The 144,179-nt window shown below is 39.9% G+C and overlaps 2 protein-coding genes across 5 annotated transcripts in view; one reads left to right on the top strand and one right to left on the bottom strand.

Annotated features, from left to right (window-relative positions):
• Positions 1-14,862: 14,862 nt before the first annotated feature.
• LOC311233451 (uncharacterized protein) lies at positions 14,863-99,353 on the bottom strand (the record flags this gene model as incomplete). The annotated part of the gene is made up of 7 exons (XM_084320418.1): positions 99,125-99,353; positions 98,966-99,041; positions 97,429-97,677; positions 93,862-95,843; positions 53,198-76,567; positions 15,881-19,270; positions 14,863-14,910 (listed from the first exon to the last, which is right to left on the bottom strand). The coding sequence occupies exons 2-7, from the start codon at positions 98,985-98,987 to the stop codon at positions 14,863-14,865; spliced, it is 29,061 nt and encodes a 9,686-aa protein (XP_084176544.1). The 5' UTR covers positions 98,988-99,041; positions 99,125-99,353.
• A 10,649-nt stretch (positions 99,354-110,002) lies between these two features.
• Positions 110,003-144,179, top strand: part of cblb (Cbl proto-oncogene B, E3 ubiquitin protein ligase) — a 172,061-nt gene continuing 137,884 nt past the window's right edge. For 3 of the 4 annotated variants that reach the window (XM_084320300.1, XM_084320301.1, XM_084320303.1), the window contains exons 1-3: positions 110,004-110,778; positions 112,433-112,610; positions 113,082-113,332. In XM_084320300.1, coding sequence (XP_084176426.1) covers positions 112,443-112,610; positions 113,082-113,332 — 419 coding nt within the window. In that variant the 5' untranslated portion in view covers positions 110,004-110,778; positions 112,433-112,442. Of the gene's footprint in view, positions 110,779-112,432; positions 112,611-113,081; positions 113,333-144,179 lie in introns of all 4 variants that reach the window. The other variant, XM_084320302.1, reaches the window with a different exon arrangement.

Consider the following 144,179-nt stretch of genomic DNA (forward strand, 5'->3'; position numbering starts at 1 on the left):
GTGTACTGTATAACTACAGAGTGTATACTGTATATAACACTACAGAGTGTATACTGTATATAACACTACAGAGTGTGTACTGTATATAACACTACACTCTGTTCTATGGAGACATTTAAAGGCTCAGTTCCATTTTTTATAGGTAGAGCCATCATAGAGCTATCTTTCCAGAGTTTAGTTTAAAGATTTATACTGGTCATATAGGAACGACTCAGGATGTCATTGTCCAAAAGTGTCACTTGTTCTGTGGCACTTCACACCCACTCTGTCATCCTGGGCGGTCATTTTCCATTGTCTTAATGGCGTCTGTACTGGGGGACGAGATGGCGATTGTGGGGTCACGTGGCTGTGACTCTCCACACCCCCTCTGCCATCTCGGTACCTTGTTACCCTGGTAGCCGGCGGGAAGACTTGCATCTGTTGTTCCCTGGCTGGACGGCTCGACAGGATAGGGGTCACGTTGTTGCTTGGTATCCGGCGGGAAGACTTGCATCTGTTGTTCCCGGCCGATGCACCCAGGCTGTTGTTGTCTTGGTCATCTTGGTCATCTTGGTCATCTTGGTCATCTTGGTCATCTTGGTCATCTTGGGGTCGCCCCCTCTGACCTCTTGGATCTCTCCCATAGTTTGAGGTAGGTTGATTTGTCACTTCTCGGGCGACCCCCACGGATCCCCGAGAATTGTAGCAGCAGTCCTCTATTGAAGTGTGGTTGGCCTGGTCTTGTGACCCTGTCCGTAGGCCTTGCAGGACATCACAGATACAGTCCACAGAGGACTCATTTCTTTTCTCTCTTTCAGGTCCATTCAGGGCTCTCGTCGCCCTGTAACCTGGGTCCAGGCCGATGTCTCTCTGTCCGGTCTGGGAGGTCTAGGAGGTCTGGGAGGTCTGGGAGGTCTAGATGAGGACCTTGAGGATGCTCTGGAGCTTGACCTATCGTGTGACCCTGTCCGTAGGCCTCGCAGGACATCACAGATACAGTCCACAGAGGACTCATTTCTTTTCTCTCTTTCAGGTCCATTCAGGGCTCTCGTCGCCCTGTAACCTGGGACCAGGCCGATGTCTCTCTGTCCGGTCTGGGAGGTCTAGGGGGTCTGGGAGGTCTGGGAGGTCTGGGAGGTCTGGGAGGTCTGGGATGAGGACCCTGAGGATGCTCTGTAGCTTGACCTATCCCGGTCTTCCTCCATTTCCGATTTCTGACCTGAGTCAGTATATTCCTTCTTGCCATTCGCTGCGTCGTCCACTGACTCCGGGGGACAGCCCCCCCCCCCCCGTCTAAGAGTGTGGCACTGGTTCAGGTTTTGTTCCTTTACCAGCGCACCTTTACCAGCGCACATTGTTCACAGGCCTTTCGGACTGTTATCGCTCTTTGTTTGGCTTTAGGTATGAGAATGTTGTTAGTTCTCAGGTATACCAACATCCTCTTACTTCCGGCATGTCCAAGGTTATCATATACCTGTCTGTTCATGTGAGTAGCCTCGTCCTGTTAGCAATGGCTAGTTAGCCTGCTATTCGCTCCTGCTCGCAATGGCTATTTCAGCCTGCTATTCGCTAAGTAGAGTTTTTTTCTACTTAAGTTCTGACTTTAAGTAATCATTCAGTTACTTCAAGTCATGAGTAAACCTTTTTACCGTAATCACAAAAATATACTTTAAGCGTGATTCTTTCTTTAAGTAGAACCTTCTACGTTTTTGACTGTAAGAAAACATTACGTAACTTTTTAGTCGTGAGTAAACCTTTTTACCGTAATCACAAAAATATACTTTAAGCGTGATTCTTTCTTTAAGTAGAACCTTCTACGTTTTTGACTGTAAGAAAACATTACGTAACTTTTTAGTCATGAGTAAACCTTTTTACCGTAATCACAAAAATATACTTTAAGCGTGATTCTTTCTTTAAGTAGAACCTTCTACGTTTTTGACTGTAAGAAAACATTACGTAACTTTTTAGTCATGAGTAAACCTTTTTACCGTAATCACAAAAATATACTTTAAGCGTGATTCTTTCTTTAAGTAGAACCTTCTACGTTTTTGACTGTAAGAAAACATTACGTAACTTTTTAGTCATGAGTAAACCTTTTTACCGTAATCACAAAAATATACTTTAAGCGTGATTCTTTCTTTAAGTAGAACCTTCTACGTTTTTGACTGTAAGAAAACATTACGTAACTTTTTAGTCATGAGTAAACCTTTTTACCGTAATCACAAAAATATACTTTAAGCGTGATTCTTTCTTTAAGTAGAACCTTCTACGTTTTTGACTGTAAGAAAACATTACGTAACTTTTTAGTCATGAGTAAACCTTTTTACCGTAATCACAAAAATATACTTTAAGCGTGATTCTTTCTTTAAGTAGAACCTTCTACTTTTTTGACTGTAAGAAAACATTACGTAACTTTTTAGTCATGAGTAAACCTTTTTACCGTAATCACAAAAATATACTTTAAGCGTGATTCTTTCTTTAAGTAGAACCTTCTACGTTTTGTTTTTTCAAATCTGTAATTAATTCTACTCCAGAGGCACCTGACAGCAGTCATTTCGGTTCATATTCTTTCGGCTTTTGATACCTATTTAAATAGTATAAAGCCCAACTCACTTGAACTTATGTTCTTAGCCCCGGAACCTCCAATCCGTTTTGACAGACCTATAAACCAGTGACTTGGCCGCCCAAGCACCACAGCGTCCTGTATGCTGAGGCTTCCAAGTCCCCACAAATCTGATAGGCCCGTCGGATACAGAGACCCTGATGCTCGCTCTGTCCCCCCGCGTCAAGGTGCTAAGCTTGATGAGAGTTTGCAGAGTCTCAATTTTTTACCCATAGGCGCCGGTGAGTGTGCATCTCACGCAGCTGATATGGCTGGTAGGGTGCTAACCCACCAAATGGTTGCTGTCAGGAAATCCCTTCCGAATGAAATAGATTACAAATTCACTTTATTTTACTCTGGGTTTAGAGCAAGGACGGACATCTTTACATATTATACTTAGAATATACACAAAATGCATGTAGTATTCTATGTCATGTTTCTTCCTAAATGACAATAACACTTTATATTATTCCTCTTGCCAGATGAGCTGTATGTCAAGTGCAGTTTGCACTTGCTTGAGTCACTTGTGTCAGGGCCCCAGAGGGTAAGGATACTATTGATTCTCCTTCCGGGCTTTGAATTCCTCCCTTGTTGTCCTCACCTCTGCTTGCTGTTCTGGGGTTAGTGCGGCCCACTCGTCTGGAGGTAGGTATATGTAATTCTTCTTCCGGGATCTAAATTCCTCCCTTGTTGTCCTCACCTCTGCTTGCTGTTCTGGGGTTAGTGCGGCCCACTCGTCTGCAGGTAGGTATTGGTACTTCCTTTTCCCTGTTCTGTCCTTGGTTGTTTTCGGGGGGAACTCCTGGGAGGCCCCCCTTTTGTCAGATAGCATTTTGGCTTGGTCATACAGCATACATTCGATACGTAACTGGTCTTGTGACCATGCTGCGCATCGGGCTGCCAGTGGGTTACCCCCTGGGACTCCTCTGAATAGCTTTTCAAGCAGTAAGCATGATCCTTGCATAGGTGTTCCATTCATGACTGATCCTGCTGCATCATTGAGAGACATGCTCCCGCCTCGCACCTGTGGGATTAGTTTCTCCACCATCTTATACCCTGGATCTTGACCGGGGGTCCTTACTTCTCTTTCCATCAGTTGGTCCATTGAGGCCCTTTCGGGGATCTCTAGTCCTTTGAGATGTCTCAACATGCGAGCTAGCGTCTTGTGTGCTTGTATCTCCTGAGCGTGCATCTACTGCGCCAGCTTCTCATGAGCTAGCACCTGCTGCACCAGTTTCTTCTGAGCTACCCGTGCCAACTTCTCCTGAGCTAGCATCTGCCGCGCCAGCCTCTCCTGAGCTACCCGTGCCAGCTTCTCCTGGGCTAGCTTCTCTTGTGCTAGCTCCTCCTGAGCTAGCTTCTCTTGTGCTAGCTCCTCCTGAGCTAGCTTCTCTTGTGCTAGCTCCTCCTGAGCTAGCTTCTCTTGTGCTAGCTCCTCCTGAGCTAGCTTCTCTTGTGCTAGCTCCTCCTGAGCTAGCTTCTGGCGTGCCAGCTCCTCCCGAGCTAGCATCTCCTGGGCTAGCTCCTCCTGAGCTAGCGTTGGTCGTGCCAGCTCCTCCTGAGCTAGCTTCTCTCGTGCTAGCTCCTCCTGAGCTAGCTTCTCTTGTGCTAGCTCCTCCTGAGCTAGCTTCTGGCGTGCCAGCTCCTCCTGAGCTAGCATCTCCTGGGCTAGCTCCTCCTGAGCTAGCGTTGGCTTGTTAGCCGATGGTGAGCTAGTTAGTTTGCAGTCGCATGAACGGTCTTTTTGACTGCGCTTCACATCCAGTCTCTGCTTACAGGCAGTGTCTCTGGGCTAGGAAGCCCTCGCTTTTCTGTGAACGGTCATTTTGACTCGCTTCACATCCACACTCCGCTTACAAACAGTGTCTCTGGGCTAGGAAGCCCTCGCTTTTCTGTGAACGGTCGTTTTGACTCGCTTCACATCCACACTCCGCTTACAAACAGTGTCTCTGGGCTAGGAAGCCCTCGCTTTTCTGTGAACGGTCGTTTTGACTCGCTTCACATCCACACTCCGCTTACAAACAGTGTCTCTGGGCTAGGAAGCCCTCGCTTTTCTGTGAACGGTCGTTTTGACTCGCTTCACATCCACACTCCGCTCCTTACAAGGTGTCTCTGGGCTAGGAAGCCCTCGCTTTTCTGTGAACGGTCGTTTTGACTCGCTTCACATCCACACTCCGCTTACAAACAGTGTCTCTGGGCTAGGAAGCCCTCGCTTTTCTGTGAACGGTCGTTTTGACTCGCTTCACATCCACACTCCGCTTACAAACAGTGTCTCTGGGCTAGGAAGCCCTCGCTTTTCTGTGAACGGTCGTTTTGACTCGCTTCACATCCACACTCCGCTTACAAACAGTGTCTCTGGGCTAGGAAGCCCTCGCTTTTCTGTGAACGGTCGTTTTGACTCGCTTCACATCCACACTCCGCTTACAAACAGTGTCTCTGGGCTAGGAAGCCCTCGCTTTTCTGTGAACGGTCGTTTTGACTCGCTTCACATCCACACTCTGCTCCTTACAGGGTGTCTCTGGGCTAGGGAGCCCTCGCCTTGGGTAGGGCCAGTTCGCTTCCTGTGGGCAAAGCACGAAATTATGTTGCACTTGTAACTCCCCCCAGAGCTCTATAAACATTATGTTACCCTTTAGTTGTGAGTAAACGTTGCTTTAATCACCAAGATAGAGCTTTCTATTCATTTGTGATATCCCCGAGTAGAGCCTTCCACTCGAGTCGCCAGTAGAGCTTTCTACTTTAATTTTAGCCAAATCTGTGATTTAATTTTACTCCAGAGGCTTTTGACAGTAGTCCTGTCTTCTTCGGCCGTTTAGCACCTATTTTGGTTAGTATAAATGCACATCGCCAGGGACGCCATGTTGAGCACCGGTCGTAAACCGAGGTCAGATTGATTATCCCATAACTCTTTAGTCCGAATCCCAGCTTCAAGCAGCGTCCCGCGAAGCGTGGGACATCTAGGACTCAATTTGTCTATAACGTTCAGGGCTTAAACTCAGCAGACCTCGGCTCACACACAGGAACCCCCCGTCCCCTCCAGTAATACAGTTGATTAAATGGAGTTGCGGGGTATATTTTTATTCTATTTGCACTGGGACGGACTCTCTTTAATTAGATGAGGTCCATTTCCCTTATCCGTTACACGTATTTATCACTGTATGGATTTACTTGATAATCCCATTATACAGAATCCACCTTTAGTCCTTAATGCATAATCATAAAGCCACTTATTCTATTTTGCATTAATACATAATCATATGTCTCCTATTACTCTACTTGATAAAGCCTATAGTTATAGTTATATCCCCATTATAGCTAGGGATAAAGTCACTTACACATATTATCATTAATCAAAAATGCAACAGGGTGAAGTTACAAATGCAGAACACATTTCAATGCTTACCCGGCCGTCTGAGAGTGAAGAAAAGATACAAAGGATATTTATAAAGAGGTAATTTTAATTAGAAAAAGCTAGTTACAAAAAGATACTGAAGTGGAAAGCACCCAATTCAGTTTAAAATAAGCACAGAACAAAACATCTCATCTCTGCACGGCTTGTGCCCCGTGTCTGGCAGCATTCTTCTCATCTCTCAAAAAAGTCAGTAGGCACCATTCTTCTTCTCTCTCCAGCTCCGTGTAAAATCCCGCTCTTGAAAGGGCAACCGTCCCTTTTATATCCATCTTACAATATTTCCGATTGGTCTAAAAACAGTGAAGTCACAGGCTGTCATTTTTGTTTAGCAAACCAGAGTACAATACGTAATTCGTATGAGCTCCTCCTTCTTGGTACTAACGTTACTTCTCGTTACCTAGTGGTTTTTTAAGTAACTGAAAGTCCCTTCTCTCCCTCAGAACAGACAACGGCTTTGTCTATGGTGACCACGTGATATCGTACCATGTACGGGGCCTCTCCAGTATCTCTTAAGGATCCCTCCAGACAAACAGTTTTTACACATTATTCTGTTAGTATTATTCTCTACTGACACTCAATTTATAAGCATGCCATTTTGAAAACTTTTACTGTACACATCAAACATTTAATTGTTATATAGTTTCTTTTTTAAGATCTCCCTCTATAGATTCAAGACTTCAACCAGCAACCCTTCATCCCCTTCCTGTCTGAAAGGGTTAACATCTTACAGCTCTCTATCTCCTTCGCTGGGGCCCACATTCCGCAGGTTTCCTCCCTTTTGCCTGTGAAGAACTGTGGAGAACAGACCTCTCTTTATGGAGATATTAAAGGTTCAGTTCCATTTTTTTATAAGTAGAGCCATCATAGAGCTATTTTTCCAGAGTTCAGTTTAAAGATTTATACTGGTCACACAGGAACGACTCAGGATGTCATTGTCCAAAAGTGTCGCTTGTTTTGTGACACTTCACAATAACACTACAGAGTGTGTACTGTATATAACACTACAGAGTGTGTACTGTATATAACACTACAGAGTGTATACTGTATATAACGCTACATAGTGTGTACTGTATATAACACTACAGAGTGTGTACTGTATATAACACTACAGAGTGTGTACTGTATATAACACTACAGAGTGTGTACTGTATATAACGCTACAGAGTGTGTACTGTATATAACGCTACAGAGTGTGTACTGTATATAACACTACAGAGTGTATACTGTATATAACACTACAGAGTGTATAGTGTATATAACACTACAGAGTGTGAACTGTATATAACACTACAGAGTGTATACTGTATACTGTATATAACACTACAGAGTGTGTACTGTATATAACACTACAGAGTGTATACTGTATATAACGCTACAGAGTGTGTACTGTATAACTACAGAGTGTATACTGTATATAACACTACAGAGTGTATACTGTATATAACACTACAGAGTGTGTACTGTATATAACACTACACTCTGTTCTATGGAGACATTTAAAGGCTCAGTTCCATTTTTTATAGGTAGAGCCATCATAGAGCTATCTTTCCAGAGTTTAGTTTAAAGATTTATACTGGTCATATAGGAACGACTCAGGATGTCATTGTCCAAAAGTGTCACTTGTTCTGTGGCACTTCACAAATGCTCTATGTAGAGTAGAAGTAACTGAGTTACCATACAATATACTATACAGTGCAAAGCAGAAGTGGGATGAGGTACAATTTAGGTACAATATAATTTACAGTAAGGTATGGGTTGTAGTGCAAATTCTTTACCGATAAATATAAAGTGTGCTTAGGTGTACTAAAGTGGTTAAAGTGGGTGCTGCAGTGAGTTGTATGTTTAAAGTGAGTGTGTGCGTGTGGATGTGTGTGCTGTGAGTGCATTTGATGGTTGTTACATATAGTGTTATTGTTCGTTGAGCATCCTGATGGCCTGGGGATAGAAGCTTCTTCTGAACCCACCTCACCCCTGCACACTTTGCCAACCTAGGATGGCTTAGAGTAGACGACAGAGTACAGCAACTTGCAATGGGCCTGGTCTACAAGATACACTACACAACCAAGGTACCCATGTACATGTCAAAATACTTCCCAAAGGTCAGTGAATACCACGATCACAACACCAGAGGGAGCTCCACAAATCATGTAAAACCCAGATTCGGCTCAAACAAGGGACTAAACACATTTCGCAATTATGCCACAACAATGTGGAACGCCCTACCCAAAGCTGTAAAGGAATGTGAATCACTACCCACCTTCAAAAACACTCTCAAAGAACACCTACAGGAGACTGCAATTCAAAACTGGCCCCTACAAATGTCCTAACCCAGTTGTACAATAAAGACCAAGCATGGCTTTGTCAGTATTCCAATGTACAGCCCCACCCAACCCCACCCCACCTACCCAACCTCCTCCAATGTACAGTTTCTATGTCAAATGTACGTCAGTATTCCAATGTACAGTGCCCCCCCCCCTACCCAACCCCCCCCCACCTCCAATGTACAGCCCCACCCCACCTACCCAACCTCCCCCAATGTACAGTTTCTATGTCAAATGTATATACACTCTTTTTCTGGATTTTTTTTAGTATCACAAACGGTACTGTATTTGAAAATCTGGTATGTCATAAATGTATAGATGTAGCAGTACTGTCTATCTGTATGTCGTGTGTGTCATATGATGAATTGAAAATGGGGGACCCTGATGGAAACAAGACGAAAGTCTTTCTCAGGTCTGCATCCTCTTAACAATTGTATGTATTGAGCTGTACTGTACTGTACCCATTCTGCAATCTGTTAATAAACTTTTCAATCAATCAATCAATCAATCAATCAATCATCGCTTGCCTGACCGCAGCAGTTCAAAGAGGCAGTTGTTTGGGTGTGATTACATGTAGGCCTACATGATGACAGTTCTTTCAAGGAGGCTGAGCAGCTGGAAAACAGGCTACTACTGCTTGGTATGAGTGTAACGGAGGTCCGTGAGTATATATTCAGTCACAATGGACTTCAAGTGTTGTGAGTGTTGTGAAGTGACTGTGGCACATAGTGGTACTGCAAGTAAACTCATCCACCCATAAAAGGCATGCTGAGACGTTACCAAAAGGTGAATTCACCTCTTGGTATAGTGGTCTGCGATGTCGCTCGCAGTGCGGGAGACCCGGGTTTGAGACTCACTCTGGGCAATCCCTTAACAGGGCCCTGTTCCTCGTACATTTTCAGGATAACTTGACATAAGCCAGACCTTTCGGTTCCCCGAAGCGTGATTGTCTAAATCACTATGGCAACATATCAGAAAGTTTGAACCTGCTCCAGCGCAGGGTTAAGTTCAGTTAGCTGGATAAACTGGCCACGCCCTCGCAAAGAAATGCCAGCTCTCCTCACAGATCCCATTATACCATTCTGAATTATGTTTTTGTGCTTCATTTTTCTAGAGGGGGCTTTTGAAATGTAAAATAATAGACCTAAAATGCTGACAATAAATCATATTCAGCCTATGGATTTACTTTGTCCTAAATAATGCACGTCATAGTTATACGGATATGACGCTCACGAGTCGCGACACACACTATGTGGTTATTTTAATAACGGCGCATTGCAAATGTGAATCCCGCAGGGATATTTTTAATGAATCGGGCATTTGGCTCTGATTCGTTTCATATACTCCGCTGTGGATGTATTTGCTTAACGGAGCGCCCGAATTGTGTTTCATTCAAGCATAAATTGAAGCGTCTTTATGCATGGATTGTGGATATGAATTACGAGGAATCTGAATCTGTGGATTGTTGAATTGTATCACTGTCACTCACACGTTATTGTGATATTGTATTGTAACTATGATTAAAATGTCTGAGGAGATGCGCTGTTTGACGGATTTGATGACGTGGACGTGACTTGAGAAATTGAATGAGCCTTTGATGTTTTGATGAATGAATTTGAGAAAATGCATTTATCTGTTCAAGCACTGTTATCTGATGATGAACAAGAGGGTGATGAACATGAGGTGTCACTGGTATAAACCAAAGGTTAATCAATTCAATGCATGTATGGATGATGTCCGAAACAGATTAAAACCTGATTAATAGTGAAACTGTATAGCCTCCAAGCCTCTCTGACACGTTATTTCGGGGGTCGCGCCTTGAAAACTTTGGGAACCATGTATTTATATAGTACATGATACCTAAGCGCATACAGTAGAGATATCCTCATAAGTATCTATTAATTCGTATCAATTAGATACTCTTTGGGCTTGTTTTTATCTACTTATTTTGAAAGAGTTGAACTAATTATTTTCACTAGCAAGATCTCATTCGATTATTCATTCCATTAAGCCTACTGCCAGCAGGCACATTTAAAGAAATATAATCTGATTGATTGGGGTAATGAGGGACTTAAAATTTGCCTATAGATATGCATTTAACTTGTCGGCGAGGCTATTGAGCCGTATTGTATTGTACCCATTCTGCAATCTGTTATAAAGTTTTCAATCAATCAATAAATCAATGCCGTTAGAAAGTCAGGATTTCTGCAATCGACACCTGCTGTCTTTTCAGGTGAGGTGGCCGCTCGCAATTATCCTGAGTATCAAGTCTGGTTCGAATTAACGAGAGTGAAACCGCCTTCGAGGAACAGGGAAAATCTGGATTTATTCATCGGGTTAATTGAATCTGGCTAATGGGACTTTTGATCTACTTAGTTGAACCCGGTACGGGGAATAGGGCCCAGGGGTCGAACTTTAACACAAGGCAGAGATGGCAATACGAGCCCGGCTACATGAGCTTTTATTGGCAATGGACTCGAGGCGACACTATGTCAGCACAGTCCCATTAAATGTAGTCATGCTGCTTCCTGTGCAATGTTTTTGAAAATACAACCGTTACCATGTTGGTAGGTTCCTTTCATCTGTGGCTTTATTGTCTTATGTTCTCCAAATTAATTTCCATTACAATATTTGAGTGAAGCAGACATGATTAAGCTCTTTTTCAAGAAAAGTGGCAGCAGTGTAGATGTGAATGGAATACATTGAAATGTTATTTTCAATAACCATAACAGTACAAATAATTGGCAGACATCAACATTTCGAAATACATACAGTAGTTACCCTAATGTAAAGTGGGCGATTACTGAGTTACAAAAAAGTATTAAAACAAAGTATTTGAATCATTATGTCATATTGCAGGAAATTGTGTTTTTATTTTTATTTAGTTTTCTGGTGTAGGATCCCCTGATCCCCTAATTGTGCCCCTCTAAAATGTTCTCTTGAATGGCACCCTGGCTGTAAAGAAAATTATGAGCTGAAGGAAAAATGAAGACACAAGCACTATTCTTTAATAAAACATTTAATGTTTTTTCTGCCAAAGCAAATATCCATAACAATCTGCCATAACATTTCAAAGCACATTGTACCTTAAAATGAACAACTTTTATAATGAATTGAAGCAAATCAAATGTTAAATAATAATGTATATGTATTAATCATCATGTGAATAGTTGTAAGTACATAACTATTCCTAAACAGATCCCACCATAAGCCACAACATAAACATAAATAATTACTTTTTGAGCCAATTTCATAGTTAAAAAACAACATGGCAAATATCCTTTACAATGTTGTGACTTTTCAAACACAACCACAAATAACAACCTTTTTATTTCTTTGACTTTTCACCTTTTTCTCCCATCCCACAAAGTTATTATGCCAATTCCCTCCTGGCCGTTCCACTACCCTACTGTCAGTCTGGTGAGGGTGTAGACTACCACATACCTCCTCTGATTAAGTCACCAGCCGCTTATTTTCATCTGATAGCTAGGAGTTTCACTGGGAGAGAGTAACACACATGGAGGTTCACACTACCTCCCCCAGATCCTCTCCCTGCTGAACAGACTCCCCAACCGACCAGTAGGACTCGCTGTTGCAACGACCAGGACTCATACCCCACCGGCTTTCCACATGCGAACACTGCCAATTGTGTTTGTAGGGACGACTGACCAAGCCTGATGTACCGCTACCGGGAATTTAACCCGGGTCTCTGCAGTAGTAGGCAAGTGCTTAGACCTCTGCACTACCCAGCCGTGCAGTCCTGGACGTTGCGCTATCCTCTGTTGGTCTGGGGAGGGTGTAGATTACCCGCCACTTCTTTTCACCTGACAGCTAGTAGTTTCACTGGGAGAGCATAACGGGCACAGACGTTCACGCTATCTCCCCCAGATCCCCTTTCCGCTGAACAGGCACTCCGACTGACCAGTAGGAGTCGCTAATGCAATGACCAGGACTAATATCCCTGGCGTCCCATCCACGAACACTGACAATTGTGTTTGGTGGAATGTCTGACCAAGCCAGAAGTACCACTACAGGGAATTTTACCCGGGTCTCTATGGTGGTAGGCAAGTGCTTTTTAAAGTAATTAAAGCAAATCTAATGGCAAATAATAGTCATGTATTAATCATTGTCCAAATAATTACAAGTTCATAACTATGCCAATAGTTTGCCATCTAGTAAACTTGTGTGACTGGATATTCTTAATAAAAATAATGATTTTAGACTTTCCACACAAATATGAGTAGCTATAGGTAAACACACAAATATCCATTATAAAAAGGATGTACCACTGCAATAACAAAACACTTGATATGATTGGAAATAGTATAGTTGCCACACAAAGTTTCCTTTAAAATGTCATGATAGTAGTACAAGTGTATAGCTAAAATAATTTGTTTAAGAAGTAAAAGTACACTGTATACAATTGCTCACTAAATGTTACACAATTTCTACCTCTCCCTGGCACACTCTACAGCAGTTGCAACAGTGGCAGAAGTGGTGCCAGACTCGCCACAGCAGTCCACGAGATCTCCCTGGAGTCTCCTCGGCTCCTCGCACCCTAACGTGTGCCTCTTCTTGGAAATTCTGCTCCTCCAGTGTCCAGCTGGCAACTGCCAAGTTCACTGTTGATTGTTCAGTTGCTTGATTAGTTTCTGTCCACATCCTCTCTGTCGTCACTTGATGTGTTTTGGTCAGTGTCCTCTCTGTTGATTGTTCTTCCATCAACTGTAGTATTGCATCCTCTATGGTTATATCTACTTTGGATGTTTGTATGGCTTTGTCACTTGTTTTGAGTCTCTTAGATTCTTTTTCCATGAAATGGAGATTCTTAATCTCTCTGAGCATCTCCATTTTAAGAAACGTGAGCTCGTGGTATTTGTCATGTAGCATATTTCTCTCTCTTTCCTGTTCAGATATCTGGTTCCCTTGTTCCAGTTCTGCATTGATCTTCTCCAACTCCCTATGTATTCCAGCTGTCTGAATGAATTCATGTTTCAGGATCACCTCTAGTCTTTTCACCCAGTTCTCTCTCATCTCATGAACACTGCACTTCATCTGCTCAATGTCCTTCAATTCTGTTTCAGCGTCTTGCCAGATTTTTCGAAGATGGTCTTTCTTTTGCGTCTCCCTCTCCATCAAATCAATCTGCTCTTGCTCAGGTTTGCATTCATTTGTAACTTCCTTGAGGTTATCCATTTCCTTTCTCGGTTTACCAACCTCAGCTTTCATCATTTCCATATTTACTTCATCACCTTGCTTTTCTGTTTTTTCTCTCGCTATTTCCATGTCAGCAGTCATCTCTTCCAGTTCTTTTCTTGATACCACGTCCTTCATATGCTGTATGATCTGCTTTTCATTCCCAATATCAGTCTTTGTTGTTGTTAGTTTTTCTTTACACTGCTGAAGTTCGTTGATAGTGCTTTCAATGTCTTCCTTTTCCTTCTGGACCATTGCAGCAAGGTCCTCAACCCTATCCTTTCCCCTTTGTGTCTCCAGCTTGACAATGTCTATATTTTCTAAATGTCTCTGAACATCCAACAATACTTCTTCAAGTGCATGTTGTCCATTTTTCATTTGTTGTTTGGTTTGCTCTAACTCTTCTCTTTGTGTTTGGATTTCCTTCTTCTGTCTGTTCATGTCTCCAAAAGAGATGTCCAGGTCTTTCACCTTGACATTCAGTTCCTCTATTTTCCTTTCAATTTCATCTTTCTTTAGTTGTATTTCAGCAGTGACCTGTATAAGGATGATATTCGTCTTATCAATATTATCCTTAATAATTTGTTCTTTCTCTTTTAACTCAACCATACACTTTTTGGCTTCAGATTTGTCTTGCTCTGTCTCAGCTTTAAGGTTATTCAGAGCCTCAATATCAGTGGCCATCTTGCTCTTGATGTTGTCAATGTTTTGTCTGTCTCTTTCCATCTCAACCTGCGTTTGTTCAAGATGATCTTTTTCCTTTGCTAACATGATCCTCATGTCTTCCGCTTCCTGTTGTTTAATCTTGATTACAGCTCCCAGAAGTTCCAAATCATCTGGCTTTTTCTTGATGTCCTCAGCAAGTTCTTCTAATTCTTCCCTCTCTTGAATTAGCAGAGCTGGTTTTACAGCATTATCCTCTTCTCTCTTTGTGTCATCCATTAGCTGATGCAGACCTGCTGATTTTGCTTGGAGATCAGCTTTTATATGTTCCAGACGATGCCTGTCATCTTGTATCCTCCGTTTGACTTCCTCCATTTCTTTTCTTTGGTTATTTATAATATGGTTTTGTTGTTTGACATCTGAAAGGGAAATTTCCAGCTCTTTCCTTCTGTAATTTATATCTTCCATATTTCTCTTGATGGCCTCTCTCTGTTGTTCTATTTCTGTATTCATCTGCATTATATAGTCTTTAATTTGACTCATATTTTCCAGGATAGATTTTTCTTCCTCTTTCAGTTTGGCCATTTGCTTTTCAGATTCTTGACTTAATCTTTCAGCCTCAGCGTTTTTCAATTTCCTGGTGTCTTCAAATTCATCCTTTTCATGTTGAAATCTTTGTTTTCGGCTTGTTATTTCATCTCTTTGATTTTGTATTTCTTCTGCTTGTTGGGTGACATCTGCCAGGGAAATGTCCAACTCTTTGTTTTTGACAATAAGTATTTTCAGTTTCGTTTCCATATCTTCATTCTTTACTAAAATGTCAATCTTGATTTGTTCAAGGTTATCTTTCATCTTATCAATGTTCTCCTTCAAATGTTGTTCTTTTTCTTTCAGATCAGCAGTTAGCTTTTTAACTTCAACTCTATCTCTTTCCAACTCTGTAGTTTTCTCCTCTAGATCAACCATAACAGCAGCAATCTTGCTTTTGAATGTATTGATTTCTTCTTGTTCTCTTTCCAGCTTCGTTGTGAATTGAAGCAGATATTCGTTTTGTGTATTGACCTGAACCATTTTCAAGCTCTCTTTATATTTTTCCACAACTGACATGCCTTTTTCAGGTTCTGAAATGTATTTTTTGCTGTCAGGCTTCCTTAAGTCCAAGATGAGTGTCCCTTCATTTTCTATCTTGGTCACTCTATCAAGATCTTCCCTCTCTCTTTCCTGGTCTGGTGTGTCAATTTGTTTCTGTGTGTCAGATTCCTTCAACTCTAAATCATATTTTTCTCTGTTCATTATCTCGTTGAGTCTTTCAAGATCCTTCCTCTCTGCCTCGATCTCATTCCTGAGCTTTTCAAGTCGTTCTTTTTCCAACACAATATTCTGCATCCATTCATTCTCAATTTCTTGTATCTTTGATGCTATGTCAGACTTCATTCTTGATAGATCTTTCTTCTCTCTGTGTGTAAGGGTTAGATGAGCATCCAACTTCTCTTTATTTGTATTGAGATCATCACAATCATGCTCCAATGTTGATCTTAGTCTTTGCATGTCTTCAATTTTTTGTTGTAATTGTTCCGTTTGTCTTATAATTTCATCATCAATTGTTTTCCTCTCCCGGTCCATGTCAGTCTTCATTTGTTCAAGGTGATCTTTCACTCTAGTTATGCTTTCCATGGAAGCATCAATCTCATCTTTCTTCTGCATTACATCCTTCCTGAAACATTCCAGTTCTTGTGTTTGTCTTTTGATGTCATTATCCATGAATTCTTGTTCTTTCTTCTTCTGGGCAACAATCCTTGCAAAATTCTCAAGTTCTTCCCTTTCATTTTGAACCTGGACAGCCAAGTCCTTTAGGCTCTCCTTCTCTTTACTCATGTCCTCAAGAACAATATCATTGTTGTCTGACTTATTTTGTAGCTCAATCTTGATCACTTCAAGTCTTTCTTTTTCCTTTTCTAATTCTTGTTTTTCTTGGTCAAGTGTGTCAATTTGTTTCTGGGTGCCGGATTCCTTCAACTCCAAATCCTGTTTTTCTTTGTTCAATATCTTATTGAATCTATCAAGGTCATTTCTCTCTGCCTCCATCTCGTTGAGGAGCTTTTCAAGTCGTTCTTTTTCCAACACAGAATTCTGGATCCATTCATTCTCAAGTTCTTGTGTCTTTGATGCTATATCAGACTTCAATCTTGATAGATCTTCCTTCTCTCTGTGTGTAAGTTCAAGATGAGCATCCAACTTCTCTTTATTTGTATTGAGTTCATCACACTCGTGTTCCAATGCTGATCTTAGTCTTTGCATGTCTTCATTTTTTAGTTGTAATTGCTCCATTTGTCTTATAATGTCATCATCAATTGTTTTCCTCTCAAGGTCCATGAAAGTCTTCCTTTGTTCAAGGTGATCTTTCACTCTAGTTATGCTTTCCATGGAAGCATCAATCTCATCTTTCTTCTGCATTACATCCTTCCTGAAACATTCCAGTTCTTGTGTTTGTCTTTTGATGTCATTATCCATGAGTTCTTGTTCTTTCTTCTTCTGGGCAACAATCCTTGCAAAATTCTCAAGTTCTTCCCTTTCATTTTGAACCTGGACAGCCAAGTCCTTTAGGCTCTCCTTCTCTTTACTCATGTCCTCAAGAACAATATCATTGTTGTCTGACTTATTTTGTAGCTCAATCTTGATCACTTCAAGTCTTTCTTTTTCCTTTTCTAATTCTTGTTTTTCTTGGTCAAGTGTGTCAATTTGTTTCTGGGTGCCGGATTCCTTCAACTCCAAATCCTGTTTTTCTTTGTTCAATATCTTATTGAATCTATCAAGGTCATTTCTCTCTGCCTCCATCTCGTTGAGGAGCTTTTCAAGTCGTTCTTTTTCCAACACAGAATTCTGGATCCATTCATTCTCAAGTTCTTGTGTCTTTGATGCTATATCAGACTTCAATCTTGATAGATCTTCCTTCTCTCTGTGTGTAAGTTCAAGATGAGCATCCAACTTCTCTTTATTTGTATTGAGTTCATCACACTCGTGTTCCAATGCTGATCTTAGTCTTTGCATGTCTTCATTTTTTTGTTGTAATTGCTCCATTTGTCTTATAATGTCATCATCAATTGTTTTCCTCTCAAGGTCCATGAAAGTCTTCCTTTGTTCAAGGTGATCTTTCACTCTAGTTATGCTTTCCATGGAAGCATCAATCTCATCTTTCTTCTGCATTACATCCTTCCTGAAACATTCCAGTTCTTGTGTTTGTCTTTTGATGTCATTATCCATGAGTTCTTGTTCTTTCTTCTTCTGGGCAACAATCCTTGCAAAATTCTCAAGTTCTTCCCTTTCATTTTGAACCTGGACAGCCAAGTCCTTTAGGCTCTCCTTCTCTTTACTCATGTCCTCAAGAACAATATCATTGTTGTCTGACTTATTTTGTAGCTCAATCTTGATCACTTCAAGTCTTTCTTTTTCCTTTTCTAATTCTTGTTTTTCTTGGTCAAGTGTGTCAATTTGTTTCTGGGTGCCGGATTCCTTCAACTCCAAATCCTGTTTTTCTTTGTTCAATATCTTATTGAATCTATCAAGGTCATTTCTCTCTGCCTCCATCTCGTTGAGGAGCTTTTCAAGTCGTTCTTTTTCCAACACAGAATTCTGGATCCATTCATTCTCAAGTTCTTGTGTCTTTGATGCTATATCAGACTTCAATCTTGATAGATCTTCCTTCTCTCTGTGTGTAAGTTCAAGATGAGCATCCAACTTCTCTTTATTTGTATTGAGTTCATCACACTCGTGTTCCAATGCTGATCTTAGTCTTTGCATGTCTTCATTTTTTAGTTGTAATTGCTCCATTTGTCTTATAATGTCATCATCAATTGTTTTCCTCTCAAGGTCCATGAAAGTCTTCCTTTGTTCAAGGTGATCTTTCTCTCTAGTTAAGCTTTCCATGGAAGCGTCAATCTCATGTTTATTTTGCATTACATCCTTCCTGAAACATTCCAGTTCTTGTGTTTGTCTTTTGATGTCATCATCCATGAGTTCTTGGTCTTTCTTTTTCTGGGAAACAATAATGTCAAAGTTCTCAAGTTCTTCCTTTTTACTTTGAAGCTGGACAGCCAAGTCCTTTAGGCTCTCCTTCTCTTTACTCATGTCCTCAAGAACAATATCATTGTTGTCTGACTTCTTTTGTAGCTCAATCTTGATCATGTCCAGTGTTTCTTTTTCCTTTTCTAATTCTTGTTTTTCTTGGTCAAGTGTGTCAATTTGTTTCTGGGTGCCGGATTCCTTCAACTCCGAATCCTGTTTTTCTTTGGTCAATATCTTATTGAATCTTTCAAGGTAATTTCTCTCTTCCTCGATCTCGTTCCAGAGCTTTTCAAGTCGTTCTTTTTCCAACAGAAGATTCTGGATCCATTCATTCTCAAGTTCTTGTGTCTTTGATGCTATATGAGACTTCAATCTTGATAGATCTTCCTTCTCTCTGTGTGTAAGTTCAAGATGAGCATCCAACTTCTCTTTCTTTGAATTGAGTTCATCACACTCATGTTCCAATGCTGATCTTAATCTTTGCATGTCTTCATTTTTTAGTTGTAATTGCTCCATTTGTCTCATAATGTCATCATCAATTGTTGTCCTCTCCCAGCCCACGAAAGTCTTCCTTTGTTCAAGATGATTTTTCTCTCTAGTTAAGCTTTCCATGGAAGCGTCAATCTCATCTTTCTTCTGCATTACATCCTTCCTGAAACATTCCAGTTCTTGTGTTTGTCTTTTGATGTCAGCATCCATGAGTTCTTGTTCTTTCTTCTTCTGGGCAACAATCCTTGCAAAATTCTCAAGTTCTTCCCTTTCATTTTGAACCTGGTCAGCCAAGTCCTTTAGGCTCTCCTTCTCTTTACTCATGTCCTCAAGAACAATATCATAGTTGTCTGACTTCTTTTGTAGCTCAATCTTGATCATGTCCAGTGTTTCTTTTTCCATTTCTAATTCTTGTTTTTCTTGGTCAAGTGTGTCAATTTGTTTCTGGGTGCCGGATTCCTTCAACTCCAAATCCTGTTTTTCTTTGTTCAATATCTTATTGAATCTTTCAAGGTAATTTCTCTCTTCCTCGCTCTCGTTCCAGAGCTTTTCAAGTCGTTTATTTTCCAACACAAGATTCTGGATCCAATCACTCTCAATTTCTTGTGTCTTTGATGCTATGTCAGACTTCATTCTTGATAGATCATCCGTCTCTCTGTGTGTAAGTTCAAGATGAGCATGCAACTTCTCTTTCTTTGTTTTGAGTTCATCACACTCGTGTTCCAATGCTGATCTTAGTCTTTGTATGTTTTCATTTTTGTGTTGTAATTGCTCCATTTGTCTTAGAATGTCAACATCAATTGTTGTCCTCTCCCGGTCCATGTCAGTCTTCATTTGTTCAAGGTGATCTTTCACTCTAGTTATGCTTTCCATGGAAGCGTCAATCTCATGTTTATTTTGCATCACATCCTTCCTGAAACATTCCAGTTCTTGTGTTTGTCTTTTTATGTCATCATCCATGAGTTCTTGGTCTTTCTTTTTCTGGGAAACAATCATTTCAAAGTTCTCAAGTTCTTCCCTTTCATTTTGAACTTGTACAGCCAAATCATTTAAAGTCTCCTTCTCTTTACGTATGACATCGAGGACCATTTCGTTGTTGTCTGCTGTCTTTTGTAGCTCAATCTTTATCAGGTCCAGTCTTTCTTTTTCCTTTTCTATTTCTTGTTTTTCTCGGTCTAGTGTGTCAATTTGTTTCTGTGTGTCAGATTCCTTCAATTCCAAATCCAGTTTTTCTTTGTTCATTATCTTGTTGAATCTTTCAAAGTAATTTCTCTCTGCCTCCATCTCGTTCCTGAGCTTTTCAAGTCGTTCTTTTTCCAACATAGAATTCTGGATCCATTCATTCTCAAGTTCTTGTGTCTTTGATGCTATATCAGACTTCAATCTTGATAGATCTTCCTTCTCTCTGTGTGTAAGTTCAAGATGAGCATCAAACTTCTCTTTCTTTGTATTGAGTTCATCACACTCGTGTTCCAATGCTGATCTTAGTCTTTGCATGTCTTCATCTTTTTGTTGTAATTGCTCCATTTGTCTTAGAATGTCAACATCAATTGTTGTCCTCTCCCGGTCCATGTCAGTCTTCATTTGTTCAAGGTGATCTTTCACTCTAGTTATGCTTTCCATGGAAGCGTCAATCTCATGTTTATTTTGCATTACATCCTTCCTGAAACATTCCAGTTCTTGTGTTTGTCTTTTTATGTCATCATCCATGAGTTCTTGGTCTTTCTTTTTCTGGGAAACAATTATTTCAAAGTTCTCAAGTTCTTCCTTTTCACTTTGAAGCTGTACAGCCAAATCATTTAAGCTTGCCTTCTCTTTACTTATGTCAATGAGGACCATTTTGTTGTTGTCTGATGTCTTTTGTAGCTCAATCTTTATCACATCCAATCTTTCTTTTTCCTTTTCTATTTCTTGTTTTTCTTGGTGTAGTGTGTCAATTTGTTTCTGGGTGTCAGATTCCTTCAATTCCAAATCCAGTTTTTCTTTGTTCATTATCTTGTTGAATCTTTCAAGGTCATTTCTCTCTGCCTCCATCTCGTTCCTGAGCTTTTCAAGTCGTTCTTTTTCCAACACAGAATTCTGGATCCATTCATTCTCAAGTTCTTGTGTCTTTGATGCTATATCAGACTTCAATCTTGATGGATCTTCCTTCTCTCTGTGTGTAAGTTCAAGATGAGCATCCAACTTCTCTTTCTTTGTATTGAGTTCATCACACTCGTGTTCCAATGCTGATCTTAGTCTTTGCATGTCTTCATTTTTTAGTTGTAATTGCTCCATTTGTCTTATAATGTCATCATCAATTGTTTTCCTCTCCCGGTCCATGAAAATCTTCCTTTGTTCAAGGTGATCTTTCTCTCTAGTTAAGCTTTCCATGGAAGCGTCAATCTCATCTTTCTTTTGCATTACATCCTCCCTGAAACATTCCAGTTCTTGTGTTTGTCTTTTGATGTCATCATCCATGAGTTCTTGGTCTTTCTTTTTCTGGGAAACAATTATTTCAAAGTTCTCAAGTTCTTCCTTTTCACTTTGAAGCTGTACAGCCAAATCATTTAAGCTCTCCTTCTCTTTACTTATGTCATCGAGGACCATTTTGTTGTTGTCTGATATCTTTTGTACCTCGATCTTTATCACATCCAGTCTTTCTTTTTCCTTTTCTAATTCTTGTTTTTCTTGGTCTAGTGTGTCAAATTGTTTCTGGGTGTCAGATTCCTTCAATTCCAAATCCAGTTTTTCTTTGTTCATTATCTTGTTGAATCTTTCAAGGTAGTTTCTCTCTGCCTCGATCTCATTCCAGAGCTTTTCAAGCCGTTCTTTTTCCAACATAGAATTCTGGATCCATTCATTCTCAAGTTCTTGTGTCTTTGATGCTATATCAGACTTCAATCTTGATATATCTTCCTTCTCTCTGTGTGTAAGTTCAAGATGAGCATCCAACTTCTCTTTCTTTGTATTGAGTTCATCACACTTGTGTTCCAATGCTGATCTTAGTCTTTGCATGTCTTCATTTTTTAGTTGTAATTGCTCCATTTGTCTTATAATGTCATCATCAATTGTCTTCCTCTCCCGATCCATGAAAGTCTTAATTTGTTCAAGGTGATCTTTCTCTCTAGTTAAGCTTTCCATGGAAGCCTCAATCTCATCTTTCTTCTGCATTACATCCTTCCTGAAACATTCCAGTTCTTGTGTTTGTCTTTTGTTTTCATCATCCATGAGTTCTTGGTCTTTCTTTTTCTGGGAAACAATCTTTTCAAAGTTCTCAAGGTCTTCCTTTTCACTTTGAACCTGTACAGCCAAATAATTTAAGCTCTCTTTCTCTTTACTTATGTCATCGAGGACCATTTTGTTGTTGTCTGATGTCTTTTGTACCTCAATCTTTATCATATCCAGTCTTTCTTTTTCCTTTTCTATTTCTTGTTTTTCTTGGTCTAGTGTGTCAATTTGTTTCTGGGTGTCAGATTCCTTCAATTCCAAATCCAGTTTTTCTTTGTTCATTATCTTGTTGAATCTTTCAAGGTCATCTCTCTCTGCCTCTATCTCGTTCCAGAGCTTTTCAAGTCGTTCTTTTTCAAACACAGAATTCTGGATCCATTCATTCTCAAGTTCTTGTGTCTTTGATGCTATATCAGACTTCAATCTTGATAGATCTTCCTTCTCTCTGTGTGTAAGTTCAAGATGAGCATCCAACTTCTCTTTCTTTGTATTGAGTTCATCACACCCGTGTTCCAATGCTGATCTTAGTCTTTGCATGTCTTCATCTTTTTGTTGTAATTGCTCCATTTGTCTTTTAATGTCATCATCAATGGTTTTACTCTTCCGGTCCATGAAGGTCTTTCTTTGTTCAAGGTGATCTTTCTCTCTAGTTAAGCTTTCCATGGAAGCGTTAATCTCATCTTTCTTTTGCATTACATCCTTCCTGAAACATTCCAGTTCTTGTGTTTGTCTTTTGATGTCTTCATCCATGAGTTCTTGGTCTTTCTTTTTCTGGGAAACAATCATTTCAAAGTTCTCAAGGTCTTCCTTTTCACTTTGAACCTGTACAGCCAAATAATTTAAGCTCTCTTTCTCTTTACTTATGTCATCGAGGACCATTTTGTTGTTGTCTGATGTCTTTTGTACCTCAATCTTTATCATATCCAGTCTTTCTTTTTCCTTTTCTATTTCTTGTTTTTCTTGGTCTAGTGTGTCAATTTGTTTCTGGGTGTCAGATTCCTTCAATTCCAAATCCAGTTTTTCTTTGTTCATTATCTTGTTGAATCTTTCAAGGTCATCTCTCTCTGCCTCTATCTCGTTCCAGAGCTTTTCAAGTCGTTCTTTTTCAAACACAGAATTCTGGATCCATTCATTCTCAAGTTCTTGTGTCTTTGATGCTATATCAGACTTCAATCTTGATAGATCTTCCTTCTCTCTGTGTGTAAGTTCAAGATGAGCATCCAACTTCTCTTTCTTTGTATTGAGTTCATCACACCCGTGTTCCAATGCTGATCTTAGTCTTTGCATGTCTTCATCTTTTTGTTGTAATTGCTCCATTTGTCTTTTAATGTCATCATCAATGGTTTTACTCTTCCGGTCCATGAAGGTCTTTCTTTGTTCAAGGTGATCTTTCTCTCTAGTTAAGCTTTCCATGGAAGCGTTAATCTCATCTTTCTTTTGCATTACATCCTTCCTGAAACATTCCAGTTCTTGTGTTTGTCTTTTGATGTCTTCATCCATGAGTTCTTGGTCTTTCTTTTTCTGGGAAACAATCATTTCAAAGTTCTCAAGTTCTTCCTTTTTACTTTGAAGCTGTACAGCCAAATAATTTAAGCTATCTTTCTCTTTACTTATGTCATCGAGAACCATTTTGTTGTTCCCTGATGTCTTTTGTAGCTCAATCTTTATCACATCCAGTCTTTCTTTTTCCTTTTCTATTTCTTGTTTTTCTTGATCTAGTGTGTCAATTTGTTTCTGGGTGTCAGATTCCTTCAATTCCAAATCCAGTTTTTCTTTGTTCATTATCTTGTTGAATCTTTTAAGGTAATTTCTCTCTGCCTCCATCTCGTTCCTGAGCTTTTCAAGTCGTTCTTTTTCCAACACATAATTCTGGATCCATTCATTCTCAAGTTCTTGTGTCTTTGATGCTATATCAGACTTCAATCTTGATAGATCTTCCTCCTCTCTGTGTGTAAGTTCAAGATGAGCATCCAACTTCTCTTTCTTTGTATTGAGTTCATCACACTTGTGTTCCAATGCTGATCTTAGTCTTTGCATGTCTTCATTTTGTAGTTGTAATTGCTCCATTTGTCTTATAATGTCATCATCAATTGTTTTCCTCTCCCGGTCCATGAAAGTCTTCCTTTGTTCAAGGTGATCTTTCTCTCTAGTTAAGCTTTCCATGGAAGCGTCAATCTCATCTTTCTTTTGCATTACATCCTTCCTGAAACATTCCAGTTCTTGTGTTTGTCTTTTGATGTCATCATCCATGTGTTCTTGGTCTTTCTTTTTCTGGGAAACAATTATTTCAAAGTTCTCAAGTTCTTCCTTTTCACTTTGAAGCTGTACAGCCAAATCATTTAAGCTCTCCTTCTCTTTACTTATGTCCTCGAGGACCATTTTGTTGTTGTCTGATGTCTTTTGTACCTCAATCTTTATCACATCCATTCTTTCTTTTTCCTTTTCTAATTCTTGTTTTTCTTGGTCTAGTGTGTCAATTTGTTTCTGGATGTCAGATTCCTTCAATTCCAAATCCAGTTTTTCTTTGTTCATTATCTTGTTGAATCTATCAAGGTAATTTCTCTCTGCCTCCATCTCGTTCCTGTGCTTTTCATGTTGTTCTTTTTCCAACACAGAATTCTGGATCCATTCATTCTCAAGTTCTTGTGTCTTTGATGCTATATCAGACTTCAATATTGATAGATCTTCCTTCTCTCTGTGTGTAAGTTCAAGATGAGCATCCAACTTCTCTTTATTTGTATTGAGTTCATCACACTTGTGTTCCAATGCTGATCTTAGTCTTTGCATGTCTTCATTTTGTAGTTGTAATTGCTCCATTTGTCTTATAATGTCATCATCAATTGTTTTCCTCTCCCGGTCCATGAAAGTCTTCCTTTGTTCAAGGTGATCTTTCTCTCTAGTTAAGCTTTCCATGGAAGCGTCAATCTCATCTTTCTTTTGCATTACATCCTTCCTGAAACATTCCAGTTCTTGTGTTTGTCTTTTGATGTCATCATCCATGTGTTCTTGGTCTTTCTTTTTCTGGGAAACAATTATTTCAAAGTTCTCAAGTTCTTCCTTTTCACTTTGAAGCTGTACAGCCAAATCATTTAAGCTCTCCTTCTCTTTACTTATGTCATCGAGGACCATTTCGTTGTTGTCTGATATCTTTTGTACCTCAACCTTTATCACGTCCAGTCTTTCTTTTTCCTTTTCTATTTCTTGTTTTTCTTGGTCTAGTGTGTCAATTTGTTTCTGGGTGTCAGATTCCTTCAATTCCAAATCCAGTTTTTCTTTGTTCATTATCTTGTTGAATCTTTCAAGGTCGTTCCTCTCTGCCTCCATCTCGTTCCTGAGCTTTTCATGTCGTTCTTTTTCCTTTTCTAATTCTTGTTTTTCTTGGTCTAGTGTGTCAATTTGTTTCTGGGTGTCAGATTCCTTCAATTCCAAATCCAGTTTTTCTTTGTTCATTATCTTGTTGAATCTTTCAAGGTCATCTCTCTCTGCCTCAATCTCGTTCCAGAGCTTTTCAAGTTGTTCTTTTTCCAACACAGAATTCTGGATCCATTCATTCTCAAGTTCTTGTGTCTTTGATGCTATATCAGACTTCAATCTTGATAGATCTTCCTTCTCTCTGTGTGTAAGTTCAAGTTGAGCATCCAACTTCTCTTTCTTTGTATTGAGTTCATCACACTCGTGTTCCAATGCTGATCTTAGTCTTTGCATGTCTTCATCTTTTTGTTGTAATTGCTCCATTTGTCTTATAATGTCATCATCAATTGTTTTCCTCTCAAGGTCCATGAAAGTCTTCCTTTGTTCAAGGTGATCTTTCTCTCTAGTTAAGCTTTCCATGGAAGCGTCAATCTTATCTTTCTTTTGCATTACATCCTCCCTGAAACATTCCAGTTCTTGTGTTTGTCTTTTGATGTTATCATCCATGAGTTCTTGGTCTTTCTTTGTCTGGGAAACAATCTTTTCAAAGTTCTCAAGTTCTTCCTTTTCACTTTGAACATGTACAGCCAAATAATTTAAGCTCTCCTTCTCTTTACTTATGTCATCGAGGACCATTTCGTTGTTGTCTGATATCTTTTGTAGCTCAACCTTTATCACGTCCAGTCTTTCTTTTTCCTTTTCTATTTCTTGTTTTTCTTGGTCTAGTGTGTCAATTTGTTTCTGGGTGTCACATTCCTTCAATTTCAAATCCAGTTTTTCTTTGTTCATTATCTTGTTGAATCTTTCAAGGTCGTTCCTCTCTGCCTCCATCTCGTTCCTGAGCTTTTCATGTCGTTCTTTTTCCTTTTCTAATTCTTGTTTTTCTTGGTCTAGTGTGTCAATTTGTTTCTGGGTGTCAGATTCCTTCAATTCCAAATCCAGTTTTTCTTTGTTCATTATCTTGTTGAATCTTTCAATGTCATCTCTCTCTGCCTCGATCTCGTTCCAGAGCTTTTCAAGTCGTTCTTTTTCCAACACAGAATTCTGGATCCATTCATTCTCAAGTTCTTGTGTCTTTGATGCTATATCAGACTTCAATCTTGATAGATCTTCCTTCTCTCTGTGTGTAAGTTCAAGATGAGCATCCAACTTCTCTTTCTTTGTATTGAGTTCATCACACTCGTGTTCCAATGCTGATCTTAGTCTTTGCATGTCTTCATTTTTTTGTTGTAATTGCTCCATTTGTCTTATAATGTCATCATCAATTGTTTTCCTCTCAAGGTCCATGAAAGTCTTCCTTTGTTCAAGGTGATCTTTCTCTCTAGTTAAGCTTTCCATGGAAGCGTCAATCTCATCTTTCTTTTGCATTACATCCTTCCTGAAACATTCCAGTTCTTGTGTTTGTCTTTTGATGTCATCATCCATGAGTTCTTGGTCTTTCTTTTTCTGGGAAACAATAATGTCAAAGTTCTCAAGTTCTTCCTTTTCACTTTGAAGCTGTACAGCCAAATAATTTAAGCTCTCTTTCTCTTTACTTATGTCATCGAGGACCATTTCGTTGTTGCCTGATGTATTTTGTAGCTCAATCTTTATCACATCCATTCTTTCTTTTTCCTTTTCTAATTCTTGTTTTTCTTGGTCTAGTGTGTCAATTTGTTTCTGGATGTCAGATTCCTTCAATTCCAAATCCAGTTTTTCTTTGTTCATTATCTTGTTGAATCTATCAAGGTCATTTCTCTCTGCCTCCATCTCGTTCCTGTGCTTTTCAAGTCGTTCTTTTTCCAACACAGAATTCTGGATCCATTCATTCTCAAGTTCTTGTGTCTTTGATGCTATATCAGACTTCAATCTTGATAGATCTTCCTTCTCTCTCTGTGTAAGTTCAAGATGAGCATCCAACTTCTCTTTCTTTGTATTGAGTTCATCACACTTGTGTTCCAATGCTGATCTTAGTCTTTGCATGTCTTCAGTTTTTTGTTGTAATTGCTCCATTTGTCTTATAATGTCATCATCAATTGTTTTCCTCTCAAGGTCCATGAAAGTCTTCCTTTGTTCAAGGTGATATTTCTCTCTAGTTAAGCTTTCCATGGAAGCATCAATATCATCTTTCTTTTGCATTACATCCTCCCTGAAACATTCCAGTTCTTGTGTTTGTCTTTTGATGTCATCATCCATGAGTTCTTGGTCTTTCTTTGTCTGGGAAACAATCTTTTCAAAGTTCTCAAGTTCTTCCTTTTCACTTTGAACATGTACAGCCAAATAATTTAAGCTCTCCTTCTCTTTACTTATGTCATCGAGGACCATTTCGTTGTTGTCTGATATCTTTTGTAGCTCAACCTTTATCACGTCCAGTCTTTCTTTTTCCTTTTCTATTTTTTGTTTTTCTTGGTCTAGTGTGTCAATTTGTTTCTGGGTGTCAGATTCCTTCAATTCCAAATCCAGTTTTTCTTTGTTCATTATCTTGTTGAATCTTTCAAGGTCGTTCCTCTCTGCCTCCATCTCGTTCCTGAGCTTTTCATGTCGTTCTTTTTCCTTTTCTAATTCTTGTTTTTCTTGGTCTAGTGTGTCAAATTGTTTCTGGGTGTCAGATTCCTTCAATTCCAAATCCAGTTTTTCTTTGTTCATTATCTTGTTGAATCTTTCAAGGTCATTTCTCTCTGCCTCAATCTCGTTCCAGAGCTTTTCAAGTCGTTCTTTTTCCAACACAGAATTCTGGATCCATTCATTCTCAAGTTCTTGTGTCTTTGATGCTATATCAGACTTCAATCTTGATAGATCTTCCTTCTCTCTGTGTGTAAGTTCAAGATGAGCATCCAACTTCTCTTTCTTTGTATTGAGTTCATCACACTCGTGTTCCAATGCTGATCTTAGTCTTTGCATGTCTTCATTTTTTAGTTGTAATTGCTCCATTTGTCTTATAATGTCATCATCAATTGTTTTCCTCTCAAGGTCCATGAAAGTCTTCCTTTGTTCAAGGTGATCTTTCTCTCTAGTTAAGCTTTCCATGGAAGCGTCAATCTCATCTTTCTTTTGCATTACATCCTTCCTGAAACATTCCAGTTCTTGTGTTTGTCTTTTGATGTCATCATCCATGAGTTCTTGGTCTTTCTTTGTCTGGGAAACAATCTTTTCAAAGTTCTCAAGTTCTTCCTTTTCACTTTGAACATGTACAGTCAAATAATTTAAGCTCTCCTTCTCTTTACTTATGTCATCGAGGACCATTTCGTTGTTGTCTGATATCTTTTGTAGCTCAACCTTTATCACGTCCAGTCTTTCTTTTTCCTTTTCTATTTCTTGTTTTTCTTGGTCTAGTGTGTCAATTTGTTTCTGGGTGTCAGATTCCTTCAATTCCAAATCCAGTTTTTCTTTGTTCATTATCTTGTTGAATCTTTCAAGGTCGTTCCTCTCTGCCTCCATCTCGTTCCTGAGCTTTTCATGTCGTTCTTTTTCCTTTTCTAATTCTTGTTTTTCTTGGTCTAGTGTGTCAAATTGTTTCTGGGTGTCAGATTCCTTCAATTCCAAATCCAGTTTTTCTTTGTTCATTATCTTGTTGAATCTTTCAAGGTCATTTCTCTCTGCCTCGATCTCGTTCCAGAGCTTTTCAAGTCGTTCTTTTTCCAACACAGAATTCTGGATCCATTCATTCTCAAGTTCTTGTGTCTTTGATGCTATATCAGACTTCAATCTTGATAGATCTTCCTTCTCTCTGTGTGTAAGTTCAAGATGAGCATCCAACTTCTCTTTCTTTGTATTGAGTTCATCACACTCGTGTTGCAATGCTGATCTTAGTCTTTGCATGTCTTCATTTTTTAGTTGTAATTGCTCCATTTGTCTTATAATGTCATCATCAATTGTTTTCCTCTCAAGGTCCATGAAAGTCTTCCTTTCTTCAAGGTGATCTTTTTCTCTAGTTAAGCTTTCCATGGAAGCGTCAATCTCATTTTTCTTTTGCATTACATCCTCCCTGAAACATTCCAGTTCTTGTGTTTGTCTTTTGATGTCATCATCCATGAGTTCTTGGGCTTTCTTTGTCTGGGAAACAATCTTTTCAAAGTTCTCAAGTTCTTCCTTTTCACTTTGAACATGTACAGCCAAATAATTTAAGCTCTCCTTCTCTTTACTTATGTCATCGAGGACCATTTCGTTGTTGTCTGATATCTTTTGTAGCTCAACCTTTATCACGTCCAGTCTTTCTTTTTCCTTTTCTATTTCTTGTTTTTCTTGGTCTAGTGTGTTAATTTGTTTCTGGGTGTCAGATTCCTTCAATTCCAAATCCAGTTTTTCTTTGTTCATTATCTTGTTGAATCTTTCAAGGTCGTTCCTCTCTGCCTCCATCTCGTTCCTGAGCCTTTCATGTCGTTCTTTTTCCTTTTCTAATTCTTGTTTTTCTTGGTCTAGTGTGTCAAATTGTTTCTGGGTGTCAGATTCCTTCAATTCCAAATCCAGTTTTTCTTTGTTCATTATCTTGTTGAATCTTTCAAGGTCATTTCTCTCTGCCTCGATCTCGTTCCAGAGCTTTTCAAGCCGTTCTTTTTCCAACACAGAATTCTGGATCCATTCATTCTCAAGTTCTTGTGTCTTTGATGCTATATCAGACTTCAATCTTGATAGATCTTCCTTCTCTCTGTGTGTAAGTTCAAGATGAGCATCCAACTTCTCTTTCTTTGTATTGAGTTCATCACACTCGTGTTCCAATGCTGATCTTAGTCTTTGCATGTCTTCATTTTTTAGTTGTAATTGCTCCATTTGTCTTATAATGTCATCATCAATTGTTTTCCTCTCAAGGTCCATGAAAGTCTTCCTTTGTTCAAGGTGATCTTTCTCTCTAGTTAAGCTTTCCATGGAAGCATCAATCTCATCTTTCTTTTGCATTACATCCTTCCTGAAACATTCCAGTTCTTGTGTTTGTCTTTTGATGTAATCATCCATGAGTTCTTGGTCTTTCTTTTTCTGGGAAACAATAATGTCAAAGTTCTCAAGTTCTTCCTTTTCACTTTGAAGCTGTACAGCCAAATAATTTAAGCTCTCTTTCTCTTTACTTATGTCATCGAGGACCATTTCGTTGTTGCCTGATGTATTTTGTAGCTCAATCTTTATCACATCCAGTCTTTCTTTTTCCTTTTCTATTTCTTGTTTTTCTTGGTCTAGTGTGTCAATTTGTTTCTGGGTGTCAGATTCCTTCAATTCCAAATCCAGTTTTTCTTTGTTCATTATCTTGTTGAATCTTTCAAGGTCATTTCTCTCTGCCTGCATCTCGTTCCTGAGCTTTTCAAGTCGTTCTTTTTCCAACACAGAATTCTGGATCCATTCATTCTCAAGTTCTTGTGTCTTTGATGCTATATCAGACTTCAATCTTGATAGATCTTCCTTCTCTCTGTGTGTAAGTTCAAGATGAGCATCCAACTTCTCTTTCTTTGTATTGAGTTCATCACACTCATGTTCCAATGCTGATCTTAGTCTTTGCATGTCTTCATTTTTTTGTTGTAATTGCTCCATTTGTCTTATAATGTCATCATCAATTGTTTTCCTCTCCCGGTCCATGAAGGTCTTCCTTTGTTCAAGGTGATCTTTCTCTCTAGTTAAGCTTTCCATGGAAGCGTCAATCTCATCTTTCTTTTGCATTACATCCTTCCTGAAACATTCCAGTTCTTGTGTTTGTCTTTTGATGTCATCATCCATGAGTTCTTGGTCTTTCTTTTTCTGGGAAACAATAATGTCAAAGTTCTCAAGTTCTTCCTTTTCACTTTGAAGCTGTACAGCCAAATAATTTAAGCTCTCTTTCTCTTTACTTATGTCATCGAGGACCATTTCGTTGTTGCCTGATGTATTTTGTAGCTCAATCTTTATCACATCCATTCTTTCTTTTTCCTTTTCTAATTCTTGTTTTTCTTGGTCTAGTGTGTCAATTTGTTTCTGGATGTCAGATTCCTTCAATTCCAAATCCAGTTTTTCTTTGTTCATTATCTTGTTGAATCTATCAAGGTCATTTCTCTCTGCCTCCATCTCGTTCCTGTGCTTTTCAAGTCGTTCTTTTTCCAACACAGAATTCTGGATCCATTCATTCTCAAGTTCTTGTGTCTTTGATGCTATATCAGACTTCAATCTTGATAGCTCTTCCTTCTCTCTCTGTGTAAGTTCAAGATGAGCATCCAACTTCTCTTTCTTTGTATTGAGTTCATCACACTTGTGTTCCAATGCTGATCTTAGTCTTTGCATGTCTTCAGTTTTTTGTTGTAATTGCTCCATTTGTCTTATAATGTCATCATCAATTGTTTTCCTCTCAAGGTCCATGAAAGTCTTCCTTTGTTCAAGGTGATATTTCTCTCTAGTTAAGCTTTCCATGGAAGCATCAATATCATCTTTCTTTTGCATTACATCCTCCCTGAAACATTCCAGTTCTTGTGTTTGTCTTTTGATGTCATCATCCATGAGTTCTTGGTCTTTCTTTGTCTGGGAAACAATCTTTTCAAAGTTCTCAAGTTCTTCCTTTTCACTTTGAACATGTACAGCCAAATAATTTAAGCTCTCCTTCTCTTTACTTATGTCATCGAGGACCATTTCGTTGTTGTCTGATATCTTTTGTAGCTCAACCTTTATCACGTCCAGTCTTTCTTTTTCCTTTTCTATTTTTTGTTTTTCTTGGTCTAGTGTGTCAATTTGTTTCTGGGTGTCAGATTCCTTCAATTCCAAATCCAGTTTTTCTTTGTTCATTATCTTGTTGAATCTTTCAAGGTCGTTCCTCTCTGCCTCCATCTCGTTCCTGAGCTTTTCATGTCGTTCTTTTTCCTTTTCTAATTCTTGTTTTTCTTGGTCTAGTGTGTCAAATTGTTTCTGGGTGTCAGATTCCTTCAATTCCAAATCCAGTTTTTCTTTGTTCATTATCTTGTTGAATCTTTCAAGGTCATTTCTCTCTGCCTCAATCTCGTTCCAGAGCTTTTCAAGTCGTTCTTTTTCCAACACAGAATTCTGGATCCATTCATTCTCAAGTTCTTGTGTCTTTGATGCTATATCAGACTTCAATCTTGATAGATCTTCCTTCTCTCTGTGTGTAAGTTCAAGATGAGCATCCAACTTCTCTTTCTTTGTATTGAGTTCATCACACTCGTGTTCCAATGCTGATCTTAGTCTTTGCATGTCTTCATTTTTTAGTTGTAATTGCTCCATTTGTCTTATAATGTCATCATCAATTGTTTTCCTCTCAAGGTCCATGAAAGTCTTCCTTTGTTCAAGGTGATCTTTCTCTCTAGTTAAGCTTTCCATGGAAGCGTCAATCTCATCTTTCTTTTGCATTACATCCTTCCTGAAACATTCCAGTTCTTGTGTTTGTCTTTTGATGTCATCATCCATGAGTTCTTGGTCTTTCTTTGTCTGGGAAACAATCTTTTCAAAGTTCTCAAGTTCTTCCTTTTCACTTTGAACATGTACAGTCAAATAATTTAAGCTCTCCTTCTCTTTACTTATGTCATCGAGGACCATTTCGTTGTTGTCTGATATCTTTTGTAGCTCAACCTTTATCACGTCCAGTCTTTCTTTTTCCTTTTCTATTTCTTGTTTTTCTTGGTCTAGTGTGTCAATTTGTTTCTGGGTGTCAGATTCCTTCAATTCCAAATCCAGTTTTTCTTTGTTCATTATCTTGTTGAATCTTTCAAGGTCGTTCCTCTCTGCCTCCATCTCGTTCCTGAGCTTTTCATGTCGTTCTTTTTCCTTTTCTAATTCTTGTTTTTCTTGGTCTAGTGTGTCAAATTGTTTCTGGGTGTCAGATTCCTTCAATTCCAAATCCAGTTTTTCTTTGTTCATTATCTTGTTGAATCTTTCAAGGTCATTTCTCTCTGCCTCGATCTCGTTCCAGAGCTTTTCAAGTCGTTCTTTTTCCAACACAGAATTCTGGATCCATTCATTCTCAAGTTCTTGTGTCTTTGATGCTATATCAGACTTCAATCTTGATAGATCTTCCTTCTCTCTGTGTGTAAGTTCAAGATGAGCATCCAACTTCTCTTTCTTTGTATTGAGTTCATCACACTCGTGTTGCAATGCTGATCTTAGTCTTTGCATGTCTTCATTTTTTAGTTGTAATTGCTCCATTTGTCTTATAATGTCATCATCAATTGTTTTCCTCTCAAGGTCCATGAAAGTCTTCCTTTCTTCAAGGTGATCTTTTTCTCTAGTTAAGCTTTCCATGGAAGCGTCAATCTCATTTTTCTTTTGCATTACATCCTCCCTGAAACATTCCAGTTCTTGTGTTTGTCTTTTGATGTCATCATCCATGAGTTCTTGGGCTTTCTTTGTCTGGGAAACAATCTTTTCAAAGTTCTCAAGTTCTTCCTTTTCACTTTGAACATGTACAGCCAAATAATTTAAGCTCTCCTTCTCTTTACTTATGTCATCGAGGACCATTTCGTTGTTGTCTGATATCTTTTGTAGCTCAACCTTTATCACGTCCAGTCTTTCTTTTTCCTTTTCTATTTCTTGTTTTTCTTGGTCTAGTGTGTTAATTTGTTTCTGGGTGTCAGATTCCTTCAATTCCAAATCCAGTTTTTCTTTGTTCATTATCTTGTTGAATCTTTCAAGGTCGTTCCTCTCTGCCTCCATCTCGTTCCTGAGCCTTTCATGTCGTTCTTTTTCCTTTTCTAATTCTTGTTTTTCTTGGTCTAGTGTGTCAAATTGTTTCTGGGTGTCAGATTCCTTCAATTCCAAATCCAGTTTTTCTTTGTTCATTATCTTGTTGAATCTTTCAAGGTCATTTCTCTCTGCCTCGATCTCGTTCCAGAGCTTTTCAAGCCGTTCTTTTTCCAACACAGAATTCTGGATCCATTCATTCTCAAGTTCTTGTGTCTTTGATGCTATATCAGACTTCAATCTTGATAGATCTTCCTTCTCTCTGTGTGTAAGTTCAAGATGAGCATCCAACTTCTCTTTCTTTGTATTGAGTTCATCACACTCGTGTTCCAATGCTGATCTTAGTCTTTGCATGTCTTCATTTTTTAGTTGTAATTGCTCCATTTGTCTTATAATGTCATCATCAATTGTTTTCCTCTCAAGGTCCATGAAAGTCTTCCTTTGTTCAAGGTGATCTTTCTCTCTAGTTAAGCTTTCCATGGAAGCGTCAATCTCATCTTTCTTTTGCATTACATCCTTCCTGAAACATTCCAGTTCTTGTGTTTGTCTTTTGATGTAATCATCCATGAGTTCTTGGTCTTTCTTTTTCTGGGAAACAATAATGTCAAAGTTCTCAAGTTCTTCCTTTTCACTTTGAAGCTGTACAGCCAAATAATTTAAGCTCTCTTTCTCTTTACTTATGTCATCGAGGACCATTTCGTTGTTGCCTGATGTATTTTGTAGCTCAATCTTTATCACATCCAGTCTTTCTTTTTCCTTTTCTATTTCTTGTTTTTCTTGGTCTAGTGTGTCAATTTGTTTCTGGGTGTCAGATTCCTTCAATTCCAAATCCAGTTTTTCTTTGTTCATTATCTTGTTGAATCTTTCAAGGTCATTTCTCTCTGCCTGCATCTCGTTCCTGAGCTTTTCAAGTCGTTCTTTTTCCAACACAGAATTCTGGATCCATTCATTCTCAAGTTCTTGTGTCTTTGATGCTATATCAGACTTCAATCTTGATAGATCTTCCTTCTCTCTGTGTGTAAGTTCAAGATGAGCATCCAACTTCTCTTTCTTTGTATTGAGTTCATCACACTCATGTTCCAATGCTGATCTTAGTCTTTGCATGTCTTCATTTTTTTGTTGTAATTGCTCCATTTGTCTTATAATGTCATCATCAATTGTTTTCCTCTCCCGGTCCATGAAGGTCTTCCTTTGTTCAAGGTGATCTTTCTCTCTAGTTAAGCTTTCCATGGAAGCGTCAATCTCATCTTTCTTTTGCATTACATCCTTCTTGAAACATTCCAGTTCTTGTGTTTGTCTTTTGATGTCATCATCCATGAGTCCTTGGTCTTTCTTTTTCTGGGAAACAATCTTTTCAAAGTTCTCAAGTTCTTCCTTTTCACTTTGAACATGTACAGCCAAATAATTTAAGCTCTCCTTCTCTTTACTTATGTCATCGAGGACCATTTTGTTGTTGTCTGATATCTTTTGTAGCTCAACCTTTATCACATCCAGTCTTTCTTTTTCCTTTTCTATTTCTTGTTTTTCTTGGTCTAGTGTGTCGATTTGTTTCTGGGTGTCAGATTCCTTCAATTCCAAGTCCAGTTTTTCTTTGTTCATTATCTTGTTGAATCTTTCAAGGTCATTCCTCTCTGCCTCCATCTCGTTCCTGAGCTTTTCATGTCGTTCTTTTTCCTTTTCTAATTCTTGTTTTTCTTGGTCTAGTGTGTCAAATTGTTTCTGGGTGTCAGATTCCTTCAATTCCAAATCCAGTTTTTCTTTGTTCTTTATCTTGTTGAATCTTTCAAGGTCATTTCTCTCTGCCTCCATCTCGTTCCTAAGCTTTTTAAGTCGTTCTTTTTCCAACACAGAATTCTGGATCCATTCATTCTCAAGTTCTTGTGTCTTTGATGCTATATCAGACTTCAATCTTGATAGATCTTCCTTCTCTCTGTGTGTAAGTTCAAGATGAGCATCCAACTTCTCTTTCTTTGTATTGAGTTCATCACACTCGTGTTCCAATGCTGATCTTAGTCTTTTCATGTCTTCATTTTTTTGTTGTAATTGCTCCATTTGTCTTATAATGTCATCATCAATTGTTTTCCTCTCAAGGTCCATGAAAGTCTTCCTTTGTTCAAGGTGATCTTTCTCTCTAGTTAAGCTTTCCATGGAAGCGTCAATCTCATCTTTCTTTTGCATTACATCCTCCCTGAAACATTCCAGTTCTTGTGTTTGTCTTTTGATGTCATCATCCATGAGTCCTTGGTCTTTCTTTTTCTGGGAAACAATCTTTTCAAAGTTCTCAAGTTCTTCCTTTTCACTTTGAACATGTACAGCCAAATAATTTAAGCTCTCCTTCTCTTTACTTATGTCATCGAGGACCATTTCGTTGTTGTCTGATATCTTTTGTAGCTCAACCTTTATCACGTCCAGTCTTTCTTTTTCCTTTTCTATTTCTTGTTTTTCTTGGTCTAGTGTGTCAATTTGTTTCTGGGTGTCAGATTCCTTCAATTCCAAATCCAGTTTTTCTTTGTTCATTATTTTGTTGAATCTTTCAAGGTCGTTCCTCTCTGCCTCCATCTCGTTCCTGAGCTTTTCATGTCGTTCTTTTTCCTTTTCTAATTCTTGTTTTTCTTGGTCTAGTGTGTCAAATTGTTTCTGGGTGTCAGATTCCTTCAATTCCAAATCCAGTTTTTCTTTGTTCATTATCTTGTTGAATCTTTCAAGGTCATTTCTCTCTGCCTCGATCTCGTTCCAGAGCTTTTCAAATCGTTCTTTTTCCAACACAGAATTCTGGATCCATTCATTCTCAAGTTCTTGTGTCTTTGATGCTATATCAGACTTCAATCTTGATAGATCTTCCTTCTCTCTGTGTGTAAGTTCAAGATGAGCATCCAACTTCTCTTTCTTTGTATTGAGTTCATTACACTTGTGTTCCAATGCTGATCTTAGTCTTTTCATGTCTTCATTTTTTAGTTGTAATTGCTCCATTTGTCTTATAATGTCATCATCAATTGTTTTCCTCTCAAGGTCCATGAAAGTCTTCCTTTGTTCAAGGTGATCTTTCTCTCTAGTTAAGCTTTCCATGGAAGCGTCAATCTCATCTTTCTTTTGCATTACATCCTCCCTGAAACATTCCAGTTCTTGTGTTTGTCTTTTGATGTCATCATCCATGAGTTCTTGGTCTTTCTTTGTCTGGGAAACAATCTTTTCAAAGTTCTCAAGTTCTTCCTTTTCACTTTGAACATGTACAGCCAAATAATTTAAGCTCTCCTTCTCTTTACTTATGTCATCGAGGACCATTTCGTTGTTGTCTGATATCTTTTGTAGCTCAACCTTTATCACGTCCAGTCTTTCTTTTTCCTTTTCTATTTCTTGTTTTTCTTGGTCTAGTGTGTCAATTTGTTTCTGGGTGTCAGATTCCTTCAATTCCAAATCCAGTTTTTCTTTGTTCATTATTTTGTTGAATCTTTCAAGGTCGTTCCTCTCTGCCTCCATCTCGTTCCTGAGCTTTTCATGTCGTTCTTTTTCCTTTTCTAATTCTTGTTTTTCTTGGTCTAGTGTGTCAAATTGTTTCTGGGTGTCAGATTCCTTCAATTCCAAATCCAGTTTTTCTTTGTTCATTATCTTGTTGAATCTTTCAAGGTCATTTCTCTCTGCCTCAATCTCGTTCCAGCGCTTTTCAAGTCGTTCTTTTTCCAACACAGAATTCTGGATCCATTCATTCTCAAGTTCTTGTGTCTTTGATGCTATATCAGACTTCAATCTTGATAGATCTTCCTTCTCTCTGTGTGTAAGTTCAAGATGAGCATCCAACTTCTCTTTCTTTGTATTGAGTTCATCACACTCGTGTTCCAATGCTGATCTTAGTCTTTGCATGTCTTCATTTTTTAGTTGTAATTGCTCCATTTGTCTTATAATGTCATCATCAATTGTTTTCCTCTCAAGGTCCATGAAAGTCTTCCTTTGTTCAAGGTGATCTTTCTCTCTAGTTAAGCTTTCCATGGAAGCGTCAATCTCATCTTTCTTTTGCATTACATCCTCCCTGAAACATTCCAGTTCTTGTGTTTGTCTTTTGATGTCATCATCCATGAGTTCTTGGTCTTTCTTTGTCTGGGAAACAATCTTTTCAAAGTTCTCAAGTTCTTCCTTTTCACTTTGAATATGTACAGCCAAATAATTTAAGCTCTCCTTCTCTTTACTTATGTCATTGAGGACCATTTCGTTGTTGTCTGATATCTTTCGTAGCTCAACCTTTATCACGTCCAGTCTTTCTTTTTCCTTTTCTATTTCTTGTTTTTCTTGGTCTAGTGTGTCAATTTGTTTCTGGGTGTCAGATTCCTTCAATTCCAAATCCAGTTTTTCTTTGTTCATTATCTTGTTGAATCTTTCAAGGTTGTTCCTCTCTGCCTCCATCTCGTTCCTGAGCTTTTCATGTCGTTCTTTTTCCTTTTCTAATTCTTGTTTTTCTTGGTCTAGTGTGTCAAATTGTTTCTGGGTGTCAGATTCCTTCAATTCCAAATCCAGTTTTTCTTTGTTCATTATCTTGTTGAATCTTTCAAGGTCATTTCTCTCTGCCTCGATCTCGTTCCAGAGCTTTTCAAGTCGTTCTTTTTCCAACACAGAATTCTGGATCCATTCATTCTCAAGTTCTTGTGTCTTTGATGCTATATCAGACTTTAATCTTGATAGATCTTCCTTCTCTCTGTGTGTAAGTTCAAGATGAGCATCCAACTTCTCTTTCTTTGTATTGAGTTCATCACACTCGTGTTCCAATGCTGATCTTAGTCTTTGCATGTCTTCATTTTTTTGTTGTAATTGCTCCATTTGTCTTATAATGTCATCATCAATTGTTTTCCTCTCCCGGTCCATGAAGGTCTTCCTTTGTTCAAGGTGATCTTTCTCTCTAGTTAAGCTTTCCATGGAAGCGTCAATCTCATCTTTCTTTTGCATTACATCCTTCCTGAAACATTCCAGTTCTTGTGTTTGTCTTTTGATGTCATCATCCATGAGTCCTTGGTCTTTCTTTTTCTGGGAAACAATCTTTTCAAAGTTCTCAAGTTCTTCCTTTTCACTTTGAACATGTACAGCCAAATAATTTAAGCTCTTCTTCTCTTTACTTATGTCATCGAGGACCATTTCGTTGTTGTCTGATATCTTTTGTAGCTCAACCTTTATCACGTCCAGTCTTTCTTTTTCCTTTTCTATTTCTTGTTTTTCTTGGTCTAGTGTGTCAATTTGTTTCTGGGTGTCAGATTCCTTCAATTCCAAATCCAGTTTTTCTTTGTTCATTATCTTGTTGAATCTTTCAAGGTTGTTCCTCTCTGCCTCCATCTCGTTCCTGAGCTTTTCATGTCGTTCTTTTTCCTTTTCTAATTCTTGTTTTTCTTGGTCTAGTGTGTCAAATTGTTTCTGGGTGTCAGATTCCTTCAATTCCAAATCCAGTTTTTCTTTGTTCATTATCTTGTTGAATCTTTCAAGGTCGTTCCTCTCTGCCTCCATCTCGTTCCTGAGCTTTTCATGTCGTTCTTTTTCGTTTTCTAATTCTTGTTTTTCTTGGTCTAGTGTGTCAAATTGCTTCTGGGTGTCAGATTCCTTCAATTCCAAATCCAGTTTTTCTTTGTTCATTATCTTGTTGAATCTTTCAAGGTAATTTCTCTCTGCCTCGATCTCGTTCCAGAGCTTTTCAAGTCGTTCTTTTTCCAACACAGAATTCTGGATCCATTCATTCTCAAGTTCTTGTGTCTTTGATGCTATATCAGACTTCAATCTTGATAGATCTTCCTTCTCTCTGTGTGTAAGTTCAAGATGAGCATCCAACTTCTCTTTCTTTGTATTGAGTTCATCACAATCGTGTTCCAATGCTGATCTTAGTCTTTGCATGTCTTCATTTTTTAGTTGTAATTGCTCCATTTGTCTTATAATGTCATCATCAATTGTTTTCCTCTCCCAATCCATGAAAGTCTTCCTTTGTTCAAGGTGATCTTTCTCTCTAGTTAAGCTTTCCACGGAAGCGTCAATCTCATCTTTCTTTTGCATTACATCCTTCCTGAAACATTCCAGTTCTTGTGTTTGTCTTTTGATGTCATCATCCATGAGTTCTTGGTCTTTCTTTTTCTGGGAAACAATTATTTCAAAGTTCTCAAGTTCTTCCTTTTCACTTTGAAGCTGTACAGCCAAATAATTTAAGCTCTCTTTCTCTTTACTTATGTCATCGAGGACCATTTTGTTGTTGCCTGATGTATTTTGTAGCTCAATCTTTATCACATCCAGTCTTTCTTTTTCCTTTTTTATTTCTTGTTTTTCTTGGTCTAGCGTGTCAATTTGTTTCTGCGTGTCAGATTCCTTCAATTCCAAATCCAGTTTTTCTTTGTTCATTATCTTGTTGAATCTATCAAGGTCATTTCTCTCTGCCTCCATCTCGTTCCTGAGCTTTTCATGTCGTTCTTTTTCCTTTTCTAATTCTTGTTTTTCTTGGTCTAGTGTGTCAAATTGTTTCTGGGTGTCAGATTCCTTCAATTCCAAATCCAGTTTTTCTTTGTTCATTATCTTGTTGAATCTTTCAAGGTCATTTCTCTCTGCCTCCATCTCGTTCCTAAGCTTTTCAAGTCGTTCTTTTTCCAACACAGAATTCTGGATCCATTCATTCTCAAGTTCTTGTGTCGTTGATGCTATATCAGACTTCAATCTTGATAGATCTTCCTTCTCTCTGTGTGTAAGTTCAAGATGAGCATCCAACTTCTCTTTCTTTGTATTGAGTTCATCACACTCGTGTTCCAATGCTGATCTTAGTCTTTGCATGTCTTCATTTTTTTGTTGTAATTGCTCCATTTGTCTTATAATGTCATCATCAATTGTTTTCCTCTCCCGGTCCATGAAGGTCTTCCTTTGTTCAAGGTGATCTTTCTCTCTAGTTAAGCTTTCCATGGAAGCGTCAATCTCATCTTTCTTTTGCATTACATCCTTCCTGAAACATTCCAGTTCTTGTGTTTGTCTTTTGATGTCATCATCCATGAGTCCTTGGTCTTTCTTTTTCTGGGAAACAATCTTTTCAAAGTTCTCAAGTTCTTCCTTTTCACTTTGAACATGTACAGCCAAATAATTTAAGCTCTCCTTCTCTTTACTTATGTCATCGAGGACCATTTCGTTGTTGTCTGATATCTTTTGTAGCTCAACCTTTATCACGTCCAGTCTTTCTTTTTCCTTTTCTATTTCTTGTTTTTCTTGGTCTAGTGTGTCAATTTGTTTCTGGGTGTCAGATTCCTTCAATTCCAAATCCAGTTTTTCTTTGTTCATTATCTTGTTGAATCTTTCAAGGTTGTTCCTCTCTGCCTCCATCTCGTTCCTGAGCTTTTCATGTCGTTCTTTTTCCTTTTCTAATTCTTGTTTTTCTTGGTCTAGTGTGTCAAATTGTTTCTGGGTGTCAGATTCCTTCAATTCCAAATCCAGTTTTTCTTTGTTCATTATCTTGTTGAATCTTTCAAGGTCGTTCCTCTCTGCCTCCATCTCGTTCCTGAGCTTTTCATGTCGTTCTTTTTCCTTTTCTAATTCTTGTTTTTCTTGGTCTAGTGTGTCAAATTGTTTCTGGGTGTCAGATTCCTTCAATTCCAAATCCAGTTTTTCTTTGTTCATTATCTTGTTGAATCTTTCAAGGTCATTTCTCTCTGCCTCGATCTCGTTCCAGAGCTTTTCAAGTCGTTCTTTTTCCAACACAGAATTCTGGATCCATTCATTCTCAAGTTCTTGTGTCTTTGATGCTATATCAGACTTCAATCTTGATAGATCTTCCTTCTCTCTGTGTGTAAGTTCAAGATGAGCATCCAACTTCTCTTTCTTTGTATTGAGTTCATCACAATCGTGTTCCAATGCTGATCTTAGTCTTTGCATGTCTTCATTTTTTTGTTGTAATTGCTCCATTTGTCTTATAATGTCATCATCAATTGTGTTCCTCTCCCGGTCCATGAAGGTCTTCCTTTGTTCAAGGTGATCTTTCTCTCTAGTTAAGCTTTCCATGGAAGCGTCAATCTCATCTTTCTTTTGCATTACATCCTTCCTGAAACATTCCAGTTCTTGTGTTTGTCTTTTGATGTCATCATCCATGAGTTCTTGGTCTTTCTTTTTCTGGGTAACAATAATGTCAAAGTTCTCAAGTTCTTCCTTTTCACTTTGAAGCTGTACGGCCAAATAATTTAAGCTATCTTTCTCTTTACTTATGTCATCGAGTACCATTTCGTTGTTGCCTGATGTATTTTGTAGCTCAATCTTTATCACATCCAGTCTTTCTTTTTCCTTTTCTATTTCTTGTTTTTCTTGGTCTAGTGTGTCAATTTGTTTCTGGGTGTCAGATACCTTCAATTCCAAATCCAGTTTTTCTTTGTTCATTATCTTGTTGAATCTTTCAAGGTCATTTCTCTCTGCCTCCATCTCGTTCCTGAGCTTTTCAAGTCGTTCTTTTTCCAACACAGAATTCTGGATCCATTCATTCTCAAGTTCTTGTGTCTTTGATGCTATATCAGACTTCAATCTAGATAGATCTTCCTCCTCTCTGTGTGTAAGGTCAAAATGAGCATCCAACTTCTCTTTCTTTGTATTGAGTTCATCACACTCATGTTCCAATGCTGATCTTAGTATTTGCATGTCTTCATTTTGTAGTTGTAATTGCTCCATTTGTCTTATAATATCATCATCAATTGTTTTCCTCTCCCGGTCCATGAAAGTCTTCCTTTGTTCAAGGTGATCTTTCTCTCTAGTTAAGCTTTCCATGGAAGCGTCAATCTCATCTTTCTTTTGCATTACATCCTTCCTGACACATTCCAGCTCATCCTTTTCTTTCATTACCAGAATGTGGCTGTTTTGCAGTTCTTGTGTTTGTCTTTTGATGTCATCATCAATGAGTTCTTGTTCGTTCTTCTTCTGGGCAACAATATTTTCTAAATCCTCATGTTCTTCCTTTTCATTTTGAACCTGGACAGCCAAATCCTTTAAGCTCTGCATCTCTTTAATTATGTCCTCAAGTACAATATCATTGTTGTCTGATGTCTTTTGTAGCTCAATCTTGATCATGTCCAGCCTTTCTTTTTCCTTTTCTAATTCTTGTTTTTCTTGGTCTAGTGTGTCAAATTGTTTCTGGGTGTCAGATCCCTTCAATTCCAAATCCAGTTTTTCTTTGTTCATTATCTTGTTGAATCTTTCAATGTAATTTCTCTCTGCCTCCATCTCGTTCCTGACCTTTTCAAGTCGTTCTTTTTCCAACACAGAATTCTGGATCCATTCATTCTCAAGTTCTTGTGTCTTTGATGCTATATCAGACTTCAATCTTGATAGATCTTCCTTCTCTCTGTGTGTAAGTTCAAGATGAGCATCCAACTTCTCTTTCTTTGTATTGAGTTCATCACACTCGTGTTCCAATGCTGATCTTACTCTTCGCATGTCTTCATTTTGTAGTTGTAATTGCTCCATTTGTCTTATAATGTCATCATCAATTGTTTTCCTCTCCCGGTCCATGAAAGTCTTCCTTTGTTCAAGGTGATCTTTCTCTCTAGTTAAGCTTTCCATGGAAGCGTCAATCTCATCTTTCTTTTGCATTACATCCTTCCTGAAACATTCCAGTTCTTGTGTTTGTCTTTTGATGTCATCATCCATGAGTTCTTGGTCTTTCTTTTTCTGGGAAACAATTATTTCAAAGTTCTCAAGTTCTTCCTTTTCACTTTGAACATGTACAGCCAAATAATTTAAGCTCTCCTTCTCTTTACTTATGTCATCGAGGACCATTTCGTTGTTGTCTGATATCTTTTGTAGCTCAACCTTTATCACGTCCAGTCTTTCTTTTTCCTTTTCTATTTCTTGTTTTTCTTGGTCTAGTGTGTCAATTTGTTTCTGGGTGTCAGATTCCTTCAATTCCAAATCCAGTTTTTCTTTGTTCATTATCTTGTTGAATCTTTCAAGGTTGTTCCTCTCTGCCTCCATCTCGTTCCTGAGCTTTTCATGTCGTTCTTTTTCCTTTTCTAATTCTTGTTTTTCTTGGTCTAGTGTGTCAAATTGTTTCTGGGTGTCAGATTCCTTCAATTCCAAATCCAGTTTTTCTTTGTTCATTATCTTGTTGAATCTTTCAAGGTCGTTCCTCTCTGCCTCCATCTCGTTCCTGAGCTTTTCATGTCGTTCTTTTTCCTTTTCTAATTCTTGTTTTTCTTGGTCTAGTGTGTCAAATTGTTTCTGGGTGTCAGATTCCTTCAATTCCAAATCCAGTTTTTCTTTGTTCATTATCTTGTTGAATCTTTCAAGGTCATTTCTCTCTGCCTCGATCTCGTTCCAGAGCTTTTCAAGTCGTTCTTTTTCCAACACAGAATTCTGGATCCATTCATTCTCAAGTTCTTGTGTCTTTGATGCTATATCAGACTTCAATCTTGATAGATCTTCCTTCTCTCTGTGTGTAAGTTCAAGATGAGCATCCAACTTCTCTTTCTTTGTATTGAGTTCATCACAATCGTGTTCCAATGCTGATCTTAGTCTTTGCATGTCTTCATTTTTTTGTTGTAATTGCTCCATTTGTCTTATAATGTCATCATCAATTGTGTTCCTCTCCCGGTCCATGAAGGTCTTCCTTTGTTCAAGGTGATCTTTCTCTCTAGTTAAGCTTTCCATGGAAGCGTCAATCTCATCTTTCTTTTGCATTACATCCTTCCTGAAACATTCCAGTTCTTGTGTTTGTCTTTTGATGTCATCATCCATGAGTTCTTGGTCTTTCTTTTTCTGGGTAACAATAATGTCAAAGTTCTCAAGTTCTTCCTTTTCACTTTGAAGCTGTACGGCCAAATAATTTAAGCTATCTTTCTCTTTACTTATGTCATCGAGTACCATTTCGTTGTTGCCTGATGTATTTTGTAGCTCAATCTTTATCACATCCAGTCTTTCTTTTTCCTTTTCTATTTCTTGTTTTTCTTGGTCTAGTGTGTCAATTTGTTTCTGGGTGTCAGATACCTTCAATTCCAAATCCAGTTTTTCTTTGTTCATTATCTTGTTGAATCTTTCAAGGTCATTTCTCTCTGCCTCCATCTCGTTCCTGAGCTTTTCAAGTCGTTCTTTTTCCAACACAGAATTCTGGATCCATTCATTCTCAAGTTCTTGTGTCTTTGATGCTATATCAGACTTCAATCTAGATAGATCTTCCTCCTCTCTGTGTGTAAGGTCAAAATGAGCATCCAACTTCTCTTTCTTTGTATTGAGTTCATCACACTCATGTTCCAATGCTGATCTTAGTATTTGCATGTCTTCATTTTGTAGTTGTAATTGCTCCATTTGTCTTATAATATCATCATCAATTGTTTTCCTCTCCCGGTCCATGAAAGTCTTCCTTTGTTCAAGGTGATCTTTCTCTCTAGTTAAGCTTTCCATGGAAGCGTCAATCTCATCTTTCTTTTGCATTACATCCTTCCTGACACATTCCAGCTCATCCTTTTCTTTCATTACCAGAATGTGGCTGTTTTGCAGTTCTTGTGTTTGTCTTTTGATGTCATCATCAATGAGTTCTTGTTCGTTCTTCTTCTGGGCAACAATATTTTCTAAATCCTCATGTTCTTCCTTTTCATTTTGAACCTGGACAGCCAAATCCTTTAAGCTCTGCATCTCTTTAATTATGTCCTCAAGTACAATATCATTGTTGTCTGATGTCTTTTGTAGCTCAATCTTGATCATGTCCAGCCTTTCTTTTTCCTTTTCTAATTCTTGTTTTTCTTGGTCTAGTGTGTCAAATTGTTTCTGGGTGTCAGATCCCTTCAATTCCAAATCCAGTTTTTCTTTGTTCATTATCTTGTTGAATCTTTCAATGTAATTTCTCTCTGCCTCCATCTCGTTCCTGACCTTTTCAAGTCGTTCTTTTTCCAACACAGAATTCTGGATCCATTCATTCTCAAGTTCTTGTGTCTTTGATGCTATATCAGACTTCAATCTTGATAGATCTTCCTTCTCTCTGTGTGTAAGTTCAAGATGAGCATCCAACTTCTCTTTCTTTGTATTGAGTTCATCACACTCGTGTTCCAATGCTGATCTTACTCTTCGCATGTCTTCATTTTGTAGTTGTAATTGCTCCATTTGTCTTATAATGTCATCATCAATTGTTTTCCTCTCCCGGTCCATGAAAGTCTTCCTTTGTTCAAGGTGATCTTTCTCTCTAGTTAAGCTTTCCATGGAAGCGTCAATCTCATCTTTCTTTTGCATTACATCCTTCCTGAAACATTCCAGTTCTTGTGTTTGTCTTTTGATGTCATCATCCATGAGTTCTTGGTCTTTCTTTTTCTGGGAAACAATTATTTCAAAGTTCTCAAGTTCTTCCTTTTCACTTTGAAGCTGTACAGCCAAATAATTTAAGCTCTCCTTCTCTTTACTTATGTCATCGAGGACCATTTTGTTGTTGTCTGATGTCTTTTGTACCTCAATCTTTATCACATCCAGTCTTTCTTTTTCCTTTTTTATTTCTTGTTTTTCTTGGTCTAGTGTGTCAATTTGTTTCTGCGTGTCAGATTCCTTCAATTCCAAATCCAGTTTTTCTTTGTTCATTATCTTGTTGAATCTATCAAGGTAATTTCTCTCTGCCTCCATCTCGTTCCTGAGCTTGTCAAGTTGTTCTTTTTCCAACACAGAATTCTGGATCCATTCATTCTCAAGTTCTTGTGTCTTTGATGCTATATCAGACTTCAATCTTGATAGATCTTCCTTCTCTCTGTGTGTAAGTTCAAGATGAGCATCCAACTTCTCTTTCTTTGTATTGAGATCATCACACTCGTGTTCCAATGCTGATCTTAGTCTTTGCATGTCTTCATTTTTTTGTTGTAATTGCTCCATTTGTCTTATAATGTCATCATCAATTGTTTTCCTCTCCCGGTCCATGAAAGTCTTCCTTTGTTCAAGGTGATCTTTCTCTCTAGTTAAGCTTTCCATGGAAGCGTCAATCTCATCTTTCTTTTGCATTACATCCTTCCTAACACATTCCAGATCATCCTTTTCTTTCATTACCAGAATGTGGCTGTTTTGCAGTTCTTGTGTTTGTCTTTTGATGTCATCATCAATGAGTTCTTGTTCGTTCTTCTTCTGGGCAACAATATTTTCTAAATCCTCATGTTCTTCCTTTTCATTTTGAACCTGGACAGCCAAATCCTTTAAGCTCTCCATCTCTTTAATTATGTCCTCAAGTACAATATCATTGTTGTCTGATGTCTTTTGTAGCTCAATCTTGATCATGTCCAGCCTTTCTTTTTCCTTTTCTAATTCTTGTTTTTCTTGGTCTAGTGTGTCAAATTGTTTCTGGGTGTCAGATCCCTTCAATTCCAAATCCAGTTTTTCTTTGTTCATTATCTTGTTGAATCTTTCAATATAATTTCTCTCTGCCTCCATCTCGTTCCTGACCTTTTCAAGTCGTTCTTTTTCCAACACAGAATTCTGGATCCATTCATTCTCAAGTTCTTGTGTCTTTGATGCTATATCAGACTTCAATCTTGATAGATCTTCCTTCTCTCTGTGTGTAAGTTCAAGATGAGCATCCAACTTCTCTTTCTTTGTATTGAGTTCATCACACTCGTGTTCCAATGCTGATCTTACTCTTCGCATGTCTTCATTTTGTAGTTGTAATTGCTCCATTTGTCTTATAATGTCATCATCAATTGTTTTCCTATCCCGGTCCATGAAAGTATTCCTTTGTTCAAGGTGATCTTTCTCTCTAGTTAAGCTTTCCATGGAAGCGTCAATCTCATCTTTCTTTTGCATTACATCCTTCCTGAAACATTCCAGTTCTTGTGTTTGTCTTTTGATGTCATCATCCATGAGTTCTTGGTCTTTCTTTTTCTGGGAAACAATTATTTCAAAGTTCTCAAGTTCTTCCTTTTCACTTTGAAGCTGTACAGCCAAATAATTTAAGCTCTCCTTCTCTTTACTTATGTCATCGAGGACCATTTTGTTGTTGTCTGATGTCTTTTGTACCTCAATCTTTATCACATCCAGTCTTTCTTTTTCCTTTTTTATTTCTTGTTTTTCTTGGTCTAGTGTGTCAATTTGTTTCTGCGTGTCAGATTCCTTCAATTCCAAATCCAGTTTTTCTTTGTTCATTATCTTGTTGAATCTATCAAGGTCATTTCTCTCTGCCTCCATCTCGTTCCTGAGCTTGTCAAGTCGTTCTTTTTCCAACACAGAATTCTGGATCCATTCATTCTCAAGTTCTTGTGTCTTTGATGCTATATCAGACTTCAATCTTGATAGATCTTCCTTCTCTCTGTGTGTAAGTTCAAGATGAGCATCCAACTTCTCTTTCTTTGTATTGAGATCATCACACTCGTGTTCCAATGCTGATCTTAGTCTTTGCATGTCTTCATTTTTTTGTTGTAATTGCTCCATTTGTCTTATAATGTCATCATCAATTGTTTTCCTCTCCCGGTCCATGAAAGTCTTCCTTTGTTCAAGGTGATCTTTCTCTCTAGTTAAGCTTTCCATGGAAGCGTCAATCTCATCTTTCTTTTGCATTACATCCTTCCTAACACATTCCAGATCATCCTTTTCTTTCATTACCAGAATGTGGCTGTTTTGCAGTTCTTGTGTTTGTCTTTTGATGTCATCATCAATGAGTTCTTGTTCGTTCTTCTTCTGGGCAACAATCTTTTCTAAATCCTCATGTTCTTCCTTTTCATTTTGAACCTGGACAGCCAAATCCTTTAAGCTCTCCATCTCTTTAATTATGTCCTCAAGTACAATATCATTGTTGTCTGATGTCTTTTGTAGCTCAATCTTGATCATGTCCAGCCTTTCTTTTTCCTTTTCTAATTCTTGTTTTTCTTGGTCTAGTGTGTCAAATTGTTTCTGGGTGTCAGATCCCTTCAATTCCAAATCCAGTTTTTCTTTGTTCATTATCTTGTTGAATCTTTCAATGTAATTTCTCTCTGCCTCCATCTCGTTCCTGACCGTTTCAAGTCGTTCTTTTTCCAACACAGAATTCTGGATCCATTCATTCTCAAGTTCTTGTGTCTTTGATGCTATATCAGACTTCAATCTTGATAGATCTTCCTTCTCTCTGTGTGTAAGTTCAAGATGAGCATCCAACTTCTCTTTCTTTGTATTGAGTTCATCACACTTGTGTTCCAATGCTGATCTTACTCTTCGCATGTCTTCATTTTGTAGTTGTAATTGCTCCATTTGTCTTATAATGTCATCATCAATTGTTTTCCTCTCCCGGTCCATGAAAGTCTTCCTTTGTTCAAGGTGATCTTTCTCTCTAGTTAAGCTTTCCATGGAAGCGTCAATCTCATCTTTCTTTTGCATTACATCCTTTCTGAAACATTCCAGTTCTTGTGTTTGTCTTTTGATGTCATCATCCATGAGTTCTTGGTCTTTCTTTTTCTGGGAAACAATTATTTCAAAGTTCTCAAGTTCTTCCTTTTCACTTTGAAGCTGTACAGCCAAATAATTTAAGCTCTCCTTCTCTTTACTTATGTCATCGAGGACCATTTTTTTGTTGTCTGATGTCTTTTGTACCTCAATCTTTATCACATCCAGTCTTTCTTTTTCCTTTTTTATTTCTTGTTTTTCTTGGTCTAGTGTGTCAATTTGTTTCTGCGTGTCAGATTCCTTCAATTCCAAATCCAGTTTTTCTTTGTTCATTATCTTGTTGAATCTATCAAGGTCATTTCTCTCTGCCTCCATCTCGTTCCTGAGCTTGTCAAGTCGTTCTTTTTCCAACACAGAATTCTGGATCCATTCATTCTCAAGTTCTTGTGTCTTTGATGCTATATCAGACTTCAATCTTGATAGATCTTCCTTCTCTCTGTGTGTAAGTTCAAGATGAGCATCCAACTTCTCTTTCTTTGTATTGAGATCATCACACTCGTGTTCCAATGCTGATCTTAGTCTTTGCATGTCTTCATTTTTTTGTTGTAATTGCTCCATTTGTCTTATAATGTCATCATCAATTGTTTTCCTCTCCCGGTCCATGAAAGTCTTCCTTTGTTCAAGGTGATCTTTCTCTCTAGTTAAGCTTTCCATGGAAGCGTCAATCTCATCTTTCTTTTGCATTACATCCTTCCTAACACATTCCAGATCATCCTTTTCTTTCATTACCAGAATGTGGCTGTTTTGCAGTTCTTGTGTTTGTCTTTTGATGTCATCATCAATGAGTTCTTGTTCGTTCTTCTTCTGGGCAACAATCTTTTCTAAATCCTCATGTTCTTCCTTTTCATTTTGAACCTGGACAGCCAAATCCTTTAAGCTCTCCATCTCTTTAATTATGTCCTCAAGTACAATATCATTGTTGTCTGATGTCTTTTGTAGCTCAATCTTGATCATGTCCAGCCTTTCTTTTTCCTTTTCTAATTCTTGTTTTTCTTGGTCTAGTGTGTCAAATTGTTTCTGGGTGTCAGATCCCTTCAATTCCAAATCCAGTTTTTCTTTGTTCATTATCTTGTTGAATCTTTCAATGTAATTTCTCTCTGCCTCCATCTCGTTCCTGACCTTTTCAAGTCGTTCTTTTTCCAACACAGAATTCTGGATCCATTCATTCTCAAGTTCTTGTGTCTTTGATGCTATATCAGACTTCAATCTTGATAGATCTTCCTTCTCTCTGTGTGTAAGTTCAAGATGAGCATCCAACTTCTCTTTCTTTGTATTGAGTTCATCACACTTGTGTTCCAATGCTGATCTTACTCTTCGCATGTCTTCATTTTGTAGTTGTAATTGCTCCATTTGTCTTATAATGTCATCATCAATTGTTTTCCTCTCCCGGTCCATGAAAGTCTTCCTTTGTTCAAGGTGATCTTTCTCTCTAGTTAAGCTTTCCATGGAAGCGTCAATCTCATCTTTCTTTTGCATTACATCCTTTCTGAAACATTCCAGTTCTTGTGTTTGTCTTTTGATGTCATCATCCATGAGTTCTTGGTCTTTCTTTTTCTGGGAAACAATTATTTCAAAGTTCTCAAGTTCTTCCTTTTCACTTTGAAGCTGTACAGCCAAATAATTTAAGCTCTCCTTCTCTTTACTTATGTCATCGAGGACCATTTTGTTGTTGTCTGATGTCTTTTGTACCTCAATCTTTATCACATCCAGTCTTTCTTTTTCCTTTTTTATTTCTTGTTTTTCTTGGTCTAGTGTGTCAATTTGTTTCTGCGTGTCAGATTCCTTCAATTCCAAATCCAGTTTTTCTTTGTTCATTATCTTGTTGAATCTATCAAGGTCATTTCTCTCTGCCTCCATCTCGTTCCTGAGCTTGTCAAGTCGTTCTTTTTCCAACACAGAATTCTGGATCCATTCATTCTCAAGTTCTTGTGTCTTTGATGCTATATCAGACTTCAATATTGATAGATCTTCCTTCTCTCTGTGTGTAAGTTCAAGATGAGCATCCAACTTCTCTTTCTTTGTATTGAGATCATCACACTCGTGTTCCAATGCTGATCTTAGTCTTTGCATGTCTTCATTTTTTTGTTGTAATTGCTCCATTTGTCTTATAATGTCATCATCAATTGTTTTCCTCTCCCGGTCCATGAAAGTCTTCCTTTGTTCAAGGTGATCTTTCTCTCTAGTTAAGCTTTCCATGGAAGCGTCAATCTCGTCTTTCTTCTGCATTACATCCTTCCTGAAACATTCCAGTTCTTGTGTTTGTCTTTTGATGTCATCATCCATGAGTTCTTGGTCTTTCTTTTTCTGGGAAACAATAATGTCAAAGTTCTCAAGTTCTTCCTTTTCACTTTGAAGCTGTACGGCCAAATAATTTAGGCTCTCTTTCTCTTTACTTATGTCATCGAGGACCATTTCGTTGTTGCCTGATGTATTTTGTAGCTCAATCTTTATCACATCCAGTCTTTCTTTTTCCTTTTCTATTTCTTGTTTTTCTTGGTCTAGTGTGTCAATTTGTTTCTGGGTGTCAGATAACAATTCCAAATCCAGTTTTTCTTTGTTCATTATCTTGTTGAATCTTTCAATGTCATTTCTCTCTGCCTCCATCTCGTTCCTGAGCTTTTCAAGTCGTTCTTTTTCCAACACAGAATTCTGGATCCATTCATTCTCAAGTTCTTGTGTCTTTGATGCTATATCAGACTTCAATCTTGATAGATCTTCCTTCTCTCTGTGTGTAAGTTCAAGATGAGCATCCAACTTCTCTTTATTTGTATTGAGTTCATCACACTCGTGTTCCAATGCTGATCTTAGTCTTAGCATGTCTTCATTTTTTAGTTGTAATTGCTCCATTTGTCTTATAATGTCATCATCAATTGTTTTCCTCTCAAGGTCCATGAAAGTCTTCCTTTGTTCAAGGTGATCTTTCTCTCTAGTTAAGCTTTCCATGGAAGCGTCAATCTTATCTTTATTTTGCATTACATCCTCCCTGAAACATTCCAGTTCTTGTGTTTGTCTTTTGATGTCATCATCCATGAGTTCTTGGTCTTTCTTTGTCTGGGAAACAATCTTTTCAAAGTTCTCAAGTTCTTCCTTTTCACTTTGAACATGTACAGCCAAATAATTTAAGCTCTCCTTCTCTTTACTTATGTCATCGAGGACCATTTCGTTGTTGTCTGATATCTTTTGTAGCTCAACCTTTATCACGTCCAGTCTTTCTTTTTCCTTTTCTATTTCTTGTTTTTCTTGGTCTAGTGTGTCAATTTGTTTCTGGGTGTCAGATTCCTTCAATTCCAAATCCAGTTTTTCTTTGTTCATTATCTTGTTGAATCTTTCAATGTCGTTCCTCTCTGCCTCCATCTCGTTCCTGAGCTTTTCATGTTGTTCTTTTTCCTTTTCTAATTCTTGTTTTTCTTGGTCTAGTGTGTCAATTTGTTTCTGGGTGTCAGATTCCTTCAATTCCAAATCCAGTTTTTCTTTGTTCATTATCTTGTTGAATCTTTCAAGGTCATCTCTCTCTGCCTCGATCTCGTTCCAGAGCTTTTCAAGTCGTTCTTTTTCCAACACAGAATTCTGGATCCATTCATTCTCAAGTTCTTGTGTCTTTGATGCTATATCAGACTTCAATCTTGATAGATCTTCCTTCTCTCTGTGTGTAAGTTCAAGATGAGCATCCAACTTCTCTTTCTTTGTATTGAGTTCATCACACTCGTGTTCCAATGCTGATCTTAGTCTTTGCATGTCTTCATTTTTTAGTTGTAATTGCTTCATTTGTCTTATAATGTCATCATCAATTGTTTTCCTCTCCCGGTCCATGAAGGTCTTCCTTTGTTCAAGGTGATCTTTCTCTCTAGTTAAGCTTTCCATGGAAGCGTCAATCTCATCTTTCTTTTGCATTACATCCTTCCTGAAACATTCCAGTTCTTGTGTTTGTCTTTTGATGTCATCATCCATGAGTTCTTGGTCTTTCTTTTCCTGGGAAACAATAATGTCAAAGTTCTCAAGTTCTTCCTTTTCACTTTGAAGCTGTACGGCCAAATAATTTAAGCTCTCTTTCTCTTTACTTATGTCATCGAGGACCATTTCGTTGTTGCCTGATGTATTTTGTAGCTCAATCTTTATCACATCCAGTCTTTCTTTTTCCTTTTCTATTTCTTGTTTCTCTTGGTCTAGTGTGTCAATTTGTTTCTGGGTGTCAGATACCTTCAATTCCAAATCCAGTTTTTCTTTGTTCATTATCTTGTTGAATCTTTCAAGGTAATTTCTCTCTGCCTCCATCTCGTTCTCGAGCTTTTCAAGTCGTTCTTTTTCCAACACAAAATTCTGGATCCATTCATTCTCAAGTTCTTGTGTCTTTGATGCTATATCAGACTTCAATCTTGATAGATCTTCCTCCTCTCTGTGTGTAAGTTCAAGATGAGCATCCAACTTCTCTTTCTTTGTATTGAGTTCATCACACTCGTGTTCCAATGCTGATCTTAGTCTTTGCATGTCTTCATTTTGTAGTTGTAATTGCTCCATTTGTCTTATAATGTCATCATCAATTGTTTTCCTCTCCCGGTCCATGAAAGTCTTCCTTTGTTCAAGGTGATCTTTCTCTCTAGTTAAGCTTTCCATGGAAGCGTCAATCTCATCTTTCTTTTGCATTACATCCTTCCTGACACATTCCAGATCATCCTTTTCTTTCATTACCAGAATGTGGCTGTTTTGCAGTTCTTGTGTTTGTCTTTTGATGTCATCATCAATGAGTTCTTGTTCATTCTTCTTCTGGGCAACAATCTTTTCTAAATCCTCATGTTCTCGCTTTTCATTTTGAACCTGGACAGCCAAATCCTTTAAGCTCTCCATCTCTTTAATTATGTCCTCAAGTACAATATCATTGTTGTCTGATGTCTTTTGTAGCTCAATCTTGATCATGTCCAGCCTTTCTTTTTCCTTTTCTAATTCTTGTTTTTCTTGGTCTAGTGTGTCAAATTGTTTCTGGGTGTCAGATTCCTTCAATTCCAAATCCAGTTTTTCTTTGTTCATTATCTTGTTGAATCTATCAAGGTCATTTCTCTCTGCCTCCATCTCGTTCCTGAGATTTTCAAGTCGTTCTTTTTCCAACACAGAATTCTGGATCCATTCATTCTCAAGTTCTTGTGTCTTTGATGCTATATCAGACTTCAATCTTGATAGATCTTCCTCCTCTCTGTGTGTAAGTTCAAGATGAGCATCCAACTTCTCTTTCTTTGTATTGAGTTCATCACACTCGTGTTCCAATGCTGATCTTAGTCTTTGCATGTCTTCATTTTGTAGTTGTAATTGCTCCATTTGTCTTATAATGTCATCATCAATTGTTTTCCTCTCCCGGTCCATGAAAGTCTTCCTTTGTTCAAGGTGATCTTTCTCTCTAGTTAAGCTTTCCATGGAAGCGTCAATCTCATCTTTCTTTTGCATTACATCCTTCCTGAAACATTCCAGTTCTTGTGTTTGTCTTTTGATGTCATCATCCATGAGTTCTTGGTCTTTCTTTTTCTGGGAAACAATAATGTCAAAGTTCTCAAGTTCTTCCTTTTCACTTTGAAGCTGTACGGCCAAATCATTTAAGCTCTCTTTCTCTTTACTTATGTCATCGAGGACCATTTCGTTGTTGCCTGATGTATTTTGTAGCTCAATCTTTATCACATCCAGTCTTTCTTTTTCCTTTTCTATTTCTTGTTTCTCTTGGTCTAGTGTGTCAATTTGTTTCTGGGTGTCAGATACCTTCAATTCCAAATCCAGTTTTTCTTTGTTCATTATCTTGTTGAATCTTTCAAGGTAATTTCTCTCTGCCTCCATCTCGTTCCTGAGCTTTTCAAGTCGTTCTTTTTCCAACACAGAATTCTGGATCCATTCATTCTCAAGTTCTTGTGTCTTTGATGCTATATCAGACTTCAATCTTGATAGATCTTCCTCCTCTCTGTGTGTAAGTTCAAGATGAGCATCCAACTTCTCTTTCTTTGTATTGAGTTCATCACACTCGTGTTCCAATGCTGATCTTAGTCTTTGCATGTCTTCATTTTGTAGTTGTAATTGCTCCATTTGTCTTATAATGTCATCATCAATTGTTTTCCTCTCCCGGTCCATGAAAGTCTTCCTTTGTTCAAGGTGATCTTTCTCTCTAGTTAAGCTTTCCATGGAAGCGTCAATCTCATCTTTCTTTTGCATTACATCCTTCCTGACACATTCCAGATCATCCTTTTCTTTCATTACCAGAATGTGGCTGTTTTGCAGTTCTTGTGTTTGTCTTTTGATGTCATCATCAATGAGTTCTTGTTCGTTCTTCTTCTGGGCAACAATCTTTTCTAAATCCTCATGTTCTCCCTTTTCATTTTGAACCTGGACAGCCAAATCCTTTAAGCTCTCCATCTCTTTAATTATGTCCCCAAGTACAATATCATTGTTGTCTGATGTCTTTTGTAGCTCAATCTTGATCATGTCCAGCCTTTCTTTTTCCTTTTCTAATTCTTGTTTTTCTTGGTCTAGTGTGTCAATTTGTTTCTGCGTGTCAGATTCCTTCAATTCCAAATCCAGTTTTTCTTTGTTCATTATCTTGTTGAATCTATCAAGGTCATTTCTCTCTGCCTCCATCTCGTTCCTGAGCTTGTCAAGTCGTTCTTTTTCCAACACAGAATTCTGGATCCATTCATTCTCAAGTTCTTGTGTCTTTGATGCTATATCAGACTTCAATCTTGATAGATCTTCCTTCTCTCTGTGTGTAAGTTCAAGATGAGCATCCAACTTCTCTTTCTTTGTATTGAGATCATCACACTCGTGTTCCAATGCTGATCTTAGTCTTTGCATGTCTTCATTTTGTAGTTGTAATTGCTCCATTTGTCTTATAATGTCATCATCAATTGTTTTCCTCTCCCGGTCCATGAAAGTCTTCCTTTGTTCAAGGTGATCTTTCTCTCTAGTTAAGCTTTCCATGGAAGCGTCAATCTCATCTTTCTTTTGCATTACATCCTTCCTGACACATTCCAGATCATCCTTTTCTTTCATTACCAGAATGTGGCTGTTTTGCAGTTCTTGTGTTTGTCTTTTGATGTCATCATCAATGAGTTCTTGTTCGTTCTTCTTCTGGGCAACAATCTTTTCTAAATCCTCATGTTCTCCCTTTTCATTTTGAACCTGGACAGCCAAATCCTTTAAGCTCTCCATCTCTTTAATTATGTCCCCAAGTACAATATCATTGTTGTCTGATGTCTTTTGTAGCTCAATCTTGATCATGTCCAGCCTTTCTTTTTCCTTTTCTAATTCTTGTTTTTCTTGGTCTAGTGTGTTAAATTGTTTCTGGGTGTCAGATTCCTTCAATTCCAAATCCAGTTTTTCTTTGTTCATTATCTTGTTGAATCTATCAAGGTCATTTCTCTCTGCCTCCATCTCGTTCCTGAGCTTTTCAAGTCGTTCTTTTTCCAACACAGAATTCTGGATCCATTCATTCTCAAGTTCTTGTGTCTTTGATGCTATATCAGACTTCAATCTTGATAGATCTTCCTTCTCTCTGTGTGTAAGTTCAAGATGAGCATCCAACTTCTCTTTCTTTGTATTGAGTTCATCACACTCGTGTTCCAATGCTGATCTTAGTCTTTGCATGTCTTCATTTTTTAGTTGTAATTGCTTCATTTGTCTTATAATGTCATCATCAATTGTTTTCCTCTCCCGGTCCATGAAGGTATTCCTTTGTTCAAGGTGATCTTTCTCTCTAGTTAAGCTTTCCATGGAAGCGTCAATCTCATCTTTCTTTTGCATTACATCCTTCCTGAAACATTCCAGTTCTTGTGTTTGTCTTTTGATGTCATCATCCATGAGTTCTTGGTCTTTCTTTTTCTGGGAAACAATAATGTCAAAGTTCTCAAGTTCTTCCTTTTCACTTTGAAGCTGTACGGCCAAATAATTTAAGCTCTCCTTCTCTTTACTTATGTCATCGAGGACCATTTCGTTGTTGTCTGATATCTTTTGTAGCTCAACCTTTATCACGTCCAGTCTTTCTTTTTCCTTTTCTATTTCTTGTTTTTCTTGGTCTAGTGTGTCAATTTGTTTCTGGGTGTCAGATACCTTCAATTCCAAATCCAGTTTTTCTTTGTTCATTATCTTGTTGAATCTTTCAAGGTAATTTCTCTCTGCCTCCATCTCGTTCCTGAGCTTTTCAAGTCGTTCTTTTTCCAACACAGAATTCTGGATCCATTCATTCTCAAGTTCTTGTGTCTTTGATGCTATATCAGACTTCAATCTTGATAGATCTTCCTCCTCTCTGTGTGTAAGTTCAAGATGAGCATCCAACTTCTCTTTCTTTGTATTGAGTTCATCACACTCGTGTTCCAATGCTGATCTTAGTCTTTGCATGTCTTCATTTTGTAGTTGTAATTGCTCCATTTGTCTTATAATGTCATCATCAATTGTTTTCCTCTCCCGGTCCATGAAAGTCTTCCTTTGTTCAAGGTGATCTTTCTCTCTAGTTAAGCTTTCCATGGAAGCGTCAATCTCATCTTTCTTTTGCATTACATCCTTCCTGACACATTCCAGATCATCCTTTTCTTTCATTACCAGAATGTGGCTGTTTTGCAGTTCTTGTGTTTGTCTTTTGATGTCATCATCAATGAGTTCTTGTTCGTTCTTCTTCTGGGCAACAATCTTTTCTAAATCCTCATGTTCTCCCTTTTCATTTTGAACCTGGACAGCCAAATCCTTTAAGCTCTCCATCTCTTTAATTATGTCCCCAAGTACAATATCATTGTTGTCTGATGTCTTTTGTAGCTCAATCTTGATCATGTCCAGCCTTTCTTTTTCCTTTTCTAATTCTTGTTTTTCTTGGTCTAGTGTGTCAATTTGTTTCTGCGTGTCAGATTCCTTCAATTCCAAATCCAGTTTTTCTTTGTTCATTATCTTGTTGAATCTATCAAGGTCATTTCTCTCTGCCTCCATCTCGTTCCTGAGCTTGTCAAGTCGTTCTTTTTCCAACACAGAATTCTGGATCCATTCATTCTCAAGTTCTTGTGTCTTTGATGCTATATCAGACTTCAATCTTGATAGATCTTCCTTCTCTCTGTGTGTAAGTTCAAGATGAGCATCCAACTTCTCTTTCTTTGTATTGAGATCATCACACTCGTGTTCCAATGCTGATCTTAGTCTTTGCATGTCTTCATTTTGTAGTTGTAATTGCTCCATTTGTCTTATAATGTCATCATCAATTGTTTTCCTCTCCCGGTCCATGAAAGTCTTCCTTTGTTCAAGGTGATCTTTCTCTCTAGTTAAGCTTTCCATGGAAGCGTCAATCTCATCTTTCTTTTGCATTACATCCTTCCTGACACATTCCAGATCATCCTTTTCTTTCATTACCAGAATGTGGCTGTTTTGCAGTTCTTGTGTTTGTCTTTTGATGTCATCATCAATGAGTTCTTGTTCGTTCTTCTTCTGGGCAACAATCTTTTCTAAATCCTCATGTTCTCCCTTTTCATTTTGAACCTGGACAGCCAAATCCTTTAAGCTCTCCATCTCTTTAATTATGTCCCCAAGTACAATATCATTGTTGTCTGATGTCTTTTGTAGCTCAATCTTGATCATGTCCAGCCTTTCTTTTTCCTTTTCTAATTCTTGTTTTTCTTGGTCTAGTGTGTTAAATTGTTTCTGGGTGTCAGATTCCTTCAATTCCAAATCCAGTTTTTCTTTGTTCATTATCTTGTTGAATCTATCAAGGTCATTTCTCTCTGCCTCCATCTCGTTCCTGAGCTTTTCAAGTCGTTCTTTTTCCAACACAGAATTCTGGATCCATTCATTCTCAAGTTCTTGTGTCTTTGATGCTATATCAGACTTCAATCTTGATAGATCTTCCTTCTCTCTGTGTGTAAGTTCAAGATGAGCATCCAACTTCTCTTTCTTTGTATTGAGTTCATCACACTCGTGTTCCAATGCTGATCTTAGTCTTTGCATGTCTTCATTTTTTAGTTGTAATTGCTTCATTTGTCTTATAATGTCATCATCAATTGTTTTCCTCTCCCGGTCCATGAAGGTATTCCTTTGTTCAAGGTGATCTTTCTCTCTAGTTAAGCTTTCCATGGAAGCGTCAATCTCATCTTTCTTTTGCATTACATCCTTCCTGAAACATTCCAGTTCTTGTGTTTGTCTTTTGATGTCATCATCCATGAGTTCTTGGTCTTTCTTTTTCTGGGAAACAATAATGTCAAAGTTCTCAAGTTCTTCCTTTTCACTTTGAAGCTGTACGGCCAAATAATTTAAGCTCTCCTTCTCTTTACTTATGTCATCGAGGACCATTTCGTTGTTGTCTGATATCTTTTGTAGCTCAACCTTTATCACGTCCAGTCTTTCTTTTTCCTTTTCTATTTCTTGTTTTTCTTGGTCTAGTGTGTCAATTTGTTTCTGGGTGTCAGATTCCTTCAATTCCAAATCCAGTTTTTCTTTGTTCATTATCTTGTTGAATCTTTCAAGGTCGTTCCTCTCTGCCTCCATCTCGTTCCTGAGCTTTTCATGTCGTTCTTTTTCCTTTTCTAATTCTTGTTTTTCTTGGTCTAGTGTGTCAAATTGTTTCTGGGTGTCAGATTCCTTCAATTCCAAATCCAGTTTTTCTTTGTTCATTATCTTGTTGAATCTTTCAAGGTCATTTCTCTCTGCCTCGATCTCGTTCCAGAGCTTTTCAAGTCGTTCTTTTTCCAACACAGAATTCTGGATCCATTCATTCTCAAGTTCTTGTGTCTTTGATGCTATATCAGACTTCAATCTTGATAGATCTTCCTCCTCTCTGTGTGTAAGTTCAAGATGAGCATCCAACTTCTCTTTCTTTGTATTGAGTTCATCACACTCGTGTTCCAATGCTGATCTTAGTCTTTGCATGTCTTCATTTTGTAGTTGTAATTGCTCCATTTGTCTTATAATGTCATCATCAATTGTTTTCCTCTCCCGGTCCATGAAAGTCTTCCTTTGTTCAAGGTGATCTTTCTCTCTAGTTAAGCTTTCCATGGAAGCGTCAATCTCATCTTTCTTTTGCATTACATCCTTCCTGACACATTCCAGATCATCCTTTTCTTTCATTACCAGAATGTGGCTGTTTTGCAGTTCTTGTGTTTGTCTTTTGATGTCATCATCAATGAGTTCTTGTTCGTTCTTCTTCTGGGCAACAATCTTTTCTAAATCCTCATGTTCTCCCTTTTCATTTTGAACCTGGACAGCCAAATCCTTTAAGCTCTCCATCTCTTTAATTATGTCCTCAAGTACAATATCATTGTTGTCTGATGTCTTTTGTAGCTCAATCTTGATCATGTCCAGCCTTTCTTTTTCCTTTTCTAATTCTTGTTTTTCTTGGTCTAGTGTGTCAAATTGTTTCTGGGTGTCAGATTCCTTCAATTCCAAATCCAGTTTTTCTTTGTTCATTATCTTGTTGAATCTATCAAGGTCATTTCTCTCTGCCTCCATCTCGTTCCTGAGCTTTTCAAGTCGTTCTTTTTCCAACACAGAATTCTGGATCCATTCATTCTCAAGTTCTTGTGTCTTTGATGCTATATCAGACTTCAATCTTGATAGATCTTCCTTCTCTCTGTGTGTAAGTTCAAGATGAGCATCCAACTTCTCTTTCTTTGTATTGAGTTCATCACACTCGTGTTCCAATGCTGATCTTAGTCTTTGCATGTCTTCATTTTTTAGTTGTAATTGCTTCATTTGTCTTATAATGTCATCATCAATTGTTTTCCTCTCCCGGTCCATGAAGGTATTCCTTTGTTCAAGGTGATCTTTCTCTCTAGTTAAGCTTTCCATGGAAGCGTCGATCTCATCTTTCTTTTGCATTACATCCTTCCTGAAACATTCCAGTTCTTGTGTTTGTCTTTTGATGTCATCATCCATGAGTTCTTGGTCTTTCTTTTTCTGGGAAACAATAATGTCAAAGTTCTCAAGTTCTTCCTTTTCACTTTGAAGCTGTACGGCCAAATAATTTAAGCTCTCCTTCTCTTTACTTATGTCATCGAGGACCATTTCGTTGTTGTCTGATATCTTTTGTAGCTCAACCTTTATCACGTCCAGTCTTTCTTTTTCCTTTTCTATTTCTTGTTTTTCTTGGTCTAGTGTGTCAATTTGTTTCTGGGTGTCAGATTCCTTCAATTCCAAATCCAGTTTTTCTTTGTTCATTATCTTGTTGAATCTTTCAAGGTCGTTCCTCTCTGCCTCCATCTCGTTCCTGAGCTTTTCATGTCGTTCTTTTTCCTTTTCTAATTCTTGTTTTTCTTGGTCTAGTGTGTCAAATTGTTTCTGGGTGTCAGATTCCTTCAATTCCAAATCCAGTTTTTCTTTGTTCATTATCTTGTTGAATCTTTCAAGGTCATTTCTCTCTGCCTCGATCTCGTTCCAGAGCTTTTCAAGTCGTTCTTTTTCCAACACAGAATTCTGGATCCATTCATTCTCAAGTTCTTGTGTCTTTGATGCTATATCAGACTTCAATCTTGATAGATCTTCCTCCTCTCTGTGTGTAAGTTCAAGATGAGCATCCAACTTCTCTTTCTTTGTATTGAGTTCATCACACTCGTGTTCCAATGCTGATCTTAGTCTTTGCATGTCTTCATTTTGTAGTTGTAATTGCTCCATTTGTCTTATAATGTCATCATCAATTGTTTTCCTCTCCCGGTCCATGAAAGTCTTCCTTTGTTCAAGGTGATCTTTCTCTCTAGTTAAGCTTTCCATGGAAGCGTCAATCTCATCTTTCTTTTGCATTACATCCTTCCTGACACATTCCAGATCATCCTTTTCTTTCATTACCAGAATGTGGCTGTTTTGCAGTTCTTGTGTTTGTCTTTTGATGTCATCATCAATGAGTTCTTGTTCGTTCTTCTTCTGGGCAACAATCTTTTCTAAATCCTCATGTTCTCCCTTTTCATTTTGAACCTGGACAGCCAAATCCTTTAAGCTCTCCATCTCTTTAATTATGTCCTCAAGTACAATATCATTGTTGTCTGATGTCTTTTGTAGCTCAATCTTGATCATGTCCAGCCTTTCTTTTTCCTTTTCTAATTCTTGTTTTTCTTGGTCTAGTGTGTCAAATTGTTTCTGGGTGTCAGATTCCTCCAATTCCAAATCCAGTTTTTCTTTGTTCATTATCTTGTTGAATCTATCAAGGTCATTTCTCTCTGCCTCCATCTCGTTCCTGAGCTTTTCAAGTCGTTCTTTTTCCAACACAGAATTCTGGATCCATTCATTCTCAAGTTCTTGTGTCTTTGATGCTATATCAGACTTCAATCTTGATAGATCTTCCTCCTCTCTGTGTGTAAGTTCAAGATGAGCATCCAACTTCTCTTTCTTTGTATTGAGTTCATCACACTCGTGTTCCAATGCTGATCTTAGTCTTTGCATGTCTTCATTTTGTAGTTGTAATTGCTCCATTTGTCTTATAATGTCATCATCAATTGTTTTCCTCTCCCGGTCCATGAAAGTCTTCCTTTGTTCAAGGTGATCTTTCTCTCTAGTTAAGCTTTCCATGGAAGCGTCAATCTCATCTTTCTTTTGCATTACATCCTTCCTGACACATTCCAGATCATCCTTTTCTTTCATTACCAGAATGTGGCTGTTTTGCAGTTCTTGTGTTTGTCTTTTGATGTCATCATCAATGAGTTCTTGTTCATTCTTCTTCTGGGCAACAATCTTTTCTAAATCCTCATGTTCTCGCTTTTCATTTTGAACCTGGACAGCCAAATCCTTTATGCTCTCCATCTCTTTAATTATGTCCTCAAGTACAATATCATTGTTGTCTGATGTCTTTTGTAGCTCAATCTTGATCATGTCCAGCCTTTCTTTTTCCTTTTCTAATTCTTGTTTTTCTTGGTCTAGTGTGTCAAATTGTTTCTGGGTGTCAGATTCCTTCAATTCCAAATCCAGTTTTTCTTTGTTCATTATCTTGTTGAATCTATCAAGGTCATTTCTCTCTGCCTCCATCTCGTTCCTGAGCTTTTCAAGTCGTTCTTTTTCCAACACAGAATTCTGGATCCATTCATTCTCAAGTTCTTGTGTCTTTGATGCTATATCAGACTTCAATCTTGATAGATCTTCCTCCTCTCTGTGTGTAAGTTCAAGATGAGCATCCAACTTCTCTTTCTTTGTATTGAGTTCGTCACACTCGTGTTCCAATGCTGATCTTAGTCTTTGCATGTCTTCATTTTGTAGTTGTAATTGCTCCATTTGTCTTATAATGTCATCATCAATTGTTTTCCTCTCCCGGTCCATGAAAGTCTTCCTTTGTTCAAGGTGATCTTTCTCTCTAGTTAAGCTTTCCATGGAAGCGTCAATCTCATCTTTCTTTTGCATTACATCCTTCCTGACACATTCCAGATCATCCTTTTCTTTCATTACCAGAATGTGGCTGTTTTGCAGTTCTTGTGTTTGTCTTTTGATGTCATCATCAATGAGTTCTTGTTCGTTCTTCTTCTGGGCAACAATCTTTTCTAAATCCTCATGTTCTCCCTTTTCATTTTGAACCTGGACAGCCAAATCCTTTAAGCTCTCCATCTCTTTAATTATGTCCTCAAGTACAATATCATTGTTGTCTGATGTCTTTTGTAGCTCAATCTTGATCATGTCCAGCCTTTCTTTTTCCTTTTCTAATTCTTGTTTTTCTTGGTCTAGTGTGTCAAATTGTTTCTGGGTGTCAGATTCCTTCAATTCCAAATCCAGTTTTTCTTTGTTCATTATCTTGTTGAATCTATCAAGGTCATTTCTCTCTGCCTCCATCTCGTTCCTGAGCTTTTCAAGTCGTTCTTTTTCCAACACAGAATTCTGGATCCATTCATTCTCAAGTTCTTGTGTCTTTGATGCTATATCAGACTTCAATCTTGATAGATCTTCCTTCTCTCTGTGTGTAAGTTCAAGATGAGCATCCAACTTCTCTTTCTTTGTATTGAGTTCATCACACTCGTGTTCCAATGCTGATCTTACTCTTCGCATGTCTTCATTTTGTAGTTGTAATTGCTCCATTTGTCTTATAATGTCATCATCAATTGTTTTCCTCTCCCGGTCCATGAAAGTCTTCCTTTGTTCAAGGTGATCTTTCTCTCTAGTTAAGCTTTCCATGGAAGCGTCAATCTCATCTTTCTTTTGCATTACATCCTTCCTGAAACATTCCAGTTGTTGTGTTTGTCTTTTGATGTCATCATCCATGAGTTCTTGGTCTTTCTTTTTCTGGGAAACAATTATTTCAAAGTTCTCAAGTTCTTCCTTTTCACTTTGAAGCTGTACAGCCAAATAATTTAAGCTCTCCTTCTCTTTACTTATGTCATCGAGGACCATTTTGTTGTTGTCTGATGTCTTTTGTAGCTCAATCTTTATCACATCCAGTCTTTCTTTTTCCTTTTCTATTTCTTGTTTTTCTTGGTCTAGCGTGTCAATTTGTTTCTGGGTGTCAGATTCCTTCAATTCCAAATCCAGTTTTTCTTTGTTCATTATCTTGTTGAATCTTTCAAGGTAATTTCTCTCTGCCTCCATCTCGTTCATGAGCTCTTCAAGTCGTTCTTTTTCCAACACAGAATTCTGGATCCATTCATTCTCAAGTTCTTGTGTCTTTGATGCTATATCAGACTTCAATCTTGATAGATCTTCCTTCTCTCTGTGTGTAAGTTCAACATGAGCATCCAACTTCTCTTTATTTGTATTGAGTTCATCACACTCATGTTCCAATGCTGATCTTAGTCTTTGCATGTCTTCATTTTGTAGTTGTAATTGCTCCATTTGTCTTATAATGTCATCATCAATTGTTTTCCTCTCCCGGTCCATGAAAGTCTTCCTTTGTTCAAGGTGATCTTTCTCTCTAGTTAAGCTTTCCATGGAAGCGTCAATCTCATCTTTCTTTTGCATTACATCCTTCCTGAAACATTCCAGTTGTTGTGTTTGTCTTTTGATGTCATCATCCATGAGTTCTTGGTCTTTCTTTTTCTGGGAAACAATTATTTCAAAGTTCTCAAGTTCTTCCTTTTCACTTTGAAGCTGTACAGCCAAATAATTTAAGCTCTCCTTCTCTTTACTTATGTCATCGAGGACCATTTTGTTGTTGTCTGATGTCTTTTGTAGCTCAATCTTTATCACATCCAGTCTTTCTTTTTCCTTTTCTATTTCTTGTTTTTCTTGGTCTAGCGTGTCAATTTGTTTCTGGGTGGCAGATTCCTTCAATTCCAAATCCAGTTTTTCTTTGTTCATTATCTTGTTGAATCTTTCAAGGTAATTTCTCTCTGCCTCCATCTCGTTCATGAGCTTTTCAAGTCGTTCTTTTTCCAACACAGAATTCTGGATCCATTCATTCTCAAGTTCTTGTGTCTTTGATGCTATATCAGACTTCAATCTTGATAGATCCTCCTTCTCTCTGTGTGTAAGTTCAACATGAGCATCCAACTTCTCTTTATTTGTATTGAGTTCATCACACTCATGTTCCAATGCTGATCTTAGTCTTTGCATGTCTTCATTTTGTAGTTGTAATTGCTCCATTTGTCTTATAATGTCATCATCAATTGTTTTCCTCTCCCGGTCCATGAAAGTCTTCCTTTGTTCAAGGTGATCTTTCTCTCTAGTTAAGCTTTCCATGGAAGCGTCAATCTCATCTTTCTTCTGCATTACATCCTTCCTGACACATTCCAGATCATCCTTTTCTTTCATTACCAGAATGTGGCTGTTTTGCAGTTCTTGTGTTTGTCTTTTGATGTCATCATCTATGAGTTCTTGTTCGTTCTTCTTCTGGGCAACAATCTTTTCTAAATCCTCATGTTCTTCCTTTTCATATTGAACCTGGACAGCCAAATCCTTTAAGCACTCCATCTCTTTAATTATGTCCTCAAGTACAATATCATTGTTGTCTGATGTCTTTTGTAGCTCAATCTTGATCTTGTCCAGCCTTTCTTTTTCCTTTTGTAATTCTTGTTTTTCTTGGTCTAGTGTGTCAAATAGTTTCTGGGTGTCAGATCCCTTCAATTCCAAATCCAGTTTTTCTTTGTTCATTATCTTGTTGAATCTTTCAAGGTCATTTCTCTCTGCCTCCATCTTGTTCCTGAGCTTTTCAAGTCGTTCTTTTTCCAACACAGAATTCTGGATCCATTCACTCTCAAGTTCTTGTGTCTTTGATGCTATATCAGACTTCAATCTTGATAGATCTTCCTTCTCTCTGTGTGTAAGTTCAACATGAGCATCCAATTTCTCTTTATTTGTATTGAGTTCATCACACTCATGTTCCAATGCTGATCTTACTCCTTGCATGTCTTCATTTTGTAGTTGTAATTGCTCCATTTGTCTGATAATGTCATCATCAATTGTTTTCCTCTCCCGGTCCATGAAAGTTTTCCTTTGTTCAAGGTGATCTTTCTCTCTAGTTAAGCTTTCCATGGAAGCGTCAATCTCATCTTTCTTTTGCATTACATCCTTCCTGAAACATTCCAGTTCTTGTTTTTGTCTTTTGATGTCATCGTCCATGAGTTCTTGGTCTTTCTTTTTCTGGGAAACAATTATTTCAAAGTTCTCAAGTTCTTCCTTTTCATTTTGAAGCTGTACAGCCAAATAATTTAAGCTCTCCTTCTCTTTACTTATGTGAACGAGGACCATTTTGTTGTTGTCTGATATCTTTTGTAGCTCAATCTTTGTCACATCCAGTCTTTCTTTTTCCTTTTTTATTTCTTGTTTTTCTTGGTGTAGTGTGTCAATTTGTTTCTGGGTGTCAGATTCCTTCAATTCCAAATCCAGTTTTTCTTTGTTCATTATCTTGTTGAATCTATCAAGGTAATTTCTCTCTGCCTCCATCTCGTTCCTGAGCTTTTCAAGTCGTTCTTTTTCCAACACAGAATTCTGGATCCATTCATTCTCAAGTTCTTGTGTCTTTGATGCTATATCAGACTTCAAACTTGATAGATCTCCCTTCTCTCTCTGTGTAAGTTTAAGATGAGCATCCAACTTCTCTTTCTTTGTATTGAGTTCATCACACTCGTGTTCCAATGCTGATCTTAATCTTTGCATGTATTCATTTTTTTGTTGTAATTGCTCCATTTGTCTTATAATGTCATCATCAATTGTTTTCCTCTCCCGGTCCATGAAAGTCTTCCTTTGTTCAAGGTGATCTTTCTCTCTAGTTAAGCTTTCCATGGAAGCGTCAATCTCATCTTTCTTCTGCATTACATCCTTCCTGACACATTCCAGATCATCCTTTTCTTTCATTACCAGAATGTGGCTGTTTTGCAGTTCTTGTGTTTGTCTTTTGATGTCATCATCTATGAGTTCTTGTTCGTTCTTCTTCTGGGCAACAATCTTTTCTAAATCCTCATGTTCTTCCTTTTCATTTTGAACCTGGACAGCCAAATCCTTTAAGCTCTCCATCTCTTTAATTATGTCCTCAAATACAATATCATTGTTGTCTGATGTCTTTTGTAGCTCAATCTTGATCTTGTCCAGCCTTTCTTTTTCCTTTTGTAATTCTTGTTTTTCTTGGTCTAGTGTGTCAAATAGTTTCTGGGTGTCAGCTCCCTTCAATTCCAAATCCAGTTTTTCTTTGTTCACTATCTTGTTGAATCTTTCAAGGTCATTTCTCTCTGCCTCCATCTCGTTCCTGAGCTTTTCAAGTCGTTCTTTTTCCAACACAGAATTCTGGATCCATTCACTCTCAAGTTCTTGTGTCTTTGATGCTATATCAGACTTCAATCTTGATAGATCTTCCTTCTCTCTGTGTGTAAGTTCAACATGAGCATCCAACTTCTCTTTATTTGTATTGAGTTCATCACACTCATGTTCCAATGCTGATCTTACTCCTTGCATGTCTTCATTTTGTAGTTGTAATTGCTCCATTTGTCTTATAATGTCATCATCAATTGTTTTCCTCTCCCGGTCCATGAAAGTCTTCCTTTGTTCAAGGTGATCTTTCTCTCTAGTTAAGCTTTCCATGGAAGCGTCAATTCCATCTTTCTTTTGCATTACATCCCTCCTGAAACATTCCAGTTCTTGTTTTTGTCTTTTGATGTCATCATCCATGAGTTCTTGGTCTTTCTTTTTCTGGGAAACAATTATTTCAAAGTTCTCAAGTTCTTCCTTTTCACTTTGAAGCTGTACAGCCAAATAATTTAAGCTCTCCTTCTCTTTACTTATGTCATCGAGGACCATTTTGTTGTTGTCTGATATCTTTTGTAGCTCAATATTTGTCACATCCAGTCTTTCTTTTTCCTTTTTTATTTCCTGTTTTTCTTGGTCTAGTGTGTCAATTTGTTTCTGGGTGTCAGATTCCTTCAATTCCAAATCCAGTTTTTCTTTGTTCATTATCTTGTTGAATCTATCAAGGTAATTTCTCTCTGCCTCCATCTCATTCCTGAGCTTTTCAAGTCGTTCTTTTTCCAACACAGAATTCTGGATCCATTCATTCTCAAGTTCTTGTGTCTTTGATGCTATATCAGACTTCAATCTTGATAGATCTTCCTCCTCTCTGTGTGTAAGTTCAAGATGAGCATCCAACTTCTCTTTCTTTGTATTGAGTTCATCACACTCGTGTTCCAATGCTGATCTTAATCTTTGCATGTCTTCATTTTTTTGTTGTAATTGCTCCATTTGTCTTATAATGTCATCATCAATTGTTTTCCTCTCCTGGTCCATGAACGTCTTCCTTTGTTCAAGGTGATCTTTCTCTCTAGTTAAGCTTTCCATGGAAGCGTCAATCTCATCTTTCTTTTGCATTACATCCTTCCTGACACATTCCAGATCATCCTTTTCTTTCATTACCAGAATGTGGCTGTTTTGCAGTTCTTGTGTTTGTCTTTTGATGTCATCATCAATGAGTTCTTGTTCGTTCTTCTTCTGGGCAACAATCTTTTCTAAATCCTCATGTTCTCCCTTTTCATTTTGAACCTGGACAGCCAAATCCTTTAAGCTCTCCATCTCTTTAATTATGTCCTCAAGTACAATATCATTGTTGTCTGATGTCTTTTGTAGCTCAATCTTGATCACTTCCACTCTTTCTTTTTCCTTTTCTAATTCTTGTTTTTCTTGGTCTAGTGTGTCAAATTGTTTCTGGGTGTCAGATTCCTTCAATTCCAAATCCAGTTTTTCTTTGTTCATTATCTTGTTGAATCTTTCAAGGTCATTTCTCTGTGCCTCCATCTCGTTCCTGAGCTTTTCAAGTCGTTCTTTTTCCAACACAGAATTCTGGATCCATTCATTCTCAAGTTCTTGTGTCTTTGATGCTATATCAGACTTCAATCTTGATAGATCTTCCTTCTCTCTGTGTGTAAGTTCAAGATGAGCATCCAACTTCTCTTTCTTTGTATTGAGTTCATCACACTCGTGTTCCAATGCTGATCTTAGTCTTTGTATGTCTTCATTTTTTTGTTGTAATTGCTCCATTTGTCTTATAATGTCATCATCAATTGTTTTCCTCTCCCAGTCCATGAAAGGCTTCCTTTGTTCAAGGTGATCTTTCTCTCTAGTTAAGCTTTCCATGGAAGCGTCAATCTCATCTTTCTTCTGCATTACATCCTTCCTGACACATTCCAGATCATCCTTTTCTTTCATTACCAGAATGTGGCTGTTTTGCAGTTCTTGTGTTTGTCTTTTGATGTCATCATCCATGAGTTCTTGGTCTTTCTTTTTATGGAAAACAATCTTTTCAAAGTTCTCAAGTTCTTCCTTTTCACTTTGAACCTGTACAGCCAAATCCTTTAAGCTCTCCATCTCTTTAATTATGTCCTCAAGTACAATATCATTGTTGTCTGATGTCTTTTGTAGCTCAATCTTGATCATGTCCATTCTTTCTTTTTCCCTTTCTAATTCTTGTTTTTCTTGGTCTAGTATGTCAATTTGTTCCTGGGTGTCGGATTCCTTCAACTCCAAATTAAGTTTTTCTTTGTTCATTATCTTGTTGAATCTTTCAATGTCATTTTTCTCTGCTTCAATCTCGTTCCTGAGCTTTTCAAGTCGTTCTTTTTCCAACACAAGATTCTGGATCCATTCATTCTCAAGTTCTTTTGTCTTTGATGCTATATCAGACTTCAATCTTGATAGATCTTCCTTCTCTCTGTGTGTAAGTTCAAGATGAGCATCCAACTTCTCTTTCTTTGTATTGAGTTCATCACACTCGTGTTCCAATGCTGATCTTAGTCTTTGCATGTCTTCATTTTTTTGTTGTAATTGCTCCATTTGTCTTATAATGTCATCATCAATTGTTTTCCTCTCCCGGCCCATGAATGTCTTCCTTTGTTCAAGGTGATCTTTCTCTCTAGTTAAGCTTTCCATGGAAGCATCAATCTCATCTTTCTTCTGCATTACATCCTTCCTGACACATTCCAGATCATCCTTTTGTTTCATTACCAGAATGTGGCTGTTTTGCAGTTCTTGTGTTTGTCTTTTGATGTCATCATCCATGCGTTCTTGGTCTTTCTTTTTCTGGAAAACAATCTTTTCAAAGTTCTCAAGTTCTTCCTTTTCACTTTGAACCTGTACAGCCCAATCATTTAAGCTCTCCTTCTCTTTACTTATGTCCTCAAGGACAATATCATTGTTGTCTGATGTCCTTTGTAGCTCAATCTTGATCATGTCCATTCTTTCTTTTTCCTTTTCTAATTCTTGTTTTTCTTGGTCTAGTGTGTCAATTTTTTCCTGGGTGTCGGATTCCTTCAACTCCAAATTCAGTTTTTCTTTGTTCATTATCTTTTTGAATCTTTCAAGGTCATTTTTCTCTGCTTCAATCTCGTTCCTGAGCTTTTCAAGTCGTTCTTTTTCCAACACAAGATTCTGGATCCATTCATTCTCAAGTTCTTGTGTCCTTGATGCTATATCAGACTTCATTCTTGATAGATCTTCCTTCTCTCTGTGTGTACGTTCAAGATGAGCACCCAACTTCTCTTTCTTTGTATTGAGTTCATCACACTCATTTTCCAATTCTGATCTTAGTCTTTGCATGTCTTCATTCTTGAGTTGTATTTGTTCCATTGTCCTCCCAAGCTGTTCATTTTTCAAAACAAGATGTTGTTTTTCTTTCATTACAACATTGCGGCTGTTTTGCAGTTCTTCTATTTGTCTTTTGATTTCATCATCTATGAGTTCTTTTTCTTTCTTGTTTTGGTCAAAAGACTTCCTTTCACTCTCAAGTTCCTCTTTTTCCTTTTGAACTTGGACAGCCAACATTCTTATGCTCTCTTGTTTTTTACATATCTCATCAAGGACATTGTCAATGTCTGATTTCTTTTTTAGCTCAATCTCTATGATTTCCTGCCTTTCTCTTTCTTTTTCCAAATCTTTTTTCTCCTGTTCTATTACGCCAAGTTGTTTCTGGGTGTTAGACTTCATGAACTCTAAATCGAGTTTCTCTTCATTTGTCGTCCTGTTCATTCTATCAAGCTCTTCTTTTTCTCGTTCCAAGTCCTTCTTGATCTTTTCAAATTCTTGTTTCTTCCCCATGAGCTTTTGCTTCCATTCATTCTTCATGTCTTCTGTCATTGTCACTGTGTCAGATTTCATTCTCTTTAGATTGTCCCTCTCTCTTTGTATGAGGTTAAGATTTGAATCCAGCTGTTCTCTCTGGTTTGTCAATTCATCACGCTGGTGTTTCAACTTGAAACTCAGTCTTTGGATGTCCTCCCTTTTCTCCTCCAAGTCATCCATTTTCTTTCTGACGTCTTCACGTGTCTCCCCTAGGTCTGTGACTTTGATGGCTTCCTTTTCTCCAATCTCCTCTCTGGTCAGACCAGCCAAATCTTTTTCCACTCTGTCCTTTTCCTCAAGTATTGTTTTCCTCTCCATCTCTATATCACTCTTCCTCTGCCTAAGATGCTTAACCTCTTTGCGCATAACATCCATGGAAGCGTCAATCTCATTCTTCTTCTGCACTATGTCATTCTTTAAACATTCTAGATGTAGTTTTTCTCTCATTGCAATACTGATGCTATTCTGCAGATCTCCTGCTCGTATTTTCATGTCGTCATCTAAGAGGGCCTGTTCTTTTTTCTCCCGGGCAATGACACTCTCGAGTTCTTCCCTTTCCTTTTGAACTCGGATGGACAATTCCCTCAGTTTCTCCTTCTCTCTTCTTATCTCACTGAGGACATTATCGTTGTTGTCCGACTCCTTTTGTAGTTCTGACTCGATCAAGTCCAGCCTCTCCTTTTCCCTTTTGATTTGTTGCTCATCTCGTTCTAGGTCTTTTACGGCCTTCACTGTTGTCATTACATCATCTTTTCTCATTCGCAGCTCAGACAAACTCCTTTCCATTTGATCCCTTCTGTCAATTATTGCTTCTTTGTTGCTCTCTATTTCAGCCCTAACTTGTTGAAGATTGATCAGGCTACAATGAGATTCTCTCATTGTAGCCTCTGTGGCAACTTCAATTTCATCTTTCCTCTTCATGACATCCTTCATTATACGCACCAGCTCTGCTATCACATCTTCTTCTTTGCCGATTTGCCTTTGTTTCCTCTCAAGTGTTTCCATTTTTACTTCCTCCCTCCCACTGTTCACATCTTCCACATTTCTACCAGCTTCCTCCCTCAGTCTCTGTCGTTCTGCGTTTAGTCTAGTTGCCTGACACTGCAGGGTCTCCTTTTCTTTGTCCATTTTTTCCTCTTTCAGTTTCAACTGAGCCCAGTTGTTTTCTATTCTTTCCTTTTCCTCATCCATAGCTTTACTCTCTTTGTTTACATTTGCCTTCAATTCTTCCAGATACACTTTCTCTTTCTTCATGTCCTCTAAGATGGATACCATATTCTCTCTTTGAAGATATATCTCCATTTTCATGTGTTCCACTCCAGCTCGTTCCAGGGTTAGGGTGCTTTGGCCTTTACTTAGGTCTTGTTTCTCCTTTTCAAACTGTTCCTTAATTTCTTCTAATTGTTTCTCCTTCATCTTGTTTTCTTCCATACTAGCTTTGATCTCTTCCCATTGCTTTTGAATGTGGTTGGCCACATCCATAAGGCTCTTCACTTTATTTGCCTCTTCCATTCCCTGTTCATACATCTTTTGTCTCTCCGTCTTAGGCTTCATGATGTCCAACTCATCTCTCTCTCTCGTGGTCTTTTCTGGACTTTGGTCTAGCTCTCTTCTTCTCTTTCGTGTCTCTCTTTTAAGTGCACCCACTTCCATTTCTTTCTTAGCCCACATGGTTTTGGCTTCTTGCTGTTTTTTATTGGCTCTCCCCATTGTCTGTTCATTGTCTTTCCTTGCCACTTTCAGTTCAGCCATTACCACTTCCTTCTCTTGTATCTCTTTTTTAGCCCTTTCCGACGTGTCGTCAAGGTCTTGTTTTTGCCTTTTGATATTGTCCAACATATGGTTGATCTTATCCCTTTCTGCTGCAGCTTGTTTCTTTTTCTTTTCAAAATCCACCTTTGTTATCTCTAACTCCGATTGCATTATCCCCATCCTATCTCTCTCCGTCTTGATCTCAGCTCTCAGTGTCTTGATCTCCTTCTGTTGATTTTGTAGATCAGCCTTCATTTCATCTAGCTTTTCCATTTCCTTCTTTATAATTTCCAATGCAACTTGGAGTGCTCGTCTCTCATTTTGAAAGTTACTTGTGTCATCTTTGAGTCTTTCGATCTCTATGTTTCTCAGCTCCAGTTTGTCCATTGCCGTTTTTAATTCCTTATTGGTCACATCCTGTTCATCTGTGAGTTTGGAGATTTGGTTTTCCATGTCTTCCTTCTCTCTGACTATTTCCACATGTTTGACTTTCAGCTCACTCATATCCCTATTCATTTCATCCCTATCATCCATCGTTGCTTTGTTTTTGTCCACATCTGTCTTCTGCCGTTCCAAATATTCTGACTCCCTGTTAATATTCTCCATCACAGTTTCCATGTCATGCCTATGCTGCTCTATCTCAGCTCTCAGATGTTCCAGCTCAGCTCTTTCTTTGGTTAGCATGTCAAAACCTTCAATGAAGTCTGCTTTATCTTTCTCAGCATTGTCACTCATCACTTCCATTTGTGTCCTTGGACTTTCTGTTTGCGTTTCTTGAGAGTGAGTGAGGCCTGCCTTGTCCTCTGTATTTTTATTTTTTCTCTTGAAGGCTGCCATTTCACATTCCATCTCTTCCCTTTGTCGCTGAAGTTTTATCTTCATAACGTCCAGCTCGTCCCTTGCTCTCATTGTCTTCTCCAGCCTCTGGTCCAGCTCTCTTTTTCTTTTCTGCGTCTCTCTTTTGAGTGCACCCTTTTCCCTTTCTATCTCAGAACACATGCTTTTAATTTCGTCCTTTTTTCTCACTGCCTTCCTAATGGTCTGTTCATTTTCTTTACTCTTTACCTCCAACTCAGACTTCAACAATTCCATCTCCTTCATCTCTCTCTTGGCCATTTGAATCTTGTTGTCAAGCTCTTGCTTCTCTCTCTCGATGTCATCCTTCATGTGGTTCAACTTGTTTATTTCTGAATTAGCTTGTTGTCTTGTCAATTGTGCATCCTTTTTGTCCGCCTCGACCCGCTGTTTCACAATCTGAATCTCTTCTCTCTCTGCCTTAACGTCTGCCCTCAGTGTTTCAATGTCCTCTCGTTGCCTTTGCAGATCGGCCTGAACTTCACATAGATTTTCCAGTTCTGTCTTTGTCTTTGCCGCCTCCATTTCAACCTCTTGTTTTTGCTTCTCTTGGTCACATATCGCCTCGCCCAGCTTTCCAATTGTTTCATGTTTCTGATCCAAGTCGGCTATCGATATCCTTATGTCCTCCTTGATTTTTTCTCTTTTCTTTTTTCTTTTTCTTTTCTTTTTGGGGGATTCATTTTCCGTTTCTTCTTTTTCTGTGGCCATTTTCTTCTCAGTCGGTTTAGGCTCGGTATCCCTTCCTGTTCTAGCCTTTGCACCTGTTTCCATTCTCCATCTGTCAGCACAAACCTTCAATTGTACAAGCTGTTCTTTTTCTCTCTTTATGCTTTCTATGACAGATTCCATGTCCTTCTTTTGCTGCGCAATTTCAGTTTTACACTTTTCAAATGCAGCTCTTATGTTTTGTTTTTCCACCTCAATCTTGTAACTCATGTCTTCCATTTGTCTCTGCATGTTTATTTTTATAACGTCCAGCTCATTCCTCTCTCTCCAGGTTTCCTCCAGCCTTTGCTCCAGCTCTCTCTTCTGTTCAGATGCCTCGCTTTTCCTTTGTTTAACGTTGCTCATTTCACTTTGCTTCGTTTCCACCATCACCATCTTCAGCACTTCTCTGATTTGGTCCACCTCCAGCACCAACCTCTGGATCTCTCTATTTGTCTTGTATTCATCATCCCTGCTCGTGTTAATCTCTTCCGTTTGGTTTTGAAGTCCTAGTTTTGTTTGTTGCACAGTGTGTCGCGTTCTAGCAACTACTTCAAGAAGTTTTCTTATCTCATAATTAGCTGATTCCATTTGCTCATCGTCTACAAGAGTCTTGTCTGACTCCTCTCTCCTTTGTCCTGTCTGTTTTAGCCAAGTATCAGCCTCCTGTCTCTGGCTCTGTAGGTCATCCATTTCCATAATTACTGTTTGGATCTCGTGGTTTTTCAGCTCCAAGGTGTCCATAGCACTCCTTATTCGCTCCTTGATTATCTCCTCTTCCTCCTTGAGTTTGGAAATCTGACTTTCCATTTTTTCCATTTCATACTTCTCCGTTTCAGACTCCTCTCTCCTTTGTCCTGTCCTCTCCATGGTGTTTTCAATCTCAGAACTCATGTCTTCCATTGGCTTTGTGGTCTCAAATGTCTCTGTGTATCTCTCCAGTTCATTTGTTAGTTTCAAATCTCCCATTTTCTGCTTTATCTGTTTTAGCCAAATTTCAGCCTCCTGTCTCTGGCTCTGTAGGTAATCTGTTTCCGTAATTACTGTTTGGATCTCGTGATTTTTCATCTCAAAAGTGTCCATAGCACTCTTCATTCGCTCCTTGAGTATCTCCTCTTCCTCCTTGAGTTTAGAAATCTGACTCTCCATTTTTGTCATCTCTCTCAGGCTTATCTCCCTTTCCATCTGGTCATCATTCTTTAATCTTTCTTCCAAAATGTCTGTCCTCAATTGAGCCAGATATTCTTTCTCTATCTTTATGTTCTCCATAACAGATTTCAGTTCCTCTCTCTGCAGCTCGATCTCAGTTTTCACAGCTTGTCTTGAAGCGGTGTCCTTTGTTATTTCATCGTCTGCTTCAACTTTGTCCCTTAGAGTTTCAGAGGTTTTGTGATATTGATCATCTGTCTCATCCTGTGATTGCTGAGCCATTAGTTTACCCACTGACCTTGTCTCTTCCTTCATCGTTTCAACTGCTTTCCATCTGCTGAGCTCAGCTTTCATGACAATCAGCTTATCCTGTCAAAATGGGAAAATAGGCTTGTATTACAATCAAGTCCAACAGTGGGAAATTGAAATTAGGGATGCAGCAATCAGACTTTTTCAGTCCCGATACCGATACTGATACCTGGGCTTTAAGTATCGGCTGATACAGAGTATCGATCGGATCCATTACTTTTAATGAACAGTATAGACTTGGACTGTCGGTATCTGTATCGGTGCATCCCTAATTGAAATTAAAATATATTATATAACCTACAGTAGCTGGTTGTGAAGGGAATAACAGAAGGTGCTTACTATTAATTTTTAAGGAATTATACAAATAAATCATCATCACCATCATCATTGTCATTGTTATTATTATTATTAAAGGGGCACTTCTCTGAAAAACAATGCTGATTTTCTTTTGCACATAATCTCACACATCCCAAGGCTCTGAACTGTTTTGCACACATTAATATAGTTTGACAGTTATTGAGAGTTAATGAGTTTGAATATCTCCTCCTGTCATCAGGGGACACGGAATCCTTCTGTTGTGTTAATTACAGCTCAATTAATTAATTCATTCATTCAATCTATATTTCAACTCGAACATTTATTTCCAATGATGTCGAGCATACAGACAATAATAAACACAATAATTAAGCAATGGCTCACGACAGGTCATAGTATATGGTTATTATATCACAGCTAAGGGGCGTAGTTTGGCTGACAGCCCCTTAGCTATGATATAATAACCATATGCCATGGCCTGAAGTGAGCTATTGCTTTCATAAAACGGTTACCAAGTAGGCTATGGCAATATGAAAGTATGACACACTTCAATTTAAATGTTTATGATATTATTAGTAAATAATAATGTTCAAAATAAAATAGACCCTCCTGGCTGTCTGCACTGCAAGGCGGCTGCTATGCAACATACACACAACAACTAGCTGGCATTCTTTTTTTCATAGTCGTGCAGATATGCTGACTGCTTACCAAGGCCGAATGCTGTTTTAACGTACGACCTAGGACAATTATTATACCGTTTTATATTAAAAAAAAATGCAGGCGAGAATGTTTCCAAAGAACAGTCAGTTCATCCAAATATTCTGAAATTTGGTCCAACGTTTTTGGAGATTGTGCGGCTGCGACAGGACTGGGAATCCCCATTCAATGTGAGGTTAACTATTGTAACCGATCGTCTTGCTATATTCCTTTATCTGTAATTTATTAGGCTCCCCAGTTAGTAGCTAGATTAATACATTTAGTGGAAGTGTCAATAATCAAAGAATCTGGATAAAATCATAGCTTTATCTGTCTGATTCAGATGCCGCTAACAGACATTTTGAACCTCTCTTGGTCCATATGGACATAATTATGTGTGTGCCATGATGTGAGGGATTCCCCAATCTGTATGCTACAGCCCCAGTCTCCTCCATAGACCAATCATAGCTGTGGATTATGCTCAATACACCACGGCTATGAACCAAGTAGATTGCTTGATTTGAGCTAACCGTTTAAAAATATATACAATACAGTTTAAACAATACAATAAGTGCAATCATAATCAATTTAAACTGACCAAATTATACTAAAGTATTGAGTTTTAGAGTTTGTTGTATGATGTTCCATGTGTCAGGAGCACAGAGGCTTAAAAACTCATTTCCCAAATTCAGTAAAAACTAGGTGCTTTAAGTGTAAGCCAATCATTGGAACGTGTACTATAGGGTCCTGATGTACACTCCAATTATGGCTTTACAGTATATAGAAACAGATGCCAATGCAGCTCTCACCTCTCTGCTAGGGGGGACAATCCAACCATACTATACAGAACACAATGGTGAGTACCATAACTATCACCAGTGATTAATTTAATGGGTGAATGATATACAGAGTCTAAGGGCTTAAGAGTGGAAGCCGCTGCATGTCTATAAATAAACTGCTTCAACGACTCTCATAGGGAAGCTGGCTCTATTCCTATACAAGAAGCCAATAACTTGCCACAGTTCAGGCAAGAACGCCCACGTGCTGTAGATTTTTCATCAAGCCAGATACCATGGTATTTATATTCTGAGACTCTCAATGTCAGACCCACTCATAGTAGATATACTTTATGCAGGTCCTTGTGAACAACATATTTGGCTTCAGAAAACAACATACATGTTGTCTTACTAGAAATGAGCACCAGTTTGAGACTAATAAGTACATCTTGCAAAGCATTAAAAGAGAGTTGCAGATTTCACAAAATCAGCAATACAATAGACAATAGTGTCATCCGCATAAAGATGTTCAGAGACAATATTATTAATATAGATGGTAAAGAATGTATCCTTGCAGGACACCTTTTATAATAGGTAGAAACACTGATTGGGCAATTCCTGGTTTCACACATTGAAGTCTCTCAGACAAGTAGCTTTTGAAACAATTGCAAGCATTTGTATCAAAGCCTATACTACTCTACTCTTTGCAATATAAGAAAAGGGTCAACTGTGTCGAATGCCTTCGACAGATAATAAACAGGGCAGTGCAGTGTTTTCTTTTATCAAGGGCAGAAACTGGTCAGACTACTGCTTGACCTTACTCCTAGAACCCACCTCACCCCTGCCCACTTTGACAACCTAGGATGGCTTAGAGTAGACGACAGAGTACAGCAACTTGCAATGGGCCTGGTCTACAAGATACACTACACGACCAAGGTACCCATGTACATGACTAAATACTTCCCAAAGGTCAGTGAATACCACGATCACAACACCAGAGGGAGCTCCACAAATCATGTTAAACCCAGATTCGGCTCAAACAAGGGACTAAACACGTTTCGCAATTATGCCACATCAATGTGGAACGCCCTACCCAAAGCTGTAAAGGAATGTGAATCACTACCCACTTTCAAAAACACTCTCAAAAAACACCTAAGGGAGACTGCAACTCGAAACTGGCCCCTGTAAATGTCCGAACACAACCCCCTCCAATGTACAGTAAATTACCAAGTATGGTCTTGTCAATAATCCAATGTACAGTGTTGTTTGTACAGTTGTACAGTGTCCCCCACCCACCCCTCCTACCCAACCCCCCCCCCCCCCACTCCTACCCAACCCCCCCCCCCCCCCACCCCCCCCCACCCAACCACCTCCAATGTACAGTCCCCACCCACCCCTCCTACCCAACCCCCCCCCCCCACTCCTACCCAACCCCCCCCCCCCCCCACTCCTACCCAACCCCCCCCCCCCCCCAACCACCGCCAATGTACAGTCCCCCCCCACCCCCACCTACCCAATCCAATGTACAGTTTCTATCTGTATGTCATGTATGTCATATATGTTACGATGAATTGAAAATGGGGGACCCTGATGTAAACAAGACGAAAGTCTTTCTCTGGTCTGCATCCCCTTAACAATTGTATGTATTGAGCTGTACTGTACTGTACCCATTCTGCAATCTGTTAATAAAGTTTTCATTCATTCATTCATTCATACTATGTCATTTATAACTAAAGAAGTAGTTGAAACCATGCTATGCTTTTCTCTAAAACCTGATTGGTGTGGACTTAATATAGAATACATTGAGAGAAATGCTTTAAGTTGATGTTAACCAATGATTTCAGGATTTTTGCTAGGCAAGATAACTTTGAGATTGGTTGATAGTTATTTAGGTCACAACAATTTATAAAGGGAAATGCACTTGAGTGCGGAGAGTACAGAGGAGTTAGACTACTGGAACATGGAATGACGGTTTTTGAGAGGGTGTTGGAGGAAAGGCTGAGGAGATTGATAAGTGTGGACAGGAGACAGGAGAAGAAAAATAAATAATATCACATTTTTATAGACCTGGAAAAGGCATTTGTGCTATAGAATGGGTGCTTAGGAAGATACTAGAGAGACTTGTGAGAGCTGTAATGTCCCTGTATGTGGGAGCCACTTCGAGAGTCAAGACAGTAGCTGGAACATCGGAGGACTTTGGCATTGGAGTAGGTGTGCACCAGGGTTCGGCTCTTAGCCCACTGCTCTTCATTACTATAATGGAGGAAGCAACAAGGGATTCCCGAGGAGAAGGACCGTGGGAGCTGCTTTATGCTGATGATCTAGTGCTGACGGCAGATTCGGAGGAGGAAGTGAGGAGAATGTTTGTTGAGTGGAGGGATGGAATGAAGAAGAGGGGAATGAAGATAAATATCGACAAGACGAAGGTAATGATAACAGGGAGTGAAGGAGAGAGAATTCAGTCAGGAAGATACCCATGTGGAGTCTGTGGAAGAAGAGTGGGAGTAAACTGTGCGGTGTAGAGAATGTGACAAGGTGTCACAAAAGATGTTTGGAAAATCTGAGGGGAGTGAGGGATTTTAGATGCCCCACGTGTGAGAGGGAAGAGGAGGAGGTGGTTGGAGATGGTGGTCTAGTGGTGGGAGGGGAGGTGCTGGAGGAGGTGAAGCAGTTTCGCTATCTGGGAGATGTGATGGACTGTGAGACGGAGGTGAAAAGGACGGTGAGGGCGAGAGTGGCGGCGGTGTGGAGGAAGTGGCGCGAAATTAGTAGGCTACTGGTGAATTGAAACAGAGGTAAAGATCAGAGGACGGATATATGAAGCATGTGTGAGATCAGTTCTCCTGTATGGTTCAGAAACGTGGGCAATGACAAAAGGGGTGATGGTGGTGGGAGCTGCGATCGGAAGATGTTGAGGTATGTGGCGGGAGTCAGATGGCAGGATGGGAGGACCAGTGCCGAAGTGGAGGAGATCTGTGGTGTCAGGGAAATTGATTTCAAGGTGAGATATGGACGTCTCAGGTGGTTTTGGCCATGTGAGAAGATCGGAGGAGGGGGGGATGTTGAGAGCGGTGGAGGAGATGATTGTTGATGGGCGGAGGCCGAGAGGGAGACCGAAGCAGACGTGGAGGGGATGTGTGGAAAATGATATGAGGGATCTGGAGATACATGGAGACATGACACAAAACCGTGCCCAGTGGCGTGGAGTCATCGCCCCATCCAACCTCACTGTAGTGGGAAAAAAGGACGTAAAACGAAGATGATGATGATGAAATCGGTGTTGTTTTTCTGTGAAGTGCCCCTTTAATATTATGAATGGAATTGTATTGCTGCTGCTAGATGAGAATTTCACTAAAACATTTATTTTCATTTTTTTCTTTCTTTATTTTTACTATTATTATTATTATTATTTAATAATATGATGGGATGCATTTAGCTAATTTACTGATGATGGTGGCCTGTTTCAAATAATTTAACCTTTCATACGAAGAACCGTATACCATACGTCCATCTTGAAATTGTATTTGAACAGCTTATGTACAGCTGTAAAGTTAATCCAAATCATTTTGACCGTGAATGTGATACATCACCTGGAAGTACTCAACCTCTACTGCCTTTAAAACAGTAGGAAACTTCGGATAAATTAGCAGTGAATTTACCTGTGTAGTATCATTTCATTTGTTTGTTATAGATTACAGGAGTTCTCAGTGCCTGTCATAAAAGGCCACAGCATTTGTTGGAATGTGAAAGACACTGAGAACAGGAACTAACTTAGGTTACAGATAACACATCTGTTTTACTATCTTCACACAAGGACAGTTGTTTTCTCAGGTCAGTTATAAACAGGCCTGAGGTCAAATCCTTTGATCTTCAAGACCAGTTGGTACTTCTGAACTCTGAAGTAAGGTTTACGAACTAAAATAATGTGTTTGATCTATTAGATTAGAAGATCTGGCATTGAACACATGGAAGATTATTAGTACCAGAAGAGGGAGACAGAGAGTAATATTCCTTAGAGGAGGGACTTTGACTCCCATTGGCTAATAACAAGTGTGAGAAGGCACACCCGCGAGAAAGGACGGGAGTGGCATGTAATGGTTTAAATTCTGGAACACAGGCTAGATCTACAAAGAATGGATTGCATGGTGCTAATTGCACCCTTACTTACAATTCATTATGAATTGAAAATGGGGGACCCTGATGTAAACAAGACGAAAGTCTTTCTCTGGTCTGCATCCCCTTAACAATTGTGTGTATTGATTGAGCTGTACTGTATTGTACCCATTCTGCAATCTGTTAATAAAATGTTCATTCAATCAATCACCAGGCACCAACTGAACATTTTATTAACAGATTGCAGAATGGGTACAATACAGTACGGCTCAATACACACAATTGGTAAGGGGTGCAATTGTAAGTAAGGGTGCAATTAGCACCGTGCAATCCATTCTTTGTGGATCTAGCCCTTAGAGTGTGTGTAAGTTGGAGAACTTGACTGAACTGAGAAGATCTTGTAATAAATTGACTGAATTGAGTAACAGATCCGATCTCCTCCTTTTCTCTACAAAACCTACAGTTTTTGGGTGGTAGCATGATCTATTGTTTGAAACCTCACCTGCCCAGCAGAAATAGAGTCCATGCATGTGCAACAAAGGTTTCCCACAGAATCCCAGAGGCACAGAGCTGCTTTATGTTGAATTTCTCAAAAATAAACAATACAAAATATTGGTGGTATACAGGTGGTATTCCCGAGGTCATATTGGAAAACTAAGACCACTTCTGGGAGTCTGTGGAAAACCATTATTCTGTCTGCATGGGCTGGAAAAGTTATGCAGAGTGTGCTCTTCTTCTGTTGAGGCAGGTAAACTAACTCTCAGAAGTTGCCTACTGCAGCCTTAACAATGAACATACACTTACCATCTTAATTGAACGTTTGAAAACATTGCTCATCTGAATACTTCAAATGTACTTATATTTTTCTTTGTCTCAAGGATTCCATCAACATTACAAATACCCTAGTCTATTTGTTTCTTATATAAGGTCTAATAACCGTATATAAACCTCATTAGACAACAGTAATATGTTTCTATTTAATTTTAAACCCATCTCCACATCCATCCCCTTCAGAAGACACCTTCATTATCTTCATCCAGTTATAACATAATAAGATTCCAATAAAGCTTGCTCCACATTTTCAATCCCTCTAGTAGTCAATTAAGTCTGTCTTGTGCTAACACAACATAACTAGCAGAACTCAAACGATAAAAGACAATAAAACAATATAGCAAAAGAAGGATAATAATTATTATTAAAACCAAAAAGGTTAATCTCTTTTCCTGGCTTAAGGTGTATTAAGATGACGTAAAAGTAAATACAGTTTTCCATGTGTAAAAGGTGCAAGTGAGTCCCTCTGCTCTACTCCTGGTGTTAAGTCAAGCTGATTATTAAAACGAGATCAAGCTTGACTTTCAATGCCTGGACGCGTGTATCCTTTAGGCAACTGGCTTGTCCTTCCGCGTTCCCGTTTGGCGCGCTGATTGGCCAGGTCATATGACATGTGCGCCCAATAGCGTGTTTGCTCATTTCCGCGTCGAACAGCCTGCAAACTACCTGGCGTTCTATCCATAGTATCGCCATGCTCGAGTCTAAGACAAACTCTAACCTGAACGTCAGCAAAACAAAAGAGATGATTGTGGACTTCAGGAGGTCGGGGGTCAAGGACTACAGCCCCCTCAGCATCGACGGGGCACCGGTTGAGAGAGTGAACAGTTTCAAGTACCTCAGAGCCCACATATCCGAGGACTTGACATGGACCACACACATTGACAGTGTTGTGAAGAAGGCACGACAACGCCTCTACTTCCTCAGGCGCCTAAGGAAGTTCCAAGTCAGTCAGAAGATCCTTAGGAACTTCTACTCATGTACAATAGAGAGCATCCTGACTGGCAACATCACCTCCTGGTTTGGGAACAGCACTGCACAAGACCGTAGCAGACTACAAAGAGTGACACGTTCAGCCGAACGCACAATTGGAGGGGGGCTTCCCACCCTCCAGAACATTTACAACAAGCGGTGCAGGGGGAAGGCTAAGAGAATCATCAAGGACTCCAGCCACCCGAACAACTACCTCTTTGAACTGCTGCGGTCAGGCAAGCGATACCGGAGTCTTAAGGCGAGCACAGAAAGACTCAGAAGAAGCTTCTATCCCCAGGCCATCAGGCTGCTCAACGAACAATAAACACTATGCAACAACCATCAAATGCACACAGCACACACACCCACACACACACACTCACTTAAACAAACAACACACTGCAGCACCCACTCTCCACACTTTAGATCACACTAACACACTTTATATTTATTGATAAAGGATTTGCACTACAACTCGCACACCTACTGTAAATTGTACCTAAATTGTACCTCATCCCATTTCTGCTTTGCACTATATAGTATTGTATATTAGTACACTGCATAGTATATTGTATGTATATGGTAACTCAGTTACGTCTATTCTGCATCGAACAATCGCGGCAGCGCGATTGTTTACATCAGGGTCCCCCATTTTCAATTCATATAGAACGACTACGCCGTAACAAATCATTAAAAATATATACCGTTAACTGGAATATGTTGTGCCTTTACACATATGTTGGATTATGTAATTGGTTTGTCATGACAAACAAATAAAATATTGCATCCGCCGGCTGTCTCTGGCTTGCTCCAGCGGACACCAGAGCTCAGCCCGCGGCGAGAATGTGCTGCCACGAGCGGCATCGCTGAGCTCTGGCTCTGACTCAGGGGCGTAACTCCCACGGGGGTCTTTGGAATGTGTCCCCCGCATTTTTTCAGAATGCAGTTATGTCCCCCCCCCTTCTGACTACCTGTCCTATTATTATGCAAAGAGGAGTAGATGGGGGTCGCATTCTTGCCCTTATCTAGAGCTAAACCAGCAGCAGTGACGACACCAGCAGTGTGTGTGTGTGTGTGTGTGCAGTGAGTGGTGCGTTCCTGAAATCAACTGGGATTGCACTCGCTATTTGCATATCAATAGCGCCGGTCGTCAGGTGTGTTAAATACGACCGGCGCTATTGATATGCAAATAGCGAGTACTTATCTGGGCTTGCACTTAGTGCACCCCCGTCCCATGAAGAACGCATGCCTACAGTGTGTGTGTGACATAGAAGAAGAAAATTATACTTAAAAGAATAATGTTTACCGATTACTCATCAGATATTCTAGACTCCAAACGTTTCATGATCGCAAATTGTTTTAATTGTTCTTCATTCTGTTCCCCCCGTTTTGTTGATAGATTATATGAAGACCAGAAGTCAAATGTATTCTGATGCCGGCAATGTTCATTCCACTAAAAGATAAAATAGGGTTTCTTGGTGTGAGAAACTCTTTTAACTGGATTGGAGATAAACATGACATTTCATTTTCTGCAGATGAAGTGGCAATTAGAAATGCTTGAAAGTGCTCTTTAGTTCACAGATGAGTTGGACCCTGTTTTTTTGGCACGTTCCTCTGGTTATTGCAGTGATCTCATGTTGAAAGAAGAATTTCAGCATGAGTTCATTTACTGCAGTGTTGTGTTTTGGGGGAATCAGGAGTAAGGATTTTGATTTGCTTCTTTAGAATTCTATGCTGTAGCTTTGTCACAACAATCCCACATTTGATTCACATGCTGTACACTTTAACAAGTTTGCTTGACTCCCATTTCTAAGAGCAATTTGCCATAGCAAAGACCATTACCTGGAGATCTCTGAATGCAATGGAAATTCTGTATGTATGAGCTCAGTGTGTCGTTTACATGGAGAAATGGCGCCACCGCCTGGGAAAATGTGGTATTGCACCCCTGGTATTAAAAAAAAAATCGAGGTAGAGAGGGGGGGGGGGGGCCCCCTAACCCCCCCCAGCGACGTCACTCGCCACGCCCACAAATCTGTCCCCGGCACACCTGGAGAGAGAAGGCTTCAGGGGAGGAAATTAGGCCACTTTACTGGCCAAATGCTAGTATTTTTTACGTTTGGCTGGTAAAAAAAATCAGATACCCGCCAGTTGGCTGGTAAGCCAAAAAGTTAGTTTCCTCCCCTGCTGGCGAGTATACAAAAAAATAAAACATTCTGCAATCACTGCACTGGCAAACGGTGCGCGTCTTCTGAGTGTTCGCTTTAGTTGACAGTGCCACGAGAGCACTGCACAAGACCACCCGCGGACATATAATGTTTAATAAACGTTTGCGCAGTACTGGCCAACCCGCGGACATATAATAATAAAAGTCCCGCGGTACTAGGCTAGCCATCAGGAGCACTCGCAAACAGATAACGTTAAACACAGCAGAAGATGGAAAACAGACAGACTGACCAACGGGGAACTGCATCCAACCCTAGTACAACCCTCGAGTATAAGTTACTAAGGACACATTTAAATCACAGAGGTGTAATGTTAGTCTACTGGAACTGTATACAGTGGTTAGCTTCTAGTTAGCGTTTTAGCTATAGCTGCTTGCTAGCTAACGTTAGCCCCGTGTGCTCAAAGCAGCCAGCTAGGTGTATCTGTTTTTTTTTGTATTTAATTTTTTTATTATTTTTTAAACAAACACATAAACAAACATGACAACACACGATAAGATATACAAGCATTATTTGTCAGTGCACATCCAATGAAATCACATTTTAGTTAATTGTCTTATATAGGATATACCCTTAATACCTGTTATCTAAAAACCTACACACATATGCTCCAGCTCGTACCCCCCCCTTCCGGACCCCCCTGTATCTGTTATGACTATAATGTTTCCAAAAAAGCACCGGACTACGACGTAAGGTTAGACATTTTATTTCATGCTCAAAAGCCCCTGGCTTGCACATCGCAGTCACGAAAGGGGCTAGCTCAACCAGTGCACTGTGCACAACAGCACACCAACCCAACTGACGTTACCACAACACTTGACGGTACTTCACAGCACTGTCGTAAGACCACCGTGCTGTCTTAAAGGCACAGTGTGCCTACCCAGATGCATACACAACATTGACGCGGCTTGACATACAAAGAAGTAATTATCACAATTAGCGATTTTTTTTGTCTGGTAAAAAATCTGTTTGGCTGGTAAAAAAAATCTGATACTCGCCAGTTGGCTGGTAAGCCAAAAAGTTAGTTTCCTCCCCTGGAAGGCTTGTTCAAGATGGATTTCGGTTTGCCTCGACTAGTAGACGAGAGTAGCCGAGTGAAGCCGGGGGAGGAGTTAAGAGGGCGGACACTGCCGATTTCACAAGAGCCTCTCGCCTAGTCTCGCGCGGCAGATACGCTTTCACGTCACCACACACACATTACACACCTGTCCAGCTCATTATAATGCGATGGCCGTGTGCAAAATTAGATCAGATTCAAATGTACAGCACACCATATACTGCTACAGTGGAATATACTATTCATATACCATAATGTATACCATCTTGTTGCACGCTCCTGGCCGCACGCACACACAACACACTGCTGTATGTGTGTGTGTGTGTGTCTGACAGCTTGAAGTTTATCATGATGATATGATGATAAGTTGATAACGCATAACATAATAAAGTTTTCAATCAATCAAACGTCTCATAACTCCCTGGCTGTCACATGGCTGGTGACTGACAACTTTTCTGAGCCAATAGGCGCTTTGCGCGACCTAGCAAGTCGCTTCCCAGCCGGGAGCAGCCGGCTGAGAGGTACTGTGGAGCCTCGCTCTCAATGCTGCGCGCGGCTCGCTCCCGCGGGAGTTCCGCGCCTCGCCTCGTCAGATTTTCAGAGCAAATCGGACAACATTCTAACCGCCATGCAACGCGCTTGGCGAGGCCGTAGTAAAACCTGCGCAGATCTGCGTCCGCCTATCCCATCTCAAACAAGCCTAGAGTTACGCCACTGCTCTGACTACATGCAGTCACTGAGTGTTGTGTTTCTGTAGCCAGCGGGTAAATCGCGATTTTTTATTTGTTTGTCATGACAAACCAATTACATAATCCAACATATGTGTAAAGGCACAACATATTCCAGTTAACGGTATATTTTTTTAATGATTTGTTACGGCGTAGTCGTTCTATATGAATTGAAAATGGCGGACCCTGATGTAAACAAGACAAACGTCTTTCTCAGGTCTGCATCCCCTTAACAATTGTGTGTATTGAGCCGTACTGTATTGTACCCATTCTGCAATCTGTTAAATAAAGTTTTCATTCATTCATTCATTCATTCAGTCAATACTTCCATGCGTATAAATTGAGGAAGCGAGCGAGCGCGTCCGCGGCCGCTCGCTCTGCCGATTGGCAGCGGGCAGCGGCAGAGCGGTGGATAGGGGCATAGGGGGGCGCGTCACGTGGGGGTCGCGGCCAATCAGGGGAACCCGGAAACCGAATTCCGTTGCGGAAGTGATACACGGCCTGCGCGTCAAAGCTCCAAATATGACACATACAGTGTCGTCCACCAGAGGGCAGACTTTACTTTGTATGTGACTTGAAGCACACTCCTAGAGAGGAGCACAGCAAAGTGACAAAAGTGACTCAGTCATATACACTCGCGCACGCACACACACACACACGCACGCACACGCACACTCACACACACTGTAAAGGGGCAGTTCACCCAAAATAAAAAACAAAAACGAATGTCGTAGAGATGTCTGCCGTCACTCCAATACAATGGAGCTGAATGACACTCGATTTGTGTTGCTCAATGCGGCAAAGAAATACATTAGAAAAACTCAAAAGGAATACCCAGTTACTCAAGTCAACCAACGAACTCGATTCTTGTACCGGATCTCCTCTCTGGTAAACAAGAATACCCTGAAGACTCTGGCAGGAGCACTCATTCAAGGGTACTACGACTATGCTTGCACCTCATGGTACCAAAGCACCTCAAAGGCGCTAAAAACGAAATTACAAACATCTCAAAACAAACTGGCCAGACTACTGCTTGACCTTACTCCTAGAACCCACCTCACCCCTGCCCACTTTGACAACCTAGGATGGCTTAGAGTAGACGACAGAGTACAGCAACTTGCAATGGGCCTGGTCTACAAGATACACTACACGACCAAGGTACCCATGTACATGTCAAAATACTTCCCAAAGCCAAAGGTCAGTGAATACCACAATCACAACACCAGAGGGAGCTCCACAAATCATGTTAAACCCAGATTCGGCTCAAACAAGGGACTAAACACGTTTCGCAATTATGCAACATCAATGTGGAACGCCCTACCTAAAGCTGTAAAGGAATGTGAATCACTACCCACTTTCAAAACCACTCTCAAAGAACACCTACGGGAGACTGCAATTTGAAACTGGCCCCTGTAAATGTCCTAAACCAACCCCCTCCAATGTACAGCAATTTACCTAGTATGGTTTTGTCAATATTCCAATATACAGTTTTGCTTGTTTGTACAGTGTTTCCCCCCCCCCCAACCCCCTCCAATGTACAGTAAATTACCTAGTATGGTTGTCAATATTCCAATGTACAGTTTTGCTTGTACAGTTGTACAGTGTTTCCCCCCCCAACCCCTCCTACCCACCCAACCCCACCCAACCTCCTCCAATGTACAGTTTTTACGTAAATGTATATATACTCCCTTTTCTGGACTCTTTTTGTATCACAAACAGTACTGTATTTTCAAATCTGGTATGTCATAAATGTATAGGTTCAGGGTTCAGGGCTAAACACAGCACCGAGACCGCCCTGATCAAGGTAACAAATTACCTCCTCATGGCTGCTGATGCTGGCAACATCAACATCCTCATCCTCCTGGACCTCTCAGCTGCTTTCGACACAATCTCACACTCAATCCTCCTAGACCGCCTGGAAAGTGTCCTTGGCATCACTGGTACCCCCTTGTCCTGGTTCACATCCTACCTTACCAACAGGTGGCATTATGTTTCCCTCGGGGGGTCCAGGTCAGCTCCAGCACTTGTTAAACAGGGTGTTCCCCAGGGTTCGGTGCTAGGTCTGCTCCTTTTTATGATTTACCTCCTCCCACTCGGTAATATCATAAGGAAACACGGCCTCCACTTCCACTCTTACGCAGACGACACGCAGCTTTACCTCCACACCAAACCCTCGGCTCCCCTTCCTCCCCCCTCCCTCACAGCCTGCCTCCAGGACATAAAAACATGGATGACCACCAACTTCCTTCAACTCAACAGCAAGAAGACCGAATTAATAGTTGTAGCCTCCCCAGCCCTGCTCCAAAAGATCGACCACCTTGTTCTCTCCGTGGATGGCTACTCCATCTGCCCCTCCACGGAGGTAAGGAACCTGGGCGTAATACTGGACTCAACCCTCTCATTTCACCCTCACGTCAAGTGTCACCAGATCCGCCTTCTTCCACCTCAGAACCAACTCCCGCCTCCGCCCCTCACTCTCCTACACCTCAGCGGAAACACTCATTCACGCCTTCATCACTTCCCGCCTTGACTACTGTAACGGAATCCTTCTTGGTGCTTCCAAGAAGGTTCTGGATCGCTTACAGTACGTCCAAAACTCTGCTGCGAGGGTCCTCACGCGCACCAAACCCTGGCAGCACATCACCCCCACCCTGCAAAAACTCCACTGGCTCCCCATCAACTACCGAATCCCCTACAAGATCCTCCTCCTCACCTACAATTCCCTGCACGGGTTGGCCCCTTCCTACCTGACCAACCTACTCCACCCCTACACTCCAGCACGAGGCCTCCGCTCCTCCAACTCTGACCTCCTCACCATCCCCCGCACCAGGCGTTCCACACTGGGAGACCGATCTTTCGCTGTAGCTGCCCCCAGACTGTGGAACTCCCTCTCCCCCCTCATCCGAGGCTCTGACACCATCAACCTCTTCAAAACCAAGCTAAAAACCCACCTGTTCTCACTTGCCTTCACGCAACACGGCCCTGCTCCCAAGTAGCCCACCCCTGACTCTTTTAACACTTTAAGGACCAGCCACGAGTTAACTCGTGTTTCGATTCCACCCGTTGTGGACCAGAGCCACGAGTTAACTCGTGGCAAGTTGTTATTGTTTTATTCCATATTAATAAACGGATCAAGATCCCCGATCGGCTCTGCAGATTTACCCGCCAGATTTTTATCGGCGACATGCAATACCGGCCAGATCCTCTTAGGGGCGCCATCGCTCCACTGCAGTATCATTGAGGCCGAATGGGAAAATTATTTTTTTTACTGTCTAGGGCGTTTCATATGAGCCTGGATCCCAGCCGAACATCCTCCATCTTTGATCACGTTACGGAACGCAGATTTCAGCCTGGAATAATGGGATTTATGATCAGCCAATGGACATATCGATCTACCAGATGCCGATGAATAATGGGGAAATGCTGCCGGCGATCACATGGGCTGAAGGTAGGATATTATTCACCCAAATTACAGCCGGATTGGACATTGTTGTAACACGCAAGCGATCGATCAGTGAATGTGGCTACTTGAACGCACACTGTATTGCTAATCAATAATACTGATTGGCGTCCCCCGCCGCCCCCATTTCATCCATAGATGCTCTGTAATAGTCCGGATGCTAAGCAGTTTGTTTTATTTCATTCGTATATATACAACAGAAATGGCGTTTGATATAACGTGACTAGCCTTTAGCCTCATATCTAGCTTCCCAGAAAAAAGACGAGATGAAAACTGCGATAAAGCTTATATTCACGACGCTATAAAATGACAACCAACCGATGGATTTTTATTTTCTTTAAGCCATTATGAAGGCACGGTTTATGCACTCAAGTGACAATGAGAATGGACAGATAGCAATACTAAAATATATATATAGCTGTTAGAAAGTACATCGGAAAGTACATCGTTGTCCTCCAGCCACATATTACACTGCAAGCCGTGGTCGTCAATGTGTTAAGCCACAGATTCCGTTGTTTTGTTTTGTTGTTTGTTTGTTTTGTTTGTTAATTTCAACCACTTCATCCAATTGGACAGCACCTTGCTTCCTTTTTTTAATCTATTTTATCTTACTTGTTTTTTCCTGTTGTTACTATACACAAATATTCATACTTTTTTTTTTATATCTTTTTTTTTTCTTTCAACATTTTTATTTTTCCATCCTTTCCTTGTACAGTGTCCTTGAGTCTGAGAAAGGCGCTTCTCTCTTAAAATCCAATCTATTATTATTATTATTATTATTATTATTATTATTATTATTATTATTATTATTATTATTATTATTATTATTATTATTATTATTATTATTATTAATTATTAATTATTATTATTATTATTATTATTATTATTATTATTATTATTATTATTATTATTATTATTATTATTATTATTATTATTATTATTATTATTATTATTATTATTATTATTATTGTTGTTGTTATAGATGTAGCAGTACTGTCTATCTGTATGTCATGTATGTCATATATGTCCTGATGAATTGAAAATGGGGGAAATATAAAACAATGCATTTTTTTTGAAAAAAAAACTTACAGATGTCTTCAATAGACTAACAGGAATTGTGTAAAGTTGCCCAAATAGTGCTAGGAATAGCAGTACATGTCCCCTTCAATTGTGTGTATTGAGCTGTACTGTATTGTACCCATTCTGCAATCTGTTAATAAAGTTTTCAATCAATCAATCAAGATAATCCAGACTTGAACTACACCCCCATAATAATGCAAATGTGTAGTTCAGTAGAAAATAGTTCTTCCTACATGAAACTGCTCACAACAAGATCTATGCATTATCCTGAGTAACCGGGTCATGATTTCTAGAAAGAGACATTGTAGAGACAAGAGTATATTTGGTGCTTTGAGTGCCATTCAGCTCCATTGTACTGGAGTGACAGCAGAAACGTATCTCCAAAACTAAGCAAATCACATCAAAAACAATCTGGATGAATAGATAACACTCCAGGTAAGGGGACATTCTTTATTTATTTATTTATTTTTATTTTGGGTGAACTGCCCCTTTAACTAATAATTCCATTATATGTATGCATTAGTCATGCTTCATCAAGCCCCATTCCAGGTGTATGATTAGTGATAAAGGATATTGTAAATCCACTTCGTAAGAAGTAGCATTATGCTGCCTCATTTACTAGCTATGCCATTTTGTTACCTGATATTGGTTCGATTTTGTCGGTCTGTAATTGGTTTAAACATTTCTTCAAGACAGGAACAGGACACAATGTATATGGAAGGGGTTCATTTCAGAGGTCTCAGTATTACAGAAGAGGTGCCACAGCAGGACTAATTTTAGGGCCTGTGCTAATGTCAATTTCTGAAACACCAATACTTGAGTTCTATTTTTATCACACAGCAGCAGCAATTACTAATTACTCATGAATTTAAAATTAAAGATGTTAAGTAGGTATTGTTATATAGAGGATTACTGTAGGAGGTTTAGTTTGTAATTGATTAAAACTCTAAAGACGAGTTTTATCTTACAACTACTACTACTACTAGGCTACTACCATCTCACTACATCTTATAATTGTTCCAATTGTGTAAATCCTGGAATTGCTGACTCAAACTAGAAATGACTGCCAACTTTTGAAATTCAATAAACAATTGATATTTAACTCACCATGTCTCTTTTTACATCCTCCTGGTTTTCCTCCATCTTCCTCTGGAACCTCTGCATCTCCTCCCTGGTCTCCTCAACCTCTGTGACCGCTTTCTGCGTCTGGTTCTTCATCACATCCATACTGTGAACCCTGCTCCACGTGTCTTCCATCTTCTGTTCCAGCTCTTGCTTTTGTCGTCGCATCTTTATCGTCATGACTTCCAGCTCGTCCCTCTCCAACGTGGCTTTCTCCCTCTTTCGATCCAGCTCCCTTATCTTTTTCTGCGCGTCATACTTCATCCATTTGATGTTGGTCCGTTCCTCTTTGAGGTCCCTTCTGCTTTGCTCTGTGTGGTCTTTCACTGTCTTCAACACTTTCCTTATATCTCCCACCTCCAGAACCAATCTCTGAATTTCAGCACACACTCCGTCATTTATCTCCATGTTGCTTTCTTCCATTTGATTTTCCATATCTGCTTGGGTTCTTTGCACGATTTCTCCAATTCTGTCAACTTCTTGGATAAGTCTTAGAATCTCGGAGGTGATATGTTCTCTCTCGTCGGAGTCTCCAGTGCTCTCCCCCGTTCCGACCTCCGACCCTTCTGATGACTGTGTTTCAGCAGTGGCCTTTTCCGTCTCGGTTTTGCATTGTTGTGCGTCTTCTCTTAGTTTCATCATTTGTTGAGTCTGCTCTATCTCCGCCTTGATCATTTGGACCTCCTGCTTTTTTCTCATGGTCATTTTCATTCTGTGTTCAAGGTCTTTTTTCTTCGCTTCAATCTCAGACTTCAACACCTCCATTTCTCTCATCTCTCTATTTGTCTTCTGCAACTTGTCTTCAAGCTCCAAATGCTGTCTCTCAATAATCTCCCTTGTATTATTCATTTCATCCATCTCTGCTTTCACTAGTTGTTGTTTTCTTTCCATTTCCTCCTTCTGCGTCTGAATTTCAGATTTCATTCTTTCTATTTCATCCTTCTCCAACCTTGCCTCTGCTATCTTGTTCTCAAGGTCTTCTTTTTGTGTCTGTATATCAACCTTCATCTGTTCCAACTTGTCCATTTCTCTCTTCGTTATTTCCATGTTTGTGTCGAGCTCCTCTCTCTGTCTTTGGAGTTCATGTTTTGTATTTTCCATGTGGCCCAGCTTCGTCTTGACTTCTGCCATGTTTGCATCGAGCTCCTCTCTCTGACTTTGGAGTTCATGTTTTGTATTTTCCATGTGGCCCAGCTCTGTCTTGACTTCTGCCATGTTGTTATTTAATTCTTCCTTCTCTCTCCTCATTCTCTCGTCCTGTTCACCAATCCCCACCTCATCCCAAAGACTTTCCATCTCTTCCTTCACTCTCTTCAGTTCATTCTTCAGTTCATTCTTCAGTTCATTTTTCACCTTTTCAATTAGGTCTTTTTCCCTTTTTTCTATTTCCTGCTCCCTGGTTTTCCCCAATGGTACTTTCTCTCTTTCCATCTCTGCTTTCATTTGTTCCATCAAATCTCTTGATTGCTTCGCTTTTTCAATGGTTATGTTAATTTGATACTTGATCAGTTCCAAATCATGTCTTTCATTGATGATCTCATCACGTCTTCTGTCCAGAATGTCTTTTTCAGTTTTTATATTAGCCCACATTTGTTGAATTTGGTATTTTTCTTGATTGGTTTCCTTTTTACTTTTTTCAAGTTTCTTATTAACCTTCTCTATCTTAAATCTCATTCCTTCTATCAACAAGGTCTGCTTGTGTTTTTCAGCTGTCAGCATCTTAATTTCTTCCTGTTGTTGATCTATCTTTGCCTTCATGAATTCAATTTCCGTTCCCTCTCTTGATGTCCCCTCCCAAAGTCTTTCAATCGCCTCTATTGCTTGCATAGCTTCTTGTCTTCGTCTTTTAAGACTTTCTCTCTTTCCTTGTACGTTACCCTTTGGTCTTTTATCTTCTAATTGCTGGGTATCTCCTAATATTTGATCCGACTTTGTTTGTGTCATCTTGCTCTTTTGTTGTCTTTGCTCTTTTGAAAGAAAAACAGAACAAAATATTTGATCAAGATTATCATTCAAGATATTTGTTCTAATCAATTTAAGTTTCTATCTGACATTTTATGTATTATTTATTCATTCATTCATTCCTTTATGTATTTGTTCATGTATTTAGGTAATGCTGACATCTTATTAATACAGGCTACGATTCCTAGAATGAATATTCAATCTCTTTTCAATCTCCAATAGGTCGACCGCCTGGCAGGAGATCATGTAATCGGTTGTGTGTGTCTGTATGTCTGTGTGTGTGTGTCTGGCTGTGTGTCTATCTGGAGCTAATCTTGCCAGAAACAAGGCCACAGTGGATGACAGCTGGCCAGGGACATGAATTCTGGAATATTTTTCAAATCAGTCAACGACAAGTGTTTTATTTGAATACATTTCCATCATTGTCCAGTGAAATTACATATTCAGGAAAATGTTACACCTTTTGAACACTAGATGGCGATACTACACAGGTTTGCTGGCACCAGTTACAACATGACATAATTAACCTATTGTCGTTGATATACCTATGCATTTATTTATTCATTCAATTTTCAATTGAAATAAGCCCCATAGTTCATGAACCATTGTTTTTAATAGCGTAATCGTGTCATAGTGTGTAATAGTGTCATAGTGTAATAGTGTAATGGTGTGTAATAATTAGTGCTGTCAATAGATTAATTTTTTTTACTAATTAATCTCACAATTTTCTGTAATTAATCTAGATTAATCTAGATTAAAAATCACATTTTTCTATTTAAGACCGAAGCTTGGAACAGATATTTACTTGAGTAAAATCATGGAATTAATGTAAAATCAACACAAAGAAAGTATATTTAGATTCAAAGACTATTTTAATAGCTTTCTTTGAATACAGTTTCTCTCCTGTGAAATACAAATGTTCAACAAAACCATCAACATTGACTCAGCTAGACCACTCTCTTATATCCGCGGCGCTAACAGAAATAAAAACAACCCAGGCCTATGTTAAAGTGCAGATTGGCTTAGAGGAGGATAATGTCTTGTATGAACTACCAGTAATATAAATCATATTAACAACAAAAATGTGTTCCATTTTCATGTCAGATGATTTTCAAAAAGATGCATGAGTCAATGCAAAAAAAGAACAAGCAAATATACTGCTGAAAGTTCAGAATGTTGAAAATGTTTCACTCCATAGATTAATCTAGATTAAAGTTTATCTCCAGAGTTAAAGCATAAATTTTGACAGCCCTAGTAATAATGTACTTGTGTGCTAGTGTAATAGTGCAGTAGTGTAATTGTGTAATGGTGTGTAATACTGTACTTGTGTGCTAGTGTAAAAGTGCAGTAGTGTAATTGTGTAATAGTGTAATCATGTAATAATGTCATAGTGTATTAGTGTGCCAGTGTAATGGTGCAGTAGTGTAATAATGTGTAATAGTGTACTAGGCATAATGTGGAGAGATCTGCTTTCATTGGTCTATCTTTCCCCCGCCCCCTACACTTAATGTGTAGGCTACTAAAAAATAAATGGGTGGCTGCCGACTGGTGGAAATTTGCGTTCTACTGACAACACCTTTCTTTTCTTACCTAAATCAGCTATAAGCTCAGGGTCTTTCTCTGTCAGCATCACATAGAAGGCAGCTTTGGTTGGTGTCTCCTCTTCCATCACAGCTTGAAACAGAGCCCTCATTTCATCTTGTGGGGTCTGAGCTTCAGTGATAATGGCCATTTCATGTTGGGAGGCCAGCTGTTGTGAATTCCAAGCCTCTACGATGGCTCCAGTTGATCTGACCCGGGCAATGATCTCCTCCTTGAACTCTTCCAAGAAGGTGCCCACTAGAAATGAAATGTACATTATTTTGTATGAATTGATTTGATAACATTTGACCTACTCTATATAGGCAATACAAGAGGGGGGGGTGCAATATTCTTTACATTAGCACAGTTGCTTTAAGATTAAGTATATTTTGGCCAATTGTAGTAACTTTTAGTAACACAAATCAAGTCACAAGTAATTGACCTACTTATGCAAAAGAGAGTCAAATGTGGGTATGATGGCCAAATATCCTTTACTGCAAAATAGATACAGCTAGCTTTAAACAAAATTATATCAGACAACAATAAACCGTAATGGCTGTGTTGATAGTAAACATTAAAGGGGGACATAGTATGGCAATCTGAAATGTTATTTATGTGCTGTGAGAAAAAGAAAATAAATTTGGCCAGAGTTTGAAGTCTTCAGATCAACAAGCCTAAACAAGCTGTTTTGGAATTGCTTTACCTTGACACTGGGAACACAACACGCAATGGATTAGCTTTGATTAATCAATTAGCTGTGTGTTTTGGATCCAGGAACACTGGCTAATACCTAATGTACTCTTGGGTATGAGGTAGCCAGGCAGGGAAGAAAATAATGAATTTAAGGTTTTGTGTATGCTACACCCACCAAAGATTCAGTACAAGGGAATAAAGTAAATGTAGTCAAAGAAAGAAAATAAATAATTACAATTAGATTTAGACTAGTATCTTTATAAAAAGATGTAAATTGTTGAAAAGATACATACTGTAATATGTCCACTTCAAAGTTTATTTCATCATGAAATATTAAAGAATTAAAGGGGAACACCACTCAAATAATAAAATAATTATGTTATTTGCATGGCATAATCACTGTTTGTGAACATGAGCTACTCTCTAAAACCAGAAACCAGATAAGTAAGAATCAAATGTTGTGAAGATTGTGTCATCAAGTATAAAGTCTGGAGCTGCTCCATAGAGAGTTTTAGCACTCTAGTTTTAGGATATGGGGGGTAATTTTCATTAATATTTGTATATTTGTGTGCTGTCTTAGACCAGAGGAATAGCATGTATGAATTCTGAAATTGGGCAGTTCCCATTTGAAAAAAACAAAACATTATGTTAACATTGGCTGAAATTTGTTATAGATTTGCTGCTACTGGAAAAACAATTCGTAACAAATATATTATATTACGAATATGCCACAAAGTTATCATTCACAGACCGGGGTGGAATTGTTATATAACAATTAACAGGATTTAGTAACATGTTGGTAATATCTTCATCCTTTTGACCAAAACACAATGTTGTGATCAAAAGTATTTACCGTCATCTCTTGATTCGGCCATGTTTCAACTGGTCTTTCCCATATGATCATAGACCTGAGTAGGAATAATGTAAAACTTAAGAATTACTGACAATATAAAATGATGCAACAATATATACATACTACATACATATACATACTGCAAATCTTTGTACTCACCAGTTGTCATTGTTATCCCCTCACAATGCTGTAGGTGGAAGTGACAAAATGCTAAACCTTTTTAAAAATGCCAAATCAATTCTTTCTTTTTGTCCATATTTGGGTATTTAGGTTTAAGTTACAGCATTTGAGCCTAAAATAGGATACACTCCTGATGGAAAGTCAATATTGAGAGGAAACTTAATCAATGTCAGAGTCTCTTTAAATTGCAGCTCCGTTTAGAGGTAACGTTCAGATCAGCTGAGATGGGCCAAGTTGGTAAACACACCCCAGAGATATGTAATGTCTTATCTTTCCACACTATTGGTGCCCACCTTATTTGGGTGCGACAGCACAAGTGAGCATCATTATGATTGGATGGTAGTTACATATGGGTGGCAAAATATCCTATCACTTGTCGTGCTGTGAGCCTGGCCCTCTCTGATAAGGGAGGAGGATCTGCGCTTGTCATGTGGCCCCGACTCCCATGGCACTACAGACATACACCTAGAATAATCACATGGTAGTAGGCAGTGACATACAGTATTTACCCCCCCCCCCCCCCCCCCCCCCCACACACACACACACACACAAATGTGCATGTGGCACACTGAGGTATATACACAAGCATGACAGAGCACTTATTTGCATGTTTAGACGCACACACACACACACACACACACACACACACACACACACACACACACACACACACACACACACACACACACACAGTTGCACTTGTGAATTAAGAGTTACTAATGCCCTCATAAAAATAGACTCTTGTTGAAGTACCTCATTGAGAATCCCACTTTCTATTGGGCTACAATCTGTACAGGCTGGATCGAGTTGTGAGGGGAGGAGGAGTGGTCGTATATGTCAAAGCGGGTTTATCGGTATCCATTTTAGATTCTGTCTCCATGCCAAACGTTAGAATTTATTGCTTTAAAGATCCAGTTGGGGCCTTCCTCAATGGTTGTAATAGATGTGTATAGACCCCCAGCTACTGGCACAGAGTCTGTAGACACTTGGTTTTCCGATTGTGAACTATTGGTGGTGGGAGATTTGAACTTGAACTGGCTAAATAGTAACTTGGATCACCTAAAGGAAGTCAGTGATAACCTAAACCTAACCCAGATGATAACAGAACTGACTAGACCCAACTTGAAAGACTGCTAAAAATCTTTATCTTGTATTTTCCAACCAAATTTACAAAATTGTGGCCACTGGTGTTTTTGATCTAGGTAATAGTGATCATTGTCCTACAGCATGTGTGAGGAGTGTGAACATTTTGAAAACAAGGTCACATGCGGTCATGAAGAGGAATTGAAAATGTTTAAATGAACAAGCTTTCATGAATGATATATCCACTGTGGTACATCTCTGAGTTGTTTGAAGGCAAACCAATGCTGGGGATCACCTGAGCGTCTAGTCCGCTGATGTTCAAGTGACCCTTGACCTCTTCACAAATACTTTTATTTCGTAGGTCGATAAACATGCTCCTCTTTGAGACTGAAAATGAAAGATAGAATAGCACCCTGGTTCTCACATGAGTTGACAACTCTGCTTAATGACAGGAATAAGGCCTGGTCGCATGCTAGACGCTCAGGTGATCCCCAGCATTGGTTTGCCTTCAAACAACTCAGAGATGTACCACAGCTATGAGAAGCTAGGCAAAATCTGATTACTATTTAGATCTAATTCCAAGTTCCTACACAAACCCGGCTCAGTTTTGGAAGGAAGTTAACTTGTTTATTGCCCTACAGGAAGCTCTTAAACTTAAATTGCTAGTCAAATTTAATTTATTTAAGTTTTGAATTTTGTATTCATTATGATGGTGTACACATACTACAAGTGATTATATCATTGAGAGAGTCACTGAATATAAATAACATGGTGTGTGGCTCAATGAGAAATGTACATTTAAATTCCATGTGGACAACCTTGCCTCCAAGTTGTGATAGAAAATGTGCTTCCTGTACAGAAACAGAACCAGCTTTCCTTTGATTAGTAGGAGAGTTGTCTATGGTGATGTAATCTATAGATATGCTGCGGCCTCAACTCTTAAATCCTTGGACTCTGTCTATCATTCTACCCTCACATTCATTACTGGCGATAGTACTGTGACCTTCATGAGGTCCTTTATCTCTGACGGAGAGGCGCAACATTGTTCATTTTTTAAGGCCCTTACTGGTAAGCTAACTCCTCATATCACATCATTTTTGGAAAGGAATATTATAACCTATGGAACCCGTTCTAGTAATTGGCTGATCCATGAGGTTCCCAGAGTTTGCTCAGAAAAGGGTAAATCTGCATTTTATTATGATGCCACTAGCTCCTGGAATTAACTCCAATAATCCCTAAACATTTTGATTCTCTCCTCTATTGCAGAATTTAACCTCTTAAGCCTGGAGCCCTATTTTCTGAAAATCCGCCTAAAATACATGTATACCTAAGTAAATCGAATATTGCTCCACTTCTACAAGGCCATTTGCATGTTCTTGGTATCTAGGGACATCTATGGACCTCTGTGAATGTATTCCCAGTGTCAGAAATATTGTGTCTATTACTAGGCTTGCTTAAATTGTGATGAAACAAAGGAGAATATTAATTATGATTTTTCATTGCATCTTTGACAGTGAATAACACCATGCTAAAAATGACCAGACATGAAAACTGCCACTGAGCTCGTTCAGTACCTTCTTGAGATCACGTGTACAAAAATTCTAAGGAAATGAATAAAGGGAAGATGATTAAACAGAAGGTTGTGTAGATACAGTACTGAATTCTCCCATCCGGACCAATGCAATTTGAAATATTATTATAGAATAGCAGGCTTATAAATGACCGTATTATAGCCAATTCGCACATTTATGGATTGTGCCAAATCTTATCTTTCAAATGTCCAAGTTCAATTTGGATTTTGTATCGCAGGTGTAGCGACTATCCTGATGTCCTGGTAGACGATCGGTTGGGTGCAGGGAATCCTCGTCTTTGACGCACAATTAGAAAAAACATAATGTTGAGTCAGTTTCACCTGCCGTTGGGTGAAGTTCCCATTTAATTGAAGTATTTAAAATAATACATGGTTGATGAGCCAAACAATAATTTCTGCATAATGCTGTATAATAATAATAGTGAAAACTAGCGAGGGTACGTGCGTGTGTTCGTGCGTTAAAAACCATGAGACCTCTCCATCACCCATACCTTGATACCTTGATTGCCATAGTTAGCCTACACCTGTGCCTTTATTCAAAACCCATGCGCTCCGCGCTGCCACCCAGTGATGAACTTAACAAACTACAAACTTAACACAAAAACAATCAAATAGCTCCTACACCAGGCGTGCATAAGGAACAGAGAATGAAATCGACTGTACAAGATGAAGCCATGAATAGTCAAGCATCTACTGCTCCTCTACCACTATTCCACCACTCCACTCCAAACTGATTTTGTGACCCCTATTGTTCTGAACCGGGCTAGATTTCACACCTCCACTGCCTCGCACAGGCTGGGGAGATTTTCATCTTACATTTTTATTCGTCCCAAATGTCCCAGCCCCATCCGATTTCTTAGCTTTTTTCACTGTTTATTTATCATGCATTGCAACACTAATATATGGTCAGTACCCCAAGTCAGACTGCCCATATAAAAATTATCTTGGGGGTCTGAGGGCAGTAGCCCCCGACCCCCTCCCTGGGGAAGCACTTAAGTTAAGTACCCTTCCTTTGTTTACGTTTAGACCCAGCCACCAGCCCCCGAAAATTAACACATGAGTGCTAGTTCTAAAGTGACAGAGGAGTGGCAGAAGGGACCTGAATCTGAAGGGCTTCATCTGTACAGTAGGTTTTTTTATGTAATGCAAGAGGTCCGGCATTTTTAAACTGATTTCAAATCGGATTGTTGCTAAATGCTCAAAATAGGGGAGACAAACTAACTGCGCTCCAATATATGCCAATAACATTCAGTTTTGTGGTATATTATCCCGACCGGACCGCACAGGCGGAAGAGGTTAAGACCTTGATCACTAATCATTGTCGATCAAGTTGTACAATTAATTAATTGATTTGTTATCCTGGCTTTTGTCTACCCTTGTCTTGTTATCTTATTGTTATAATTATATATGCTGTGTGATTTCTATACTGTGTTACGATCCACCTGGACCTGCCCACTTCCCCCCTCCTATTCAGAGCCTTATCCCTGCACCTCACCTTCCCTCACTCTCTCTTGGACAGCTCTCCTCTCATCCTCCATCCATTCGTGGTCCTCTACCCACACTGCTGGACAAATACCACCACTACTCCTCATTCACTTGTGTCTAGTTAAGGTTTCCATATTCTTCTGTATCCTTCCACTGTTACTGTGTCTCCCAGTGTGTCTCTGGCCCTCCATGCTCCCCTGTTAGTGTCTTGTTCCTATTCCTTGTGTTGATGTATGTTTCTAGTGTTACTCTTGTCTAGTGTTCAGTCTTGTCCTGTATTTAGTGTCACTGTAGTTTGCCAGTCGGTATTCCCTCCCAGGTGTGTCTCGTTTTCCAATCAACCCTCATGTGTCAATTAGTATGTGTATATATGTCTGGTGTGTGCTGTCTTCCCTGGCGGTTCATTGTTCCTGTTTATCCTGTTTACCCGGTCTACCCTCTTACGCTGTTTTCCCGTGTATCCTTTTCCCGTTGTGGTTAGTGTTATTCCGTCTGTTAGCTTTTGTACTTTGCGCCCTTTTGCCAGCTTTACTGAGTTTCAGTTTGTAGTGTTTTCACTCAGTTGTAGTGTTTCCTAGTAGAGTCCTTTTGAATCACACCCGCCGTCTCCTGCCTGCTCTCTCGGTCTCGGTCATCCAGTTCCTGGGTGTCCACCTGGAGGATGACCTGACCTGGAGAACCAACACCACAGCGATAGTGAAAAAGGCACAGCAGAGACTCTACTTCCTGAGAATACTGAGAAACTACCACCTCAGACAAGACCTGCTTGTGTCTTTTTACCGCTGCTCCGTGGAAAGCATCCTCACCTACTGCATCAATGTGTGGTTCCTCAGCTGCACAGCCGCAGAGAGGAGGGCGCTCCAGAGGGTCGTCAACTCGGCCCAGAAGATTATCGGCTGCCCCCTCCTCTCACTGGAGGGATTATACAACTCCTGCTGCCTTAAAAAAGCAGTACAAATACTGAAAAACCCACACCACCCGGGCAACAAACACATCGTACGGCTGCGCTCGGGCAGGCGTTTCAGCGTCATGCCCACCCGGACAAACAGACTGAAGTTTAGTTTTTATCCCAGGGCCATATGTGCACTAAACTCAGCTAAATTTTAAAACAACTGTCTCCCTTGCACCCCCCCCCCCCCCCCCCACGCACACACAACATTAAGGGATAGTGCAATTATCTTTTACACCCCCCTGTTTATATTAATGTTATTTATGCCTTACTCCTGTTTTTATATTTAATACTGTGTTTAGGACTGTGTTTTTATATTTTTACTAGCACCTAGGGCTGCATTTTAAATTTCGTTGTAACAACTGTAACAATGACAATAAAGATCTATTCTATTCTATTCTATTCTATTCTACTCGTTTCTGTCCTGCACCTGGGTCCTACACACCTACCTACCCTAACATACTGTATTTATGATTGCTTATCTCTGTAACTGTAAATGAGGGAAACCTCAGTTGCCTTTCGAGTATAAATAAAGGAGTATAAATAAAGGTTTGAAGTAAAAGTATTCAAGTACAAGATACAAGATACAAGATACTTTAATGCCACACAACGATGGTTGGTGGTAATTGTTTGCGGTACAGATTGTTAAGCACTTGTTACATCAACATGAAACATCAGACATCAAACATCAAAACGCCCCCCTCCCACCTCCCAATCCCCACAATAAATACATATATACATAAATACATACAGGACAGTCACGGTAACAGTGTCAGTCAGTGACAGATGCTTGCCCGTCTGTGCAAAGGGGGGCGGGCCAGGGTGTTCAGTGTTCGGACTGCTGTGGGGAAAAAACTGTTTGTGAAGCGTGTGTGTCTGGTTAGAATGGACCTGTAGCGACCTGAGGGCATGTGCTGGAATAAGTGGTGTGCTGGGTGAGAGGGATCCTGGGCCTCATCTCCAACAACGATGAGTCCATTATTTTACCGGCAGGAGGTGGACAGAGCAGTGAGGTGGTGCTCATCCAACAACCTCCTGCTCAACACCTCCAAAACCATGGAAATTGCCATAGACCAGGGCCCTCATTCATCAACGTGTTCTACGCACAGATCTGTGCTTACCCTGTGCGTACGATCATTTCTAAGCAAAGAGTGGGATTCATCAATTTCGATTTGAACTTGACTCCGTGCTTACATCTACGCACAGGTCAGACCAGGCGTACCTGGCGCCCAGTGGTAGAATATATTATTACAACAAGGAAATTAGCTTCTGTGCATAATAACACTGGCATGTTCTGTACGAACCGTAGTTCATTATAGTTCATTGTAAAATAGCAACAGTAGTGTAATTATGGTCAAAACCCTATAAATAGCATTTGGAATAATAGATCTTTCTCTCAGAATGAATGCAGCATGGTTTATATAGCGTTATCGGAATATACGGGGTGTAGGCTACTGACTGACTGCGCTCCGCGTAGCTTGATTGATTGATTGATTGAAAAGTTTATTAACAGATTGCAGAATGGGTACAGTACAGTACAGCTCAGTACATACAATTGTTAATTGGGGATGCAGACCAACTTTCGTCTTGTTTACATCAGGGTCCCCCATTTTCAATTCATCATAAATCATAAAGCTCAACTCGTTATTATTTTGCGCAGACCGCAGAAACACGGGAACGTTTTGATTATATTTAAAAGGCTTTACGTTAAACGAAACAAGTGGAATTTCGAAGCTGTAAGCAGAATACAAGTCATATGAATATAGTGTTCTTCCCCCTTTTTACTGTATAAGAAAGAATAGAAAACGCATTGCAATGACACCAGATAGTGGACAGACTATGTATATGATGGGATTCAAGTTCGCGTTTTTGTTGATCATAGGCATGCTGTCAGAGTATGATATCTTCAAACATTCTAGAACATTTGTCGTCACAGATCATGTCCTAATAGAACATAGGCTATGGCATGGATCGTGATATTGTGTGACTGTAATTATTACTGTACCGGTACCACCCATTGTGACAACAGCCTTGTGAGTCCCGCACACAAACATGATGGAATTCAAGTTCATGTATTGAAAGGCAGGCTACATCATACATGCAGTGAGATTCATTGTTCTTGTATATGCTCTCTATTATTGTTTATATAGGCTACCCAATACTGACATCAAAATAGATTGTAGTATGCCTCTAGAAATCATATGCAGCAGGTAGAAAATTGACGGGAGATCCATCGCGATTTGGAATAAAATTGAGGAGAACTTTAATCCCTGGGTATTAATCAAACAACACGGGAAAAGGCAGTCATATTCCAGCGAGGTATTTATTAGTGTTTGCGCTGCCCAGGCAGCAATGGTTAATAGATATCATATCCGACATCACCGTAAGTGTACACGTCTGTCAGCCTGTCTCATGACACGCTTCCCTCGGCTTAGTCCATTTTTCCACATTTCATGGGTGTATTCCATTACCGTATATGGTTAATCGGGGCGTTTCTGGTATGCAAATACGTGAAAGTGTGCACGAGCCTCGGCGCAGAGCCAAGGTGGGATTCATCATGACAGGTGTGCGTAGAGCCTGCATACGCACGTGTGATGAATCCCGACTTCCCTGTGCGTACACTGGTTCTACATTCCGTGCTTACGTGTGGAAATAGAACATGTTCTACGCACACATTGATGAATGAGGACTTTAAAAAAAACACCCATACTCCCAATAACCATCTCAGACCAACCCATAATTAACCCTAACTGAATCATTCAAGTTCCTCGGCACCCACATCAGCAATAAACTCAAATGGGACATTAACACCACTGCCATCATCAAAAAGGCCCAGCAGCGCCTGTACTTCCTCAGGCAACTGAGGAAGTACAGACTCCAACAACGCCTGCTGGTCCAATTCTACACTGCCATAATTCAAAGCATCCTCACCTCATCCATCACAGTCTGGTACGGTTCCACTGATAAACACACCAAACACAAACTCCAACGCATCACCAAGACAGCCTCCAAAATAATTGGCTGCCCCCTCCCCTCTCTGGACTCCATCTACACCTCACGCACAGTCACCCGCTCTAGTACCTACCTGCTACCTTAAATAAATAATAACAAACTAAAAAAACAACATCGATATGGGCATTGGCTATCGGCCACGCCAACATCGGTATCGGCCCAGAATTTCACAATCAGTGCATCTCTACCTGAAAAGGTTAAATCAATTCTTAATTACTCCCTATAACCATGTTGAAAACACCCATGTTGCCTACTATTATGAAGGATGTTCCATAGAGAGAAAAGGCCTAGCTCTAGGGATTGCACACACAAGTCTTTAGAAGCACTATTCAATTCAGTGGTCAATTGCAGTTTGCTGTTGGAGAAACTGCTATTTCACCATTTGGCTGATAGGTGGAGCCAAACACCAATTACCTAGCAGAAGCCTGTTTTTGAACATTATTTACGTTTTACAATTGCACTAATAATAACAATTAATAAGTACAATTGCAACATACCAATCCAATTGATTTGATTTCCCTATAGCCACATTTACGTCTACCTTGTTTACACCATTACATTTGCTCTTGTGAAAGTCTAAGGATCAACCCATAGGAGTTCAAGCGAGACACATTGGTTGACTTTTTATATCTGAGCATTGATAGGGAAATCGTGACAATACAAACTGGAAGGAAGTGACGCCATTAGCACCAGCCCTTGGTTCTGGCTCTATGCAAATGCATGTGCGGGGGCCGTGGAGGAAATGGTTCAGTCAACAATAAGGTCATTTTACTCATCGAACGCCCCCACCTCCCCCCGTAGTGGTGTAAATAGTCTCCCAAATGCAGGGGCCAAATTGGGAAACAGGACACTTCTCAACAAATGCTATACTGATACAGTATATAATATAAACTCTTTGCTCAAACTGCGTAGTGCAGTGAGGAACAGGACACAAGCACTCACTCCCCATCTCCATGTGTAGGAGACAAGAGAAGTTGCTTCAATCGTAAATTCAGAATTTTGGACCCGTAGCCCTATTTCTTACTCATCAATCCATATTGTTGAAGGGTAGCAGCCTTCCTCAACACATTCCATGCTGTGCTTCATACTGGATACCCAGCTCCTCCTTAAGGCCATGGTTAGACTAGTGTATTCCTGGCGTTTTTTTATACGTTTTTAGTTAGCCACAAAACGAATGTAAAGTTAATGCAGCCAATCTAAAAAGCACTTAAATATAGAAAACAAACTCTTTTGCTTTGGGTGCAGTAGGTACTGTGGAGTAGGTTTCAGTGTTTTTGTTAAGGCTCATGAGTGTGGCCCCATTACTTTACATTACATTACTTTACAGTGTTGGCAGATTGGCAACATCATTGGTACAGTAAGGGAATAAGGCTGGGGGCCAGAATTTGTTACCCTTTAAAACATATCCTGAAGTCTCCTTCAGTAGAGGATCCTCTACAGGTAGTAGAAAGCAGTTTGTCTGACGTCTGTCTTGATTGATTGAAAACTGTATTAACAGATTGCAGAATGGGTACAATACAGTACAGCTCAATTCAATACACACAATTGTTAAGGGGATGCAGACCAGAGAAAGACTTTCGTCTTGTTTACATCAGGGTCCCCCATTTTCAATTCATCATAACATATATGACATACACAACATACAGATAGACAGTACTGCTACATACCAGATTTGCAAATACAGTACTGTTTGTGATACAAAAAGAGTCCAGAAAAGAGTATATACATTTGACGTAAAAACATACGTGAGTATGTTATGATTGTACTTGAACTTTACCTTACTTGGAATCCCGGGGGCCAACTGCCTCATCTAATGGGAAAAGTCAATGGGGGAAGGAATGGGATTTCAACCTGTTCTTGTCAGAGACCAGCAGGGCTGAGTCGTCCGCAAACAGGAACAATTGCAGTCACAAGCTGACGACATGTAATTTGCATAAATTAGGAACAGATGTCATCGGAAGACACTGAATTATTGTGTTGTATTAATTACAGTTCAATAAAATGATGTAGATTAGGCCTGCAAAAGGTATACCATCATGGATCCATACAAATGTATGGGCTTTTGATTTACCGTTGTTCATCATACATATTGTAATATATACATACTGTATATTTTTAAGTTAATAAAAAAAATCCCTTGCAGCAGTAAACAGTCCTACTGTAAATTAAATACTGTAAAAACTAAGAGAAAATATTGTGATATGATATATGATCACCATATCGCCCAGCCCTAATGTCTAGATGAAAACTGGCAATGTGTATTGCAATAGGGGGATTGCTATTTTCCACCATCTACATAATTTAATTGAGCTGTAATTAACACAACCCTGGGATTCAGTGTGACACATATATATATAGGCCTATGTGTGTCAAATCGTTTTGGAATATGTGTGAGATTATCTGCATAAAGTCAGCATTGTGTTTGCCACTTTAATGCTGTCACAGAAGGGACGGCTCTGGTTGTGGTGTCGCATGACACTCTCCACCACCATGCCTGTCTTTTCAACCCTGGGAGGTTTGAAGGCGGCCTTCTCAAACCATAGAAAATCAACATCAGAATTCTCAATGGTATTAAATCCCCAATTGTAGCCAACTGCACACATGGCTCTATGTACACACAATATCCAATCCGAGTTATTATCCACCCCGCTTCGCGTGTCATTTCCGGCAGGAGTGGACACCGAATCGCCGATGGTGTTTCCACAGAAAGTGAGAGGGGGTATCGATTTATTTGGGAGCGGTCCTAAGGCCCGTTCATGGTGAAACAGAAAAGAGGTCGCTTGTCGAGGGTGAGAGGTGCTCTCTCTTTCAGCTCATTTCGCGAGCGGTCTGCAAGTCATATAATAACGCCATGGAGTTATCTCGTTCTTTCTCCAGTCACTGGGTGAAATGGAGGTAGTTAGAAGAAGAACGAGCCTCTTGTGAGCTGAACAGCCACAGCTCGCATATCATGACCGAATGGTAAGGTGTGAAACCAACCGTACCAACGGCGTTGGCGAACAAGTTCCAGAAAGTTCGTGCACCACGGCACTATTGTGAAAAGCCAGAGAAGACATTAAATACATCCGTGTGAGAGAGGAGTCAGTTCTGGGCGATGATGAGTTTCCACAGCGTCGTGCCACTCTTTGAAGCGCTAGTCTCGCCCCACAGTTGGTCGGTCGGCGCTCGGTTCTCAAGTCGTGGACGGTTCCTGGAACATATTGCTTCACACTCCATTGTCCCTCCTCCCGCTGGCTGCACTGTCAGAGCCGCAGTGGGTCGCTGAACTAAAACACAAGACTGTCTCGCTTCGCCTTCATCGAATTCGCCCGACATTTACTGCGTAAAATAGGATTAACGTCAACGCTATAATAGCACATCTAAAAAGATGGATGCTGTTGTGATTATTATAGCATATTATTATTAGTGAATACGTTCGTATGACTGTTTTGCTTTTTGACTCCGCGCTGCTGGATGTGGACGGAAGAGTTCAGCGAGATCCCATCGACATTCCGGGGTTTGGTGGCGTTCGCAGTAAGTTAGGACTTTATTTTCCAAGAGCTGTCAAGTCGGTGCATAGAGCAATCCAAAAAGCATATCGTGGGGAAATACTGGGATTGATTGTGAGGAATGTATACGTTGCTTTTGTCTTTATTTACACTGACGCGAAATTGCTTTGTCAGCTCAATCAGTTTCGCTTTGATAGAAAATGTTTTGAGATAGGCTGTCCCATAGTAGTAGTGCGCCCTATAACTTTTTAGTGGCCTAAGCTCGAGTGTTGTTGTGGTAGCCTGTTACTGTGTTAACAGCATCGCCACTTATAACCTATTCCTTATATGTATTCACATGAGACAAACACAGTACTACTGTCAGTAGCCTATTCAATCCATACATTCAAATGTGTAAACTGATTAGTTACAGTTTCAGGAATTGCTGTTTTCTATAGCCTTCACTTCGTGAATGCCTTACAATGATTATTATACTAGACCAAATGGATATCAAGCTAATGGTTCAACCATAACTTTGGCTGCCCAGGCCTAGGCTAGTGTCAGACTAAACATTTTGAACATACCCAGTGAAAACATATGCCACTGAATACACAAACAGGCCCATGAGCATTGGATATAACATGGTAATAAAGTCAGGTTTATGATGGTTACTGTTTAGGCTACTGGAGCCATACAAGCAGCCCTTTTGTTTTGGACAAGTTGAGGGTTGCTCTCTTAGAGGAGCACTTCACCAAAAAAACAATGCTGATAATGATTTATTTTGCACATAATCTCACACACATCCAAAAACTCTAAACCGTTTTGCACACATTCATTTAGTTGGACAGTTATTGAGAGTAATGAGTTTGAATATGGCCACCAGTGAGTCATCTGGGACATTGAATCCCTGTGTTGTGTATTACAGCTCAATGAAATGATAAGGTAGCAGTCACTATAAGACATGGTATTGCTATTGCTAGTGTATTACAGCTCAATGAAATGATAAGGTAGAGGTAGCAGTCACTATAAGACATGGTATTGCTATTTTTTCATCTACATAACTTTTTGGTTAACAACACAGGGAGTCACTGGTGGCCATATTCAAACAAATTTACTCTCAATAGGCGTAACTGTTTTTGACCTGCAAGTGATGTTCCCAGGGTCATATCGTAATACTAAGACCACAATTGCATTCCTCATCAAAAAGTACACACAAATGTACTACTACTATTCTTAATTATTATTAAAAAAAATCTAAATATTTATTCAGCTACTGGTGCCTCTGGGAGTCTGGATATCATTAAATAACATTTAATTTAATCTTGTTGCACATGCATGGGCTTGAAAGGTGATTCAGAGCTTGCTCTATTTCTGCTGGGCCGGTAAACTCTTGCTAATTTCTCTGAAGTTGTCTACTGCAGCTTTAAGGTCAGTGCAACACCATTTAAACACTTCTTTATGCTGACATGACATTTTTGGTGGTTTGTTACCATCAAACATTTCTATTCTAGCCTAACACACTGACCTTTCAATTCAAAAGCATTAGGCAATTAGGACAGGCAACTTTTTATGGTTAGCCTGTAGAAGTCAGATTTATTTTACATTTCAGTTAGTAGTAACTGAAGTACACGTAGCTGTCAGTGAAAAGTCATCAGCAGAGTAATCTGCCCAATACTGACAACGACTGAACTGCTTCTCAGTGTATAGGAAATGGCAACTGCTCTCAGTGGCCGAAATCCAGGTGGACGTGGACCAAACCGAAGCAAGGGTCGGATTTTAGGCATCATTGATGCCATTCAGGACGCGGTGGGGCCACCGAAACAAGCTGCTGCCGACCGCAGAACAGTAGAGAAAACATGGAAGCTCATGGACAAAGTTGTAAGTTTGTTTCTAACACATTTGTATACAACAAAACACAATTTTGTATGCTGGTCATTGGATGCCGGCAGGCACTCTGCCCTCATCGTCTTGATGAGCCTCAAACTGTGAACCTTCTGTTCACCGGTACCATGTGATCATGGACATTTAAAGGAACATAGCAACATTATGGGAAATGCGCTTACCGTCTTCTCCAGAGTCAGACAAGAAGATATACCAATCTCCACTCCGTGTATTCAGTAGAAAGCTATCCGTCTGCAAGCTAGCCTAGCTTAGCACAAATTAATGGAAGCAGATACGGACCAGTTAGCCTAGCTGTTGGCCAAAAACATCTCCCGGTGATTTAAGCTAGGCTAGTGGTCCATATCCGCTTCCATTCATTTGTGCTAAGCTAGGCTAGCTCATTTAGGCTGTTGGTCAAATGTCTGTCATTGTGTCGAATGTAACCTCACTTTCAAAATGTCACCACAGGTTCGCCTCTGCCAAAATCCCAGACTCCAGCTGAAAAACAGCCCTCCGTACATCTTGGACATCTTACCGGATGCCTACCAGCACCTACGGCTTATATTGTGCAAATATGAGGAGAACCAGAGACTCACTCAGCTCAGTGAGAATGAATACTTTAAGATCTACATTGATAGCCTCATGAAGAAATCTAAAAGGGCCATCCGGCTCTTCAAAGAGGGCAAAGAGAGAATGTACGAGGAGCAGTCACAGGACAGGTAAGGGGGAAAAGCTTTCAGCTGAAAACTGTGTGTGTGTGTGTGTGTGTGTGTGTGTGTGTGTGTGTGTGTGTGTGTGTGTGTTGTGTGTGTGTGTGTCGCGCGCGTGCGCCTATGGTTGGGTGGGGTCAGTCCAATCTATGCGCACTGCCACGCTTTAAAAGATAGGAGTCCGTCACCTTTTTTGTAGAGCTATAACTATATTCTATATTCTAGCTATGGATACAATACTATGGTCATTTGACAGTGACTTTCTTCCGGTCAAGATGCTAAAGAGAGATCATTTTCCCATGCATACATCCGCGTGTTATACCGTGGTGAATATAAGTATGTTTTTAGATCGGTCTGGGGTAATTCCCGAAATGCTGAGGAATAGCCTTATGCATGTATTATATTATAACTGTTGCCGTTTCTTGCCTGGACCCGCTATTATTCTCAAATCAAATCTATATCATAGGTATTATGTTTCACCATGAATGCATGAAGGGGGGGGGGGTAATTTTTTGATGCTTTGATCGTCACCAACGGCATACGTTGTGGGCTAACGTTACACACACACGTTCGGATCGAGGTGAAGACATGCTTGGATCAACGCAAGATTGATGTCATATAGCCCTTACCTTGACTAGGATTGTACCCCAAAAAGAATATTCCAATTATCTGATCGCGATTCAAGTATTGATGTCCATCATGTCGCCAACATAATCCACCACACATCATGCATCGGGAGGATTTGATTCTTCTCAATCCGACCGTTATAACCGCTCCCCTTGCCCCAAAAAATAAAAGCCGACCGGAGACATTAGATCGACGCACAGGCCAAGATACAAGGTTCAAAGGGTGCTCGATACCACCGTCTAGCTGGAATGCGGCCGGTATTGCACTTTAGCGATCTCAGACTCATTCCCTATGGTAACACCAGGCTCCCTGGATGGATAATGAATAAAAATATTGAAAAAAGGAGAAAACGACCCAGAAACGTAAAAAGCAGTTCTTGGCACTCTACGGTCAGGGCCCAGCAACGTAATAAGCCGTTTTTGGCACAGAAAGTGTTAAAGGAGCAAGAAGTTGGATACTAATTGACCAAAAACATCTCTCCCAAAGATTTAAGCTAGGCTAGTGGTCCATATCAGCTTCCATTTATTTGTACTAACTTAAGCTATGCTAGCTCATTTAGGCTGTTGGTCAAATGTTTTCAGTCCCAAACTGATAGCAAAACCTGTATCATAATAATACAAGTATAAGTACCACCAGTTAATTTAGTCTACTTCCTACTTCCTCACAGAGATGTTTGACAGTGAACCGGTGTCCAGCTGTCTGCGTAGGGGTGTGTGTCGGTTGGTTGTAAAATGTTCATGTGACCTGAATACTGGACCTAGACTCCTACTCGTATATCTATGATAAATATGGGCCCAGATCTCTAGTATTCCTAACTCTATGGTTCTAATTGAGCCTCCTATTCACATGACTCATCTAATTGCTTGTTATTCACTTCTTGGGACCATTGATCTACAATACAAATATAAACAAACCTTCTACAGCTCATTAGTGCCTGTCCCATACACACAGTTCTTATCATTAACATTTTCCGTAGGCAATTCCAGAAAGTAAAAAAGTCTTAAATCCCGCAATTTGGTTTTCTTTGACAGGTTTTCTTTTGTTTACATTTGGATTAACAAATGTGTTGTCAAAAATATCGAAAAATCGATATATATCGATTCTGAATATTTAAAACGGTTTCAATACTCATTTCCCGAAATATCGATATTTAATTATTCATAAAAAAATTCTTTACAAAAAAATTTGTATAAGGAAGTTGCATTGTTCATTTCAATACCTGTAATAGTACAGTAGTCCACACACACATGTGCATTCAGTTAAGTCGGAATATGACTGTAATACAAACAGTTCAGTTTGTCAGGTACATGCAACACAGATTACAGTGTTTACATCTGTCTGCTTGAGAAAATACCATGTTCTGCAATAAAAATGATTGAAGTGAGATGAACAGTTATTTTTAAATGTGTGATCTAAAGATAAACAAAGGGTTTTCAAAGTGCTATATTTATCTTCTCTTATAGTACCAGAGAAAAGCTGAGGATAATCAACCAGCAACAAAAGCAAAATCTATAAAAAAATTATATATATATATATTTTTTTACATTTTAAGATTGAACCCTTTTCCCTGTGGTATCGAACATGGTATCGAATATCGATACTTTTCAAGGTATCGTATCGAAGTTCGATATTCCAGTATCGTGACAACACTAATCTATCAGTATCTATCTATCTATCGATCGGTTTGTCAGTCTGTCGTCTGTCTGTCTGTCTGTCTGTCTGTCTGTCTGTCTGTCTGTCTGTCTGTCTGTCTGTCTGTCTGTCTGTCTGTCTGTCTGTCTGTCTGTATCTATCTATAGCTGGGGCCTTCAAAATTGTTATTTTAAAAGCCACTATTTTTTTAAAGCATTTCTACCTATAGGAACAAGCCCTTGGGACATTCTCCTGACATTTGGGGTTTAGTACCCTTTTTCAGCTTTTCCCCATTGCAGAATAGCAAATGGACAACATATTGCTCAAGGGCCAGTTTGAGATCAAAGCTTAATGGTGGGGTAGGCAAATTGTCTGCCAATCAGAGGTTGGGATAAAAAAAATATATGTTTTAGAATCTTTTGAAAATCCAGCTTGAAGCTGAGCGTGCCTGTAGAATATCTTTGTCATCCTGATCCATGCATAGCGCACTGTGCCAGGCTTGAAAAGTGATGCAAAGTTTGCTCTATTTCACCTGGAAATGTAAGCTCACTCTTGTTCATTTATCAGAAAACACCTTTTTAAAGGAAAACTCCAACATTTTGGGAAATTAGCTTATTTCCCATCTACCCTGGAGTTAGACAAGAAGATAACGCTGTGGCGTCCTTGACGAAGACGGACAGGAGCACTTGGATTGGTCCCCTGGCGCGGCTCACGTTGCGCCTGTCTGCTCCCGGCTGCCCTTGGGGGGGAAGGACGACGGGATGGGTTAATCGCAGAGACGAATCGCATACATGCATCGCATGCATGCCGATTAATGACCTCTGAGCAGGTCCTAAATTATTATTATTATTACATACGTTTTTCTTCTTTGTGCATGCAGTAGGAGTAGGAAGACGTTGGGAACTAGGCTAATGGAGGAACCTACTTCCAGTGACTGACGCTAAGCTAGGCTAACGGACCGTGCACGTCTTCCTACTCCTACTGCATGCACAGAGAAGAAAAGGGTATGCATCTTAACACTCCAACATTTTGGGAACCCTGGAGTTAGACAAGAAGATGCATACCTTTTTCTTCTCTGTGCATGCAGTAGGAGTAGGAAGACGTTGGGAACTAGGCTAATGGAGGAACATACTTCCAGTGACTGACGCTAAGCTAGGCTAACGGTGCGCGTCTTCCTACTCCTACTGCATGCACAGAGAAGAAAAAATGTATGTATCTTCTTGTCTAACTCCAGGGTAGATGGCAAATAAGCTAATTTCCCAAAATGTTGGAGTTTTCCTTTAAGTATCAAGCAACTGGCCTTTAAAATCAGTTCCCAATTGACATTCTTGCATTCATTAAAGTGTTTTCATTCTTACTACTTAATTTCTGTGAGACATCAAGGGGGGCCAGCCTACATTTGTTTGATTTGTGAACGTGTGAGTGACTCACAGTATTGAAATCTGCATGCTGCACCCAGGGCACTCTGGTCTCTCTCCACTGTCAGGAAACAGTGGACTAGGATTCAGATAACATACAATGGGTAAAACATGACGCCCCTGTTACTAAACTGGGAATAGTACATTGGGAGTACACTGTGCACGACCCGAAAAGACGAGGCTAAATTAACTTCAGTTATTAACTTTAGTTGTCCACTCCAGAGCACACCAGGCCATAATGAGTGCCCTGTTCACAGCATCAGGAAATAATCACTTGCAGAATGGTTGTGACTCAATGCAGGCTATGCAGCGAATAGGTCAGTTAGTTACCACAAGAATGTGCTACAAAAACATTTATAAAAGTCTGCCAGTGTAGCTTCAGCTCTGGTATACAGTACACACGGCCCAGGCCATACACGGCTGACGTGAGAGGTTGAAGCAGTGGCGGCCTAATTCATTGCACTTAGCTGTAGGGGCCGGCCACAAGTCCAATACTAGGATTCGGGTTAAATGCACGAGGACATTATGCTCAATTGGGTAGTTCACAGGCCATTAGGAACAGGAGAGTGTGGTCCAGCTAATGCCATGTTTGCCTTATTACAGATCAGACTGACCTTGGCCACTTACCTGCTGTGATAAATATTAATCTCTCAACATGGGGCGCAAGTATGGGCATTCTTAATCCGATGGCTGTGGCACGGGCACAGGCTTGCCCACTCCGACGGGGTGACAGAAAGGACACGCTGTGGCTCCTGTCACTGGGGGCCACTTGACGTCCGTGTCTGCGTCCTCCATGTATCCTCCACGGTCCTGGCTTATGGCATATCAGAAAGAGGTTTTGGTTTATGGCCTCCCAACATCTGCCCTGTCAATGTCATCCTAACTTAAATCAGCCAACTGTGATGTATTCTGTTGTGTTTGGACGGCATGAGGCTGATAGATGAAGCTGCAGAGGAAAGCGGGGGGGGGGGGGGGGGGGGGTTGGTTGGAGTGGAGAGAGAAGAGAAGAGAAGGAAGGAAGATGGAAGGAAGGAAGATGTTGGGTACAGTGGTTGTATGGTATGTGTAAAGCAACTAATGCTGGTAGCCTTGCTGTTAAGCTTTAGACACACTCAAATATGTATCGATGCACAAACATCACATTATAGTGGTGTAGCAAATTAGTGTTGCACGATACACCGATACTAGAGAAGTATTGCGATACCCAACTGTTAAAAATGGTTCAATACTCCATTTTATTAGTATCGATACTTTTAGAATAATAGCCTGATGCGTATTTTCTATGAGTTGAGTGGATGCATGACTGGAGCTGTGTGTGTGTGTGTGTGTGTGTGTGTGTGTGTGTGTGTGTGTGTGTGTGTGTGTGTGTGTGTGTGTGTGTGTGTGTGTGTGTGTGTGTGTGTGTGTGTGTGTGTGTGTGTGTGTGTGTGTGTGTGTGTGTGTGTGTGTGTGTGTGTGTGTGTGTGTGTGTGTGTGTGTGTGTGTGTGTGTGTGTGTGTGTGTGTGTGTGTGTGTGTGTGTGTGTGTGTGTGTGTGTGTGTGTGTGTGTGTGTGTGTGTGTGTGTGTGTGTGTGTGTGTGTGTGTGTGTGTGTGTGTGTGTGTGTGTGTGTGTGTGTGTGTGTGTGTGTGTGTGTGTGTGTGTGTGTGTGTGTGTGTGTGTGTGTGTGTGAGTGAGTGAGTGAGTGAGTGAGTGAGTGAGTGAGAGCACGCATTGCGTAGTGGGCCTGTCAACATTAAGTGGTAAATGGCTGCATTTATATAGTGCTTTTATCCAAAGCGCTTTACAATTTGTTCCTCACATTTGACCCATTCACTCACACATTCACACACCGATGGCAGAGGCAACCATGCAAGGTGCCAACCTGCACATCGGGAGCAATTAGGGGTTAAGTGTCTTGCTCAAGGACACTTCGACACGTTGCCCGGGAGGAGCGGGGATCGAATCGGGAACCATACGACTGCTCTACCTCCTGAGCCACTGTCGCCCACAGTGTCAGCTAAAGTGTACCAAGGCATAGGGAAAATAATCACAGACATACCTGAATGTCTTATTTAATAATACAACATTTCTGAAGAGACGTTTTAATTAAACCAAGTTGTATGCAGTGATGAACGGTCTTCCCCAGCGGAACACAAGTTACTTAATAGGTCGCGCTATGCATGCTTAGCTTTCTTGCAGTGTTGATAAGGAGATGTCAACAAAGATATTCACAAAATGGATTAACACAAAAATAATGAATGGATTAAACTTAAACTGAAGTTGGCTGTGGGGAGCTCCAGTAGCTCACCACGTACCGCGAGTGCTATTTCAGCGCCGTGGACAACCGCGCTCGCGCGGATCTGGGGCTGAGTGCGTTCGAATCCCGGACGGCAACCGTGCCTTTCCCAGAGTGTCTTCCCCCCCATCTGAACCCTTTCAGCCTGCTTCTGTCGGTCGAACTTGACCAAGTATGAATGCGAAGAAAAAGCGATAAACGCTAAAAGAACCAGGTGACTGGTCAAAGTTTAAAAAAAAAAACTGAAGTTGGCTGCTAATGTCAACCAAGCTGGTCCCAAAACAGTTACAATTAATCCAGGACCCGAAAAGAGTTTTCATTTTCAAACAGGAGATGGGAGGGGAGGGGCTCTCTCTCTCTCTCTCTCTCTCTCTCTCTCTCTCTCTCTCTCTCTCTCTCTCTCTCTCTCTCTCTCTCTCTCTCTCTCTCTCTCTCTCTCTCTCTCTCTCTCTCTCTCTCTCTCTCTCTCTCTCTCTCTGTTCTGTCATCTAATATTACATTCCATAACTTCAAAACATCAAAACATTGGTATATCGTGACAACACTAATAGAAATATCAGAAATCCACTTGAAGATCACCACTTTGCTGTTTATTCATTCTTAAAGGAACACACTAACATTATGGGAAAATGCACCGACCATCTTCTCCAGAGTCAGACACGAAGATAGATACCAATGTCCTCTCTGTGCGTTCAGAAGAGAGACATCCAGCTGCACGCCAGTGATAGCTTTTTTTTTATCCACTTTTTCTCCCATTTTCTATATTTTTCTCCCATCCCAATTTCGTATCATCCAATTCAACCCTCCCCTGTCACGAACGCTGTTTCTTGCCTCCCACAAGCCGGCTGCAATGTGGACTAAGTCATACATAGCACAAGTCCCCTCCGGTACTTGAGGTAACAGCAGTCGCATCTTTTCACCTGCGCAGCTCGATCTCTCAGTGGCGAGGAGTAACGCGTGGGAGGCTCACGCTGCCCCCGACACTTCCTGATTCTACTGCGCAGGCGCACCAACCGACCTGTAGGAGTCGCTGTCCACAACGCCCGATCCCCACCCATCAGTTTCCCACCCCCTAATACGGCCAATGTGTATTAGTATGAACGACCAGCTAAACTGAAAGCAATGTGGAGCGCTGGGCTCGAACAGGCGAGCCCAGCGTCTCTGCATTCGTGGCGAGCGCCTTGCCCACTACGCCACGTAGCCGCCCCCGCCAGTGATAGCTTTTATCAACTTGTTACTATAATATACATAGTAAAAAGGATACTAGCTTAGCGCAAATTAATGGAAACGGCTAGCCTAGGCATAACGGCTAGTCTAAGAGATTCTCTGTAGACTCTGATTTTATTTCAGTATTGATGGAAGAAGACAGAATGGATCAGGGGCAAAGAGAAACGATATTTACAAACTAGGGATGTCCGATATTATCGGCCTACCGATATTATCGGCCGATATCGGCATTAAAATGTGATATCGGAAAATATCGGTATCGGTTTTCAAAAAATAAATAAAAAAATAAAATTTTTATTTTTTTTACATTTCTATAACCTTTATTTACCCAGGCAAGCAAGTAAGAACAAATTCTGATTTTATTTATTCTCAAAAGTATGCATAATGTTGTGTTAATTCTAGGGATGCACCGAAATTTCGGCACAGAAAGTTTTCGGCCGAAAATGGCAAAAAATGGCCTTTCGGCTTTAGGCCGAAAGAGTTTTTTCACCGAAAATATCATGTCACCAAAACAGAAACAACCTAACAACCTTGCGTGTTGTTGTGATGATGTCGCGCTGTCGGGAGTCGTGCTGTTTCTATGTAAACTGCGCGCAATGCGTCCAATAAATGCGTCTTTAACATGCTTTATATCCTTATTTGCTATATGCCGCGGTTAATCACTGAGTGATCTAATATGCATATTATTCGCTAATCGCGTGTTGTTGTGATGATGTCGCGCTGTCGGGAGTCGTGCTGTTTCTATGTAAACTGCGCGCAACGCATCCAATAAATGCGTCTTTAACATGCTTTATATCCTTATTTACTATATGCCGCGGTTAATCACTGAGTGATCTAATATGCATATTATTCAGAGTGAGAGGGGGGGGATTGTGTTTCTGCCTATGTTATGTAGTTACTCTCCCTCGTCCCCGCTGTCGTCCACACTCAGCTGTGAGAGAATTGTTGAATAGATACACAAATGTTCTAGAATGTTTGATTATGACATCATACTGAGCTGGACCTGTACTTTGTGACGTTATGTTATTTCGGGCATTCATAACATTATTTTGCGCGACTGTACATTGTAACGTTAACACAGCCCAGCTGTCAACTGTACTTTGTAATGCTATGTTATTTCGGGCATTCATAACGTTATTTCGCACGACTGTACATTGTAACGTTAACACAGCCCAGCTGTCAACTGTACTTTGTAATGCTATGTTATTTCGGGCATTCATAACGTTATTTCGTGCGACTGTACATTGTAATGTTAACACAGCCCAGCTGTCTGTCTGTCGCGCGTCTACTGTGCTGAGTCAAGCGAGCACATTCAGCTGGGGACTAGAAAGGTGCGCTCAGTAGAGCACAGATGTCCGCTGCGCAGCCAGAGAAAAGATGGAATAAATGTTTTATGGACCCATAATAGTGATTATTTATTATTTAAGTTAAGTTTTGCCATGATCATATATTTTTCCATAATCATAATGTTCCACAACATTGGTAAAAAAAAATTCTATTCTATGAATCATTTTCGGCCTTTCGGCTTTCGGTTTTCGGCCAACTGTTTTCTATTTTCGGTATCGGTTTCGGCCAAGAATTTCCCATTCGGTGCATCCCTAGTTAATTCCACAACAAGAGATATGTAATGTTAACCCTTTATCTGCCAGGGATTATTCTGATTATATACCCCTATCTGCCACTGTTGAAAGTCTATGGAGATGTTCCCCTTCTTTGCAGGGCTATAACTTTTTAAATTGTATTGCTAAATTGACATTACTATGGCCCATTCAACGTCAATTATCTATCGTTTAGGATGTAGCAACGTTCTACTTTTTCATTCACATATTCATACTAAAATACGGTCTAAAGTATAAATATGTTTTTATCGTTTTCTGCAGCATTCTGCAGAACGTGATTTATAGCCCTAAATGCATTATATTGATGATCAAATACAGTTTGATAGCGATCGGCGCCAGATAAAACATTTCAAATGTACGTGCTTCTAGAAGTTACTACTCATCATCTGATGTTGACCGGATGGGGGGGGGGGGTCGTTTATAATTCCGTGGCCAACGTTAGATGATTCATGTAGTGTGGGTGATATGATCATCAGAGCAGTTTGTATCGAACACGGTAATAATAAACGCTGAAACTTACCCCAGTCTCCTCGGGCCGTTGGGCGATCAGCTTGGAGTAGAAAGTTTCCTATTATGGGATGTTGATCTAGATGAACCATTTCCAGGTTGTATAATACTATATACGTCCAAATAACGTTGTTTATTGAGTTAGGGCGAGCGATTGATTATCCAGTGTGTCGAGATGGAGCCCCGGGAGCTATAGCGAGTGGTCGGACCGAATTTGGATGAGCACCACTTTCTGTTTCCGGTTTGCTGTTTGGGCGGCCTGTATCAGTTCCGCAACCGTTCCTATTTCCGGGGTAGGCCTGATTGGCCCCGACAGGCACGTGACCTGCCGCGGCCACGCCCCGCGGCAGCCCCAGGACGCGGCAACGAGGCTGCTGTGGTTCACCGCCGCTTTCCGCCTTCAACGCCGCAGAGTTACCTATACGCTATACAATATACTATGCAATGTACTAATATACAATACGGCTCACTTTTCCCACTTCAATGACAGAGCCGCTGTTTAATAATATTGTCGCGGCGGAGCTCCGTCGCGGCAGCATTATGTAGCAGTAATCCCCCCTTTTTTACCATCGACAACTAGCTCAATTGGTAACGCTGCTTGGCTGTGGATCCTATGGTCCGTTTGTGACAAGTTCGATTCCCTTAAATTTAAATTTAAATTTAAATTTAAATTTTTAACGTGCATTGCACTATAGCGTATTGTATATTGTATATTGTATGGTACAGTAACGGTCTCTGGAGCGCAACAGTAAGAAGCATTTGCACTGCAACGCATACACCTTACTGTAAATTGTACCTCATCCCATTTCTGCTTTGCACTATAGCGTATTGTATATTGTATATTGTATGGTACAGTAACGGTCTCTGGAGCGCAACAGTAAGAAGCATTTGCACTGCAACGCATACACCTTACTGTAAATTGTACCTCATCCCATTTCTGCTTTGCACTATAGCATATTGTATATTGTATGGTACAGTAACGGTCTCTGGAGTGCAACAGTAAGAAGCATTTGCACTGCAACGCGTACACCTTACTGTAAATTGTACCGCATCCCATTTCTGCTTTGCACTATAGCGTATTGTATATTGGTACATTGCATTGTATATTGTATGGTACAGTAACGGTCTCTGGAGCGCGCCAGCATTTTCACTGCAACGCATACACCTTACTGTAAATTGTACCTCATCCCATTTCTGCTTTGCACTATAGCGTATTGTATATTGTATGGTAACTCAGTTACTTCTATTCTGCATCGAACGCTGTACATATGTGTCTATACTATTTTATTTCATACAACAATGTATGCCTTTCAAATGTTAAATGATAAATGATTGCATGATACACACTGAAATAATCCTGCGCTCGCGCAAATTTGCTGCTGCGGGCGGCGTTGAAGGCGGAAAGCGGCGGTGAACCACAGCAGCCTCGTTGCCGCGTCCTGGGGCTGCCGCGGGGCGTGGCCGCGGCGGGTCACGTGCCTGTCGGGGCCAATCAGGCCTACCCCGGAAATAGGAACGGTTGCGGAACTGATACAGGCGTTTGGGCGATCCGCCGATCGGCCACCAGATGGCGCTCTTGAACCGTTGGAGAGTTGAGAGGAGATCAACAGGAGATCTCAAGTCTCCGCGGGTGAAATATGATTGCCATCACAGATTTTTGAAATATTGATCTCAATGACGTGTTACGGCGTCATTGGCAGATTACGCATGGCGGAGATTGACGTGTTAACTCGTCCTTGGCGATTAAAGGGTTAATTACCTGCAATTATTCAATTTTTTTGGGGGGGGGGGGACCCTGCATATATCGGTATCGGTTGATATCGGTATCTGAAATTAAGAGTTGGACAATATCGGTATATCGGTATCTGTAAAAAAGCCAATATCGAGCATCCCTATTACAAACCCTTGCGATGAATTAGGGTTGTTGTCACGTTTCAGCATTTCAAAAGAGAGATGAATCAAGTCAGATAACACAAGACGTGACATGTGGCAAGCTTACTACCCCTAAACCTTAGAAGAATAGACACAGTTAGTTACCATTCACCCCAATGGCAGATGTAGAGGTTCTGAACGCATCTGGCAATTAATTTCTGTACCATACAAATTAAGGTAAATATTGGACTGTCTCTTACGAGTTGCAGGTGTTCTGAACATTCGGACACTAAATAAAAACATTTCTGACCAGTAGATCCAGCGCAAAACAGGTTTGTTTGAGACTTGTCCAGCAATGTTCCATTTTTCATCCCATTGGCATGACTTGGATTGTGTTGTCTTCTTTCTATATTCAGCATCTTTGGTGTGTAGTGCATCCCTTGTGCTCCTGCCAGTGGAGTTATGATTGAGTGTGAAAAGCTCCAGTGATTTTTCGAGTTATCTCCATTGCCATGTATGCAGCTTTTTTCCTGTTTCACCCCCCCCCCTCCTCCTCTCCGTAGGACATGAATAAGAGAGTAGATAGCAGAGGGAGGCAGGAGGGGAAAATCCACACACATCCTGTTCATATTTCCTCTCAGGATTCACTCTGAAAATGTCACCTTACAGTGTCTAGTCTCTTCCTCTCTCTCTCTCTGTCTCCCTGTATGTCTGTCTGTTTTTCTCTCTCTGTTTGTTTGTCGGTCTGTCTCTCTTTCTCTGTCTGTCTCTCTTTCTCTGTCTGTCTGCCTGTATCTCTCTCTGTCTGTCTGTCTCTCTATGTCTGTCTCTCTCTCCTCTTCCTCTCTCTCTCTGTCTTTCTGTCTCTTTCTCTGTCTGTATCTGTCTGTCTCTCTTTCTCTCTGTCTGTCTGTCTCTATCTCTCTTTCTATCTGCCTCTCTCTCTCTATCTCCCTCTCTCTCTTGCGATCTCTCTCGCTCTCTCTCTGTCTGTCTTTCTGTCTCTATTTCTCTCTGTCTCTCCTCTGTCTGTCTGTCTGTCTCTATCTTTCTTTCTATCTGCCTCTCTCTCTCTCTCTCTCTCTCTCTCTCTCTCTCTCTCTCTCTCTCTCTCTCTCTCTCTCTCTCTCTCTCTCTCTCTCTCTCTCTCTCTGTCTTTCTGTCTCTATTTCTCTCTGTATCGCCTATGTCTCTTTCTTTCTCTCTCTCTCTCTCTCTCTCTCTCTCTCTGTCTCTCTCTCTCTGTCTCTTTTATTCTTGTACTTAGACGTTCCTCCTTCTCTTTCATTAGCCAGTCATCTCCAGTGCTCCCTGGAGTCTCTCTGCTGTAAGTGCCATCGTAAAACAACATACGACACATAAACACCACACGTCATTGCCGTACTATAAGCAGGAAGAATCCCCTGAAGGTAAACCGCTTTTATCCAATCACATTGCAAAATTGATTGATAGTCATTGACAAAAGTTGATATATTATATTTCATTGATTTTTATTAATAAACAGGTCACATGATATTTTTGGGTTGCATACTAAAATGTAACTATTCGCCACCAAATTGGTCAGGTGGGAATAAGGTGGCCCCATGGAATAAGGGGTACTGATGTGTGCATGTTCACTTTGTTATAGAAATGCCACTTCAACACCGGGTTCGAATCCGGCTGTCGGCGTTGCCTCCGGCTTGGGCCGGCCGTCATACTAACTCAATTGGCAGAGTTAGCGGGTGGAAGTCGATGGGTGGTAATCTGGACGTTGTGGACAGCGACTCCTACAGGTCGGTTGGGGGACGCCTGCACAGCAGAGACAGGAAATGGCGGGGGTAGTGTGAGCCTCCCACACGTTACACCTCGCCAATGAGAGTCCGCGCTGGCAGGTGAAAAGATGTGACAGGCTGCCTCCTCATGTATCGGAGGGGACACGTGATGCAAGGCTTCTATCCTCCTTACAACCGGCCAGTGGGGGGCATATGCAAGCAACGTTCAAGACAGGGGAGGGGAGAATTGGCACAGCGAAATTGGGATGGGAGAAAAATAGAAAAATAGGAGAAAAAGTGGATAAAAAAAAGAAATGCCACTTCAAAAGCCAAAATAGCAGGCAGAATACACAATCAGAATTACAAACCCCTGATTACCTGACTCAGATTGTTTCTCACCACGCTAGTTTTTCACCACGCTAGTTTTTGTGCTTTGAAATACATGGAAGTAAATTATTCCCGCACCCTGCCGGGAGGTTTCTATGTGTCTGCTGGCACCAGAAGGGCTCTCGAGGCCTAAGTACATACAGTACATATTTGTGCACAGTAATGAGCAGGGGACATAGCTTATGAGGCATTCATTCTTCCAATTATTCATAACGGTCCTATTTTCCACAATTAACTTTTAACTGTATTATCAAACACTGATGATTTACTTCAATGTAATGACATTTTCAATGATAAAATAATGTACATTTATGATGTTTCTTAAGGAAATCCAAATAATATGAAACGCTAATATATCTGTGATGGAATCTGTAGTTGTCTTTGAGATTGACCGCTTTCACACGTCACAGTGGCCCTCGAGACAACCTATAGAATACTTACTTACTCGCATAATAAGGCAGGAAGGGAAGAAGAGATGAACAATCTTTGTGCATGTGGAATATTCCTATACTTTTACTGAAATTAAACATCAAGACGGATCTTCCAAATGTTGTTTATTTCACAATTTTCACAGAAATATGTTTTCCTATCAAATTATGTTTGCTGTAATGTTACTGTGCGATACCATTCAACAAATTATAGGATGACTCGCATTGAATCCTTGATGCACACTGGTCATTCCTCAGTAAACATTAGGTGATGACTCTTGGTTTGAAGTCTTGAACAAAGGGAATTGTTTGGTGAGTTGAAAGAGAACAGAGCATCGATGGCTGAGAGACTGGAGGCCATGCTTCAGCAGGGTAATTAGTGATTAGGGTGATTAGAGTTATTGTGTGAGGTGTTAGTTGGAGAGCAACATTCTGTCTCTATCTGTGTGTGTGTGTGTCTCTCTCTCTCTCTCTCTCTCTCTCTCTCTCTCTCTCTCTCTCTCTCTCTCTCTGTCTGTCTGTTTCTTCTCTCTCTCCCTCTCTCTTTCTCTCTCAATTCAATTCAATTCAAAGGGGCTTTATTGACATGGGAAACATACGTTTACATTGCCAAAGCCAGTGTTAAAACAAACAAAACAAAGCAAAACAGTCAAATAGAGAAATCAGAAGAAATCAGTACAGTGCAGAAGGAATTCTTTGTGTGATTGACAGTCTTTATGGTGGTTGTATTCCGTTGGATGTCCTGTTTTCAAAGTCTCTTGGGTGTTTGCAATTTGTTGTCTCTGATGTCTTGGTATAGTGGGCAGGTTGTTAAGAAGTGTAGCTTGGTTTCTACCTCTTCTTGTATGCAGTGGGTGCACAGTCTGTCTTATCTTGGGAGCCAGGTCTGCCTATGGCGGACTTTCTTGATGGCTAGGCTGTGCTCGCTGAGTCTGCACCTAGTCAAGGATCTTCTTAGTTTTGGATCAGTCAGTGCTCAGGTATTCTGCCACTGTGTACTCTCTATTTAGGGCCAAATAGCATTCCAATTTGCTCTGGTTTTGGGTTGATTCTTTCCATTGTGCCAGATCTTATAATTTGGTTTAGTCCAGTGTGGTTCCTGTCTGATGGCTCTGCTTGTGTTTGTGAGCAGAGTCCCAGGACCAACTGGCTGAGCGGGCATCTCTATAGGGTCTCTCTGTAGGTGAGGGCTTTGAATGAATGAATGAATAAAAACTTTATTTAACAGATTGAAGAATGGGTACAATACAGTACGGCTCAATACATACAATTGTTAAGGGGATGCAGACCAGAGAAAGACGTTTGTCTTGTTTACATCAGGGTCCCCCATTTTCAATTCATAGTGATACTTTGTTATGGAGTGTGTCTGGGTTGATTGATTGATTGACATTTTTTATTAACAGATTGCAGAATGGGTACAGTACAGTACAGCTCAATACACACAATTAGGGGTGTAACGATGCAACCTCACAATGATTAGATTCGATTACGATTATTCAGACAACGATTCAATGCATCATGAAATCTCTTCATTTGACCACGATTAGATTCGATTCGAGTTCGATTCGATTAATTCTCGATACATTTTCTATCAGTTAATTCCCCCAAAAATGTTGAATACACAAATGTGGCTGGGGGAACTGATTCACTCAGCATGAATGGACTATATATAGGTCAATAAAAACAATACACACAAAAAAAACATAAAAAAAAAAAATATATATATAAATATTTTCTTTAATTTAGATTATAATCGATTCTAACATTCAAATCGATGCATCGATGCTAACACATTAGAATTTCGATTAATTGATGCATCGTTACACACCCCTACACACAATTGTTAAGGGGAGCAGACCAGAGAAAGACTTTCGTCTTATTTACATCAGGGTCCCCCATTTTCAATTCATGACATTTATGACATACACAACATTAGGGCTGACCTTCAAAGCTTTTTTTGGCAATCGAAGCTTCGGGGCCGAGCTTCGATTTTAATTCGAAGCTTTCGAGATTTTTTTTTAATTAATTTTTTTAATTATTTTTAATATTTATTTTAATTTAAATTTTTAATTTTTAATCTTATGTTGTGGGACTTGTACAGCACTTTGGTAAACTTTGTTGTTTTTAAATGTGCTCTATAAATAAAGTGGATTGGATTAATTAATTAAGTAGCCCCTTTCGTGACTGTGACGCAGCCAACAAGGTTTCACTCGGCTGCGCTGCCTGGGTGCAGTGGGGCTGCTCTCACAGCCAACGACATGACATTACATAATTATGTTGCAACCTTCGTCTATCAAGCAAACAATTATATAAATATTTATATGTAGTTGATAGAGACAAAGGCAGAATTCGACTTAATTAAGCACGTTTTATTAAGACATATTTTTATATGGGTCGGGACACTTTAAAAAAGTAGCACAATGAACACAAATCTGTCCGACATAGTCTTAAATAACAAACGGCATTGCTTCGCTTCTTCGTCGACATGTCTGCTGCACATGTCCTTGTTGTTTTCAACACAGATAATCTCCACGTGCTTGTTGTAGAGAGGTGGAGTCGAGGCGCCGCTTACTTTCGTTTCATTGGAATGGAGGCGCAATATTTTGGAGGCAAAAGATTTTTAAAATAAATTTTTTTTTTAAATGTACACATTTATTTATTTATTATTCTTTTTTCTTTTTACTTCGATTTTTTTTTAAGCTTGTGCCATCGAACGAAGCTTCAAAGCTTCGAAGTATTTAAGACAGCCCTACACAACATACAGATATAAGAATCTAATGTAATCAGTCTAATCTAATCTAATCATGACATTTATGACATACAGATATACAATACTGTTACATTTGTGACATACAAGATATGCAAATATACAGTACTGTTAAACAGATCCTAACAGTAAATATATACATACGAGGGGGAGGTAAATGTACATATGGAGGGGGTGGGAGGCTGTTCAAACATTTACAGAGATCCTAACAGAAAATATATACATACGAGGGGAAGGAGACTGTACATTGGGAGGGGGTGGGTGCAAGGTGCAAGCATAGGGAGGGGGGGTTTGGACATTTACGGGGGCCAGTTTCGAATTACAGCCTCCCCGGGTCACTTTCTTTTAGGTGATTATAGAATTTAAATGCTCTTTTTTGGATTTTGATCATTAGTGGGTATCTTCCTAGTTCTGCTCTGCATGCATTATTTGGTGTTTTCCATTGGGTGCAGAGAATGGATTTGCAAAATTCTGCATGCAGAGTTTCAATTTGGTGTTTGTCCAATTTTGTGAAGTCTTGGTTTGCAAATGGGCCCCAGACCTTGCAACCATACAGGGGAATGGGTTCTATGACGGAGTCCAATATTTTGAGCCAGGTTTGAATTGGAATGTCTAGCTTGATGTTCCTTTTGATAGCATAAAAAGCCCTTCTTGCTTTGTCTCTCAGGTCGTTCACAGCTTGGTTGAAGTTAGGGATGGGTACCTTTCACATTTGAACCGATACGGTACCGGTACCTGTGAATCGATACCGGTACCCAACGGTACCTTTTTTCGGTACTTTAGTCTCAAGAAATATAATTTACCTACCTCAGTCGTGAAAAGAAATTATCCAAACTTCAAATAACTACAATTTCGACCGTTTTTGGCTTGCCATTGCTCCGACTGCTTTGTTGTTGAATCAAGTCAAATCCTAGGTAAGCATATATTGTGCGTGTGAACGTTGACATGAAAAGAAAAAGTAAAAGACTTTTTAATTTTTAATTTTTTTTTAGTATCTCACTTGAATCGATACTCGGTAGTACCAACGTGTTTCGGTTCGGTACCTCAAAAGTACCGAATTCGGTACCCATCCCTAGTTGAAGTTCCCTGTGCCGCTGATGTTTAGGCCGAGATAGGTGTAGTTTTTTTGTGTGTTCTAGGGCAATTGTGTCTAGGAGGAATTTTTGTTTGTGTTGTTGTAGGCCATGCCTTTTTTGGAATATCATGACTTTTGTTTTGGTTAGGTTTACTGTCAGTGCCCAGGGCCCCGTTCCCCGTACCTGGATAACTGAGTTAGCCGGATAACTTTCGGTGAAGTCTGACTTAAGCTGGACTTTCCGGTTCCCCGAATCTGGATTGTCCAAATCACCATGACAACAGATCCAAAAGTTTGAGCCTGGTCGAAAGCAGGGTTTAAGTTCAAGTTAGCCGGATGAACCATCGCCACGCCCCCGCAAAGAAGTGACAGCCCGTTTCCTGAAATTATTCCCACAGTCTACGATCTGCATTATACCATTCTGAATTACGTTTTTGTGCTCCATTCTTCCAGAGGGGGCTTTTGAAATGTAAAATAGACCCAAAATGCTGATACTAAACGCATTTAACTTGTCGGCGAGGCGATTGAGCCGTACTGCAATATGTTAATAAAGTTTTAAATCAATTAATCAATCAATGCCGCTAGAGAATCAGGATCGCTGCTATCGATACGTGCTGGCTTTTCAACTGGAGCGGCCGCGCGCACTTATCCTGGGTCTCAAGTCTGGCTTGAGTTAACGAGACTGAATCCACCTTCGAGGAACAGGAAAATCCCGGCTTCAAACATCGGGTTAACTGAATCTGGATAATGACATCTTGATCGACTTAGTTGAACCAGGTACGGGGAACGGGGCCCAGGTCTGGGAGAATTTGTGTAGAAGATCGAGGTGCTGCTGTATCCCTGTTTTTGTTGGAGACAGTAGCACCAGATCATCTGCAAACATCAGGCATTTGACTTCTGTGTTTGCTAGGGGGATGCCAGGTGCTGCAGCTTGTTCCAATGTTTTTGCCAGTTCGTTGATGTATATGTTGAAGAGGGTTGAACTCAGGGTTGGACTCAAACTGCACCCCTGTCTAACCCCACGGCTCTCTCTGTATGTCTGTCTCTTTTATTCTTGTACTTAGACGTTCCTCCTTCTCTTTCATTAGAGGGTTAGTGCTCAGACTGAGTAGGCATTTTGGGAGCCTTTTGACAACTCATGTTCCCTTTAGCGAATGATAATCCTGAATCTGTGATCAGTGTTTCTGGTCTATATGCAGCAGTGTACGACAAGTTCGACAACTGATATATACAGTAGGGGAAACACTGGTGAAGGCAGAGTTATCACATTTGAGGAAACTTGAGACGTTTTTAATGACAGCTTCTCAAACCTTTTCATTTCAAATGGACATACATTAGACTATGGGCTCTGCTGTTTGTTCCACTCAGCTGATGAGATTTCTCCTTTGAGATAATGTTTTAGTAACAGAATCCCATTATTGTAGGTGGGGAGATAATGAAAGAGATTGTGAAACCTATCACGGGAATAGTCAAATATTCTGTCATTGTGATAACTTGTAATATAATTTTCCGGGGGCCCTCTGGAATCTCTTCAAGGACCCCTGGGGGTACCTTGACCCCGTATTGAGAATTTCAAGCATCAATTTCTGGAGTGAGAACGAGTCAGCTGAAGAAAGGAAGAGTAATGTATACTAGGGGTGTAACGGTACACACAAGCCACGGTTCGGTACGTACCTCGGTTTTGGGGTCACGGTTCGGTACGAGTTTGGTACAACAGGAAAAAAATATTTATAATTATTATTATTAAATATAATTATTTTCTATTAACCTCTTAACTCATTGACTGCCATGCTGTTTTCCCATCTTTACTCAATAGCGCCAGCGTTATTGACAATTTTCGCGATGTTTGCGGACCCATCGTGTGTTCTGTATTATTGCTATGGAGACAATTATAGTATTTCATTTCAAACCTTTATTTATACTCGTGAAAGCACTGAGGTTTCCCTCATTTACAGTGATGACAAGTTATTAATGGAGTTATGGCTCATTTGACAGGCATTGTTTATAGTCCAACATTGACAAACCAGTTAATTTCTACATACTTTAGTTTGTGCGCTATTCCACGCTAAACATCGCCCCTTTCCAAAATAATCCAGTCTTTTTTTCTAGATTGTGAGATATGATGTGTTATATGCATATTAGGCTTGGGCGGTATGACGGTATTACGGTATACCAGGGTATTTCGAAATCCCGTCGGTATGATTTTCAATACCGTGACGTCTAGGGGTGGGACAATACATCGATCCAGATCGATATATCGATCTATTATCAATAATCAAATAGGATCGACGCAACGTAAAAAGATCGATTCATATTGCGATACTCTTATTTTGAAAATCCCCGCAAGTCATATCCGCCGGCGCCCAGTATTGTGAAACTCCGTGTACACATTACAGCAGTGTTTGCGTCTGCTGTAAAGCACTACAGAGCGTCTATTTTGCGAGCAGATATAAGTCTGTGCAGTTTTTTCCCCGCAACGGGTCAAATGCATATAACAGGCGTTGCATCGTCGCCATTCCTTTATGCCAACGTCGCGTTAAATATCTAAATGAACGTCGCGTTGGCTGCTTAAAAGCTAAGCAGCTAACCGTGAGAGAGAACAGGAGAGTGAAGAGGGGACTTGGAAGGAGGAGGGGTGGGGGCTGTGGGGGACTGCGTGTGTGTGTGTGTGTCTGTGTGTGTGTTAAAGCTCAATATATAAAAACAAAAGTGAACAGGAGGTCTATTTGTATTAAAAACAATAGATTGTTTTTCATTTAAATGTCTGGAAGAGCTCAAAAATAAATACATCAATTGATATTTCCGTAGCCTTTTTTTAGTTGATCTAAATGTGACTGATTGTGTTAAATGGGCACATAATATCGCCTCATATCGATCGCAGGCACCTGAATTGAATCGTATCGTATCGTGGCAGACTTTGTGATATCGGCAAATATCGTATCGTTGTCCAAAGAATCGATATCGTATCGTATCGTGATGAAACTGATGATTCCCACCCCTAGTGACGTCACAGACTGTGCGCCAAATCACAGATGCGTTTCTTTATATTACACTGACACAGAGTTTTAACAGGGACGGCTGGTTGGTTGTAGTGCACAGCACGTGCCAGCAGAGGGCAGGGCAGTATGTCTTTCCCTCTCTCAGTCAGAGCTCAGCAGAGCAGGATGACGCAACGCGTGTGTTCCTGTCGGTCTTCAATCTTGCATGTGTGTTAATCTGCACGACAAATAAAGACTTATTCTTCTATAGAATGCGGTTATGGACCGGTGGCCGTCCGTTTATTAAGGTCGAATGGACCATGGGTCAACTTCCAGACATCGGATGATTGTGGATTCGGGTATCGAAACGTTTTTCTAAAGTTTTGAGAGTACGGATTTGTGAGTGAATGTGGACCCGGGAACACGTTGTTTGGGCATAAAAAATAATATTGTTTGTTTCCTGTTGGTTGTCAGTTAAGGCATGGGTAGGTAGGGAATTTATTTTATTTTTTTATTTTATTCTTTCCCACGGCGACTATGGATAGGGAATTTCTTTATTTAATTAAAATGTTCACAACAACATGGATGCATGTACTCTGCCAGCATGTTTAATATCCATAATACTAAAGGTTTGACTAAGATTTCTATGAAACTTTATTCTAAAAAAAATAATAAACGCCTTTTTTTTATTTATTTTTTTAAACTCATAAAATATATTGGGTCGCACCTAAATCGGCAGGGTCGGTCGGCAACCGGAAAAAAACAATATTTTTTGTTATGCCCTGGGTAAGTCAGTTATGTTATGGTTAAGCGTATGGAAGATGAACGTATGAGGGTCCGGATATCTTTTCTTCGAATGTGGGACGTTAATAATAATATAATTGTCCGAGTTATGAATGCCGTGTATGTTGTTTGGTAAACCTTTCCAGTTCGACTGTGTGTGTGCGTATTGGCAGGGGTTTAACGGCTTAAGCTGGGTTTTGATGATCAGTTAATCGATGCAGATAACATTTTGTGCGTCTGTATTAGGGCTGACCTTCGAATTTTTTTTGGCAATCGAAGCTTCGGGGCCGAGCTTCGATTTTAATTCGAAGCTTCGAATTAAAAAAAATTTATTAATTAATTGTTTTTTATATATATATATATTTTTTTATCTTATGTTGTGGGACTTGTACAGCACTTTGGTAAACTTTGTTGTTTTTAAATGTGCTCTATAAATAAAGTGGATTGGATTAATGAATTAAGTAGCCCCTTTCGTGACTGTGACGCAGCCAACACGGTGGATCGCTGTTGTCGTTTGAACAACTTCAGATTTCATGGGAACTACCAATCCCCCAAATCAAGAATGTTTAAGATGAATGAAGTAAGATTTTGATTATTTGAAATATGGCCTGTGTAGACTAAACTATGCACAGAATTATGTCAGTCTACAAGGTCCGGATTCTACATGGTCCGGCAATGTAGACCTTGTAGACTCCACTACAGACCAATTATCAGTGAATGTCCATGCATTTTTAAGAAGGGCTACTTCCACAAAAAAACAAAGAACTCACCAAAACATCTCAGTAGCACCTTATCTAAATTTTCTATTTCATATATGGAGATTCATATTTATTTATGTATTGCATGCATTTCTACATTTTATTTCCTATTTTGTTTATTCATCCCAGTATCTTTCTTTCTTATGTGTGGAATTCTACAAGGCATTTACATCTACATTTACATTTAGTCATTTAGCTGACGCTTTTATCCAAAGCGACTTACAAGTTCTGTACGACAGGAGGATACAACTCTATCAGCTGAGTAACAATATTCATCAAAGTGTTGCGTGTTACAGTGTAGGTTAGTTTATTAGGACAAGTGCATGACAGTAAGGTTAGTTAGGGTTAGATTTTTTTTATTTTTTTTTATTTTATTTTTTTTCAGATAATGGTTGAAGAAGTGCGTCTTTAGTCGACCGCGAAAGATTGGATGGGATTCAGCTGTCCTAACTGGGGTGGGTAGTTCATTCCACCATTGTGGGGCAAGGACTGAGAATAGGCGTGTAGGTGGTGTATATGTGTTTGAGGATGATATCCTTCAAACAGGCAATAGTGATGATATAATTTGGGCAGTGCTGAGCTGGGTTACTTTCCTCCAGTGTATTTGTCCCCCGGCCCCACCCAATGGCCCCATGCACACACACACACACACACACACACACACACTAAGGCTGAGCCCGAACGTTCGAACGTTCGTTCGTTACGTTGACATTCGGACTTTAATTAATAGGTTCGAACGTTCGCGACGTTGAGGCGATGTGAAGCGGCACGTCCCCCGAGTGCGCTCGGCTCAACCAGTGTGGTCTCTGCCGGGCTGTAGCTGGATACTATTGTCTCAACCAATGCAATAGAACCATTTTGATTGACAGGCGATTCTGCCAATTACGTCACACCGCTTGCACCCGCCTCTGCTGTTACCACCAATCGGCAAGCGTTTAATAATTTTTTTTACTTCCGGCAATACATTTATCTGCTTGCGAGACCGAGAAGCACAACAGAGTGAACAGACTCCGTAGCTCCCCGCCGAGGAAGGATCATTAATGAATACCAGCCTTTTTCGGCCACGGAGCGCGAGTAAACAACTCTGGCCGAGGGCGGACGGGCGGCAGGCGTGTTGGGAGCCCGGCGGCACCCCGCCGGTGTCTCTCTGTCGTCCCCCCGTTCCGAGGTAGACGGTGGAAGGAGCCGAGGCGCGCGCCTCTCTCCTTCCCGTCGACCAAGAGTGAATACCTGTTATTGAACGTGTAACACTAACTTAACGTTAATGCCACAAAACGAATGCATTTGTTTATCTAGCCCCTTACGTGACTGCGGTGTGCAAGGGCTATTGTTTATCATAAGTAGGAACTTTATGCAGTACTCAGTAGCTTGTTTATTTTCTTCTGAGTGCTTTGTTTAATTACATGTTTACATGAACAGCCACCACTGTAAACAACATGTTTTTTCACCAATAGATTATGCAATGCCGCCCTCCGTAGGATCTATAATAAAAAATTAAAAAAAATTATATAAAAAAAAAAAAAAAATTATATAAAAAAATGTTTTTATTAAAAAAATATACAAAAAACGAACGTTCGAACGTTCGTTCGATAAACCCTGGCGAACGTTCGAATCCTAAAAACAGGGTTCGGGCTCAGCCTTAACACACACACACACACACACACACACACACACACACACACACACACACACACACACACACACCGAAGTAAAAATAAAATAAAAAATTAGATTTCTTTTCTTTTTTTTTTAAAACTTCGATTTTTTTTAAATGTTCGAAGCTTGTGCCATCGAACGAAGCTTCGAAGTATTTAAGACAGCCCTAGTCTGTATGTGTAGTTGTGTACTACTGTCGTGAGTTTGTGAGTCACATTGGTCTAATTTCAGCCCCCCTTATACGTTCTGTATGACTCGTTTTATATCTGTGTGTCTCGAATGTGCGCGCTGTGCAGTCTGTTGGTAACACTGGTCGCTAAGGAATTTAACGTGTGCTTGCTTATGTAGAAACAATGCAAGATAACTAGACCTTTCATTATAACGTCTTGCAACTATGGTTATGACTAAGATATCAAGTATTTACTCCCGGAAAATCTTTATGTATGGTGATAACTAGGGATGCACCGAATGGGAAGTTCTTGGCCGAAACCGAATACCGAAAATAGGAAACAGTTGGCCGAAAACCGAATGCCGAAAGGCCGAAAACGATTAATATAAATATATATATAATGTATTTCTTTTTTTTCAGCTACCTGATTATGGCAAAAGACATGATTATGGCAAAACTTAACTTAAATAATATTAATAATCACTATTATGGGCCCATAAAACATTTATTCAGCACTTTTGAATGCATACATTAAAACTGCATAAAGATCTGCATAAAGACACACACGAGAGGGAGAATAGCTTATAGCAGACTTAATGATGTTACTGTAGTGGTTACTGAGTCATAATTCACAGCGTTCTAGCCTACATGGAAGGACTGTTGTATTATACTACATCTCCTGTGACTCTTAGCGATGACGTAGCTTAAGAGAGACTAGTGAAAGAGGAATGGAAGCATTGTTAGGTTTTTAACCGCGACAGGCATATAGTAATGGCGAGGATATAAAGCATGTTAAAGACGCATTTATTGGATGCGTTGCTCGCGGAGTTTACATAGAAATAGCGTGACTCCCAAGACAAGAGGAGTTATCACAGGCTGTAGAATGCAGGAAGAGCTGCAAAGCTGCTCACGTTACACGTTGCGCATGCGTTTTGATTACGTCATCACAACAACACGTTAGGTTACGAACGTAGCCCTGTTATTTGACATTCGGTGATATATTTTCGGTGCTAAAACTCTTTCGGCCGAAAGTGCCCTTTTGAACCATTTTCGGACGATAATTTTCGGTGGCCGAATATTCGGTGCATCCCTAGTGATAACGAGTATATTGTTAACTTAGCTCCGCTCCCTCTAATGTATACTGTAGGCGCTACACCTAGAGTGAAGTTTGGAATGTCTTACAGTATACTTATTGTCTTTCAAGGCAGCTTGGAAGGAGAGCAACATAAGCACAAGCCCAGGGTGGTGGGGGTGCAAGTGCTATAGCCTTTAATCTGGGAGAGAGGGATGAGACAGGGGTGGCAGCAAATACCAAATTTGTTCTGTAACTTGATGATGAACAAGCACAAAACCATGTCAGATCGAGAGTGAGTGAGTGAGTGAGTGAGTGAGTGAGTGATTCCAATTTGCCATGCATAGCCCACAGTGGCAGTCCTGTACGCCATTGGGGAAAATATAACTCATCAAAACAAAAGAATGTCACCATATGTGCCATACAGTGATGGATAGCTGGGCTGGGATCATTTGGACATCCTACAACATTCACTGAATGTTTAGAAGGCCCATTTGTGCTCCATGTTGTAAGAAACAATGGTTGCTATGTGTTGATATGAGAAATATATCTACACAAATGTAATGACTTGGTGTCTTATTATTGGATGTTGTAAACAGGTTGCAGTGGAACAGTAAACATAATTTAGTAACCGATTTCAATTGTTTTACCCATTCTACCACTGGGCATAAAACAAATTGTTTGGTTCCTGTTGGTTGTCAGTTAAGGCCATGAGTAGGTAGGGAATTTATTAATTTTTATCTTTTTATTTTATCTCTTCCCAAGGCGACTATGGATAGGGAATTTCTTTATTTAATTAAAATGTTCATGACAACATGGATGCATGTACTCTGCCAGCATGTTTAATATCCATAATACTAAAGGTTTGACTAAGATTTTTATGAAACTTTATTGTAAAAAAAAAAAAAAAAAAAAAACATAAAAAAATGTTATATTCTTTTTTTTCCTAACTCATAAAATAAATTGGGTCACACCTAAATCGGCAGGGTCGGTCGGCAACCGGAACCAAACCATTATTTTTGTTAGGCCCTGCACAGAAATTAGGCATTTTCTTTTAAAAGTGGTTACTTATGTTGGATGAAGGAAAACTACATAAACATTTACACACATTAAAATTTCAACACATTCTTTTCTTTTCTTAAACCCATTCATATGGAAATTAAATTATTCTTCAACACTTAGGACCTGATATAAATAATACTCAACAATCAATAAAATTACCAAAAGTAGTAAATATCTCGTGTTGATAATTGGTTTAATATGTACACATTATTTGTAATTCTAAGGCTTTTTATTAGAGAACATGCTCATCTTCCTGTGGTTAGATTCCATTATTTCATTTAATCTGTTGCCTTCTCATTTTCACAGTGTTCAGTTTCAGATGTTGTTGGCTTTCTTATTCAAGCGTGCAATGTCTTTGACGTCAAACGTTCGACAATACTCTCGAAAAAATACTCTAAACAAAACTACTTAGAAAACATAATATACTTGCTATGCTCGCTCATGCCTGTATTCTTTTACTGTTGTGAAGCACTTTGAACTGCAACCTCTGTATGAAAAGTGCTATACAAATAAAGTTATTATTATTATTATTATTATTATTATTATTATTATTATTATTATTATTATTATTATTATTATTATTATTATTATTATTATTATTATTATTATTATTATTATTATTATACTATGCAAGGGCTCATGGCCCTTTTTTACTCTTTCTCATTTGGCTTTGTAGATAAAAAATGTTGTCCTGTATTAGACACAGCAAGGTTGTTTCAATATTTATTATATTGGATGTTTTTAACAATTCTATTGTGTGGCCTATAGTGTTAAGAAGGCAATTCTCTGAACTAAGTTCTGTCTGTGTAAGACATTGCATCTAACCGCTTGGGTTTTGTTTTAGTTAGGCCTACTGAATTTAAAAAGAAAAAAAAAAGTCTGACATCGGGAAGATAACAACTTAGGCCTAATTAAAGGCAAGTGTCCAAACACATCCTGGCACACACACTTATACACACCTACACATAAAAACACACGTTTGCACGCTACGTGTACACATAAAAACACAGCCCAACGCCCATAGCCCCACTTTCCTTAAACCCCTTACTCTGGTTTTTCTCATGGTGTAATTTACTCAAATACTGAATATTCTACCAATTATCCCCAAGTCGAACCTAGTTATGTGTTTCGAATCAGGGGGTTCTACCTTTCACACACTTGCAGATGGACAGAGAAAGCTTAGAGCCTAACGGTACAGAATAACATGGCGGATGCAGCATTTGTGAGTTTCGAGGCACTGGATTAAACGAGTAGGTTACTGTCACGTCTTTTGAAGCGCACCACCACATTCAGGGGTTATTATTACTCTCTCTCTCTCTCTCTCTCTCTCTCTCTCTCTCTCTCTCTCTCTCTCTCTCTCTCTCTCTCTCTCTCTCTCTCTCTCTCTCTCATACATCTTTGAAGAACCAGCTGAGCGATCTCAACATCTGGTGTTGTACATTCTCCAGGGACATGGCTGACCACCATATGGGGCCTGCTGTGTCTTTGTGGCAGCCAGTCAAGCACAAGTCTGTCTTACATGCTTGATTAACCGATGTGTCAGCTGGCCGCCCCCGGCCCCTCCCGCAGGCTGAGCCGTGTATTAGCCACTCTAATATCCATGCATCCAATGCCGACCCCTGTATCCTACTCCTTCACGCTCTCCGTCCCCACATCCATCTGACGCCGTCTGCCGTCCCTGTGATGCGTTAGGAATACTAATCTCATACATCAACATAGTTTGATAAAGTAGCTTATTCAATAAAAAGGAAATATGAAATAGACCATACAGTATCATATAAAAGAGGTTGCGTAGTGAAGCGTTGATGTTTGCTTGTGGTCCTTCTATTCCTGCTCCTACATCAAATTTGTACCCCTTTTATAAACTTATTGTGAATGAGAATACCTAAGAATCCCACCTAGAACTTCTTCTCATATTAACTTCTTTGACTTTATTCCTTGGGGGACTTTTTTTTTTAACAAACCCCCTGGCAGCAGGTGAACCTTGGCAACTGGATTCTTTGCACTACGGTGGAGGGATCAGCAGGGGGCCTGTCAGTCACTTGAAGGACATTTTGCAGAGCCAAGGAGTATTTCCTTCAGTTCCCTATTTGATATTAAAGGGCCACTAAGCCGGTGTTCAACCTTAACCTTTTTCACTACCACACTACAGAAGGTTAACCCTTTCACTACCACACTACATACGGTTAAGTAGTGTGGTAGGGAAAGGGTTAACCTTCTGTAGTGTGGTTGTGAAAGGGTTAACCCTTTGTCGTGTGGCAGTGAAAGGGTTAACCTTCTGTATTGTCGCAGTGAAAGGGTTAACCCTTTGGTAGTGTGGTAGTGAAGGGGTTAATGACATGTGATAACAGGATATATAACTCACCAACGTGTTCTGTGTCTCGAAAGCTCAGCTTTGGTCGGCCCACCACCTGTGACGTTAACTCTGCGGTATAACGTCACCCGATGCAGAGCAGACCGCTAGTGAACTGCAGGTGGTACTGTAGCAGACCCAAGTAGCAGACCCAAGTTGAGGTGCAGAGCAGACCTCTGGTGAACTGCAGATGGTACTGTAGCAGACCCAAGTAGCAGACCCAAGTTGAGGTGCAGAGCAGACCTCTGGTGAACTGCAGATGGTACTGTAGCAGACCCAAGTAGCAGACCCAAGTTGAGGTGCAGAGCAGACCTCTGGTGAACTGCAGATGGTACTGTAGCAGACCCAAGTAGCAGACCCAAGTTGAGGTGCAGAGCAGACCTCTGGTGAACTGCAGATGGTACTGTAGCAGACCCAAGTAGCAGACCCAAGTTGAGGAAATAGTGTCTGAAGTTCACTAGATGTCTGCTCTCACTCGACAGAGTTTCTTGGGTGCTGCAAACCTTGCGAGACTCATGCCACGTTAGTCTAATGTTCCATCATCACAACAGAACGGTAGGATTCAGGTAAAAAATCGGCTAAATGCCCCTTTAACCCTTTCACTACCACGCTACAGAAGGTTAACCTTTCACTACAGCACAGTAGTGAAAGGGTTAACCTTCTGTAGTGTGGTAGTGAAACGGTCAACCCTATGTCGTGTGGCAGTGAAAGGGTTAACCTTCTGTATTGTCGCTGTGAATGGGTTAACCATTTGGTAGTGTGGTAGTGAAAGGGTTACAATGCAGCCTGGTCAATCTGTCATACATTGTTACATTATACATTGTTACTAAAGGGACTAAACAGGCTCATAACATTATTTATTTAGCGGAGTTATTCTTCATAAAATTATAATCTCTTTCCCAGAAGAGAGACCCACGGCAGCAGTGTCATAAAATTACATCGTCAAACACGACCGCTGTAGCTTTCATATCCTTCCAAGCTCCATTGGATCAGTTTTCAGCATATTATGTAGTTTGAAAACACATCGTCTTGCTCTTTGAACCGTCTTGAACTCCTGCCGATGTTTTCGCTGAAGTGAAGGTGCTGAAAATGGCCGTAAGAATGTGTTCGCTTGTAGTGTAGTTATTGTTTTCACTAGTTGTTATGGTTTGTAACCGACCCCAATCGCACAACACAAGACAGGTATGATGGTTTGCCAAGAAACAGATATTTTTTGAGAGACAGGGAAAAAAGGGCACTGTCCCTTTAAGGGAGAACACAAATACAGGAATATAACAAGAGGGGAAAAACTAGGTGCCTTTAAGAGGCGGGCAGGAAAAGGGAACACTAAGGGAAGGTTAATGAACGCTAGGGGAAACATTAAAGGAAACGCTAGGGGAAGGTTAAAGGAACAGAGGAACTAGAGACTAGGAGATGTCGGGACAAGGAGAGCTAGGGAACAGGAGAACTGGGGACTAGGTGAACTAGGGACAAGGAACTAGGTGGAACTAGAAGGGGAGAACTTGGGACCAGGAACTAGGTGGAACTAGAAAGGGGAGAACTAGGGACAGAGGGGACTGAGGCCCGCGGAGGCGGGCTGGGGAACAGGGAGGAACTGGGGACAGAGACCCGCGGAGGCGGGCTGGGGACAGGGAGGAACTGGGGACTGGTGGGAAAACATCTGGGCCGCTCTGCAGAACAGAGGAGAGGGTTAATATTCAAAAGGGAACAAACAGAGCAGATGCAGAACAGTCCAAATAAACAAAGTAAACAAAGTAATAATATCTTCGTGTGACAAACACACAGGGGGAGATGTAATGTCCAAAAATACTATCTAAGTGAGAACAAAAACAGAGTGGGAGATGAAATGTCCAAACTACTAACTAAGTGAGAACAAAAACAGCATTACGCTGGGTGAGTGACATCACAATCAAAACTCACCCAGGCGTATGCGTAATGGTACAGGAACAGCAGCGGGAACGGGGGCAAGAGGCATTACGCTGAGTGAGTGACATCACAATCAAAACTCACCCAGGCGTATGCGTAATGGTACAGGAACAGCAGCGGGACGGGGGCAAGGGGCATTACGCTGAGTGAGTGACATCACAATCAAAACTCACCCAGGCGTATGCGTAATGGTACAGGAACAGCAGCGGGACGGGGGCAAGGGGCATTACGCTGAGTGAGTGACATCACAATCAAAACTCACCCAGGCGTATGCGTAATGGTACAGGAACAGCAGCGGGACGGGGGCAAGGGGCATTACGCTGAGTGAGTGACATCACAATCAAAACTCACCCAGGCGTATGCGTAATGGTACAGGGACAGCAGCGGGGCGAGGGCATCGCCACCGGGTGGCTGGCTGTCCGAGCCGAGGAACAGAGTGCTGGAACAGTGGCGGTGGCGAGGGTGTCGTCCACCGGGTAGCCGACTGTCGGAGCCGAGGAACAGAGTGCTGG

This window comes from Notolepis coatsorum (genome assembly GCF_963971535.1).
Source record: "Notolepis coatsorum genome assembly, chromosome: 8".
In the NCBI taxonomy this organism is placed as follows: domain Eukaryota; kingdom Metazoa; phylum Chordata; class Actinopteri; order Aulopiformes; family Paralepididae; genus Notolepis; species Notolepis coatsorum.